The 104,733-nt window shown below is 39.1% G+C and overlaps 1 protein-coding gene across 8 annotated transcripts; it reads right to left on the bottom strand.

Annotated features, from left to right (window-relative positions):
• Positions 1-46,127: 46,127 nt before the first annotated feature.
• Positions 46,128-101,716, bottom strand: TRAPPC8 (trafficking protein particle complex subunit 8). 8 transcript variants are annotated; one of them, XM_074820237.1, is made up of 32 exons: positions 101,357-101,715; positions 95,408-95,602; positions 92,687-92,770; positions 89,720-89,809; positions 88,230-88,404; positions 87,743-87,896; positions 86,526-86,613; positions 84,828-85,075; positions 83,155-83,270; positions 81,670-81,820; positions 80,268-80,368; positions 78,685-78,790; positions 77,005-77,136; positions 74,683-74,907; positions 73,519-73,627; positions 72,590-72,784; positions 72,287-72,417; positions 71,169-71,243; positions 70,339-70,465; positions 69,135-69,292; positions 67,865-68,307; positions 64,714-64,861; positions 64,142-64,171; positions 63,356-63,452; positions 62,429-62,497; positions 62,272-62,312; positions 60,420-60,605; positions 59,739-59,840; positions 52,489-52,536; positions 50,928-51,073; positions 49,301-49,390; positions 46,128-47,170 (listed from the first exon to the last, which is right to left on the bottom strand). In XM_074820237.1, the coding sequence occupies exons 1-32, from the start codon at positions 101,511-101,513 to the stop codon at positions 46,936-46,938; spliced, it is 4,452 nt and encodes a 1,483-aa protein (XP_074676338.1). In that variant the 5' UTR covers positions 101,514-101,715; the 3' UTR covers positions 46,128-46,935. The 8 variants fall into 8 exon arrangements, with proteins under 8 accessions (XP_074676338.1, XP_074676355.1, XP_074676346.1 ...); XM_074820254.1 differs by lacking the exon at positions 52,489-52,536; XM_074820245.1 differs by lacking the exon at positions 64,142-64,171.
• Positions 101,717-104,733: the final 3,017 nt, after the last annotated feature.

Here is a 104,733-nt window from a genome sequence, read left to right as displayed (position 1 = left end):
AGCAGAAGAAGCATATGAGCTGCTTCCTCAAATAATTATTTCTATAACTACAGTAGATTACTTCAATATATTCATTTACCTGCTTGCAGTAGATCAGTGGCAGACCTGGCCAATAAATGAGTTACGCAAAAATAATTTTGAATTGCCAGTTTAATTACTAAATTTCCATTTTATGTCATAAAATAGCTGTGCCACATTAAGAATAGGAACAATGATGCATGGATTATATATTTAACCAGCACAGTATGGACTGTACTTCCACTGTACATTCACCAAGAAGTATTAACTGAAGAATTCTCCAAACTAATTTCAAATGGGCATTTTACTACCTTACAGTCTCCTAGCAAGCAGAAGAAAAAATTGTCAAGTTTTCTTTTCTAATTATTTATAATTTGCTGTATCACAAAATGCTAAAAATTAAGGTAAAAAATATACCACTTATTCCACTGTTACTTCGTTGGGATGGCACTAAATTTAGATTTTAGTTGTTCATCTGAGCATTGTAATTAATGACAGAAACTATTTATTTGGTACTGAGGCCTAAAACAGTTTATTTCTCTTGAGGGAATTAAATTCTTCTGTTGGTCTACAGGGAAAAGAGGAATAACAGTTAAATTGTCAAATAATGCTAAATCTTACTGAGAACATGAATTCTTAAAATCACTTTCTGTTCTAATCAAGCGGTGGTCTATTAATGGTTGAATATTTAGTAACATTTACAGGAGATCATCAGCTATTAGAAAGATATATAGACATGGTCACTGAGGAAACTCTGCCTGAGGAAGACTATTTGCCTATTTTACACACACAGCACTTTACATCATAAAAGAGATGTATGATAACAAGGTGTGAGGATGTATGAATCTACAAGAACAACAGAGCAACAGGCCCTTTAACAAAAGCATTCCCTCAGAGGTCTAATGGAGCTGGAAGAAGAAAGGACATATTTTAACTAGAAGACCAGTATATATGAAAGGTAAAACTGAAGCTGATCAAATCATCTGTCATTTCTGGAAGTGAAATGAAACAATATGAAATCATATAAAAGCTCAAGTCTAGGAGGTGGTTCATTGTTATGGCAGAGACATCTGCTCACTGACACTAAATTTATTCAGCAGATAAAGGAAAGAAAATGTAATTACAATATTAACAGAATGTAAAACATCCAAAAAAAAGTAGACTTTTATAATTAGTTTTTCAAATCATCAGTATTATTCTGGAATTTCTGTTCATCTGTAATATTCTGGAAAATGCTAAATGCAGCTATGACTCCAGGTCTAGTAAAAGTTAGTAGACACACTCAGCCTTTTTACTGTTAATACAGAGGAATACTTAAGTGTCCCTTTGTAAAGTGATGTGCAGAAATACAAGAAATCACTATTATACAACCAGCCAGAAATGCCTCCCTAGCGACTGAGTACACATACAAGAATGTCAGTCTGACAGTCTATATATAAATGAAAGGAATGGAAAGCTATAGCTGAAGACAGCTGGAAAGCAGCTAGAAGTTGCCTCATGGTGTTGAGTACCTGTTGAAAAGGCGGGCTCAGACTTTGTAAAGTGGAGATCTATCCTCCTGCTGCACACAGTGCTCTTCACACACACTTCGCAAATAAACAAGGTCCTACACGCAACATACCCCCAAACCTATTCTCCCCTTCCTTAATCACAGTGGAAACAATCTGGCCAGATGTCCAAATCCAGCCAACCATACAGCCCCAAGGCAGGAAAAGGTTGGGAGTTGGGACAGAAGAGTTAAACATCACAGGAAAAAACAGTGAGGGAATACAAGGCAGCTCCCCAGCGCTCTGCCGTGGCTGCTGTGGCTCGGGCCCCATCCACCAAAACTCATAGGCACGACACAGATGCAGCCCTGAAACTTGACTCAAATTCTCTTCTGCAATCTGTCACTGTGTTGTGTTGACCTCTGTGGATTCCTAAAGGCTAACTAATGATAATTAAAACCAAATCTAAGTTCCAACTTTCATCACACAGAAATCGGTGGGTTTATTAAAGTGATTTGACCTCAAAGACTTTTAGGTTAGGGTGTACTAAACATGTTGTCACCCCTTCCCTGCCTGGCATCTGCCTGGGTTAGCAAGGATTGACACAGATTTGTCTGCCCTTCTACGTAGGTTGCTCCTGTCAAAAAACAGACCAACCTGTTTAGCAGTAACTGCCTTCCAGGTGGCTTTGTGTGTGTATGACTGGGAATGTGAATGCACACAGCAGTGAATTTCACTAAAATTCATGAGGAAAGGGCTGGAGGTGGGGGGAGCACAAGAGGTCTATCTTTGGTTTCCAATTCCCTGGCACTCCAGTGGTATAATACAAAAACGGTGCTGAGAAGGAATGGACTGAGAATCCCTACTCTAGGACAGACTTAGTGAAAATGCTGGCACTTTGGTAAATTGTGTTTACGCTCATATTTAACATGGAATTTGGTTGCTGATAGACTTCCAGGAGATCTCCCCCTACAAACAGGAACTGGGAGAGCTGACACTGGCCCTCATTTCAGCTGGTTGAGGGAGACTCTGAAACTACAAGAAAGGCTCCATGTAACAGCGACTAAGTACCAAGCACTTTCTTGTTCTCCTTTTGACACTTTCTAAATTTTGAAGTCCTGCACTTCCCGTTACCTACATTGTGAGAGCAGTTTTTTATTCAGAAAGTTTCAGAAAATCAGAAAAATGTTTCAGAAAACATCAGAAAAAGATGATTAAAAGAACAAATTTTTCATCTCTGTTCATTGTTAAGCCAGAGTCCCATCTTCCTGAAATTGCTGCTCTTTACAGTAGCAAAGACAGGGTGGAGAAAATGGCTGAATAATCAGTCTCTCCTCTTAGGATCCTAATTCAGAGCTTGCAAACTGCTTTCACTCCAAATTAAAAATGAAAAGTTTGAAACCCAAATTAAAAATGAAAACTTTCAAATACCAGTTACCTCAGTAGAAACAACTTGATGGATGCGTAGTTCAGGAAAGATGTGTCTGAAAGCATCAGAAGTTTGTGTTTTAACACATGAAAATGTTTCATTTGTGATATACTGAATCTAATTTGTGCTAGCACTGAGTTTTCAGAAAGCCTTACATGAGTTCTCATTCAGGTGCTTCCTGTCCCACTTCTCCTCTGGCAGCTGACTTTAATGATCAGGACATGTCAGAGTTCAATCACATGGTTCCTATAACTCACCAGGACAGTCATCTGGTGACCAAGTATCAACTGGTAGGGGAGAATGAAGCACCTGGGTATCACCATGCGCTCAAACAAGGAGCTTCGTTTCATGATGAAACATGAACAGATTTCAAATCAGGTTTCCATTTGAGTTGACCCAATCCTAGACAGGCTTTGAAACTTTATTTAAAGTTTCAAAATATACAAACTTTATTGCCATTAAAATTAAAGTTTTCCTGCAAAAATACATTTTCCTGTTCTGTAGAAAAATTCCAGTCAGCTCTGATTTTAACAGCTTTACTTATTGTCAGATGAAATAAGCAGACTGAAGAGTCTAAAACACAAGGTTACAAACACAGGGATCTGAACATACAGAAATATCTCAAATCCGTTACAAAGAATGTAAACATATCTATATGCAGATATACCTATATTCAAAGGTAAAAACACACAAACATACCTTACTAAATTACATACCTTACTAATCTCTAATGCTCTGAGCACCAATTTCACCACTCATACTGACCCACCAACTCCACCTACTCATTAATACTGAATTAATTATTAGGAAAAACATTGAATCCTACCCTTACCTTTTCTCCTATGGTAGGCAGGTAGACAGAGAGTTTATGAGGAACAAAACACAATCCCCTTCTGCTTCTCTGAAGGATAACCTTTTTTCCTCACAGTAGGGGTCTGCATACCTATCAGAAAGGTGTCCAGCTCTGATTATACTGCAGGATGCTTGCTTCTTTCTAAACCAGAATGTTTTTCTGTAACCATCTACCCATGCCTTCAATTTGCACAGAGGACATGCTCTTAAAACTGTTCTTATGTTTCAGTTTGTAATGAGAATCCTAGTTTATGTTGCAGCAAAGAAAAGAACTGGAACAAATAACAACCTGCTCCTCTGCTCTACAAGGTATGAGCCAGGAGAATAAAACCTACAAGATAAGGTTTACAGTACAAGCCCTTGATACATAGATGTTTATTCCAGAACTAATGAATACTGATGTAATTATCCAGCAGTCATTAGACTAAGTAAACCCTCTTAACAACAAGCACAGTTCAAAATACAGTATTTAAACCTGCCATGAAGAAAATTATTGCCAAATAATAATCTTTAGCCTAATGGGATCCTTGCACTTAGCTCTCAATTTTTCAGTTTGCTTATGAATTTTTAAAAACGAAGTAACTTAGGTCTTAAAAGTAGACTGCTCAATGAACAGAGGTTCCTCTACTAGTAGCTGTAGAATGGAAATGATTAATCAAGAATCTCTGCTAAAGAATAAAACTAGGCACAAGGTTTCAACAAGTCTGGAAGGAAAGGGAACACAGTCCTGCCTTGTGAATGTCTGACATGAGCGAAAATCCTGGTTAGGAGACCTTGGTCAGCTCTGCTGAGGTTCAAGACTCCTTCTGTGAGCTGACTGCATTTTCTGTGACAAAGCACATGGGTCTGTTGCATCCAGCGCTGTGAGAAACCTGCAAAAAGTCTATATGCTTCAAAACAGAGAAACTGAAATTCAGTCTCAAACAAGTTGTGCTCTAGAGTTTCTACAATTTATTGATTTATGCTAGAAACAGATTTTCCAGTTTTTGTCAGCATAAAGAGAGTTGGCCATGCATCACATGTATTCACAGACACACACAGACATTATGAAATTAAGAGGGAACCATTTATAGTTTATTTGTGCATTTAAGCTCACTGTGCATTTAAGGAGTAAGTCCGCATAATATGCACAATATTTGAAAATACAAGCAAAGATTAAGATTTTCATTTCCAAAGTTGTTAAGATATAGACCTTTCCAAAGAACACTCAGGCAACAAGAGTATCATTCAACCCTAAACCACCAAATGGCAGACATTTTGCATCAAAGAAAGAGGTAAAAGACCTAAAAAGATGGAAGGCTCCAGGGGACAGCCAGCAGACCAAAGCTGTGAGCCCATTAGGATACTTTATTAAAAAATTAAAAAGGAAATTCAATTGATTTAGAGGTTGGTATCAACTTCCAAAATGAAGAAAAAAGAGAAACAAAGATGCCTTGAGCAAGAGAATAGTACCACATAAAAGATAATGTGCACAACCACCGTTGCTTCAAGTGAACTGCAAAAAAATGTTTATTTCATTTATTCCTTGAATTAAATTCAGATATTCTTTTTTCTGCCCGTTAAAGACTCTCTGGATTGAAAGCCTGTCTCTTAGCAAGGAAGTCGGGAATTTCATCATCCACAAGATAGTGTTAGCTGCTACTGAATATGCTGATCCTCTTCATGAAACATGAAACTTGGACCCTAAAGAGATGTAGAGGGCTGGCAAGGGAATGCTTTGCATGAACTTGCTGCCAGGAAAAACACAGGCATAAACTAAATAATATTAGGCCAGGTTTTAGAGGAGAAAATATTGCCTCCCTCAATTTGTAGACAGTTAACTGAATTAGGTCTGTCAAATCTAAATCATTGCTCCTGTCTGAAAAAGACTCTAAAAATGGTGGTTTGTGGGCCCACACTTAAGAGATCAAGAGATGAGTGACACTCTGGAATGCTATTTATATCTCTATAAAATCAAAGAAAAATGAATGTATATAACTCATCATACTAGAATTCTATATCTGCTTTTAAAAAGGTTTAAAAGGTTGAAAGGCTCTACAAAATGTACAGAATCAAATTTCAAACTGATACTTTCAGACATTACAAGGAGGGTACCATGCTCACTCTGACAGCAGTGCTGGCAGCATGTAAGATGCAAAAGACAGTTGGAAAGAGACTCAGATACCCTGAGAACACCTCATCACAGCTCTGTCCATAATTTCTAATATCTCCTCAAAAAGGCATTCTTCACCTTTATCTCCCCTGCTCTACTTTGTTTGGCCTATTAACATTATATAACATTGCAGTATGACACACAAAACATAATAAAAATGGCTCCAACTCCAAAGAATTTACAGAAGGTTGTACAGCGGAACAGTGAGATCACTTAAAGCATTTACAGATTATGAGAAAAAACATTATAGCAAGTTTATTGCAGTCACTAAAATAAGACTTCAGAATACTTGGAAAAGCATTTAACATGTGACTAAATGATACAGAAAGTAAATGTGTTTATTAGGAAGTCCTATAATTATTTTGCAGAGCTAGAACAAGACCAAAGTATTTATGCTTGAGAAACAAATCCATTGCTGATCTTGAAAAGCCCCAGCAAGAATAAACTCAGCCTTGTGCTGAGCACAGACAATGCATGGTTCGTTTCAGACATATTAAAACATACTACAGGCCAAAGGCATAGCTACTGGAGCTGTATTACTTGCCAATAATAGGTGCCCTTGGAACAAGGAAGATGTTATAAAGTGATCACATGATTTAGTGTTATTTTTTCCCTGCCAAAATAACCAAATAAAAACTTGACTTATGGATTCAGATAATCTAGGTACACTATAGAGAAGCGTATTACTATATTGTTGAATATATGAAGCAAACAACCAGCTGTGATTGTAACTTTATCATTTGCAAGCCACCAGCAAAGTAAACTGAATGTGCAAAAACTCAGGATAACATCACAGCACAAAATATTGTCTACTGCTGCAGAAATTTTATTCAGCAAGCACTATTCCTCCAGGAGAGCTCAAACCAAAATGCAGTAAGGGGAAAGACAGTAGTTACATGTTCAGAGCTGAGATGATCAAGGCACTGAAGAAGGCGGCTGACAAAGATGCCTGCTGCAGAGACAGCAGAAATATCACTAGAACGTAATGTCACAGAATCTATTAAGAGGTTAATGAGGAAAACATTTTCAGGGGATCCTCTGCTGACCTTTACACTTGTAAAGAATCAAATCCATACTGTCTCACTGCCCATCAAAAACTCCAATACCAGAGTAGAAAGTGTATCTTCAAACACATTAAATAATAAAAACTAAATCAAATGTTTAACTAAATTAAATGAGGAGGGGCATCACTTCTGAAAATCAAGATTAGGGCACTCATTAAAACCAGAAGATATGGTTCCTGAACTATTCCTACATGATACATCCTATTACCTTTGTTTTCAATGGCAATACTCTCAGCTCTAAAAACAAAAGCAAAACGCAAGAACAGAGACCAGTGTGGGCCCAACAGTACAGAGCAGAGCATGGCAGGTCAACATGATAGATAGCTGTCAGAACAGCTGAAGTTCCCCTGTTTTGGCTGGTTATAACTGCTGATCTTATTCGTTGGCCTCATACTGCAGTTTTGCTGAAGAGAAGAGGGGAAAGGAGGCCTCCAGGAAATGAGAGAGCATCTTCATCACACAGTTCTGGTTTTATTAGTTAACTGTGTATTCTTGCCATGGCTTCCAATTTATCCAGTGTAATTGCTACAGCATTTGTACTTTTGTTCTACTTCTTTCTATAACTGAAACAAGACTCCTTATTTTATACAGATCTTCAAATGTTCTCAAGTACTCTATTTCCCATCTCATTTGTAAGGCAGAAAAGGACAATTGGATTTTCTATTTTCCGTTTAGTTATTTGCTACAATGCCTTTGGGAAGTAGCTATTTTCCTCATTTTGGTTTAAATAAGAGCCCTATTTAAGAGCACTTATTGGGTTTTGAGAATCCTTGCCAAAACAAAACCCAGTAATTACTGACTTGAAGTACAACTTACTTCCACAATGTAAATTCAATGGAATGCATCAAAGTAAGGATAGGTTTTGTGGCCTGTAGGAGAAGCTGAGAGAAGGCAGTTTTCCCCTTCAGCAAGAATTTAGTAATAGAGTCTGGTTTCAGGCTCAGGTGCTGCGGTAGGAACTTCCTTGAAGCCATGAAGTTTGGTGAGAGGAACTTAGTTCTGAAAAAAGGACTAAATGCCAGAGGTGACAGTAAGAAATAGGTGGAAATAAGGTGCTTTGTTACCTCGTGGGAGCTTACTGCTTTGATTTTCTTTCTTGTTGTAGGTAGGATAAATACACCAGAAATTTCTCATTCTCCCCCTGTGCTGCAGGTTCTTCTGAAGTTATTCTGGTACCATCACAGCATCCTTTAAGAAACCTGAATGGCACTTTAAGAGACCTAACAATGTATTACTAATGGAACATTGTCAACTAAGATTTCTCTAGAAATACAGCTGCTGCTAGATGTTAATTGCCAAATGAAGAAAAAGATACCTAGCCTGAAAATGTCCTACAAGCAACCAGTTAATTACACAAGTGCTGTTTTCTTCATGAAAATGTTACATCTCTTGTACTTCATAGCTTACAATACCAGGTCACATCTCACTCTGATATGCACATGACTACATACATCCTCACAGAATGTGGCAAGCCATTTCTTAGAAATTAAGAGCTTAAACAGATGAGGAAATCTCTTCTCTGACTTCATACTGCCAGTCCCTCTCTCAAGAGAAGAAAGTTGCACCACTTCAAGCCTACATCCTAGGCTGCCACAGGAAGTCAGTGATCGAATCTACCAGATCAAGTAGCTAACTAGCAAGGAAAGGGGCTGATGGCCAAAGGGAAAAAACACACTGCCAAACAGCAAAGGTGATAGTGGAACTGTGGGCTCCAGAATGGGCCACAGTTGCCAGCTCTCAGCTGAAAAGCCCCTATCTGTGATACTGCAGTGTCAGCGTCTGCTCTGATACTGCCACCACAAAGACCACCACCTCAGGTGTTAGCCATCTCTTTGAAGACTGATGCTACAGACTGTTACATTTATCCAAGGCAGTGGTGATAAACCTGATTCAGGTATTGATTATCCTGATTAAGGTAATCCCCCCACCCCGATACTGAGGGTATCTAGGTAACTACTTCAGACTAGATGCTGAAGTGTTAGTTAGCTAAACCAAAGTATGTGAATTCACTCCTAACCACACAGTCTACTGCTAAGACAGTTGGTATCATCTGAACCTGTCCCCATGATTTCTGTGGTCTATGAGTTTACCAGCTGTGCCATGTTTATAAACTACAGTTCCTTAGCAGTTCTTCTACAATATTCTGCTGCAGGATATGTAGATGCTCTACCAGTTTGTCCAGTTATGACATGCTCTTTCTCAGACTGAAAACCTGCCATGGAAAATTAACGTGTAAAAAAAGAGTGATGAAAGCAATCAACCAAATTACTACACCATGAAGACTGTGCATATTACTCAGCAATATTTCTACTCAAGGTCAAGAGAAGATAATTCACTATGCATAAGAGCTGCTAAAACATTTTTATAGTAAGAGTCAAACTCAGAAGTTTATGCAAGTATCTTTTTCTATAAACATTAAGAGAGAAAGTAGTTGCATGAGGTGCCACTGACTTAAAAGAGGAGGATCCTCTAGAAGTGGAGCAATGGAGGAGAAGTCCGGGAATTATTCCCAGAGAACACACATTGATTACTTGTATCAGTAGTCATTCATAAAGAGACTCTACTCTGGTACCAGAATGCCTAAATTTTTTAATGTCACAAGAGCCCTTCCTCATCAGCTTGTTCTTTAATGCAACAACAACAGCAACAACAAAATCGCAAAAAGAAAAGCACTATGCAAGCATAGCAGGAAATCCGAAGAGGCTATTTAAGAGTTTCTAACATAATCCCTGCAGTTGCTGCTATTGGCCCTTTCAGAACAGTGATTTAAAGAGCCAAAACTAGGATATGAAGTGCTAGAGAGTGATCCACAAGCACCAGGAGACTGAGCAGGCTGACAGGCCAGAGAGCATAGGCCTGGCTGTGAATTTGCCTGTCTCAAGGCTGTGTTTTGCCCACATTTTGTCTCTCCTGGGTAGGCGCTACAGCTGAAAGCTTCCTCCACAGGAAAAGGGTGAGGGTACTGAACAAGCCTGCCTTCTGCACCCCTGCCACATGGCTACAGGCAAGGTCAGAACCTGGGGACTTCTTGTCTTAACAGGACTCAGGTCAACATCTCCCATTTCTGAGGGGAGCACTAAAACCACCAGATTACAGCAAGGTAGAAGAAGAGTGACTCTGCTGAAGCTGATCCACAAGCAGGAAAGGAGAAGCTGTGATGCATGGAGCTGCAAGGAGCTTCACTCTGTAACTCAGTGGTTGAGATATTTGCTTCAAAAAGTTGAGGATGGAAATTCGGCCCTTTTCCCACCTAATTCTTCTTCCCCTACCATGATATCCATGCTATCTTCATTATTTTTTCTTTCTATTTAGTTTTTATCTTTCTAACTAAATCAAACACCACTCCAGGGTCTGTATGGCTGAGAGATATTGCATCAGATGGCCGTGACCCTAAGAACAATCTAAATAAACATGATGAGCAGAATGGATACAGCAAGCATGGCATGGCTCCCATCTACAGAAGGGTACCACTATAAACTCAGTATTATTATTGCCAGCAATGATAACAGAAAGAGGTGTCTTTGCTTTTAAAAATCCACCTCTCCTCCACTTACTGAGAGAAAGTTGTACAGGGTCCTGAGATGCCGCAGAGGAGGAAAACAAAAAGGGCTTGTGTCAGACAGGTGCATGTCTCCTTGCAAACCCTGATCTTGTGAAAAAGGGCCAGTGGGCAAGTTCTCCATTACTGAACAAGCCTTCCTCACCAATGTGATGCAATACTAGCTCCGCTACAAGAAACTGCTGGCAAAGTTTCTGGTCCTGCTCCAAAGCTTGACTGATATCTGGAGTAAGCACCGCAGCAATTCAAGCTACAGACCGCAACCCAGAGCAAAATCTGCTAAGCCACACAGCTTTCATGGGCAGTGTTCTCCAGTGATGGATAGCTGTAAAACTGCCTGTAGAGAATAAGTATTTTGAATTAAACCACAGCCAAGGCACTGTCAGGCTTCCAGGGACAGAAGGAAGGACTGATTCAGGTAATTTTCTTTGATCCATCTCAGATCTCCTAAATCCCAGACAAGCCAAATTTCTATAGAAACTAAGAACTTCGAAGTGGAAACAGGACCTATTCAAACACATCCACATGCCCTGAAAGGGCTTCAAGATATTCTCTTTTACACAGTCCAGCCTTTAGACAGATGAACTTTCCACAGACTTATGGAAGGATTTTAGTCCTTTAAAATTAGAATTAGCTGAGAATGGATCCAAAGTATTTCTTCAAAAGTGCTGTTTATCTCCCTAATGATCCCAGTTGCCAGCAATAAACAGACAAGAGAGAATGAATGGGAAATATCTCCTTGCTATAATTTTGATCTCTTCCCTGAGAAATGAAAGTGGACTGGGGCAATCTTGTAGCTGCTGTTTTTCTAACTTGGCAGGGGTAAGGTTTATGTACCTACAAACACTGTAATTTTGGAAGCATTTCACATTAGAAATTATGACAATTTTTCCAGCAGCTAGCAAAAGCTGCGTGTTTCTCAGATTAGGACCCTGAGTCTGGGTCAAAAGAAGTATTCAAAGTCATTGTTTATGTATAGCCTTCAAGAAATATTATTGTTCCCAACTAAGTTACTGATCAAGTATGAAGGAAAGGGGGAAAATTTCCTGGGAATATGAATCAGCAAAAATACTTTTGGAGTTACTACTTCAATGCACAAAGAGAAAGTGGATAGAAATCAAGACTTGTGAAGTTGCATGCTGGGACGAGACATGATTTTGTGACTCATGCCAAAGGGATTCTAAAATTGTTTTAATACCACAGTTCTGTTCCAAAAGTTTACAAAGTTGCCAGTTTCTCCCAAACATCAGAGGACAAAACCTAAAATATTTTCCAGGAATTTTTAGGCTCCAGATTCTTGCTAGTGTCTGGAATGACTCCTTGGAGAAAAGAAATGAAACAGAAAAGGAGGAAACAACCATTAACCAAAGAAACACTCAGTAATGTGTAGAGGGGGGTCCTTTGAATGAAATGGATTCCTCTGTATCTCGATACTCCCTAATCATTCTTGTTAAAGAGAACTTAAATTCGAGTAATTCTTTACAAGACATTTGGAAGAATTAAGAGCTCTCTTAGCTTTTCTACACTATTAATCTTTAAAATTATTATTAGCAAAATACTATTGCAAAATTGAAATGCTCTGGGATCTCATTAGCTGGAGCTAAAAGCATAGTCACAGTTTAAACTGATAGCAAGTGGGCTGTCAGACTCAGAATCACACCAGACACATAGCTTCTGTGACTCTTCTGCATAAACACAATGAAAGGTGGCTTACACTGTCACACCTGTAAAATGACTGCTTATGAATTCCTGTTACAATAAGGATGTGCAAATAAGCAGTATCAATTTTAGGCAAGTTACATATCTATTACGTTTTGGAAACAGTCTCTGCTACAGCTGAATACTGCATGCAGCACTGGACAAAGCTCACTAAATTTTCTGTGATCTTCTGGCTACTTTGATTAGGTTTAGATTCAAAGCTAAAGCAGATAATGTTAGGATAAATACAATAACCTCTGCACTGCCTCTGTTTTACCAGAGAATTCCCTTGCTTAGAAGAAACTTTTCCAGGCCAGAGATGTTGGGAAAAATCTTGGTCCCACTGCAGAATTACACTGACATTGGCAAGTCCAGAACCTCCACTTCCCATTTAGCTGATGGAAAACAGCACAAAGTGATTTTTCTTCCCATGACAGTCAAGATCACAACATGAAGTTGCTCGGCAAATCTCAAGCAATTCTCTACAGGTTCTATGTCTGACAGAGGACTGTTTTTTGAGGGAAAACAGCATATTTTAGACATGAAATGTCTTGCTTATTAGCAAGAATTTGTTAGTGGGGTTTGGAGGATGCCAAACAGCATATATGCCATTTGTGAATCCTGATCACTACCGAAAAGAACTGTTCCTGACAGCCCTGATACTTATTTACTGAATTCATATATTCAAATCTGATATGCAAAAGGCAAAGTCTGACTCTTCTGCTTCAGATAGCATAGAAAATGACAGCATCATTTAGCTATGAGTAATCCCAGGAAACAGAAATACTGCCAGACTTGTTATCCAGTGCCAAGAGATGCCACACATACAGTATCACCAGAGCACAACATGTATTGATGATCCCCCCGTTCATTCCAACATTCTTCTGTAAACAGCAGAACCTTTCAGTTTGGGAAGGTATGTATTAAAGGCTGGCCAAACAGTTCCTAACGTGAGAGTTGCCTTTCGTGTAATCCAGAAAAGATACAAGTTCAGTCACATAATACCTTCTTGTAAGCTTCATTACATTCTAACACAGAAACCCTTGTCCACATCATATTCAGTATAACTGTTTACATAACAGCGGCCAGAACATTATCTTTTACTGAAAAATGTATTTTTCCTTTTTGAAAAGTATTTCTTGTTTAACTGAAAAGGAACCTATCTCTGGTCAGCTCTGACAGCAATCCTTCTTATGCAAGCCAGAAACACCTCTTAACTAGAGAAGCATCTCAAGCAAAGAGACAATAGCTCTTAGCATGAAATTCACTCATTCCCACACCCCCCCTCCCCTCCCTCCAGTCTCTTACATCCTTTCTTAGGGTCTCACACATTCACAACATCTTGGCTTCTCTGGAGGGGAAGATGTGCTCCAGTGCTGTGCTGCAGCTGAGACCATGTGTCTCTGAACATATCCCCAGATCAATGTCTTGATAGTTGAGACAGCAAAGAGTGGAAAAAAATGAAGTTTGCTTTCCACAGTTCAGTCCTTTCAAAAAGGTTGAATGTTGCAGTTTCTCAGGTCTCTGTTTCTGATCAGAGGCATGTCCTCTGCCCTGCAGCCCTATAGCCCTGTTGCCAGGGCCGCTAGGCTGTCTCTATTTTACCAGTGTCCCAGAGGAGAGGTGATCCAACACATCAGACATTTCTTTCAAAGAGCTAACATAAAGAGCCTAAGATGGTAAGCCCAAACTAGCTTTCAGCTTGCATGCAGCAAGTCATCAGTCTGCAAACCCACTTCTTCTCAAAGCCTCTGCCGTGCTTGTTCTAGCACAATTCATACCTGCAATAAGGGGCAATTCTAAACACATTCATACCTGCAATAAGGGGCAGAAGGAGGTGGGTGAAGAGAAAAGGGAAAGGCGGCAGCCAAAAGCATGCTTCCTTTGCCAGGCCAACTCTTCTGGGCCATTCCCACCTACTCCTGTGCGTGCCTGAAAGGGACTCGGGAAGACACAATTGTGAAGTGAGTCACAGAATTAGGGTCAGAGGGTAGACAGATGTGGTCTGTTGTGGTGTCTGCTACAGATCTCCTGATTAGAAAGAAGTAGATGAAGCCTTCTTCAGATAACTGTAAGAAGACTCACATTTGCAGGACCTGGTCCTCATGGAGGACTTTAACCATCCCAGTGTCTGCTGGAGGGCAAATACAGCAGGGTACGTGCAAACCAGGAAGTTTCTGACATGAATTGATGGTAACCTCCTGACAAAGGGGATTAAGGAACCAACAAGAAGAGATTGTCTGTTAGACCTCACACTTACAAACAAGGAGGAACTGACCAGGGATGTGAGGGTCTGTACAACTTTGGCTTCAGTGACTATAAGATGGTGGAGTTCAGGTTTCTGAGAGAAGGGAACAAGGCAAGCAGCAAGGCAAATAGCAAGATCACAACCTTGAACTTCAATGGTATACAGACCTGGAGAGGAGTCCAGAAGAGCCAGTGGATTTTCAAGGATCAGCTCCTCCAAATTAATTTCCTGAGTAGCAGGAAATGAAGTGTGAATGAACAAATAGCTCCTGACTAAACTAAAATGATAGGCACACAGTAGGTAGAAGCAGGGACTGGTGACCCAGAAAAAATATAGAGACACTATCTGAGCATCCAGGAATGGTGTCAGGAAAGCCAAGACCCATCTGGAGTTCAATCTGACATGGGATATGAAGGGCAACAAGAAAGGCTTCTGCAAGTACATCAGCAGCAAAAGGAAGGTGAGGGAAACTGTGGGCCCACTGCTGAACAGAGCAGGGCTTTGGTGACAAAGGACATGGAAAAGACCAAGATACTTAACACCTTCTTTACCTCAATCTTTACTGGTAAGACCTGCCTTCAGCAATCCCAGGTCCTTGGGAGACCAGAGGAAGAGTCCAGAGCCAGGAAAACTTGCTCTCCATGGAGGAGGATCAGGTTAAGGAACACTTACACAAACTGGACATACACAAGCCTATAGGTCCTGATCAGACACAACCGTGAGTGCTGAGGGTACTGGCAGATGTTAATGAGAGGTGACTATCTTTAAAAGGTCGTGGTGATCAGGGAAGTTTCCTGAGGACTGGAAGAAAGCAAATGTCACTCAGGAAGGGCAAGAAGGAGGATCTTGGGGAACCACACCTTGATCCCTAGGAAGGTTAGGGAGCAAACGATTTTGGAAACTGTTTCCAAACATAGTAATTATAAGAAGAAAATTGGCAGCAGTTCAACATGGATTTACAAAGAGGAAATAATGTCTGACCAACCTGATAGTCTTCTACAAGCTTGATGAACAAGGGGAAGGCAGTGGATACTGTTTACTTTGACTTAAGCAAGGCTTTCAGCACTCTGCCATAACAACCTCATGGACAAACTAAGGAGTACAGGCTGGAAAAGTGGACTGTAAGGTAGATTGAACACTGGCTGAACTAATGGACTGAAAGGGTTGTGATCAACAGCAGTAAGTCCAGCTGGAGACCAGTCACTAGTGGAGTACCCATGGGTCATACTGGGGCACTGGGAAAGAGTGGACCCTCCATAAGTATGCAGAGTTTGCAAAACTGAGAGGAGTACTTGATACATCACAGGGTCATGCTGCCATTTAGCGGGACCTCAGCAGGCTGGAGAAATGGTCTGATAGGAACCTTATGAAGTTCATCAAAGAGAAATGCCAAGTCCTGCCCCTGGGATAGAGCACTAGGCTGAATATGAGTCAGCAATGTGCCCTTGTTGCAAGGAAGGCCAACCATCTCGTGAGCTGTGTTTTGCAGAGTGTCATCAGCAGGCTGAAGGAGGTGATCCTTCCCCTCTACTCAGCACTGGTGAGGCCACAGCTGGAGTTCCCAGTATGCAAGAGACATGGGCATACTGGAATAAGGCCAATGAAAGACCAAGAAGGTGATTAAAGTATCGGAACATCTGGCATATGGGGAGAGGCTGAGCAACTTGGCACTGCTTGGCCTGGAGAAGAGAAGGCTCAGGGGCATTTTATCAAAGTGTATAAACACATTAGGGTGGGTAGAAAAGGGGAGGGAGACAGGCTTTTCTCAGTGGTGCCCAGTGACAGGAAGAGAGGCAAAGCCCACTAACTGAAATGCAGGAAATCTTGTTTAAACAGAGGAAAAGATCTTTTTATGATAAGGGTGATCAAACACTGGAGCAGGTTGATCACAGAGCTTATGGAGTCTCCATCCTTGGAGATATTCAAAACCTGACTAGACACAGCCCTGGGCAATCTGCTCTATGTGATCCTACTTTGTGCAGGGGGTTTGAACCAGACAATCCCCAGAGGTCCCTTTCCACCTCAACCATGCTGTGATTCAGTGAACTGTTTGGCAGTGGCAGGCAACTCACAGCAAACCTTTTCCCAAAAAGAGTAGTAAAATCCCTTTCGTTGCTCATCTTCTGTATACAAATGCATAAAGAGTCCAGTACCTGGAGAAAGATCAGACATGTGAAAAAGCTGCAAACAGACTTAATGTGCTCTCCAAGTACAATTACCTGACAAGAGGGACATAAAGCATACTATCTTCACCGGCCAAAAAAGACATTTGGATCCTGATTTTAGCTCCAAACTTCAGATGAACTGGGTGCTACTAACTTAGTAAGTGAATTATGGCAAGCTGTTAACAGAACATAAGTTTTCTTTTGCTCCATGATAAGAAATCTTCCACAGCAGCCTAAGCAAGTTCTTCTTACAAATTAGGTAAAGGTCCTCATTCAAGAAAGTGCCTCAAGCAAGAAGCCAAAGACTGTGCTGGGAAGGAGGAGGAGAAATGAGTGTTTTCTCTATTTTCCTCCATCATTATGAAATCCCAGGCCTGAAGAAACTCTCTAGTTAAATAAAAATAGTACAGTTCCACCAAAAAATCTGGGTTTGAGATTTTCCAGGAAAAAATTTTTGTTTACAATTTCTTCTTCTGAACTAAGTACTCTAGCTGCTAAGTGGGGAAAACCACTGTTGAATCAGTCCCTGTGTTTTTCCTTTATTTTTTTGGTACATTTAGCTCACTAAGTGGAATGTTTAGCTCAGATTTTGTTTGGGGATATCTACAACTTACAAAATTAGGCCCATAAAAATTATTCTAGCTCATTAGTTGCAGATAAGCATTAGTCACTCGCTTGTGGGAACAAGAATCAGAATGCCTATACTTGGAAAAAAGTCCCACTGAAACTGGATGGTAAAAAATTGCTTTCCAGTATCATCACAGCTAACGTATCAAGTTCCCAAAATTTTGCTCTCAGTATTTATATAGTCTTATGAAAATACTTCATGCAAATCTTAGGCAGCAAAGAGAGTTTCTGCTTTCATGAGATCTTATGGTTGTACCTTAAAACACACTGCACTCCTATCTATGAGAGTGCGTGCACTAAGTTTGGTAGCATTGTCTTTCAGTAAGTATGTTCCCTTGTAACTGCAACAACCTAAGACCACTACCTAGCCAAATCTTATAGAGTCATCAGGAATAAGAACAGACAAAAATGTCTTCCAAAACTGTTTCTAAACATATCTGCACAAATTAAGAAAGTCTCAACTATGTAGCAGCTCTGGCTAGACTTGACTAACAAACTCAGAAAGGGTTAGATAGAGTTGGAAATTTTTTATATAAGAAGAATGATCATTAGACAAAAATTAGGATCTGCAAAAAAAACCCTCCAACGACCGGATTTGTTTTCAGTTAATTCTTTTTCTTTAATTGACCTTTCCAAAAGGATTAAAATGACATACTTGAAAGACTTTTTGTGGAAAAAATTCCTATTGTTAACTGGGTCATATTTAGCATGGGTATGAGAAAGTAATTTATTTTACACCAAAAATGTCTTTGCAAAAAATAAATAATTTGAAACTTAAAAAAACCAAACCAAAACAAAACAACAGAGGAATAGAAGGGGCTTGTTTAGTTCTTCTTTCATTTGGAGCACAGGGAAAGGTAGGTTGCAGCACATATACTCTAGAAAAACTGCTGCTGCTTCACAGCATTTTCTGCTGTGACATACTGCCACTATAAAAAGGGATTCAGGAGACCTGGCTAGCTCTTCTGAAGTAGCCTGCTACCACATAAGCTTCATCCCCTGTTAAAAGAAACTGAACTATCCCTATCCACTGCAGTGGCCAAATGGAGTGATCAGAGATTTGCACACTCCAAGTGTCTATCAGCAAGGCTGTCTGGGAAAGCATTGGTTTCAGAGGAAACAGTCTTTTTTATTTTTCCTTCCCATCAGAAAGTGCCAGCTTGACTGAGACTCTGGAAGGTGGCAAAAACTTCAGTGGGAAAACTAGCTCTGCTTCAGACAGCAATTTTTGGTCAGAGTAAAGGAAGGACTTGTTGGTTCCAGAAGAACAAACAGACTGGTGGTTAGCACGTCTGAACTCACCCTGCCACATCCAAATCAAGCAGCAGACCACAGTGCCATTTTGCCAATGCCAAGGGCCTCTCATAAAGGATTTTTGAAGTGTTTTAAAACCTTTTAAGACTGTTATGATCCCTTCCAGAGTGTTTCTTTTGACTTCAGTCTTTTCTTCTCATTTAATGTTTCTGAGCACTGACTGCAAACACTGTAAGCCATTTTAATGTTAATGTTCATTATCTTTACTTCCTCAGGTGTATTCTCCACAAGCCCTGGTATCTGTTGTCTAATACTTCCAAACAGAACAGGGGGAGACTGCACTGCATTCCAGTAAAAAACAGGCAGACTGGAAATAAACCTTTGTTACGTTTACTACCAGCTGAATGTTAGTTAAAACTAACATACACAAGTAGAAGTGTTGCTTACTTATTTTAAAGCAAATTCAGTTTTCACAGCTAAAATCATGATGCTTCATGCAGCATGAGCAGCTTCATCAGATCATTTGTAAAGCAAAAAACATAATAGGAAGGGATGATGGAACAGTGTAACTGATTCAATCTGTATCATTCATTTGAGTTTCTGGAACTGTACTTCTCCATGTCCTTAAAGCAAAGACTGGGGTCTCCCCTATGCATTTGGGCTTATCCTACTTCTTACGTATTATTAGGAAAGATGGTGATAAAACTAACCACAAAAGGTATCCCTAGCACAAAGTATGACTTCATGTGAGGTTCTTGCATTGAGTCCAGCTCCATTCTCAGAGTTAATATTCCCAGCACAGAACCAGGAAACTTAAACTGCTTTTCCACTACTTTTCTTCATTTATTTTTAAAGTGTTCTAAAATAAGTGTAAAATAAATCTATTATTTCACAAGTGAGAATACAGATTTATCAAGCATTTTTATATATATACACACACGTATAAACATCCCATATGACTGATCAGAAACAAAGATAAGAAGCTTTCACATTACAGAAAACAGAGAAATAGAAAAGTATGATACGAGACCAACATTTGCTCGGCCGGCTAAATTCTTTCCCACATACTCAGCTAAAACCTGTGTACGATGCCATGATCACTTACTTATTCTAGTTGGAAGATCACCACTCATCCCATTCCACACAAAAAGCCTTATGGTTTGGGTTTGTCTGGTTTTGCCGAAATGGTCGTAACTTCTGTTTGTTCAGTGTGGATCTCATCCACGGGATGACAAAGCATGATGGGCTCTAGTTTTGCCCTTCCTGCTAGATGCTTTTGTGGCCCATTTTTTAAAGTGTCTGATAAGGGACACTCCACAGTCTCCCATGGCAGTGTTGGTGTTCTGCCAGGCTCATAAATATGTTACTGGTAGAAAGTTTTTCCTAATGTCTTCCTGACCTGTCCAAGATGGCTCCCCAAAATGTATTATCCCTTTCCTCTTTGCAACAGCCTTGAAATAATAGATAAAATGCTCTTATATCCCCCTCTTACTTCTCCCTCTGAGCTAAACAACTCATTTTCCAGTATTTTTCATTCCTTCCTTTTAGGTGGTATATTCTCTAGGCCCTCAACCCTTCATTTTTCTGCATCCTGGACTTTGTCCTTCAGTCAGTCTTCTCAAAGTTGTGGCCATGACCTCTGCAGTCCACAGACACAGATCTGTGGCTTCTCCCCCTCTGCTCATCCAGCTGGACCCCTCAAGTGGCCAGGGCAGCATTCAACAAGGAGCCTTCTGGGGCACAAACACACAAACCTATGATATCAGTGAGCTATGGTCTCACCACAGGATACAGAATGTAGTTTCTATCAATCTTTAATATTTCTCTAACCCACATATAATTTCAGTGTGGCAGCTTGAAGACTCCCATTTATTGCCAAATTTGCTGCACCTCTATCACCCACCAGCATGATTTGAGCTTTCAAGAGGTGTACACAAATTGCTCTGCAAGTAATAGGATATAATCTGCCATCATGACATTGCATGGAGAAGTGATGTGCTAGACTTCAGGTCACTCTTTCTGAACCACTCTCCCAGAGAGATTTTCAAGAGAAATTTCACATTGTATTTAACAGTTTGCTCTCAAATATGCTTGACATAGCTGTGAGCTTTCTCACTTCGATGTCTCGATTTTTGAGGACTTCCTTAAAAACCAAGAGTTAGTCATTATCCACAGATTTCTTCCTAGGAAAAAAAAATTACAAAAAGGTATCATGGGGAACAAAATGAGTTTTCATAGATCTCACACCAGCCGGCCATGCAGAATCACACAGCTAGAAGAAAGAATTTCAATCCATAATGGAAACTCTCTCAGGACGTTTTTGAAGAACGTCACTGCACGTGGGGAAAACAATGTGTTCTTACCAATTACTTCACAAACACTGGGTAGGTTTCTGAAGCATGTACTCATATTCTTCCTGATCTGAACCAGTAACAAAAGCAAAGTTGAAATGCAGGACATGCTGCACTTTCTTGTTGTTGTCCATTTAAAAAATAACCAGGAATACAGAAAGCTTTTGAAGATGCCAGGGAACAGGACCTGCCATCTCTACAGATGCAAAATTTTAGTTTTGGAGTTAGTCACCTTCAGTCAATTTCTCTTTACATTTTTCTCACTACATCCATTCAGTCTCGTTATGCACTATAACATCCTTGCTACGCTGGCACTGCTCCTTAACCAGGCACAAACTCAAAAAAAGTTCTGCTTGCTTTTTTGTTCTGTTTATAAAAACTGGAATCTCTCTGCAGTCACTGGTGGCTTTGGAAATGGGTTGTTTTATAGATTTTCCACTCTTTCATCAAAAGTTTTTTCCCCCATGTTTAACATAGATCATTAAAAGACACAGTGGGTTATAAATATTAGTACCTCATGCACTGCTCAAATTGCCATCCCTTCCAGCAGTTACACTGCTGACAGATAAACACTGTGCAGCACTTGGAGAACAGGCAGAAACAGGTGCCCACAGCCCCATCAAACAAGCCCATTTTCTCTGAACAGCAAGGCATTTTAAAACCTTTTTTTTAAAATCCCTGTCTAAACGAGCAGTTAACTCACAGGCCCTGCTGGGCTGTTTTTTTCCTTCTATATCAATCATGTCTCAAGAGTTACTCTGTGCCAATACTACCAGTGAGACAAAACTCAACTCTGCAGTCGGCAGTGTCTTCTGTTCTTTACCCAAATGAATATAAAGGGCATGCCAACATCCAAATCACCCCATTTACTAACTAGGCACACACTACAGCCAAGCTGCCTTTGCATACTGCTGTTCCGCCATGGCTGGAGAAGTTCCTGAAGTGTAGGAGATGGGAAGCACCACAAGAAAACCTGACCGTTCTCAACAGGGATCTGGTAAGGTCTGTACAATCGCAGAAGGCATTATTTGAAGACTCTTGCAGAAAGCACAAATTAAATATGAAGCAGGCCCAGCTCAGTGGTCCACAGCCTCAAACCAGCAAATCAGTTCATAAATGACGGTTCTCTCTAGAAGCTTCATTGTTCTGGCATTTTGCCCACAGAAAGTAATGGTAGACAAAGTACTGAGAAACAGGGCAGAGGCTGGGAGTTACAAGCAAGTTCCTTCTTGTAGGGATTTTTTTTCTATAACTTTGATCTTTACTTTTCTAGTTCTGCTACGTAGTTCTGCAGATGCAGAGACCTGAACCACAAGCAGTACCAATACACTGTGGAACTGCATAGTGAAATAATCAATTCTCTGTTTCATTTTTTCTTTTTGATTGCTGCTAAACACTGAACAGATGTTAAAGAAAAATGACCATTAGGACTACCAAACTTCTTTCTTGAGCTGTGATAGCTAGCTAGGCAGTCCTCAATGTGCTTGTAAAATTTCTTACTCCTTACGCAACACTCAAAGGTAAAGTTGTCTTCTAGTTTAACAAGTCTCTTAGGACCACGATACCCATCCACACCTCTTCAGAGCCAGTTATTCTCACCATTTACCATTTCCAAATAAAATGACAAAAGGTTCATTTTGTCTGTCTCTTCTGTCCCAGGATTAACCTATTTATGAAGGGTGTGGAACTAGCCTGTCCTCCGCGCCTACCAATCTTCCACTCCCATGAAACCATACTGTACTTCACCGTTAGCTCAGTACCAGTATTTTACCAGAAATGTCTGTCACAGTCTAGGGCCACATCTACCTCCTTCATACAACCACCAGAAACCCATTATGCATCCTCTTCCACAGAGGGAAAGATATGGATTTATTCCCAAGAAGTGAGGTCCCAACTGCCACCCATGCACTGCCATCACCAGGCTGGTAGCAATACCTGACATACATAGCTTTTTCTCTTTCTCTACATTAAACTGCAGGCTGGTTTTAGATAATCAAAATTTACTAAGGTTACTGTCCATGTCATGTCTCTCTAAATCAAACCTGAAAACTTACAACAAACACTCGTTAGTTCAACCCCAGCAAAGTGTCTCTTAAAACCATCCTTTCCTGTCCTGCTGAGTAATTTTTCAGCAGATGACATATGTTTTATCCTTGTGATTTTTCCTCATTTCTTTGGAGCTTATAGCTGTTTTCTTAGGTGTTCTTCAGGCATGCTTTCACATCTATCTTTGCTGACCAGGAAATATCCTTCCCCATCTGTAGCTGAATCACAACTGCTCTCATGCCAAGTCCATCAGCCCTTCAAAAGACTTTGCTTTACACCAAGACTTAAGACATTCAGTTTTCTCCCTCAAGCTCTTTACTTAAATAATCAAGGATTTCTGTTGTCTCATTTACCTTGTCCAGCTTCTTAAAAGGCCAGGTACAATCCCTTCATCTAACTGCACTATTTCTGTCTGTCATTATCCTCAACTGTTTCTCGTAGCTGTTTCTTACTCTACCTTCTTGCCCACCTGACATATTTTGCATTTTTTATTCCAGTTAGCACCTTTTTGTACTTTAAAGCCAGGTATGAAGATTACACATCTCTTCAGGCTTCTCCCTCAGATTCCCTTGTTAAAACTTTTTATTGGCTGTAGTATCTTGACATTATAGGACTTGCATCAAGGCACAGGAGAAAACTATGAAGAACTCTCCCTCCATGACCTTCCTGCAGGGCAACTCTGACAGAGCTCCCAGATCTTCTTCATGGCATCAGGCTTAGAGGCATTTGCTGTCTGAAGGCTCCTTCCTATATGGAGTGAGCATTTCTTAAGTCTCAAGTGATATTTTTGTTAGCCCTGAGGTCCTGCAGGATGCTTGGAAAGCTGCTTCAAGGTTTTTCTCACAAGTGGCAGTTTCTAGAGCTCTAAGAGGTTCTTGAGACTTCAGTGATTCCAGGCACAATACCACAGGGAAACACTACAGGGGACTAAAGGCAACCTGCCACAGACCTACATTAAACCATGTAATACATAATCAGCAAAAACAATCCCATCAGGATTATATCTTCTGCCAGGTATTTTCTTATCTATTCTTGAAGAATTGCTTGCTCAGTTTGGGGAGGAGGATGGTGAGGCAAAGGAGAGAATAGCTTAACGTTGGGTTTTGTCTCCTCAACAAATGTCTTTAGCCACCTCAGCTAATTCTCCTTTACATAGTGGTTTCATTCCATACTCCGGTTTACAAGCTGGTTTCTCTGCCAGGGTGAATCATTTGCAGTTCCCCAACCTCAACGAAAAAACTGCTCACAAAACATCCTGGTTGCATCCTGAACCTGGCTGAGGCCATGCACACCCTACATGTGGCAGACAAAGGCTTTGCATCCCACCACCTGGTAGTTACACACTTTGAACTGACTCCCTGCCTATAAACCTTTTTGGAGTTCTGAGGAAGCCTGCCCAAATGTGTGAGTAGTTGTGCACAGCTGCCACATTTTTCACTGTCACCCAACAGATCTTGCTTCTGTGTAGAAAAAGGTTAGTACATACTCTGTGTAGAAAAAGGTTAGTACATACTGCTCAGAAAAGTTACATTATTCCTTTACCATACGACAGGTTGAAGCAAAAGCCAAGGTAGACACAATTGCCAGCACTCACACTTTGCTGGTCTTTGTCTTTACCAGATAGTTTAAAAATATATGCATTACTGGCCTCTATAGATCTTGCCTTTTTCCAAGGATGCAAATGCTGTGATGATACCAACCTTAGTCAACTAAAAATGGTTGGATTTGCCATATTCCCCCAGCATCTTGTAACTTCTCGAAAATACGGGAATCAAATCAGCTCAGAATCACTTAGCAGTATCACTGTTAAACGGTCTTGGCATACAGTGCATGTCCAAATCCTTCTGGTTGTTTACAGGGCAGCAACCACTTGTTCCAAAGCAAAGATAACAGAGGTACCTCCACAAGCCACTAATACCTACAAAGGCCACATCTCACAGTGTTATGCAGTGTCCATATTCAAAAAATTATGTATTTCCTGACTACCAGTGAAAAACTGAAGCTGGACTGCAGACAAACATCAAAAGCAGTTATCTATTACTTTATGAGAATAAACCCACACTTCCTGGTGTTTAACTTTCTTTTCATCAGAACTCATCTGAACTGAATTTAGATTTGCCGTTCACAAAAAGCAAGTTGGAAACTCACAGCTGAGATGTGTTTAATAGCTAAGAAACATTTTCTGTTTCAGGTCAAAGTGTGACCGGTTTATGAGGTGGTGAAGAAATGAGGAACAAATCGTGTACCTTCACTAATCAAATCTCAACTTTGCTAACAAATATTCAAAGACTCAAAAAAACAGTTTTCTAAGCTGTCACAAGCAGCGATACATTAAAAATACATATATATTCAAAGCCACCGCAAAAAGAATAAATTAAATCAGCCCTTCTACCAACCTCAGGAGCACTAAACTCATGCAGTTCAGCCCCCAAGAGTCTTTTAACTTTTTCTAGATCATGGGATTTCAAGACAGTAAATTCCAGGGTTTTGTTCTTTGCCTAATGTCTTGAGAGCCTAAGAAATAATGTGTTCAAGCTTTTGGCGTCTGCTCAATGAATAGTTGCCTACTTAAATTCAATCTCCAGTTTTCCTGTAATTCCCTGAATCCCGGAACTGTCGTTCCGATCACGGCAACACGGAACAAACAGTTCACGAACGGAGAAGATACGTAAGAGGAACATCTCTGTTCAAAAGCTCCATAGCGTCCATACCGACCCCACCAACATAACGCATCTGGCGAGGGAGCGGTGGAGGTCCCCTGACACCTCGGCAGCACCGCGGAGCTGCCACCGGGCGGGTGAGGGTGGTCGCAGAGGCGGCGGGGGCAGTTCCAGCACGCCGGGCCAGGGACACCCCAGCCCCACTCGGGGCTCCGCTCCCCCGCGGGTCCCTCTACGTCCGGACACGGGGTAAGTGCTCCGACAGCCCCGGCCTGAAGCATTCCGCGTTTGAACGTCCCATCCCTGCAAAAAGCCAGTTAGGGGATGCTCTGCTGGGGGCGAGCCACCGGCATATTCGTGGGCAGGAAAGGCGGGAGGTGCCCCCGGAGAGCCCTGGAGCCCCCCGCAAGCACCTGAACCCCGACAGCGCCGGCGCCCCACGCCGGTTTCCCTCCGGGCTGGGGAGCCGGGCACCTCCCCCCCGTCTCCACGGCCGGCACCCCGCTCCGCCCCTGCCCCCCGCCGTCCCGGGACCCCGCGCCCTGCCGCCCCCCGGGCCCCCCCTTGCCCCCTCTGACCTCAGCAAGGCAGAGCCCGGCTGCAGCGCTCCGGCCAAGCGAGGCGGCACGGCGGGTCCTCGGGCCGCTGCGGGGGGAGCAGCGCCCAGCGGCGGCGGCCCCGGCAAGAGCCGCCCGATCGCAGCCGGTCGAGGCGCCGCTTACCCCCAGCCGCCCGGGGGGGGGGAGTTGCCCCCTGGGGGCCGGGTGTGACACCCGCAGGGTGTGACACACGCCGCCTAGAGCTGTAGCTGTTCTGTCTCGCTGAGGGGAAATCTCGACCCTGGGCACCACAGCACTGGGGTAAAAAAAACACAGACCAAAACAATACAAACCCCTTTTTCTTCAGCATAAAAACTGGTGTGTTCTTAGTACTTCTTAAAAGCCCATCCTTCAAAATCTTCTGCGCACAGAGAGGTGAAGAATCAGCCTTTCTGATTATACCAACCAAAGAGCACACTTGATTCAGACTTTGGCCCTCCCTGTTGTCACCAAGGGCTCTGGGGCTCCCCACACCTCAAGCCCATTGCGGTGGAACCAGGGGCCTCCGCAGGGACCCAGGGCTCCACAAGCACCTGAGCAGAAATACCCTGGGTCTGCTGGAGCCTCTTCCAGCCTCACCAGGCTCCACGGGAGGCCACCAGGTCAAACACAACAAAGCTATAGAAGTAGCACACACACATCCACACCCACATCTGGCACCAAGCACAGCTGGATCCGTCACACCTTCAGCGCAAGCCGAACCCAAAATGTCTCTGCAAATAGAAACTGGCCCCAAAACAGCAATGCATGGCGCTGAAGCAGAGGGAGGTGGAGGGTGGCATGTCAGCAACACCACCAACCACACGGCATCATTTCCGACTGTCCTCTAAGCCACAATTCACAAGGACTGAGCTGAAACTCTTGCTCCTAATTATCCATATACTTCCAAGTAATTAAAAAAAAAAATCCAATTAAAAAAACCCCCTCTACCTAAAACCATTCTTATGCAGATTTTTGTACCCAAAAAATGAAAATATTTTCTTTAGAGTTCAGATTTTTTCCCATCAAAATATAATAGTGAAACAGCGGAGGATGCAAATCAAAGCCTTCTCTCCATTCTCTATTTTCCCTCCATTGAGATATGCATTTATATTAACTTATTCTGGTTCCTACAAAGCAAGAAGTCACGTAGACGGTTGTTGCTACAAGCATAATTATGGAAAGTATATCATTCCCAAGTACAAGCACATCTAGAAAACTTAAATCTTTTTTTTCAAAGCTAATACACACCTGAAAACTGTTCTCCCTTGACCAACTCTATCTAACTGGCCTCCAAAATATCACCACTTTCTGACCTTCACCTTGCAGATATGCAAGCACTCTTTAGCCACTGTTCATAGAATACAAACAGGCTAAACAGTTCATTTCTATACCTCCACACTGGTTTCCCAGATTCCTTGATCTGCAAGACTACTTCTCCTTACCTTAGTAACCTTTCGTACTTGTTCCTGCCACAGAGGGCCATGTAGCTTCCTCCTCAGCCTCCGCAGCTTCAGCAGTCACTACTTGCCTCTCCATATTAAACTTCAGCAGGCAGAAGGTGAAATTTGGCTGCTTACGTTGTATTTGAATAACTGTTCCTCATCCCTTCAGGAAATGAAGGAGGACCAGATGGAAATACCTGCACAGCAATAGTCCATTCCAGGAGATGCTTCTGGGGTTACAGAAGTAAATACAGTTTTATGGTGGTAATAGCAACAGCACATACTGAGTATTTAAATATTCAGTGCTCTTTATTTATCAGGCTCTTAATGTCTTCAGCTAAAGATTTTATTGGACTTACTTACACATATGAACACAATGTGAAATGAGACCTACTGGTTCCCTGGACATCAGGGGTTACATAGCTCCATATGCATATACACGTTCTCCACAAAAACCCAGAAAGAAGGTTGATATCATCATCACAGGCATTCATTCAAAATGTGTTAATTCTAAGCTCAATATTTTATGGTATATAGAGATGTTATTGTTTAAAGATTGCAATGCAACATTGTTCAAAGTGGAATGAAAGGACCTATAGATACATAGGCATCCACTCTGAGTGATAAATATTGTGGAGCAAAATGCCCTTCTTATCACAGAAGAGGGTTGTGTGTTACCACAAATTCTTCAGTGAATCATTTGGTGTGGATCTTTCAACAGTGCTCATAATTTTTTTTCTTGATTGGAATAATGTGAAAAGTTGCTGAAACATGCAGTTTAGAAACTGAAGATTTTGAGGTACTACGAAAAAATTTAGAAAGCTAGATTTTCAAAGCACCATTTAGGCATCCTAAGATGAAGAGAGGGGCTTGATAGATAAAAAACAAACAAATAAACAAAGAACCAAGCCCCACCTGAAAAGATAAAGCACCAGATATGCATTGGAAGAAATGGAATAAGTGTGCCTACAAAACATATTTTTAAAAGTTGTTCTTCTCTATCAGTATGTACCAATATAGTTTGGGAATATGACCACATTCAGCAGAAACTTTTAAATAGCATAATCTAGAAGGGTATTAGTGAGAAAATGTGTTATGACCTCAGAAGCATTTTCTGCAGTGCTTCATAAAGTTAAACACTTTGCTGACATAAAATATTGCAATAAAATTTAATTTGGCACTTCATCGAAAGTTGCCCTGTTTTGTTGCTGCAGACACCTTTAACAAATCTGCCAATAAGAACCATGATATTTGTGCAAGACAACACTAGTATCATAAAAGACATCAGTTTTGTTATAATATAGTTAAAGAAAATATAAGAAACAAGACAGACAAATAATGATTTTTTTCATGCAAAAGTTGTTAGGTAAGAAGATGAAAGGGCTCCATGTTCATAAATCTTAACTTATTCTTTATTAGGAAAATTATTTACCATGAAGTAGACTAAAGCTGCAACAAAGGCTAACCTGCAGTCACATACACAGAAAAGTGAAACCTCTTCATTCAGTTTTCATGAAGACTCCAAGATCTTTTAACAATTTGTTAAAACAATTTGTTTAACAATCATGTGCGTTCTTATTTGAAATTGGATCTTAATCTAAACAGAACTTCACACAGATAAAATAGCAACGATTTAAGAAAAAAGATTCATCGTGCACCATTTTTGATCATTAAAATGGAATTTTAAAAATCCAGATAACCTAAGTATCAATGAATAAATAAATTAATATTATGGGCCTAAATGCATCTATGAATCTAGGCCTACCATTCCCATTGAATTGAGCTGTGGGCGGCACGACTAAATAGAGCTTGTCTTCCTGGAAAGCAAAAGATCCATCAGCTTTAGTGTAAATACTATCCTAATCAGACTGATTTAATAATTACCAGCTACCACAAAAAAACATCCCTGTAAAAAACTATAAAGAAGCTTGAATCCAAAACAAAATTAAAGTTGCTCACTGAAGCCAAGTTTAACATCACAATCCTTCATCAGGGGATTTTGGCTCCATTGCTGCTTGTGCCGTCAAATTTGAGATGTTTTGGTGAGCTAGTAGGAGTGGGACTTTGATCTGCTCACACAGGGCTGTTAGCCTCTGATCCAAGGTTCTTTTCTTGCAAAACAACTGTCATTTTAAAGGGGTGCTCCTCCAACAGGTCTTGCTCTATCCCTCCCTTAGGCTGCGTGGGGATGCTACCTAATAGAAAGCAGAGCTTTAGATACAGCTGGGCGGTTTTGGCCTTCTAAACCATGCATGTCCTTGAATGGCTTTAAAACACTGCTAAGGCAAACTGAGCCTGTCTGCCTTTGACATCAGTATTCTGGCTGCCTTTATTGCTGACTCTCTTCCCACTCCTTTCTGGATCCCAGGAGGAAATACCGTTGCACAGATTCCTCTTAAGTGCTGAACTGTATGATGCAGTGCAATACTGTTCGCTACTGTTGTTTGAATTGGAGCTACCACTTCTTTTCCATTTTCCATTCCTGACCACTTTTCTCAATAAGACATCTAAGTTTACTATATACATCTCATGACTTTCTTCCTTCAAAAAAAATTTCTGTTATTCTGTGATTATTTGTGCCCAGCCTTACTCCCCAACAAGCAGGTGATATCCCTTTTCTGCTCCTAGCAACAGTTCTGTTTCTTTAAATACATATAGTCAATAGCTCAGGTTTGCTCCTCATCTCAGAAATTTCTCAGCGTATGTATCTGGCATTTCCAGTCAAATATTGCTGTTTATCATGACTGTGGGGATTGCCCTGCAAATGGCTCAACAATCCAGGTGAAAATTAATTGGTCAGTCTTCTAAAAACATTAACTGAAAAAATACCGGTTGAATGGCTGACAGCTGCCACCTGCAGCATGTGTCTTTTTGGCTAGGCTAATTACATCATTCATCCTAATTGTAGCTTCTAATATCCCTACTCAATACAGTGTAGCTTTTTTTCTTCTTGGGGTAGCTGTAGTGCTGAAACACAAATTGGTTGCTTCACATGTCCTTTGTATTGTTCCTTGTAGACTGGACATTCTTGCTTCTAGCTTTCATATTGCTTCCAACTGTGTGTGTGTACATACATACATGCTGCTCCATAATGACAGTCATGCTGGCTGTGCTCTGACTTTTTGGGTTTCTTCAGCCTGAATCCACATCTGTCCTGTATTAGTGCATGCTATTACTTTGAGCCAGTATTTGAGCCAGTATCTGAACATCAGCAGCCCTTCGCTTGGAAGTACTTCTCCAATGTCAAACCTGTTGCTGTCAATGGCATGTTATCTAGGATCCTAAGTCCCACAAGCAATATTGTCTGAGGAATGTCATACTGAGGAATGTCATACCCATATTTGCACGTGGGTATCAGATCTCAGTTTAATCATACATTTCTTTTGTGTTTTGGAGGTTTTTTTTGTCATTTGAGTCTCATTCTGCAGCCATAGTACAAAATAAAGCCCAGCATTCGGCCTTTACATCAGCATTTAGGATATTAATTCTTCGTATCACAGAATCACAGAATCATCTAGGTTGGAAAAGACCTTGAAGATCATCCAGTCCAACCATTGACCTAACACTGACAGTTCCCAACTACACCATATCCCTCAGCGCTATGTCGACCCGACTCTTAAACACCTCCAGGGATGGGGACTCCACCACCTCCCTGGGCAGCCCATTCCAACGCCTAACAACCTGTTCTGTAAAGAAATACTTCCTAATGTACCCCTATGTACACCTTTGCCTATTACCACACTCTTCCTGCTAGGTAGGAATCCCCTCAGCACAAGTGCTGCACTGTGTTTCATCTACTGCATATTCTGGGTCCTAAGTGAAAGGATACTACAAAACAATGTCATCTTATTATTAAAAGATACAGATTAGCATATAGAGCCTTCTCCTTTTATGTCCTTCCAGGACCTTGGCAATTGGCTGAAATCTCCACAGAAGGATTCAACAAAATTCACTTCCTGGCAAAATAACAATATGTACCTGAAACATCCTCTTCCCTCACAAAAATAGCACCTTCAAAGAGTTTCCTAGGAAACTATATAACCTTGTTGTCACTTTTGACCTAAACAATTAGTATTCAGGGAATTTGGATTGATTTGCACTGATGATTAAAATGAAGTAATACTTTGATGGAATGCTAGTGGTTTACCAGAAGAACAAACAAAAAAACAAACAGAAGAAAGAAAAATCAGGGACACCTTTCTTTCCATTCTGCATGTAGTAAACAGAGAATACCAGGAACCCAGAAAGTCACTTTCTCCCCCAGTTCTCAGTCTACCCCTTCACCTTTTGGAGTTCTGCCCAAAACCTGCCTGCCTCAGATTTCTGTCTGGGCCACAGTAAAAATACTTCTCCTTCAGTAATTTTTAGGTTTGTTTTGATCATGTCTGCTTTGTAGCCCAAAACTAAAGATTTTATTTCATTTTTATTCAGAAAAATCTCCCCTTGACTTTGACAAAACATGAACCGAAAAGGGCTTGGGGATTTTTGTCCTTGCTGCTTAAAGAAATATGGCAAATTTTGATTCATTTCAGAGACACAGAGATTCTATTAATCAGTGGTATCAAGTGTCAAACCAGAGTAGTGTGTCAAACAGTTGGTTTTGTACTCTTCATGCATAAAAGCAGCAGGTTGAAATGAAGATATTGACTTTTTTTCTCCTCAGCCAGGAGCCAGTGCCCACTGCACTGCTGTCAATGTTGGATTTATTTCTCATTTCAGTGTCTTTGGAAATGCTACATTGGTCAATGCAGCCATCATACAGCTACTGTATAAGTAACACCATGTTGAAATTGTATTATCATCCTTAAGTAGCTATATCTGACTAAACACCCCTGATGAGAATAATTACCTGTTTAACAAACTTAACAGTCTACAGCAGCATATAGGATTTTTACTTTTACATAGTTGATGCAAGGCATTCATAATGAGCAGCACCGAATATACTTGCAGGAGACAATTCTATTTGGTAAACTGCTCTAATTAAGAATACAGAGAGCACAGTCCCCTCTTCATTTATCACCAGACAGCATAGGCACATAGCTCTTTGAGCAAGCAGGGGTTTCTGGACTGCTGTCCCATCTGCTCCTGAAGATGCTGAAGCAGGTGTGTTGGTCTGTGAAAGAGCAGGTGCCTGAGTCCTTGTTCCCATACTCTTCTCCCAGAGCTGCTTGGCACTGCAGGGCTTTTGCAAAGCTGGCACTTCCCTGTCCTCACTGAGATACAGAGCACTGACAGCTCAGGCAGAGCATCAACTCACATAAACGCAGTTCATTTCAAACCTATACACTTGAATTTATGAGTTTTCATTGTAAAGATTCTGTTCAAGATGATAAAAAATGTCCACTGTCATTCTAATGCACACATTCTCATTTGTCTTGTGTAACAGAAGCATATCACTATGCAAAGCCCTTCACTGAAAGGGGTTTAAACTACCCATTTTTAATGGGAATTTATCAATGCTAAGAAAATAAACATATTTTTATGGCAATCTTCATCAATGTCAAGTTTCACACCCTCAGAAAGGATATTGTAAAATGCTAAAAATACCTACCACATCTTCAGAAAAATTCTAGCCAGTACCCAGTTTCATAACATACCGAACAAAACTATAGTATTGTCTTGGACAGAAGAAACCTTTTCTGAGGAGTATGTTCAGCACCCACTCATGTTTTCTGAACTCCGGCTTCAGAAAAAAAAATTCTTACCTGGTAGGACAAAATATGGTGACAAGGGAAAATAAAATATTCCCTATCTCCTTGTAATCTTTTACAGTTCTGTTATTGAAAAAGTTCTACATGTTACTCTAAAAATACATATACTTCTAAATGGCATTTCAATAAGTTAAAGAAACATTCTGCTCTAATTTGTATCTATAAAAGAATAATTAAACGTAATAGTGTTTTTAGTGTAGCTGAGGATACAATTCATCCAGAATGCTTAAGGCTCATTTGACCTACAGGTGAAGAGAGTGAATTTGAAAAGCAGCCAGAAACAGAATATGAACCTCCAAGGCAGTGACATCTCCCCTCTGTGGTCTGGAGAATAAAAACTGTGATTCTTTAAGGACAGATGTTAAAATGAAAAACGGTATTAGCTGTGATTCCTGAGCCTTGTCGCCTTAACTTGACTGATGCATTCAATTGCTTCTGTCACAGCAGGAAAACTTTCTGGGGTAGTCTTCCCTCATAGGCCTCCTGCTGTTCCTCCCAAGCAGAGCCAGAAGTGCTCTGAGCTGCCACTGCCCTTTCCTTTCTCCAGCAGCTCCCTTCAGTTGCCCATGGCATTGCAATAGGGAGGGATTTTTAATTTTTTTTTTAATTATTATTTTAAACTTTTCTTATGGCTGCAGAGCTTTTGGGTACTCTTCAGGTACATTTTCAAGTGTTGCCCTGACATCATGAGAGCTAGCAGTGCATATTACAAAAAGCCGAGAGTCTCAAAGTATCATCTGGGTCCAAGAGCTCAGGCTTTAGCTGCAACAGCAAACGTCACTAATATCACCCTGGGTGTCAGCAGCTACAAAAAGTGGAGCCCATGTCCCAAGCACATTCTTGTCTCTCCCTCTGGCCTGCCCCTGACAGTATCATCTGCAGGAAGAGGGGGAAAAGCTGGGCATTTCACCTAATGGTTTCTTCACAAGGATAGGAAGAAAGAAATATTTTGCCTATGAATTTCAAAAAGTATTTATTTTCTTGGTCAGAAGTGGCTGTTACTTCCTCTGCAACCTCCTCAACATACAGAAACACCTCCTTCATCCTAGGGCTTCAAAATACCTAGGGATCATGGGCACTTGTTTAAAGACTATCACTAAGTTATTTCCTTCAGTAAGTAAAAATCTACAGTTACAGTTTCTTTTTTTTTTTTTTTTCTTTTGACCAGAATTTTCATCATCCTGGAGGAAACAGAGTGAGGAACTACACCACAACTATCAGGAGGAGAACACCACATCTGTTCTAACTTAAAAAGAGGAAGACCCAAAGGAATAACATTTGCAAGCATCAGCGGAATTGATTTATACACTGCTATAGTCCATAAGCAACATTTTTTAAACCATGTTAATTTTTTACTTTTTCAGCTACCACTAAAGCAATTAGCAGAAGTCATTAGCCAAGTGACATTTTACAAATTAATGATTTACTCCTGTAAACCAATAGAAATGCATAGTAAATAAATCTTGATTTAAAGGGTATCAGGAAATCACTCAGTCCTGGAATACATTTAATCAGCATTCATGGTTTTAAAAACAGAAGTGTTGAGAAAATTATTATCTTCCATTTCAGTCTAGTTTTTACTCTATAGAAGTAATTTTGTCCATGAAATTATTCAAGGGTAATTTTGAAAAGATAGCAAACATTAAGATTTCAAGTGACTGAAATAATGGCAATGTGCATATGAAGAAAGACTGAAGTTCCCTCGGTGGATTTCCATTACTGCAAACATCTTTATATTTTAATATACTCAGAAATAATTCCTTATCTCACTGGAGTAAGAGTAGAATAAGTGAAAAAGATCCATGAATCTCTACACTGCAGTTCAGAGACCTGACTTTTGATACCTGGGCTAGATAACACTTTAGTATAGAGAGCTCTATATCACACTAGATAATGAATTAGAACATGAGCTTTAAAATTAAATCTGTTGAGTAAAGTTGGAAGCCTGGCTGTATATTTTGTGATTATCTTTGGGAACAAAGTTGATGAGGAATTCTGCCCCCATTAATCTGAACACAGCTGTGATTATACCACATATGATCCCATTCTCCTCCAAGCAGTCTCACTGACAGGGTGACTCCTTTCAGTAAGGCAGCCGTACTTGCATTTTACAACTGAAGAATAATAGAAATGTTGGTTTTGTGGTTTAGTCAGTGGAAGGAAAACTTACTTTAGATCAGTAAGAAAGCTTTGGTATGTTACTGAGCTTCCTCGCATTATGTAGCTATTATGACCTCAGGTTTAAATAAGGAAAAAAATTTATTTTTCATTTTTATCATGCTAATTATTCATTATCCTTCTCCTCAAGGCATAGGTATTTTACACTCTTAACACTCTGAAAGAATGTTTCTCACAACCTAAAATAATGTATTTATCTTTTATCTTAACAAATATGCTATACATAAATGGTTCTGTGTCACACATGGAAAGAGTATCTGTTTGATAACAGCTCAAAATGCAACCAATGCAGTGGGACTCACACAGGCCGTGGGTATTGAGTATTATTTCTACTGAACAGGAACTCTGTCAACAAATCCAAACATTGAAAGTGAAAATTCTTCTATTTTTGTATTGACACCTTCTGTGTTCTTTATGGAGCAACACATAATGTAAGCAACTGCCAAAGAGCAGTTAACTTGAACCTCTGTATTCCGCTGCTGAACTTAGCAAAATCCTATCTCAAAAGTGAAATCAAAGTGTCATTGAGTTTGTTTCAAGAAATAGTATCACTTCCTAATACTATGAACTTTTCCAAAACATCAAGAAATTGCACTCATAGACATAGTTTAGGGACCTTCCCTATCCTGAGGGAAGATATGTAATTCCAGGAGGAGTCCCAGACTATTTAGTAAACAAAGCTAGTACTAAAGTTTTTAAAAGCATATTAATCAAGAAACACATAATCCTCATCATTATGGAAAAGATGATGTTTCAAGGCACAGGCCACTAGAGAATTTGCATCTGAGTGAAAAGCAGTCATGGGCAAAACTGAAAGTGAATTGATGCTCATTTCCTTTGTTAGCTTCAAGTCTTGAAACCTTAGAGTCAGTAATATTTATCTATGACCTGTGACACGAAGAATAATAAATAGTATTGTTTGGCTTTCTGTGTAAGGACTCAGTGGGAGAGAAATAGATCTCCAACACTTCTATTGCTAAGTTTCTAATTATAGAACTGATCTCTCCCTACATTATTTTCCCCCCTGCTTCTTTTACCTGAAGTTCTGAATAATACTGAAATGATGTTAGGAGTTGCTGAATCTGCCCTGGTAGAAGCCATGCTGATGCAGCTCCATGTTGCTGGCTTTGGCCAGTAGTGAGGTTGAGCACGTTTTTCCAATAGGCACACACACAGACACATGCATATGATATATATGACACATGGCCAGGCCCACTGATCAATACAGAAAGAAAATACAGCAGTCACACAAACAAATAACTGAGCAGGATGAAGGTCTGCTAGTGGAAAATACATACAGTGTGGATCCCTCCAGCAGCTGGCCTCGCACACTTTAGGCTGCCCAGTAGTTGGCCCCTGGATCCCAGGACTCCCCTGTTGCTGACACATGAACAATTCCAAGCCCCAAGGACCGCAGCCCCATTCCACTTGCTGATGCAGACACCTCGCTCCCAGTTACACACGAACCCTCAGAAGGACACTATGGATACCGCAGCAAGTGCCTTTAGAGACTTGGTTTACCCAGTAGCTGCCCTGGATCTTTGGTCTCCTCCCAGCTGCAGGTGTCTAAACAGGTGAGCACCCACTGCTCGCAGTCCTACTCCAGTTGCAGGTACACAGGAGCTCTCTTGCTCACCCCAACACACATACAGACAGACACACACACTCTGTGGATCCCTCCAGCAACTGGACTTAGACGGTCAGTCTACGCAGCAGCTGACCCTTAGATCTTCTCATCTCCAGTTGCTTTGCATACAAACATACATGGATGGGTCGCTTGGTCAACCTCCAGATCCCACATTCTCCCCAGTAGTAGGACCTCCTGCTCTTTCCTATAGCCAGCTCCTCCAGTCGTCTCTCTCCAAGAGGCTCCTAGATCCCACAGTCTCGGCTGTAGCTGGCTTTGACCTCCGGCTCTGAGAAGGAAAAAAAGTATCTCCACTTACTGATGAGACAGAACAGACGTTTAACAGCAGAAAGCACTAGATGGCAGCAGTGCTCAACTCTTAATTTAGCAATCACCTATATTCAACAACGCAATTTCTATGTGTTTCCCATGGCACCAGAGACAGGAGTTCAATACTAAAGACAACGTAGATAAATCTCACAAAGCTGTCGATAAAATGATCAGTGAACACAGTAGGCAATAGCAGAGTCAAGCAGTCTTCCAACTTCCCACTGCCTTAAGAAAAGATGAGAGTAGTGATGTAACAGAACCACTATCTTTCTCAGTATCAGAGAGAAAACTATTGCATAACTGGAGAGGTATACAACGCTCCTGTCTCATGTCCCACCTCCCAGTTCCATGAGGTTGGGCAATTCCACCTCTTTCCCCTCTGCCTGCTGTACCTTTGCCCTGCTGCACCATTGCCCTGCTGCTGCTGGAGAGAGGGAGGGGGGAAACACCCCACCCTGCCAAGGACCGCCAATATCTTCTGTGCAAGCTAGTGGTTATTTTAGACAAGGCTTAAGCTTCAGATGATTGAAGGAGAGCTGGTAACATCATAAGATCCAGTCAAAAAGGGTGGTTGTGGGCTGTACCCCTCCTCCCTCAATAATTCAGATAAAATCACTATCTAGACATGCAGGTCTCTAACCTGTATCTGTTCCTTTGTGCTATCTGAACACTAGATGTGATCAAAAGGCACGGCATGGTGATGGACAGTGCTGGTGCCCTTTGGGCATCAGCGAATGAGGGACGCACCTCAGGTCACCTCGTGAGAGACAGAATGCAAACCCCCAGCACCCATGGTTAGCAGCTGTCCTGCAAGGGGACATAGAAGGCTGCACCCAAACCTAAGCTTGGATCACGTATTTACGCAGATTTAATTTCACGTTAAAAAAACCCGCTGACCACCACCCAGAAATGAAGCCATACAGTGCAGCTGCTAAATGAAAATAACTTCCCTGGGCTCAGGCAATGGCAGAGAAGGGCTGTGAAGAAATCCACCTATTGAAGACAACCCCCTTGAAGGCAGCTCCTCTTCATTTTAAAATTCCTCCCCTCAGCAGGCCCCCATCCCACGCCAGTCAGCTGCTGCAGCCAGTGCTTCTGCAGCACTCAGGGTAATTGCCATCACTTCTTCCATCTTTGCCCTCTACAAGTGTTAGCAGAAAAGCCTCTCAGACAGGGGGGGGAGTGGGCTAACCACCATGCAGCCTCACCTGGGGCAGCCCCAGCCCCACACCAGCTGCCACCCCTGGCCCTCAGCTATAAGACATGGCGCTTTAGTCCTGGCAGGTGCTGGTGGCCGAGCTGTGTCTGTGATTCTGTTCGTGGGGCTGCAGGGGTGGCTCCGGTTGCAGCTGCGTGTGGCTGGCATACTTGATATATTTTGACCACAACATGAAGCCGGCAAGAGGCACCCACGTGAGCTACTGTGGTGCCAGCCCCATGATCCTGTAGCACTCATGTGAGAGGCATGGCCAGGGCAAGCCAAAGGCAGCTGTGTACCTGGGGAAGATCATTTTCATCAGCTGGGATGCCCAAAAGAGCTTGAGGCCAAGGAAGCTATTGTCAGCACCATCACTTCTGTGTACAAGGATGGGGTCTTGATGGTGGTCAACAGCTGGGTCTACATGTATTTCAAGAGCCTTGACAGGTGGGTTCCATCAGTGGGAGTCATGTCCCCCAGGTCTGAACTCTCAAACACCTATTGCTGCTATGCAGGAGCAGATGCTCAGTGCAAGGAGCTCAGCTGGACACCTTTTGCTTACAACACCAGGTGCTCAGTCTCTGACAGCCGCTTCTTCCTTTTGCAGGGCAGGGATTACATGTTTACACATGTTGAGACCAGTACAAGAGAGCAGAGAGTGCTGCTTTGGTGTCTACAGTTTCATTTCTGTTGCCATGACAGGCCTGTTGAGCAACAGAAGTGAAGCAGATGAGGCAGGGAATGCAGCAGGGACCTATTTTAGATACAATGGTACCAAAACCAGCCCTATGTCCAACCATAGCTCTACCACCTTCCCAAAGGCCCAGCTAAGCTTTGGAGTATCTAGAATCTTGCCTTGAGGGGTCTCATCATCCTTTGGACAATAGATACTTTGCTTATATCTGCCAACAGTGGCTTGATCACAGAAGAAGTGACAGTTATGCCCTCAGAGAGCTTTCAAAGCACTTTCAAAACACCTGACAGCTGTTTCTTACTTGTAACTGCTAGCAGCTCCCAGATTGCAGCCTTAACCCAGGACAGACACCTCTTTTATGGAAACATTGGCTGGGTCACTAGCATGGTGCACATTGCCAAGGACGAGAGCATAGATTTGAAAAGCAGAGGGTTGTTGTTTGAAGGAAGAGGGTGGCTGACCTTACTCAGCCCTGTGATTAGGAATTTCACTCAGCCATATGACTGACTTCAATAAATGCAAGCTCAACTTGCAGTTAGCAGTCTGGAGATCTCAGCAGTCCTGCACTGTGGAGATGCTCACGGGAGACTTCCAGAACAAGATCTATTACATTGACATGCATGAATGTCACTTTGAAGGCCGTATTTGTGCCCAAGCCAGCAAAAGGTCCACTCCCTTGGTGACAGTGAGCAACCCCTATGTGCTGGCTTTCAGTGCATATGTAATAGAAGTGAGATTTACATACGATGGAAACACCAAACACCTCTTGTATATAGTTCTGAAGCAGCAGTATTTCTCTGGATTTGCAGACAGTGACTTCTGTGATGGTGTACGTGATGGAGAGATGTCTACTGTCACTATGGATATCCCTGACAACCCAGTCAGCTGTACTGATGTGGCTCCCCTGACTGCACTTGTTGCAGTGTCCTGCCCACCTACAAAGCACATCAGGATTGTAAAAAAAGGTGACAGCCTGTAACAAAGGCCTCATTCAGGAACCAGCACTGAGAAATAATTTCAGTTATACAATCAGCCATAGCATACACGACTTGCACTTTCTTACAAGATATACAAGCAGGATGCTCTACAGGTCAAATATAGCTTTACAAATCTGAGCTGTCCTGTTCTGTTACATTATAAAAATCCTTGGGTGCCAGTTTTTGAGTTATGGGAAATCAACAGATTTCAGGAGCATCTCCCTGCTGAATTTGTTCTGTTTGAGATAAATGAAATACATAGCTATGCTTATCTTTTGACTGTGCATCATGCCAACTGCGTCTCTGAACATCAAAATTGAACTTCTTTGCTAGAGGAACAGGAGTCTCCAGATCCACATACTGCATGGACCAGAAGAAACTACATAAACTGTAGGGATAGGAATGGACCTGAATGAAAATGGCCCTCAGTCAAGTATCAGGTTCTTGATGGAGATAAAAATAAGATCATTTTTCCTCCCTGTAATGGTCTATATATCTTTAAAGCCATGGTAGTGGATACATTTTACGGTTACTGTAATTTATCCATAACCTTCTCAGTACGTCTATGGTACTTCTCCTTGAAACTACCTACATTTTTGGGCATCACTGACAGTCTTTCTGATTTTACTTTTGATTTTTACAAGATACTCCCCATCTCATTTATCACTCTAAAAAGTGAGATACAGAAGTTAAAGTATTTTGAGTGGAATTTTTGGAAGTCTCTGGGAAACCTAACTATAGAAGTTCCCTTTTATTTATGAAAATTCTTTTCTTTTTATGAAAATGTGATGGAGAAACTAGAAAACTGGCTTAATGTCCTTTTTCTAATTAGAAAGCAAGTTTTATTATTTTATATTGAAAAATATAGTTTTATGGTTTTTTTTCTCATCTTTCATTCTAGATTTTTCACTGACCCTATGTGGCTAGTTCTACTTGTTTTACTGTAGAGATAGTTTAAAAGTCTTTCCAGTACAAGTGCATGATTTCAGAAACATGGCAGTTTTTAAATTTAATTTTAGGAACAGCTTTTAAATTAAGTGGACTTCAGGGGATTTCTTACTAATTAGTATCAATCCAGGCTGTGTGACAAAGACCAATTATCTCCAAACTTCCAAACTTGAATGCTCAGTATCAGGAGAATATACCTGTCTTAACTATACTGTGAAAGCCCAGCATTCTGCAGAATTCTAAATCCATTGTATGGATGGACTTTTTATGTATCTCAAGTAATTTCGTAGACATTTTCCTAATAAGACAGTAGCAGTCAATCAAAATTAAACCAACCACAATAGGAAGGAAATGGCTATTTTGTCTGGAAGTTAGACAACAATTAGTTGTTAGACTAATTTGTCTGGAAGTTAGACTGCTTTTGCTATAAACTATTTCAGACAACTATTTTAGAGTCCTGTGAATTTGCAATACATATGACATATATTTATTGCTAGTTAAGGCCTTATTCCATTACACAGAATGTTTAAACAGGATTTAAATAAGGTAGTTTAAGATAAAAACATTAAAGATGAGTTTTTATCCTAAATAATTTAAACTTTAATTTAAAGCTAAGACTATTTTTCCAGTTTTGACATATAGAAGAGTTTACAAATTTAGATGAGGCAACAAGTTCTGAAAACTCCACAGCTATATCAGCGTAACCAGTCCTTCTAAAAATATTATAAAATAAAGCACACAATTCAAGAGGAATACTGCATTTATTATGATTTCTACTATTTTGGGGAAGTTAGATGGGGATTGATGACTGAGACCAGAAAAGGCACAAGATCCTGCTATAACATCATAGTCACCTCCTAGAACAGTAAGAGAAGTTAAAGAAATATCCCTCGAGGTAAATATTATAACTGAAGCACACAATGAAGCCTCTTTGTGAAGCTTACATAGGAGATTCTTGGCATTCTTTCTGCTAGACTAGTGACCAGTCTAACTGTACATGAGTCATTAAAAACAGTCTTTGTTTGCCCACAAAATAATTAAAGGTTTCATCTCTTTTAGTAACCACCAAATATAATTACTCCAGAATTAGTGATTGAGAGCCTGAACAACAAATCAGATGCACCTTCAAGATACACGCAGACTTCTAAACACTTTTTGCGAATGGGTATTGACTGTTGTCTCCTGGGGCTTTCCCTTCTGCTGCTCTGCTCAGTTCCTTCCTTCTTGCCTGGTCTCAGACTGAGATCCCATTCCTCTCCTTCCCACAGTTTCTCTATATCTGTCCCTTCCTTTTCATTGGTGCTTTCACTAGGTTTGCCTGAATGACAGCAATCGTCTTTTAAAAAGCCAAATTTTAGTCCTCTTGGTTCACAAGAGCAGCAGTTGAGTTCATTGCCTTGGTAATCACTCTGCCTACAGGCACCATCTGGACATCATCCTTATTTTTCATTACAGTGAAGGGCCTCAGCTTTCACTTGGAAAGCTCTGTCCAACTCTTCCTCTCTTTCTCCTTCCTCTATTTTACTATTGCTCTTTCATGAGACATACTCAGCTTGTTCCCTCTGACCACTTTCTACACTCCCTCAGTCTCCTCACGACAGGCAGCTTTCTCAGCACCCTTGTCAGATAGTGTCAATACACAACTCTGAAAGCAACTTAAGCTGAATTTTTGTACCACTCGGGCACCTATTCACTTCTGTTACCTCCAGGTGGCATTCTTCCCTAATATTCTTAAACTGCTTTAATTGTAAGTACTTCGGAGATGTGACAGTTCATATAAGAACACCACTAGATACCGCCCCAAGTCACACATACTAATGAATGCATACAAGTTCTGTAAGCAAACTACAAATACATGGTGTATTAGTCATCCTGCTTCAATGTGCACATGAAAACTAAACAAGGAAGATTATTTTCGCTCTTTTATAGGAGAGGGAACAGGCTGGATGGATTACTAAAGAAAGTGCAAGAATAGCATGTAAATAAACAATTTAGCTGCCATACTATGAATGTCATTTATTTGTATACACAATGGATCCAAATATCCATCTCAAGCTTGAGGAAGTGATGGAAGTCATCAGCTGTATGGATTGATACTCTCTCCATTCACAAACTATGCCTTCATAAGTGTTGCATGCTTTCTACATCACATTCACAGCCTGCTGAAGGCACTATAAAACCTTATTACTCCAGATTCACATTGCACAAAACAGTAATCTGCCAGTGTAGCATTTTACCAATTTTTGGTAAAGCAGCCTAGGATCACCTGAATACCCATAGCACAGGATGGAGTAGTGTATGCCCTTAAGTATGAAATTGATGGCAGAATTCATCTCATTTCAGGAGCAAGTTTGCTGGTGACAGCTCAAATAAAAAGCTTTTTTTTTTTTAGTAATGTATGGAATTATTTCTGTGGTTTATGTAATACAAGACTACATTATTCCCAAGTTCCCCACCATGCCCAGAATGAAACTGGGCATTTTGCTTTTTGCCAAAAAACCCAGCTTGGCAAGTTTCATGGTTTTGTTACAGAAGTAGTAGAAAATGAAAATTCATCAGATAGCTAAAAACAACAAAGATCCCCTGGATCTAGTAATTTGAGGGCTTTTTCTAGCACTCTCTCTCAAAGTAAGATGCAATATTTTGATCTACTCTGAGCTGTAACATTGTTGTTACAGATGCATTCGGATGCTCTTGTGCCTTACAGCCATTTCAGGGGATTCTTCTGAAAGAGCAGTTCCAGCCTTTGCAAAGAGACTTACTTGCCCAATAGAAAGACCAGATAATTTTCTTTTCAATACAACTGTTTTTCATGTCTGTGGGTCCAACACATGGGCATACATCCTTTTCTATGTGATAATTCATTAAGGAGCCAGTTTAGCTTTATCACCAGGCTAGCTCCTCACCTCAGCAATCACATAACAAACTTCTGTTCTGACATGCCAATGACTACATTAATAACTCCATGCTTTTTACACATCACAATATGCATCATCAGCAACATACCATGGAAAGAACCAGTGCCAATTTGGAAATAAAACATTTTAATGGTTACAAAATAGCCATTCCTTGGACACAGCATGACAGCAGTCTTTTAACAGTATGCCAAGTTTTAGACATTAGAATCACAGATACCAGTTTTCAGCAAATTGTCTTAGAATATGACAAGTTAAAAACTTCAGTATTTTTGTAATCACCACATAAGGAACAGGAATAAAGGGGAGATGTCATTTAAGTGTGAAAAAAAGCAGAAGTTTGGTTTGTTTGGGATGGATTTTTTTAGCTATGTGGATATTGTGCCTACAGCAAAATCAAGATCTGGCTTATTTACAGGATTGACAGCCTACCCAGCTGAGCTTTGCATTGTCAAGAACTAAGTATAAAAGAATTAAGTATACATATATACTTTTGTATATATACACACACTTAAGTTTATACACAAAAAAAATCATGTCTAGATACACATAGAAATGCATCTCAAAACCATGTACTATAGAGGCTGCTAATATTACCCATGCTGAATAAAACAGTACTCCAGCTCTTTTAGCTTCTTTCCACATCATTAACTCACCATAACCCTATAAAAATTCCCAGAAACATGAGGAAGAGTTAGTCTCAACACAGTATTTCCTTCAAGGCAAGCTACACACTGTGTCTTATCATTTTTTTTTACCCAGATTAGCATTAACGGAAGTGGCAAGTGTTGGTTTACTTAATCTGAAAGTTAGGATCAGTGAAAAGTAAAACAGCAGTCACCAGGATAGCACAGCCTAGTAGTTTTGTACTGTTAGTCAAGCCTGCACTTTACAAAAGCGCAGCTTCCACATCACAGGGGGATCCCATTTCTTACCAGTTTCTTCTGACAGGCTGAAAAAACAGCTAAAACTTCTCTCCCATATCTCACAAAACTCTTGTGGAAACATCCTCTATCAGAATAATGTAACTTCTGTCACTTGAGTCCTTGAAGTAGGCTTAAAAATTATACCAACTGTGACTTAGAACATTGTGCTCTACAGCTGGATAGCTGAATGGCATCAATAATGACTTCTCTGTCCCTAACAGTGCCAAGATGGGAAGAGGACTGATGACATAGCATAAGGCTACAATGCCAAGTATCATCGAGAAAGATTAGTCTTCCAATCTGCCCAACAGCAGAAAAAACCCTCACCCCCAGAAGCAATGTATTTATTGTTAGATAATACGTATTCTGTTGATAAATCAACACGATCCACAGTCATAGTGACTACAAAAGGAAGTTTTCAGAAAGTTTTAAGTCCTGGGGACAGTCATACGGTTGTACTACATACAAGTAGAACTGGAAGCCTTGTCTAAAAGAGAAAAATATGCATCTGGAAGGAGATGTACTGTTTCATATGTCAGTGTTGTCCTATGAAGGAACTACTTTCATCCACAAGATACAGAAGACCATCAGAAGCCTTCGGTTTCTTTACAAGCTCCATTTCCCTTGTACTCAGCTAACGCATCATAAACCATAACTCCTAAGTCTTAACTGGTTTTGCTGCACTTGATTGCTTCCCACAGCCTTCCCTACGTTCAGCAGTTATTACTCAAAAATCCCGATAGCAAGTAATTGAGATTTCCCAGACAGCTGAATTCTGGGGGTTGTACCTGGGAACACTGGATAAGAACTCAAAATGCAAACACAGCGGCCACTACAAGTTTCAATATACACCAACACTACAAGTGGCAACAGGAACTTCACCTGATCAAAGAGGGCCGGAATGAAGACAGTATGGAATATACATACAGTATCAGCACCTGCAAATTGCTACAGCTGTATAAAGAGAAGAAAAAAGGCCACAAAAGTCCATACAGTGAATATGGTGTATGTTTTATTCTATTTACAGTACATTTGTTATAAATATAATACATTTCTTGAAAATCTTGAGTAGATTTTTTTTAAAACAGATCAATTTTTATAGTTACATAATAAAGGAAGTGACAATTTAAATGACAATCTCATGGTTGTGAAATAGTGCATTCTGTGTTGAGATGAGAAAATACTCAAACTGGTTGAAGAAATTATTTCTGAAACACCTTAGGTGGGACTTGTATGTAAACCTTGAAAGGTCACCAGTTTCCATAAACATGAAAACTCAAAACAAAATTTTAAACTAAAGAACTGAGAAACAGAAATGGATTTGAGACACCTTATTGAACTTCACAGTAAGGTTGGGATTTATCATGTCTAATGGCTTCAAACAGGAAAAAGCCAGTGAGAGTTTCTTCCTGAACCATATCCTAATACAGCCACAAATATTAACACACCATGCTGGAAGTTGTAACAGCAGTCAAGCTGCATTTTTGACAGGGCATAGGACATACAAATATGTTCAGATTTGGAGTTAAAGAGTATTCTGTGTTATGAATATCTTAATTACCAGAGAAGAAATACATTATAAAAGGATAAACATATTTTCAGTCCAACGTGCGTTGCATTGAGAAACAAATTGACAAGTAGTCTGAATATTTTGCTATTTTCTTTCCTACACAATCCTTAGTAACAAGTTAGATGTTTGAGGTGCTATTTCCAAAAACTGCAGCAAAATGTCAACCAGCAATATAAGAAAAGAATCCCATGTATTTTGTCTTTTAGTGTGATTTTTTTCAGGAAGTGGTCAGATATTATTGATAATAATCAGTGCAGGCATGGAGTTCTGCTGACTTGTTTCAAACAAAGTAACTTGGTCCACTAGCTTGGCAAATACTCTGGGGGTTCCAAGATTATAGACACCTGTATGAACAAAGCAAGCTTTCAGCTGCAAGCTATAGACCTCCTGGCTTTTAAGTTGAAGCTTGTACTGTGTTTGCCCAAGCCATGTAAAAGATCCATGGATTTCTAGTGCTTCTGGGCTGAAAGAGAAGGTCACAAAGTTATTTCTTTGTATTTGAAGCATACATACCAGTTTACACAATTTCCTCAACCTCAAGTTCTCCCAAGATTTCAGAACGCACTGTGTGTCCATCACTGGCTCCTTACAAAGAGATGCTGCTTTATACTTTCCAAACACTTATTTTCAAATTCCAGGAATTGGACACTTAAGTTACTATTCTGGTAGTCTTTGGATGCAATAGTGCCCACCATAAGTCGTCTCTGGTGACTTGGAAGTTGCCGAGTCTTTTCTACTGCCTGCCTGTGTTAGTTTCCTTTCAGTCACTGCCTTCTCCAAATGCATCATGCTTGCTTTGTTTCCCACACCACCACTCCCCCCCTTTAAGAGATTAAGGTTTTTCTAGCAAGACAAAGGTAGACTTTGAAAGGATAGCAGTTGCACTCATAGGTTTAGACAGAACTGTGCTTACATTTTTATCAAGAAGCTAAATGCAGCTTCAAAAAAAGGTCACGTCTGTATGTCCTCCCTACGACATCTATATCCACACACCCCCTCCCATCCCCACAAACACACACACATACCCTGAGACCAAAGATAAAGGGTTTTATTATTAATAATACCTAAGGTATTATTGGGTATCTTTATGGGTCATGACACCCACCCATCAGCTCAATTTAACTCCAGGTCCTCACTTCTTGGCAAACACTTTTTAGTGTTGACTCATTAACACACTCCTTTACAGTGGCTCTCCCCCTTGGCTCAGATGGAATCAGTACTAAACTTTAAAACATTTCTTTGGTTCCCAATATACTGTACTCTATATACAGAACATTAATTATACATGTATAATGATGAATTCCAGTGTATTCCCAGCTTTTTATAACACCAACACATAACACTAACAATAGACATAGCAACAAGATCTGAACTGTCAGTTTTTGGAATCCCTACATAAGGTATTCTTGGGCCTGCCCCATGAACTAGAGTTACATCAGAGTGCATGTCAGTGAAATAGTCAACGGGGATATACACTGCTTTAGAGACATTGCATTAACATCTTGGTTTGGGGGTGGGAGATGTGTTGGGTTTTTGTTTGGTTTTAGGAAGTTTCAAGGCACATGACTACACTGTCCTCTCAAAGACATGTCTTACTGTTACAAAACACGGCCTTCTTGTAAAAAAGCACCAGATCAGTGAATAGCTTCCTAATCTTAACTGATAAACCAAACCGACTTAAGTCTTCTGTCCTCTATTTCTGAACCTGCATATTAGGCCCTGGGCTTTTAATTTCTTACTTGCCTACACAGACTGTTGGCAAGAAGCAAAGGTTCCCTATAACTAAGCCTACCTCAACGTCTTCACAATCTGCCCTACCTACTACCAAGAATATTCAGTCAGGGATCCCACAAAGTCCATTTTGTGGTAAGCAGACCAAGTAGCATTAAGTCTACTGTGGGGGGCAGGGAAGAGGTGGTGTGACCTGAATTATAAGTGAGTTAAATTGCCTTGTTTTAAACAGAATTGGAAGAAATAACAATATTGTTATTGTATATCATGGTGCCAAATTCTCTCTGCCACAGAATCCTTAGCAAAGCTTTTAGAAACAATTCACAAAATGTTTCCTCAGTGCTAATATTTTTGTACATACAGTTCTAAGCAAAAAGCCAGTCATAAGAATCAGCTGATAAACCCAGGGGAAGTCTTAGAAATACTTATAGTCCTATGACATTTTATACTAAGCCAAATTGCAGAAGGAAGTACTTGTTTAAACTTCAAAAGTTGTTTTCTACATATTACTTGATATTCTTAAAATGAAAATACAACATGTTTAACAAAGTAAGGTTGCTGAAGCTCATATTCTGCTAGTTCAAAAGCATTTCCACTTTCCTAGAAAAGATCTGCACAGTTTAGCTATTTGAAAGTCACAATTGAAGGTCCTGTCTTAGCAGCAGTCAGAAGCAAAGTAAAATTGAGCACTGACTGAAGACTCCATTTGACTGTACGAAGCCTTTATCACCTTTCATTCTTTCAAAGAAGCCACTGTTGAAAAAAATCTTATTCTAGATATTCAATACAGTTAAAACATTGCAAGACTCCCCAAAACCAGGAAGCATTCTCAGAAATTATTTTATTAACATTCACACATTACCTTGTTGTTTTATGCCGCAAATCAATCATTACATCTACAACAGCCTGGGAACAATTGGAAAGTAGCAGAGTGACAGGTACCAGACAGAGGCTGCAAAGAGAAATAGTTCCATCGTAAAGGAAAAAATCTTACTCTTGTACTCTTTAATAGTTAAAATGAATTTTAAATAATATAAAATTAACATGTAGTTGTTTATTATAAAACAGTCAGACAGTGTACACAGCAATATAATCGCTTACATTGACGAGAGTTTCCTATAATAAAAGCTATTGAGGCAAACTGCATTGGCTCAACTGAGCCAGATGAAGTTACCACCCTCCTTCATCCAGCTGAGGAAGACTAGTAAAAGCACAAAGACCTTAGTTTACGGGAAATCTACTGTTGTGACAAGAGACATTTCAGAATGGGATAACAAGGTCCACTATGCTACTCTCTGAACTGCTGTTTAGCACGTTTTGTCTGGATACTTTTCTTCTGCCCTGTCTCCTGTAGAGGAATTGCTGGCATCTGGCCTGAAGGTTAACCAGAACAGTGCCCAAACGGAACAGACAGCATACACACATTTGGTGTTAATTTAAGCCTTTACCCCAAATAAAACTAATACAGTTAGTTGATATTCTGCTTGTTCATAAGTATGACTGTTTTTATAAATAACCTACAGCAAGACAGACCCCAAGATATTCACAGGCAGATACACAAATTGCTGCAGCTGAAACAGCTCTATGTATTCAACAAGTAATTTGTGTCACTGGAATTCCTTGACAGTGTGTAACAGTTTAAATATCCTGAACTTGACTAACAAGAACAATTAGCAACTATAACAAATAAGATATGAAGTTGTTACTGGAATAATGCATGCTTTGTAACTGTCATTAAAATATGCCACCTTAGAAAATGTTTAAACGTTAGACTTTTATAAAGAAAGAAATCCCTTTCAGCAACTTACTTTTATTTTAGAAATTTTAGAAAAAAGTATAATACCATAGAGTTTTCAGATAAAACAACTCAGACCTAAATAGGTATCTTTATGTTTCAAGTACAATTCATTTTATACCTGGAAATGAATCCAGAGAGTTTTTTCAAAATTAAAGTGATCTGAACAGACTTATGGATTTTACAGGCTCCAACTAATTCACTCTAGCAGTCTGCTTTCTGACAGGTTAATTCTGATATTCTTCCAGGAGACAAACCTCAGCAATCTGAACTGTTACCACCTTTCCTTCTGACATAAACCAGAACCACGTGCAGCTAATCTAGACAAGTCAGATGCTGTAGACATAGCAGTTCTTTTGACTTAAAAACTACCACTTACTTTCTGTCTAGCTCCTCAAAGTAGTCGCACTGTTTACTCTGACACCAAAGAGAAGCAAAAAGGCAGCAGAGTATTTTTCTTCCAGTAAGTTTGATAACATTACTAGTTAACATTAAAACTGTGGTAGAACAGCCTGTTTCTCCACATGAAACTTTCATTTTATCTATACAATTCTGAAGCAGTGAGTTTAAGGATTGAGCAAGATTTCACCCTTGCATACCACCTTTTGTATCATAACCCACATAGTACCTTTCAGCAGGACTTATGTCAAATTAACAATATTTCAAAAGTTTCTAAAGAAAATGTTGCACAAACCTTTTTTGATGAAAAGAATGATTGAAAGACTCTGGATAATGAAGGCTTGTCTTGATAAGATTAGAAAGCTGCTCTGGTGTTGGTCTTGCAGGTACTGGTGTGTTTTCTGGTCGAAAAAACTTTAAGAGAACCATTTCTGGTAATTCCTGAAACACAAATTCAGAATGACATTTAAAATACTGACATAAGGTACTGTGCAACACAAAGAAATCCAGTCACAGACTCTACAATTTTCCATTATGAACTATAACTCCAGGGAAGTAAAGTCTACAGCATCACAAAGCTTACACTTTTTTTCCAATGTGTTTTGTACTTAAGTGTGCTAGAGGATGAACTGATATGATTCTTCTTTTGAGACAGAGATTTTACAGCTGCTTGTGAAAACACAATCTGTGCATATTTCACAAAAGCATGCTGTTGTTGCAGTGGTTTGTTAGTGTTTCTTTTTGGTTTGTTTTTAAGAAAAAGGGACAGCATTTACAGTTCCCTACTCAGCAGCTGTACCTAAAAAAAAAAAATTTCCATCACCTGCCCTGGGAGGTTCACAACAGGAAAGCCAATAGCCAAGTTTCCCAAAACAGATGCAAAGTAAAGCAAACACATGTTTATAGGAACATGCTAATAATGACAGAAGGATTTAATAATGCAGAGTATCTTAAAAACTGTATAGCAAGCTCTTGCAGATATGAAAGTTACCTTTGCCCCCAGCTGAAAGCCCAAGTCAAGCACTGACACACTACTTGGGACTCACTCTAACCGTGTGGGCAGAATTAATCTCTGAAGCAGAATAAATCAGATGATACAGAAAGATGCAACACCAAATGAGGCAATCAGGCTGCATTTGGTCCAGCATTACAGTGCCACTGTAATTCTGCATAACATCACCTAATCTGTTTTGCAAACAGGATTTATTTGGGAAGGGACTGCCTTTCATTATTCCTTTATAAATCTATTCTGCAAAAAGTCCACCTTTATAAGAAAAAAAGCATTTGCAGCAGTAAGTGTGACTAACTACTAAAAGCAAGTGAAAGATTTTTAAAAGCCACCAGTAAGTCAGTACAGTGTAACAAAGAAATACTTCTTGTTTAAGGGTGATGGATTGTACCTTCTAAATTGAAAAGAAATACTACAGGCAACAAAACCTGACTCAAAATAACAGAAACACTGGGCACTTTGCAATATGCATGAACATCTCAGTCACTGTTTGCCTGGTTTGCTGGTAATACCAGGAAGACATCAAATGTTTTACCAAGCTTGCAATTCTTTCCTCTTGAAAGGAAGAGTAGGGTGGGGTTTTTTTTAAAGAAGAAAAAAGTTCTTTCACAGTAACAATGAAATATAGTTTAAGCGATGAATTAATTTGGTATTTCCACCCTACCCTATGAATATCTAACTTGATGAAAATTGACAGCATGAAACACACTGGCCTCCAGAGATGAGAGTATAGGTTTTCCTTTAAATTGATCTTTCCCCTCAAATTACAGTCCAACCAAATATTCAGTGCCCTCTTCAACCACATATCAATATCCTACACACTGTAGTTTGCCCTGGAGTCAATTACCTGTTCCAAGTCCTCCCAATCAGAATTCCCGAGTATTTTTTTAAAACCCTACAAAAAGACAAATACGAAGGTTTATCTCTACAAACAGACAAGAACATCATGAAATGTAGCAGGAACATTTACTGGTGAAAGTGCCGAGTGCCATTAATATTTCAAACCTTTAGTTCTATTACACCTCTATTGAAGGACTGGAAAGCAGTAAGATTAACCATTTACCATCACAGAGCTAGACCTTAATTCCAGCCAGCCTCTTACTGTCAGATGCAGAGAAGATGTCTGTGTCTCCAAGTTCAGCTGCTCAAAGTCTAGGTTTTTTTGTAATTGTGTACCTAGAACAAAGGCTAAGACATGACATTTAGTACATGATTCTCTTACCTAATGCTTCAGGAGAGAATTAAGAACTTCAGAATGGTAACCAAGAAGATGTGCATACAGATCAGGGAGCTAGGGACAGCTAATAAGAAATAATAAGTTTAAGGATGCACTAAACTCCTGCCCTACTCTGGAGCTTGGGAAATTGGATCAAGGCTACAAAAAGATGCCCATACCTACTCGGGCACCTGTACCCTCCCCTTCAAGAATATGCACCAAGCAGGTAACAGCCTCAAGACTTTTGGCTATTTCACTCAGAAGCAAAGTAAAACAAAACCAAGAATTAAACAGGTGATATTTTGTTGCTGAACTAGAATATCAGTCCAAATGGAGTATGGCCTTTTTGAAGGCAAAAAGTAAAGTTCTGACAACTAAAGTCTGCTTGTTGACCCATTATGGTTCCTTGCAGAGCCTCCAGAAGCACCACAGGCTCCAGCAGAGAGCAAGCACCAAATATTACATACAAGAAGGCCACAACAACAGTTAAGATACACCTTAACCATTTTTTTAAGGGAGTATTTGAAGGTCTCATCTATACATACTGGTAGAGGTACAGGTAAGCTTAACTGAAAGAGGCTTCATCATAAGAACAGTTTGGAAGAACTGTAGAGGGAGGAGGTTTTTTTGTTATTGCTTTAAATTTTATAGCGGCATTCTTAAGCTTTTTTGGTTTTTGACTAGAAACACTTAACAAGCAGTAGCACCAGAACCACGCTGCTCTCACACTTTCCAAGAGCTACAAACCATGCAATTGATGCTAGGAAAGTTGCTTCTATTTTTAGAAAGCTTTTTGCTGGCTGGAGCCATCTACAAAGGCCAGCTTCAAACCAATATATTTTAAACTAGACACAAGCTTATTGTTCCAAACAATTATCTCCACATCTTCACTTATTCAGTAATCACAAAAAAGCCTGGACCTTTAGAGTCTGATGTTTTGCTACTTTGAAACAAAGTTGTATAATATCCCTACTTACACTTCTGAAATTGCACATCATTCACACTGCTCTCAGATATCTCCTGCAACTGTACCAAGCCAGAAGTTGGAAAAGTCAAAATTTACATCATTCAAAGCATCTTCTGAATTATCTTACAGATGTCATAGACAGGTCTGCCCATAATATAGTCTTTAATCTCTCTGAATACACTTTCAAATTAAGAACTTCCTTTCCATCAGACAGGTGGAACTGATGGTATCTTCACATGCAGTCATTTTGAAAACTTTTTCTATGTAGTATCAGACAACTTTAAAGTTTTTAATTTCAAAAACAATCTTTTTGATAACTGGGACAATGTGCTCTTAAACATATCAGAAAACAGTTAAACGCTACAAGATGATTTCCAAGCTGTATGGAAATTCAGCACATTTGCCCCATAAATCACAAGTTACGCATAGCCAAAAAGATCATTAACATGCTCAGTCAAGGATGAAGGACCAATATGCACAGCATAGAAAACCTAAACAGGAAACTCTTGAACACCACCACGTATAACTAAAAGCAGAATATATGAAAGCAACAGAGTAAGACAAAGAGAGATCCTAAGTGATGTCTTTCTCCCTTTCCCATTTTAGATCAGAGAACTCCCATTTTAAAACCTCCGTTTTAAGTTGGTTTCCTTCACCGTGCAACTCATCCATATTCATTCTAGCTCCTACCTATAGAAACAATGACTCCAGGAACATTATTTTACTAATACTCCAGTAATAACACATTTGAAAGCACAAATAATATCATCAGCTCTGCAGACCATCAACAGGTAAGGCAGCAGATATAGTTTTCCAGCTATTTGGAGTATTTCATACATGACAACAGTATAAGCCAGTTCTCCCAGACTGGTACAGTAACTGGTACACTAATTCATACAACAGAGTAAAAAAAAGTACACTTCAGCTCTTGATGGTTACCCTAAAAATTTTGCTTTCTCCCCACCAAACTGGTTTAAAGAAAGTCTTAAATCCATTCCAACAATCTGTGTTTGATTCAAGTATCCCTCCCCACATTCTGTAAAAAAGACCTCTGAACAAGATGACAGTAATTCACTGACAGATTTCAATAAATCACTGTCAAGTAGAATAAAGTTATTTAAACCCTATCCTCTCCTACCTTCAAAAATTCCTACTTCCAACCAAACTATTGCTGTCTCACTCAGTTGCATCTACATTAAGCAGCATTGCCAAAAATTATCAACTCTGAAGTACAACACTGCCAAAAAGCCTGCATCCATGCTATATGCATTTTATGGATTTTACTTTGGGCTAGCATTGGTCTAATCCACAGGACTGAACGAGCAGCACAGAAGCACAACATGTGCAGTCCTGGAGCACATACGAAGTAATTCTGCCTGGAAAGTATCCACTTTGTGTGTTACAAGACCACTTCACAATGAAAACAGAGGGCTGTACATGGGGATAGTATCTTAAAAAGAGTATGCCTGATCTAAAACACGCTCATAGACACTTTATCTCATCTAGACTTCAGTCAAAACTAAGTTTACACTCCCATGCTAATGTGTTTCGGAAGTATGGATGCACTATTCCCAACATGCCAGCATGCCCAAGTGACAAGCTTCTACTAGACTGCTGCTCACATCAGTGTGAAGTCTTTGCCAATCAGAAGTGTGGCAAATGCCCCAGCCCCACACTACTACTTCCACCCTACCATGCTGAACTGTGCTTTTCCTTTGGAGTCTTTTGGATTGAATTCACCAGATTAGAAAAATATGGAAGCAGCAGTTAGAAATAATATTGATCAACAGCCCTGACTGTGAATGGATGTTTAAAGTATTTGAAGTTTTTGTCCTTTTACTAAGTTAAGGTACAGAGGTCAAGAACAAGAGACAGATAGCTGCATTTCCAGTGCAATTATAAGTTGACCTTCAGTTAAAACCTGGTTCCTGAAAGCAAGTTTAAGAAGAGAAACAGAACCCATAGCAGGATCATTGTCAAAAAAAGAACAGCCACTAGTTACAAATACCCAGCTATTTTTTATTAGTGAGATTTTTACTACTTGGACTCAAACAGCTATTGCTGACACATCTGTTCACTTTAATACCCTGTGATTTATTCTTCACATATTGTTGTTAGTGCCTATAACCTGTCACTTTGTGGCACCATTTGTGTTTCTGATTCAAGGAAATGAACTATATTTAGCATTTTTTCCCTACTTTTAATAAAAGGCCATTTTTTCAAAAATACAAGTGAGAGAAAAGATAGGAAGATAAGTATTCTCCATATTATTCATAGAGCTTTCTTTATGAAAGACAGACATGTTTTAACAGAGTTGATATTCTTTAAGTGTTCCTTCAGCATTCTATGTGTTATGATTCCAAACTTCTAGAACATAAAGATGTAAGTAGTTCATCATATCACCTGGTAAGTCTACTGTGTCCAGTAAACTATGATCAAAAGCAGTGCTATTTAGTTAAATAAAAAACCCTGCAGTGTAAGCAACAACAAAGTCTGTATTCAGTGACAGAAAACCAGTAAGCTTCGAAGTCGTAGTTGTTACTGTCTTGGTTAGAATGCAAAAAGTTCAGAATTCATAATTCCATTTTGAACAGACATGTGAAGAAAAGGAAGCACATGCATTTGAGCATCCAAGTAAAATTTGTATAGAATTTTACTGTTACTTACTTTCTTTTTATGTGGGTACATACAGAAATTTTACCCAGAAAAAGATTTTAAGCCTCCCCAAGCCCACTATCTTGTGTTTTATGGAAACCAGAGGTTTTATCTTGATTTATCAAATGCTATGTCAAGTTTTACTACCGTGATACAGGAATAATCGCATCCTGCTGCCTGTTCCACATCCCTGTTGTATGCACTACACGTTCTGCAATGAATCAAGCAGAAGTAACCACGTGTCCTTGCACCTCAGTCAGCAGTCTAACATCTGAGACATATGATAAGATGACTTTATACCACTGCACCCAACTACCAACCTACCACCAACTGCTGGAAGAATTTGAGAACCATAACAATGCCAATGAATACAGATCTACTGCTCTTCTACTACAGTGCTCTACTGCAGCATTGTTTTTCCTGAACAGTTCTAGAAGCTTCTATAAACCCAAACTAAATCCTTAAAAGCTGGCAAAGAATTAGTCTGAAATATACCACAACTGACAAAGCAGCAGAAGCCAACCAGTACATAGAATTTAACTGAAATATAAAGCAAGCTATCTTGATTTGTTCAATGTAGTTATTTTATGAATTCAGCTAAGATTTGAGTCATTTCTCAGAGGGCTTAAAACCAAAAAATAATGGGTGTGCAGAAAGAAGTCTTGTTCATGTTTTCTCCATGTCTATTGTGAGATTGTTTTTGATTGGGGACAGCTGTATTGCCAGACACAAAAATTCCTTTTGCTGGCTGCCACAGCATGAAGCAACATCAGTTCAAGTCAAGAAAAAAAGTCACTGAAGACCAACAAACAGAGCACAGCAAGAAATGCAGGGAGAGGACTCTTGCATCCTAGGTGACACACTGTTCAGAATCTGCAAATAAATTTGTTTTTTTCAGATCTGAGCAGCCCTTTATCATTTAAAAACTGGTAGCCAACATGCTTTGGTAAAAAGCATGCATCTCCATCTCCCTCTGCTGTCTAGACCACAGAAAACAGCTTCTGTACTGTCAGTTCAAGACATTCAGGAACAGTCTAGAGTTTCTAACCCTGTTTATGACTTCGAGAATAAACACAGATTTACAAGACAAACTATTTGAATTAAGTCTCAAAACTATATACACTGAAAATGTTGTTAGAAGTAATGCCTGGGTTTGGGGTTTTCTCCCCCCCAGTTTTTCACTGCAAGAGCAAGGTAATTCAAACACAATATGCAATCCTTAATAAAGTATATTATTTTCTCTACCAAGCCTCATTTAATCCTATTTTGGGGATTCTTTTAATTCTTAAATGTGGAATGAACAAAGTAAAGTGCTGCAAGGTCTCAAATCACTTGTTATCCCTCGCCTCCCATGTCAGAGGGGTTTACTCTACTCAATATAGCCAGCTCAAAAAAAAAAAAAAAGTAGTACATGAGCATATGAAATTTCTCATTCCTTAGCAGTCCTGAGATTACAGGCTCTTAAAATTCAAGTTAAATCTGGTCTTTGGTTACCCTGAGGATGTAGAATTTACACATTTATTAAAAACCATCACCATTACTCTTATACAAGATTTCAACCATACCACAAGGCAGATGCATTTTTGCTTCCAACGAAGGTACGGAATGCTTCAATGGAAGTACATTCCTTATGCTCAAGAAAGTGAATACAATAATCAGTGTAGCATCTATATGAATGTAGTTGTAATAATAATTGATGAAAAATGTAACAGACAGAATGCTAATACAGTAGCATGTATTCCTCAAATCAAACTGAGGGTACATGTGGATCCTCCTTGTTGCTGGTGGCACTATTCATTTCTTCTAGTCTGAAACTGAATTTGATGCAGATTAACTAGAGTTCCAGTGCAGTCAACAAGAAATGCCAACTTCTACTCCTAGCACGTTCAGTCATTTGTTTTATGATGCAGATGCGATTCATTCCTACTTCTCTTCCACTGCATTTGCTCAAACCAGACCTCAATGAGATTAGAAATAGAAGTCTACAGTGCCTTCTCTCCTAACTTCAGATGCCGACAGTGTGATCTACAGCTCTACAAACACCTTAAGACAGGAAAGATAATACCAGAGTGAGCAGCTGTCATTAGACTAATACAGCCTAGTATTGCTCAGCATAGCTTGAGCCCACAAGTGCAAAGACTTTTTTGGGGGTGAGGAGTGTTAAGTGAAAAAATCATCTTCAGACATTAGAAGTTAAATTTTCCTATTTTTCACTGCTGATGAACATCAGCCAGTATAGCTCAAACTAAATACCCCTTTCGATCTATTCCCATGTATTTCATAGTGCAAAGAACTAAATGGAAAAATCACTTTTATGATGTGAAAGTACTTAGAGGCTTATGAACCAAAGCCAAGTGCACAGCTTCAGAATAGTTCACTATTTATGTTATAGCATGATATTTATAGAAGACACATTTGTCCTATACTGTTTTCTTAACAAAATTAATGCATAGTACTATTTGCTGCAACTTTGAGTAAGAGCTTACTAAAAGCTATGTATGATGTTTGGAACATTGGAAAAAAACATAAGGAAAATGGCACCAAAGCAAGAAGGAACAGCAATGTACTGCTCAGCAGAAGACTAAACAAGTACAAAACTTGTTGTTTCTTTTTTATTTTACACATTAGTCTTCACACATTTAAACTGCAGCTAGCATAAATATTTTTACAGAAACATATCTATAGCTTCCATAGTTACTATGAAGTCTGTAAGACATCAACCAGTTTCTTATAGATGCTATTTTCTTTGAACAATCAAACAAGCTATAAAACTTCAAAGTGAAATAATCTGCTATTAATTGATAATTCCAATGGAGCTTTCTATGTCTTTTTAACTGCTCCAGTTCTACTGTTCTAACATTTTACACTGAAGTTCTTCACTTAAGTTATGCACAGTAGAATTTACAAAATTGATTTTGTAACACTCAAAAATAACTCCACCATTTTGCTATTGTTATGAAATAATCGCTTTGACTTAATAAGCTCCTAGTTCTACCCCGAAATATCACAGAGCAGTTTACTCCAACTGCATAGCAGTATACTTAGTTGTACATTGCTTTCTCATCTTTAAACTGAGCCTAGCTACTGCGATGTAGACGACTAATCAAAGTTGAAGTCAGTCAATCTGAATTATTTATTAATAACACCTATCTGATTCTACAAAAGCACCCAAAGTGATTCCACTTATTTACAAGAAAACCACAATCAAGTCTATTTTGGGAAAGAAGCAATTGTAAAAAAAAACTTCACAGTAGGTTACCTGCTTCTGAGGAAATGAAAAAGCCTCCTTCCCAACTGTATTAAGGGCAACATGATGCTGGCCCTCCAAAATAAGCTGCTTGTTGTCTTCCACAACATATGCCTACAGAATATAATACAAAGACATTAGCAGACCAGAAACTATCATAAGCTTCGTAATACAGAATTACTGACTTCCTCCAACTTAAGTGGAAGATGTTGTACTATTCAAAACCTAAAGACTAGCAAAATGTAATTATTTATGTGTATGCTTTAAATTTTGCAAACGTATACAACTGCTGAAGTTTAGATTGCCAATTTCCACTCCTTAATATTTGCATTCTGGTAAATGAGATCCTCCTCTTCAAAGCAGACTGGGTCACTCTTACAGTTCTATGAAAAAAACAAGCATTAACAAATCTCCTGGTTTAAGACTGTAGAATTTTCTCTTTTAAGAAGAGAACTTGTAAGAACTGGGTGCATCCAGAGTAACATAAAACCACTTAAGCATATTTATTACAGTAACAGCTATTAAGACTCTTTGCTTCTTGACACCATTTTAGTTCCTTTGCCTGTTTTTAGAAAAAAATGTCATCCATAAATTTTGTATGAGTACACTTGAAAGTTCAGGAGGCCATATTAATTGTTTTCTAGCAGTCATATTTCATGGACAAATTACCACAAAGGCCACAACCATACATACCTTCCACAGTACAACAATGTTCAAATCAACTTCACTGCATCTTTGTATCAATCTGACCGTCTCATCAAATGATTGTTTTGCAGCCCTTTGAGGTGCATGAGTATGAGATTGCACATGCATTCTTTTAAATTCAGAGGATAAGCTTTGGAAAAAAAAGTCTGCACAAGGACTGGCTGAACTTATTATCTGCAAGAAAAAAAGGCAAGAAAGTACTCTCAGAACAGGATGCAAGCTGACACAAGTTACTGTTAGAGTCTTGTCATTGTTAGAGCTTGTCATTGTGGAATTTCAGCTCCATTTTCTTGCTTTGCTTCCCTTTGCAAAGCTACAGAATGCCACACATCTTGGTTTCCATGCTTGCCCTGTTAGAGATCAGTCCTACCTAGTGAGTTGTTTAAGGTAACATAGGGAACAGAGCTATAGATTATTGGCCTAAAACCACAAATACTTAACTTGGAAAAAAGGGCTTTGATTATTACCACCAGACAGCCTACTGTGATATATTAAGTGTAGTGGAGAGAGCTGAAGTGTCCCACTAACTCATGTGCAAGTCAGGTTAACTAGAATTATTTACCAAAGTTAGCAACATACATTTTGCTAGCAATATGCACAGCACATTCCCCATGCATAAGTGGCACTTAAGCCGTAAGTACTGTGTGCTGTTTGTCAAGTCTGTCATCATTTGTGCTGAGCTTTTCCAACACCAAAAGCTTGATAAGGAAGCAATGGTTTTAAGACCTATAGCAGTGATACTTGGAGACAGCAGGATAAGTAAGAAAGTTTAGCTTCCTAACACCTCCCTTTCAAAAATGCTAGCCTTTCCAGAATATGCTGTTGCAGAGCTGCTAACTGTAGCATTAGCAGAATACTCATACCCAGGGAGACAATCTGCTTCTGGAGCAACTGTCTAAAAGGAAGTGGCCCCTCCCCATCCCCCATTAGAGAACATTTTGTTACAAGAAAGCTGAAGTTCATGAAGATCATCCAACTTTAAAAATGCAAAGAGGGATCATCTACCTCAGATTTTTAGTCCTAACTTTAATTTATAAGCCTACAAAATGAAATGGGAGTAAGTTTTCTTTGGCTGTTATGATAAATGTGCATTCAGCATAAAATAGACAATCTGACATTCAACTAAGGCCATCCACTATGGTAATGTAGATTTCTGATCTGATGCCAGTGGCTAACTTTCCTCAGCTTTTGAAAAAGCATTCACTGTTCCAAGATCATCTGCTAAAAGGATTCTTCTTCAGACAATACCTGTATGCTTGAAAAGATCAAAGAACATGGTAGTCTACAATCTTAACTTTAAGATCAAAGAAACAGACTCCTTGAACTGATTGCAACCTACATTAGTAGTTTTGAAATTCTGATACCTACATCCACTAGTTTTCCAGATTATCTTTAGAATAAGCTGTAATTCGAATTTTTAACTTATCTTAGTAAAAATACAGTTAAGAAAAAACAACAGAACAAGAATCTGACATCCACAGATCTCTACTAAAAAACAAGAGGGCCGGGAAATATTCAAAAGAACTGCTCTGAAGAGTTCAAAAGGAACAAAAAACATCATAAAAAAGTTAGCATTGCAACGCGCTCCCAAGTAGTTCAGCTGTGGGGCTGGGAACTTAAAATTCCTGACTACTCACTACCCTATGCCACCTTACCTTCTCTTCATAAAAAAAGAGAACTGACCCAGAAGACCAATAGTTTTTGACATGCAAAATTCAATTCACAACAGTGAAAACACTGTTCCCTTCTTAAATTTTAAAAAAGGCTTTCACTGAGATACTTGCACATCACAGGGATGCCTTGCACAAGACAAAACATGCAGTTGTACCAGTTCACCTACCTGTTCATTTCCAAAGACAATGTCTGCAAATGTGTAATTTTCTAAGGGATAAAAAGAGAAGGCATTGTTTCAGTATTCTGAGAAGTCACAACCTCCTGCACACAGCATCCAAATAATATTTTCTTCAAAAAGTTACCACATCCAGGAGAAAACCTACCTTCTGAGTTTTTGCACCTTACTGCTTTAAAGCATAACTTCGCTCGCTCTCTGCTAGCAAGTTTAGTATCTGAAAGAAAAAGGTTGCAAGATTTTTTCCCCCTCGACATAATCAAGAGTCACTTCTCATTAGACAAAAGTCAGCCTTTAAACTTCACAAAGAAACACACTGATGATACTCAAGAAGCACAGCTAATCAAGCAGAGCAACTGCATGAAAGTAAAGATGATGCATCTTCTGCTGGCCCCTTCCATCTACTTCTAGAGCAGGAAGTTAAGCCATAGTATGTAAAGGAGATGCAGAGAAAGAAGAAAGGAACAGAAGACAAAAGATTAAGTTTATCTGACTGGCTCACCCTCAATATTAATACAAGAAGAACACATGTCTAGACTAATTTTTAAGTACATAAAATGTCAGCATACAAGTAAAGATAACATCTGTGAAATACAATAACAGCAACTTTTTTTTTTGCCTGGGATAGTTGGCCTTTTCAAAAATTATCAGCTTGTACTAGCTAAGGCAGGATACAGCACTAGCAATTCTGGTATAATTCTAGTAACTGAATAGAGCACTTATCAAGCATTCTGCTGATCAGTTAAATTTAGCACTGACATAAATAGCTAAAAATAAAGGAACACTGAAACGTATTTCTTCTGAGGCAAGTTATCAGCCAAGCCAGACATGGATTTCTTTACATCACAAAAATAATTTACCTGTAAGTTAAGCCCATTTTTAAAATTAATGGGGTCTGAAAGTTATCTCTCACTATACTTTTCTTGAAACACTAACAAAAGTGCTGCAGTATGTTTGAAAGGGACAAAGTTTTTAGAAATTCAGTATTCTGAAAGCCAACTCCTTGCAAGATTCTTTTAACTGTTCTTGTCAGGCAGAAGCAAGACTTGTGATCCTTTTGGTGACAGATACACACCTTTGTCTTCAGAGATGTTAACTGATTTTTGAAGCTTCCAGTGTTTGCTATTACTTGAAACTTGCACTATATGAAATTCTTTAACACCAGTCTCACTCTAAGGAAGAAACAAAAACTAGGTCAAATAAGACCAATCACAATTGTGATGTTCTATATCGCTTAGCAAGTGTTCATTGTAAGGTGGCACTGTTAGAATCTTAGTTTAACTCGTTATTCACACCATCCATAATACAGTACTAAGAGACAAGAAGAGATTTAAGATCCACTGCAACACAGACCAGTCCCAGCTCACAGCAATTCCCAACTCCAGTAATCAAAGCCACACGAAGAGGAAACAAAGATCTGCTAGAAAAATATCCACAAGCTAGTATTTTAGATTAAGACAACTATAATAAAACCTAGGCTTTCAACTCCAATGCAGAACACAGTCCGCGAGACCACTCAAGTTTCTAAGGTTACTTTAGGAATATTGCTAGGTCATAAATCCCACAAATTCAAGAATTTGTTTTACATATGTACACAATAAGAAGTAGCTTGTGAGGTTGGTTTCCTTTCTTGGAAAAAGTGAGATGGTAGTGGAAAACTAAGTCTCACACAATGTTATCTGTTAACTTGGTAAGTACTTAGTAAAGCATTCTTCCTTCTCAAAGGAGGAGTGGACAATATTCACTTTAGTAGCTGAACGAAAAACAGTGTACACACCTTTAAAACAAAATGACAAATCAGCTCAGTGATTCCACTACCAGTTAAGTGTCTAGGAATTCTATAAACAGAGGATTCAATTACCTTGCTTTGTGGTTGAAAAAATGGGAGCAGCTTTACCAAAAAAATGAGTAAGTTTAAATTAGCATGGTATGGAAAACTGAAATATTTTCATCTGCTTTGCTAAGTCAACAGATCACAACAAACCTTAGAGTTTGGTAATAAATGTAAACAGAGAAGCTTCCTTCAAGTTGGAGCTTAAATTTTGACTTCACATTACCACTAATTCTACCAATGTTTTCACTGAAAGAGGTCATCTCATTCACAGGTTATCTCATTCAGAACTGTCTTGAAAGTTGTGATCATCAAAAACATTCATGAGTTTGGAATAAATCTTCCTAAAAGGAAAAAAGACTCTAAACTACAGTACTGGAATTTGCTTAGGATAGAGAAAGTTATAGCAGACTTCTTAGAGAGTTAAGATGTAACTTCCCGTTAGTACTCTTTCCAACAGTAACGAATGATTAAATACACAAGACTTAGTATTTGCAATGTAGTTGTAAAAAAAAAAATCTTTTACTTAAGTCTTGGTTCTACTGGTGACACATCTGCTGAGGTTTAGAACAGTATTATTATTATTAAAAATAAGAACTTACAGTATTGATATTTTCTACATCCACAAACACCAACATATTGTCCCCTCTGCCTTCTTCATCTTCAAGTGCATTACTTCTGCAGACAGTAGCTCGAATATGCAAAGACCGGCTAGTACAAATAACTGCAGTGTGCCTTAATACTCTGTGACTAAGAAGGAAGGGGAGGGGGGAAAGAAAAAAAGACAATCTGAACAACCAGGACTGCTGTCCAGAACCTTCATCAAGAAGTTTAGCTTTTATGTTTGTCACTGATATTAAGGCCATTAGTCAATTTATTCCTTTCAACCACCAAAGAGACTTTTCTTTTTAGCTTCCTATCAAAACTGTGCTATTTTTAACAATCATGATGCACAGGTAGGTGCTGTTCAAACATGCAATCTCCTAGCCAGTTTGAAATACTGGAGAAAAAGGTTCACATGTTACCAATTCAAACAAGACATCAGGAATATTTCAGATGTCGGACAACTGGCACAGTAAAGCAAACAGGCATGTAATTAGCATAGGGATATCATTAAGCTATTAATGTCACCACATGTTTGGAAAAGAGGATTTTTGAGTGAGTAAATAAACCATAAAAGGCCCACTAATTAGTCACATCTGCATAAACATTTACTAAACAGCATTTAGACAGAAGACCACTGCATTCAGATTCCCCTGAACTGGAATCTTAGAAGTTTACTTTCAGAACCATCACTTCTCTGCCTTTTTCCAGACACTCTCAACCTCCAGGCCAGCAAGCCCTGTGTGAAAGTTATTTTCCTGTTTTTCTAAAGATGAGTAAGCTTCCCTTCTTGGACACCATCAAAACACATGAGCTCTTCTCCTGTAGAAGCTTTGTGTTACCATAACTTCCACTTGGAAACATTAGAGACATGTGAAAATTTGATACATGTTACCAACTAAACATGTTGAAACATCATGTAATACTTCTTTTAGGAGGGGAAATCAGGGGTTTCCTAAACAATACTTCAAGTAATGTTACAATCTACAAAATAAGCTTAATAGTTTTGCAGTTTATCTTCACACAGATATATAGATGGCTGTATAGCTTTCAAGTGGCACAAATATTGGGTTTTTTTAAACTTTAAAAGCCATGCTCAATCTACCAAGAGTACTGTTAAACAAGATCACCAGTTGAAGTTCCCCTGACAACTTCAATACAGTAGAGAACAAATATATTCCCCAAACAATCTTCCATCCCTAAAACACCTCAATTTCTAAATACTATGAACTCAGGGGAGACAGAAGTTCTATTCTTAAAAAAAAAAAGGAAGAAAAAATAACTACATTGTAGGGGGACAAGTTTCCTATTCCTTCAGACTAGCTTAAAGCCACATGAAAAGTTAATTTTGGCATTTCAGAAGCTACAAAAAAAATCTAAACAAAGGGTGCATTTACACAACTTTTAGTTTGATTTCAAGAATATGCTGCTGATCCACTCTTGACCATCTTCAACTTACTCTTACTCTGCTTTGGTTTACATTATAGATCAGTCTCACAGCACATGAACTTTGTTTCTTTCTCAGAACTAACCTGGAAAACAAGCTCCAGCCCCAAGCAGACTTTCAGTCCTTGTGACTAGAGCTCATCTGAAGTAGCTTTGCTCCCCACCATCATCCTGAACATGTATACTACAGAGACCAGGTGTGCTGGTTTTGACTGCAATAGAGTTAATTTTCTTCGCAGTAGCTGGTGAGGGGCTATGTTTTGTATTTGTGCTGGAAACACAGAGATGTTTTAGTTACTGCTGAGCAGTGCTTACACAGTGTCAAGTGCTTTTCTGCTTCTCACACCACCCCACAGCAAGGAGGCTGGGGGTGCAGAAGGAGTTGGGAGGAGATACAGCCGGGACAGCTGAACCCAACTGACCAAAGGGATATTCCAAACCATATGATGTCATGATCAGCAATAAAACTAGGGGGAAGAACAATGAAGTGGGGACATTCGGAGTGATGGCACTTGTCTTCCCAAGTAACCATTATACATGATGGAGCGAGCCCTGCTTTCCTGGACATGCCTGCCAACGCGAAGTGAAATTCCTTGTTTGCTTTGCTTGTACAGGCGGCTTTTGCTTTACCTATTAAACTGTCTTAATACCAACCCACTAGTTTTCTCACTTCTACTCTTCCAATTCTCTCCCCCACCACACTGTGGGGGAGTGAAGGGACAGCTGTGCAGTGCTTAGTTGCTGGCTCGTCCAGCAGGTCCCCAGCCCTGATTGCAGATCCACTCCTAGTCTGTGCTGATTCTTAAGGTGGGCAGAGACACAAATCCAGACTCCCTCAGCTCTAGTTATGAGCTCTAATAGCTATAAGGTAGCAATATAAGAACAGTATTTGCAGAAGCAAACGAGGGGTAAAAAGAGACAGTCTTATTTTCTGAGTTTGGCTGTTTGCTAGATTGATACACTAAGGCTTCCTGAAGGCTGACCTCTTCACTTTCTGAACAAAGGCCTATTTACCCCAGAATCTTTGAAGAGCAAGTTTCTCAAAAAAAGTCACCTCCTGAGCCTTCTTAGCCTTGGACACAGGTGGGACTTGGGAATAAGTATCATACAAGTCAACTTGCTACCTTCCAAGTAAAGTTCAAAGAACGCACTATTTGTTAGCCTGTGGTGTCAAACTTGATGGTTTGGTCCATCAAGTGGACCAAAAGGGTCCAAGATGGACCAAAATGGTCCAAAAAGGAACTATACCATAGCATGCAAGTCAAACTTGGTATTTAACCCCTCCAAAGAGAACAACTTTCATCATAATAAAATTACTAACCACATTTTAACTAAGAACACAATCTTTTGTTCAAGTAGACAAGATTTTGGTTTATGACAAGCAGAAACAAATTAAGTCACGATTTTTTCCCCCCCTATGCTTCAGATGTGCTTCCAGAGAAACTAAATACAGAGTTTGTATTAACAACATTCCATTAACCCTCCTTCTATTAAGTGATTTTAATTGCCCCTTTGATAGAAGCAGTATATGCTATAAAATTTCATATGAAAATTAGATCACAGTAGAAAAATTATCACTTAGAACAGCAAATAACAGGCCACTTATATCATCACAGCAATCAAGAGAAACTCAGTAAGACTTACACTTATGCTTACAATGCTTATAATGTGTCTAATGACAGAAGAAAGTACCTAAAAACTTACCACATTTTTGAGTGTCTTTTAATACTTTCATAGTAAAACAGAAAGTTAATTTCATGAACACCTTCTTCATCTGGTCCCCGTAACCACATTGGCAGCTGTACTGAAGCCCCAGGAAGAAGAACAGCATCAGGAAGTGGGACATGGATTACTTCAGGCTGACCTCCTGTGCCAACCCCAAAGTCTACAGACGAAGCTGAAGATAGCAGTGCTGTACGCACAGAGGTAGGATCTGTCACAACAGTCTTGTAAGCACTACAGTTTTCAGAAGCTGAAGGACTTAGTGGCGTTAGAACAGAAGTATTTCCACCAAAAGTAAAAAATTCTGGATGCTTGGACACAACCTTCAGTGCAGTAAGAGGACACTTGCTTACGTTCACAAATTCTACATATGCTTTCCGGATTTCTCCACAGAGAAGCCCTGTAGGAAAATTTATAAAGAACACCTGTATGGGAGAGAACAGGAGAAAAGAAAAACCTGAACGTTGAGCCAAGTTACAAACGCGCATGAAAACCACCAACAGCTTATTTAAACTGTATTGCTCTCTACAGTTTCCTGAAGAGGGGAAGTGGAAAGGGAGGTGCTGATCTCTTCTCCCTGGTAGAGATAATGGGAGTGATAGGACTGTGGGAATGGTTCAAAGCTGTGTCAGGGAAAGTTCAGACTGGACACTAGGAAACATTTCTTTACAGACAGGGTGGTCAAACACTGGAACAGGCTTCCTAGAGAGATGGTCATTGCCCCAAGCCTGTCAGTGTTTAAGAGGCATTTGGACAATGCCCTTAACATGTTTTAACTTTTGGTCAGCCGTGAATTGTTCAAGCAGTTGGACCAGTGATCACTGTTGGTCCCTTCCAATTGAAATAGGCTATTCAACAGAGTGTTGTCATTAACCAGGTAGTCATACCATTTTAATAGCCCTAGTAAGGAAAACCACTGTGTTTTAATTAACCAACTTGGAACTATTCTAGATGAATGGCAAGCAAACAGAAAAAAGCTTCTTTGCCTGTTCCCCCTCACCTTGAAATCTGGCTGCAAAAGCCGTTGACAACTGAAATTCTAAAGGGAATATAACAATTTCAGAATGATATTAATTTGAAGCTTCAAGTTTCACTTGAAAAAAAGCCACACAAGTTTGCAATTGACAGATCAGAAATTAACTGGAAAGATTCAGGCATTAACACAGTCTAAGACTTTTTTTTTTAGAATTACATTTACAAGCTCTGGATTCGGCTATTTGCTCAAAACTGCCAATAGAAAGTAGCTACATACCTCCAACAAAGGCATTTCGTCTGTAATAATGGGATCTAAACGTCGATCAGGTCCATATTTAATAGATGTTTTTTCCTCTTTTGTGTTATTAAGTCGAGGCCCTTGGATTTCTAAATCTTGTCGTCCTCTTACAGATAATCCATTGGAGACAAACTTTCCTGAAACAATTTTTTAGAAGTTTGATTTTTTTTTTTTAAAAGTAATTCCTAACTTTTTTCTGAGAAGTGATCCAAAGCTCCCTACCCAATCTCAAAAATCATTGGGCACATCCAGTGTTCACTGATTAAGCAGCATCACCGACAAAGAACTACTCAAAGCTTACTGTCACACAACACATCGCTATCGTGAGTTCAGAGAGCCGGTTATCCATGTTGTGGACTTACTCTGACCCTTAATAGTTTGACAAACGGCAGGGGTGGGGGCGAGGTGCGCACATAGAGCATGAAGGTGATGCATTTATTTTCTTTCTCAATTTCTGTCAAGCTGGAAAAGTCACCCAAAAGATTTTTATTTTCTTCAAAGACAAGCCATGAGTCTCCAAATGTTTTTTATTCCAAAGGTTTCTAGTTCATAGATAGCTAAGCACGCTTATTTCTTATAGACACTTTCAAACATGTGCTTTAATCCCCACTTCCTCCAACAACTAAGTTTTCCCTGTGAGTGACAGTTTCAGATGAATGACTCAAACCAGATCAAGTAACATGCAATTAATAAGCTATTTATATGTTGACATAAAGGAAAGAGAACCAAAATAAAATTTTTTTAGCATCTTGACTTTATCAGACAAATTTAAATTTGGGAATCTATGCAAAGAACTACAGTGCAACATTTAGACAAAAGTTGCAAGCTAACAAAGCAAAAAAACCCAGAAAAGTGAATAGCGAAAGAGTCAGTGAAAGTTGTTACAGATTCAACATGGCATAGATGGAATATTTAAAGTCTGGGGTTTTTTAATGGTTTCAGAATTTCCACTAATTTAAAAAGATGAGTAAGCATGGGTTTGGCAGAGGTTACGTCCTTTCTCATGGGATTCCTACAAGAGCCTATTCATTCTTCTCCTGTTCCAGTTGTTTCCCTTGTTTCTACATCCTTACCTGGAGGAAGGGTTTCCATCATGATAGTCAAACGTTAAACACTAGAATTTAGTTCTACCCTGCGAAGCCATGGCTCCCCCTTCCCAAGACACACAAGATATTACACTTACCTGTCTGTAATCCAATAGAAGGATCTATCCCATCTAATGTCACAGCACCCTGAACAGTGCCAAGATTATAAACGACTCCCAGAATATGTAGCTCCCCTGTTTGATGGGGAAAGAGCTTTAGTCTTGCCTGTGGAGATATGTTAAATTTTTGTTGTTGTTGCTACTAGAAAGAAGTATTATTACATTTAAATGTCAAATTGCTAAAGACACTCACAGCTACATTTACTTTATAGTCATGTCAGATGTAACTGCATACAATAACTACAGGTCATTTACTGGATTCAAAATGTCATATACACAGAATTTACAAAATCAGTCCACAGCTGACAGATGCTCATTACATTAGGAAATAATCCTCAATTGTAACAAAAACTGACTTTACCAGATGAAGAATCACAGAACAGTTGAATTTGGAAAAGACCTCTGAAGGTTGTCTTGTCCAACTTGCCTGCTCAAGCAGGGCCACATAGAGCCAGCCGTACAGGACCACGTCCAAATGGCTTTTAGTATCTCCAAGGATGGAGACTCCACAATCTCTCTGGACAGCCTGTGCTCAAGTGCTCAGTAACCATCCCAGTAAAAAACAAACCAAAAAGCATTTCCTGATGTTCAGATAAAGCCTATGTTTCAGTTTATGCCCACTGCCTCTTGTCCCATCACAGTCTCCCTTCATATATTTATACACACTCATGAGATCCAGAAGTTCCAGTACTTCATATATCAGTAATGTCTTCTGCAAGTTTAGCCTTAAGGTCAGATCATAACAAGTCTGAACTCCACCCTTAAGTTCAACTGAAAAGACTATTTTTAAAACAAAGTATAGTACTTACCACTTTTGTCTCCTCACTATTAATGAGAAATTCCGCTATTGCTTCAGTTCCTATCATATCATTATCACATGTTCCCTGAAAAGAAGATACAGCTTTTCAGATACTATTACCTCTTGGGAAGAAAAGTGCCATAAATATTACTTCCCACACCTTTCCTGAAGCGTACAAGGAAAAAAGCATACAAATTTTAAACTGCAGACAGTTAGGACCAGCAGGTATTGTATGCCCAGTTTCTCAGGCATTCTGAGTTAAAGAAGCAGCTAGAGTGCTCAGCAAACATTTACGTAAGAGAGAAATTTAAGATTTATCACTGTAAAGTGGAACTATTCCCAATCAATTTCACTGATACTCACAGAAGCATTTATCATATCATTAAAGTAGCAGTTCAGACCAGAAGGAAAAGTGTATGGTAATCCTTAAGACTTAGTTATATGAAGCCATGTTTATAACTCTGGCAAACACTTACAGCACCTTTAGAAATCTCTAAGTTCCAAATGCTCTTGGCCAGGAAACCAGATTATTAAGGAATTTACTATAATATTCAGTATTAGAACATATTAAAAATTTAAAAACATGAACACAAGAACAGTCCTTCAGAGGAAAGTTTTGACATTACTAGTTGAAGTGTTTAATTAAACAGAAGTATTCAAATCATTAATTTTTAATAAATTTTCATTTTTCTTCTAATTGAGATATGAAGATGTTCCTATATCATACCAGCACAGCTTTTCAGAACACACATTTCACTATATACAATAGCTCCAGTGAGAAAAAGGTATTTGACAATATACCTATCGACACTGCAAGTCATTTCTGCTGGTCAAGGCCAGTGAGACTCAAAATAGATGTACTTCACATACAATGAAATGTTGGAGGTATTTTGCTTTGCATTAAGCTTTACAATACTCATTACAGTAATGTTTGTTAACTTGGCTGTGTGCCCTATGGATCTGGAAAATCTAAACAATGCATAAGGAAATTCAGTAGCTACTATTTTTCTTTTTTTCAATTTACACTTAAACCAACTGTTTTCACACTACAAAATTTTGAAGACTTTATATATACTCTGTAACTGTAGCTATTTGGTTTGGGTTGAAAAAGGATCAAGCTTTCCTTACCAGCTCTTTTGTTTCTCCATCATGCTTTGCATTGAAGTCTTTAGGTTGAAACTTCCACAGCAATGAAAGGTCAGTCAAAAGAAGTGGAACTTTCAGAGGATTTCGGAAGGACACTTCTACAGTTATTGGTTCTATTAAAAAAAGTTCAAGAAAACAATGACAACAGGCTATCCCCACCACAATCTGAAGTTTCACCTAACTCAAAGCACAAAAATGTTGGTTTAAATCTACAACAACACAGGAAATATTGGACATATTTCTCTAACTCACTTTATTTCTGAAATGTATAAATCTTAATTTTACCTTCTATTACAGCAAGTGGAAATCTGGAGTTATCCGAGTAGCGATTTAAACAGAACTGTGTTGGTTGAAAGTTTGAAGGGATTATTCCTTTATTTATCACAGAAACAACCTGTTCCTCAAGTTCCTTCCACTGTTGTGATGACTCCGAGTCATACTCCTGATCCAGACTTACATGCGTAGCTGCCTGCTTTTCACCTAGTACGAGTAAAGCAATCTTAGAAGATGAGAAGTGGCACACAACAGTTGCAACAGAGGGCTGCACCAGCAATTTGGTAAGTATTGTTAAAAAATTTAAGTTCTCAGTCACTGTCATTTTTATGTTACAATTGATTTAAGGCAGTGAATTGCAAGACATTTTCAAATACACACATGGAAGACAACATTGAGGATAAGTATACTTCTATTTGCCAATTGTGGAATTCCAAGATTTTAGCATGCTACATGATATACTCGGCTTACAAATTATTTTTACTTTAATGACAGACTACAGCCCCACAGTACAGCCCTGGTTCACATATGAATTTCCACCTAGCTTACTCTACAATCAGGAATCAGTGTTTTAAACATTTCATCCAAGAGGAAGTTAACTGTAAAGCTAATTTCGAGTATTGGCACTAGCGTCTACCATTTGCTAAAGCATTAATAATCCCTTTCATGAAGCTCATTACAGACTTACACTGAAGCTTTCCAGCTATGAAAAATAGTGGAAGTCAGAACATCTGCATATGCAGACTTCATATTTACGCAGGAAGTTTGAAAACATCTAGTGAGTAAATACTAAGCTTAAGCTTTTCTTTTGAAATCTTAACAAGTGACCATGTTACATTAGTTTTACATAATGATAGATTTTTTAAAATTACACCAACTCTTGCATATATTTTGGTTCCATAAATAAGGAACTTCAATCTTTTTACATAAAGTTTTCTAACCTTCTGCTGGTCTTCGATCATGCCCAAAGAAAACACGGGTTGCTGAGCTGTTAATATATGGTAAAGGAAGCTGTGGTAAGGGACCATCAGGTGATAGCTGGGTTACATTCTGGAGCAAAGGAGGAAAACAGTGTCATACCATTATGCAAATACATGATATCCATGCTGTACATTACCAATGACTGAATGGTAAGGAAGCCAAGTTATAAGCACTCAATGTCTGAACAGGTAGTATTTTTAAGGCAGAATGAATCATCTCAATTAACTGTTTTGATAAGTTTCTCCTGCTTTCACAGTCTGAAGTAGTATTTTTTTCTTCAGTAAGAGTTTAAAGTTCATGAAAGCATTATGGAAAAAGGAGAATAATGATTTTAATCCAGCACTCTAATTGCTATTACAACTGCATGGCTGTTACAAGCTTTATTTGATGCAAAGCTTGACTCAAACTCACAAGGTGATAAACTATGTTTACTACATCACCACCATTACACAAGACCCTCACCACAGCTGAGCTGTGGACTCAAACACCAGTTTACCATAACTTAGCAAACACCACAGAAATTCTGTTTACAAGCTTTCAAACACAGTAACTAACTACACATCTGCAAATTGTGTGGTGGTATCAGCACTAAACACCCCACAATGTACATGGTTTACTACAATCCAGAATCACTCACGAACTTACAGCCAACTCAATGAGTCACTTGAACTATAAAAACCCATATTAAACAGTAAGTTTCACTACAACATGAATGGAAAGTATTTTATAGTACCAAGAAAAGGTGACAGAGCTACCTAGTCTTTATTAAACATTTATTATTGAAAGCCTTAAAAAAATCTTTATCATTTCATCAAACCAAAAAAGATCCACTTCCTCTAAAAGAAACTGATCACTAGCTGCAATTCAGCCATGACCCTCAAAAGGAAGAGCTCATTTAACTGTAATAAAAACATGAAGTCACACTAACACCCATCAGTGGGAGTACACTTAATACACACACAAGATGCAGTATATTTGGTTTTCTGAAGTTTAAATAAAAAAATTAACCCATCAACTAAATAAAAAAACAACCCTGGAATAAAGCAGGTATGACAGAATCATTTAATGACTTAATAGAAAATTACCGATTACTCAAGGAATGAAGACAATGAAAAATCATTTACCTTATAAACATAAAGATACTCTCTTAAAAAAGCTCCTTGCTGAGCTGGAGGTTGTTTACTATCATTGATCAAAATATGCCTGAAGGCAGACACAGCATTGTCAAGCTGACGAAGTGTAAAGGACTGACGACCAATAGTGAAGTTAATATGGTCTTCTGCAAGAGACCAGCCTTTCCCTTTGTAAACCTGCATGGCTTGACAGTAGCAACGTAAGGCATGTTTTTTCTGAAAGGAAAAAAAGTTCATTTCTCAAATAATCCCATTAACCACTCATTGTAATTGTAATATAAGGAAGATTGAACAGGAAGTCACAAAAGTTACTGATGTTTTTACCATCACCCCCCACTATGCTAAGTGTAACGTTTGCAGAACTACACCTCATAGCATCTGGTCAACATTAAACTAGGCACAGAAGTGTTGGTTCCTACAGTACAGAGCCTAGCCTGCAGATTAAGTTCATGTTTTCAAAGACCAGTGTAACAGTAGTAAGTTAAAAAAGCAGATAACACCAGAAGACTACTTCTAAAATGGTGTTCTGTGTTGCTTTAGGACTGACTGCTAAAGTCTAGATAGTACTGCCAAGTCTCAGGACATAAACCAGATTTAACACATTTTATTTCAGCTCTGTAGCTGAACTTTCAGTGTGACACCCCCAGTCAATTGTTCTTCAGTGGACACACTTGGGACAAAATCCTTGCCAAGCAAGCCAACAGAACACAGCCCTACAGTACATACAAGACAAAATTACCAATCGCATCAGCCATTGGGAGATAGATGCTCTGCTCCCAATCAGCTCCAGTTCCTTTCCTGTACATACATCAGGACCTGGGCATTCAGTCCCAAGTCTAGGTATTGAACATCTGCATAGGTATTCACTGTACAGGCAAGTCTCAGCTTCTAAAAAAAGGGAACAGCATTCCCTTATTTACAGCAGTAATGGGAAAAATCTAAGATATGTTCAAATTGGTGTGGTGACGACAGCAGATTACAAGCAGCAAATCTTTAACAACAGCAGATATTACTGACACTTTAAAATACAGTATTACAGTATGCAGCTGAGCAGCCTGGCTGACTTCTCTTCAGTAGCATTTAACACTTTTGTGCCTCTAAGGATATGGAAAAAAAAATAACCTACATTTACTGTAATACTAAAAAAGCAGAAACCAGAATCCCTACAAGAATTAGACACAAACAACAAGAGAGCAAGCTGTTACATAAAGACAAAGTCAAAGCGTTACAAAATGCATGCTCTCTTCCAGGCAAAGGAGTGAGATATAATAAATAAAAAAACTTCAATCAATATCTCTCTGTCAGTACTGTATTGTCATAACAATAGACAGGGAAACTACTGCATGAAGAAAACAAAGGAGGAGGTAGGAAATACTCCTACTATTCTTCACATCTGTGGTTTTAAATACAGAAGCCAAAAATACAACAATACTTTATTTGGTCCTTACCAGGATTCTAAAAGTAAGATTGGGTGGGGTGGAAGAAATACCCCCCAAGACCACAGGGCTCTGTTTCAAACAATTCTGATGCCTGGGTTCTCCTATATTATTGATTTGCAGTACAAATTTATTTCTATCACAGGTTTGTAACTTATCAATAAACTGAAATTGACTGTATTCAAGGACAGCCCCATAACTGAACTCTGGTGGCTAACTTCAGCAGGAATCAAGCACAAGCTATCTTTAGAGAGTCCATCCTACAGATGAGGCAGTAATAAAGCAGACAAGTTATGTCCAACAAACTTCTGAGTTTATTTACCACACTTAGAGCTGCCTGCACAGGAATGTGAATGGTAGTAAAACCAATCTGATTTGTGTTGGCTTAATTACTACTTAAGTCTAAGCAGCCATAAAGAAACACTTTAGTTTGTCTTGTAGTAACTGTCCACACACCTGCACCTCCACTAAAAAGCATGTGGTTAAGGCAGCAGGAAAAACAGGTATCTAAATTTTGCTATTATTCTAATAAATGAAGAGTTTAACAAATCCCTAACTCCTGCAACTCACTCTTATCTCAAGAGTAAAAAAATACTCCCTTACCCAAATAAAAAGCCTTCTATTTCAGTGTGTATAAACTTGAGACCCAGAAATGAAAACAAGTCAGTGATCTTGGGCATTATCTCAAATACAAAAAGTAGAAGACTAAGCTGATCAATGCAGAAGTCATTTTCAGAACATCACAGAACTGAGTATTTCTGACTAACACAAGTGTCAGAAGCTAAGCATCTTTTTCCAGACCTAAACGACACATTTAACATGTTTTTCAAAGCATCAAATATCTGGCATATTTTCCATGCAGAAAGATAATACTTACCTGACCTGCTTTACTAAACCTATGGCCAGCCAATATCATATGAAATGCAAACTTCCTAACCATGGGACTTTTCATGTTTATAAAGCAATGGGCTGCCTGCTCCAACAGAAGTGCACTGCGAAGATCTGAATCCTATTTAAAAGTAAAAAGGAGAATTAGCCTCAAAGTTGAATACAAACATAAAGATAACAGTGGCCTTGTTTTAATGCTAAACAGGGACAGTCAGCTCTAACAGTGCTGTGAAGTTGAAGATTCTTTTATATATAAACATTATATGTGGTGCATATAAAAGAGAAGTAGTATGTATGGTATTCAATACCAAACATGCCAGTATTTTTTTTCCGGTGGAGAGAGAGATTTATCTATCAACCTGTTTCAGTATGAGTGACAAAAGTAGTATTTTCTGCTTTTTCAGTTACTCGGGCTATGGTTTCTAACACTTACTATTACCTGTGAAGCACTCTGCTACTTTTTCCCCCCTCCCCCTGCAGATTTTAAGGCTAGAAATAAAAAAAAGTAAGACCTTTAATAGGATGAAGGAAAAATGGAGTAATGGAACTTCGTACATTTTTATCACAAGAACCAGGATTATTTCTTAATAATGTACAATGTCTTATTATTAACCCCTTCTCTTCTCATGCCAAGACACAGCTATATTACTTTAAGCAATAAGAACACAATCGACTTGATTTTACCACAATTCAACTCCATGCTATCAGTCATGTCCAGTTATGTGTCTGAACTGCAAATATAATCTGAGACACCTACATAGTAGTGAAGATTTTCCTTGCAATTGCCAGAAGGCACCACAAGCATACTACATATAATTTTAAGTTGTAAAATGATTGTGCATAGCCAATAGTATTTCAATTCCCTGCTTAAATAACTTATGCTGCTCACACAGATTCTGGCAGCAAGCTTAAGTTGAAAGGGCAAGAATGAAGCTCCAAAGACACTTGAGGGAAAACTTACAGAACTACACAAATTTATTCAGTGCTTAATCTGTCCCAGGAAAAAGTCTCAAAAGCATTACATTTGGCACAGCTGGCCACAAAGCCAGAACTAACTGTTAGACTTTCTTCCAAGCTACACAGAAGATGCTATACTATTACTGGTATTACATTTGTTTCACTACTTTTCAAACAAGACACTTTCTGAGCTGTTAGAGGCTAATTCCATGCTGTAATATTAATTGGTGGAAATTAAGAAGTGTTCAGACTAGCTTTCACTTACACAGTAAGATTCTAATGATTCATAACAGCTGAACTACAGTACCTTGAGTTACTTAAACTATAGAGAACTTCTGATTATATGTGGCATAGTATCCATTGTGGCTCTGGCAAGCCATACTAATACTTTTAACCCATAAATTCTTAAACTGAAAGTATGCCATACAAGAGCTAAGCAGATGTCAAAGAAAGTTAGTTATAAAGCCAAAGATAACAAATGCTTTTTTAAACATGCTAAATGTGCAAGTCACTTGACTAGAAAGGAAAACAACAGTACTAGTTTCTTCACTTGCAGTGTAAACAGAGTTTTCTTCATGCTTTATACCAGCTCATTTGCTACCTTTGGCTAGAAAATATTATACGACAAGAATTAGCATCTAACCTAGAAGTGCTTGGTTAAGTAAACAAACAGGGGGAGGGTAAGAGTAGAAAGAGCTACTAAGTGTTTTACCTCACTGGTTAAACGAATCAGAAGAGCAGCTGCCTCTGAATATTTGCTTTGACTTTTTAAGATTTCAGCACTAAGCAGCACACAACGTTCAGCCAGAACCATGTTCCTAAAGCAAAAACAAGTGTATTAATAAATATTTATCAAAATAAACCATGGAAAACTTTTCACCTCAAATCTGACAAATTTTCTCCATATCACAAACTGATGCTGTTTATCCTTCTTAAAGTAAAATATATGGAAGTTCATCCCCTGCAAAACAACCACATATAGATTGACACATTAAGTGTCCTATCCTACTATAACAGCAGCTTGTCAAAAGTCAAAGCTAGAGAGCATTTTTGAGGGCAGTACTGTATTTATAAAAATATCAACTAAAATGATCCAACTAAATGATCTGATAAGCAAGAAGTCCAACAGTCAGAAACAAGTTGTGCTGGGTTGACCTTGGTGGGTAGCAGGTGCCCACCAAGCTGCTCTATCACATCCCCTCTCTTCAGCAAGACAGGGGGAGAAAATCAGATTAAAAAGCTCATGTGCTGAGATAAGGACAGGGAGATCACTCCCCAGTTACAGTCACAGGCTGGGGAAGATTTAGTTTATTGCCGATTAATAACAGAATAGGATAGTGATAAATAAAAACGCTAAAACACCTTCCTCTGACTCCTTCTTCCAAGGCTCAACTTCACTCCCAACTCTTCTACCTACTACCCACCCCCCACCGGGGGACTGCTAAAAGGAGTTATGGTCAGTTCGTAAGATTTCATCTCTGCTGCTCCTTCCTCCTCACTCTCTTCCCCTGCTCTGACATGGGGTCCCTCCCACAGATAACAGTTCTTCAGGAATTGCTCTAGCATAGGTCCTCTCCATGGGGTACAGCCCTTCAGGAACAGACTGCTGCAGTGTGGATTCTGCCAGGAACCCACGCTGGTGTAGGCTCTCCACAGGCCGCAGCTTCCTTCAGGACACATCCACCTGCTCTGGCCTTGGGTCCACCACAGGCTGCAGTGTGGATCCGTGCTCCACTCTGGTTCTCCATGGGCTGCAGAGGGACAACCTGCTTCACCAGAGTCTTCTCTCCCCAGGCTGCAGGGAAGCACCTCCTCCCCCTCCTTACTCATTGACCTTGGTGTCTGCAGGGCTGTTTCTCTCATTTTCTCACCTCTCTCTCACAGCTGCTGTGCAGAAATTTTTACCCTTTAAGTATGTTATCACAGAGGCACCACCAGCATTACTGACAAGCTCAGCCTTGGCCAGCAGCAGGTCCATTTTGGAGCTGGGTGAAAAGTGGCTCTGTCCAACATGGGGCCAGCTCCTGCTGTCTTCTCACAGAAGCCATCCCCACAGCCACCCCAATACCAAAATCTTACCAGTTAAATCCAATACACAAGTTTAATAAACACTCTTAAGAACAGCACAGATTCTCTTCCATGTTATCCTAGATAAACTAACATCTTACTCTTGACTAAAAGATCACAGAATGATGATGATTTTTTTCATCTGGCACTATCACTGTGCAGGGGAAGAAAGTTAAACCACCAAGTCTTTCAACTTTCATTGGATCAGTATGAAAGTAAACAACGTACTTGCAGATATCTCGATAGGTCTGAATTGCTGTTTCCATATAATGAGCAGGGTATGGCCTAGGAGCTCCAGGCTGAAGGAAAGCTGATACTGCTGCCATTTCCTACAAGACACATTCAATACTGTCACTGTAGTTTTTTCAACAAATTGTAAACCTCAACATGCTGAGGAACATGTTTCAACAGCTACTAGTTCAAGATCTTCATCTAATCAGTTGCTAGCATATAAAAGTGTACCCAAGACACCAATAAAAGGTTTAATGCAATAGCCTATTTATGTCTCTGCTTGTAATTAACCAGACAGTAGCAAGAGAAATATACACACTCACAGAAGTGTTTTCAGTTGATGGTACCCTCAACACTATGCAGAAGCACTGATTCAGTACTGCTTTACAAATCCAAGAGATAATTTCCTACTGCAGGAACAATCTTTCTGATAAAGTAGCACTACCATCTATTTTAAGATATGGACCTTTTTCCATTTTGATTAAATGAAGTTAAATTCTCAGCTTCCAAGGAGACTCTAGTAAACATGCACTCTGAAATTTTACTTCTTCCCTTACGGGGTGAAGGTAAGATAGTCTTTACTTCAGAAAAATTTTCCAATACTTGTAGGTTGCAAAAATTCATAATTAAGACCTCTACAAACCACTCATCCAGAAATTAAGATAACTTTTCAGATTATCCAAATGCAGAGCAACTGTCTATACTGCAAAAATATGCAGAAAATGTAAAGGTTTTAGATCAAGATGGGACAGTGTACAAGAATGCTTCCATAGCTCTACAAAGTAAAGTTTCAAATATTATCAAGTTAACCAGACTGAAGTCTACAAAACATAGCTTCTAAAAATTGTTAAAACAAGCTTTTTTCCCCAGTGTTCCTATTTACCTTGTTGAAAGTTATTTTAGCCACATATACCTTCAATATCAAGAGAAATTAATGAATGATTATGTATTTACAGTGAAGTTTAGCAGCGGCATACTCAAACTATATCCCTCAAGGGTCTTAAAATGGTACAATACCATATTTATAGTGACACAGTCTTGACTTCCTGGCAAGTATCTTGCCAAAGTTTAAGAGATACTATAAAATTATTTCAGACTTGTTTGAGTTATCAGACTACAAGTTTAAAGATCCATTTTGCTGGAGGTTGCATTCTAGGTATTTTCTCTTTCCATATGTCACATTTTAAGAATTAGCTCTTCAATTTTTTTTCACACCTTTATTCCTTTCATAAAGCAGATCTCTGAACACTTTTGAATTTGCTAAAGATATGCACTAAATTTGACAAGACCCTTATAAATTTGGAGGTGGAGGGAAGAGACTGCATTTTGTTACCTTATACAAATATTAGAGATTATTAGGAAAAGTTCACAGAACGTTTATGTTATGTGAAGTACCAACCAGTGCTCCAGCTGCATAAAGCATTGCCTGATCATTTAAGAAGTCTTTCTTTGCTGTATGGTAACAGCTATACGCAAGTTCATAGTGTTGCACCAAAAAGCACAAGTCTGCCATTTTCCGGATTTGAAGTTCTGGTGCTTCTGGTGGATACCTATAAATACAAATATTTAAATTCAAAGTCATAATTTTAATTATAGAGCATGTCTTGCTCTATTTAAGTCATCCCCTGTCATCTTAAATTTCTATTCACAAAGTATGAATAAAAACCGCACTGCCTCATCCTTACCCCAAAAAAAAAAGCTAAGAAAAGTGAAGCTGCTTCCTTTCTGCATGTGTAACTTGGTTTCACACCCTACTTTCCCATTAACAAGATACACTGTTCTACTAACATTCAAAGCAAGCATTCCTCTTAGCCAAGAAATACTGAAAAAAAAATACGTGGCTATCACTGAAACTGCTCAATAAGATTAACTGTTAGAGCTACACAGAGTTATATGAAAAGAAAGAAAAATAAGACTTTTGACTTCGCCTAGCTGTAGTTATTTCTCCCCATTTCTCTTGAAGGAAAAGCCACTGAAAAACTAAGCCTTATACCAAAACATTGGGCAAGTTCCTGTCCTCTGCAAGCATCAGTCTAACTTTTGGTTAGTCAAATATACATGAATCAGTTCAGTGAAGATGAAATACATTTTCATAAACACTTGTCAGTCAAACTTCGTAGGAAGCCAGCCATGCTTAGAAGTTCAATACAGAAAGCTGAAGTTAACCACATTTTGATTATGAATCCAAAGACACACAACATACAAATTTAGAACCATATGTAAGTGTCAGGGACATTAACTCTGGCTAGGTAATGTCCAAGAACTATTTAGACTTCTACAGTTAAGGCAGTTGAAGAGAATGCTTTTCATTATTATACATCCTCATTCATAGAGAAATTACAAAGCATACAGAATTAATATTCTGGTAAAATTTAAAGATCAGTTTTAGTGTAAAAAACAGGTGCAAAAAGTATGAAATTCCCCTTAATTTAGCTCTCATACTTGCAAAAGCAATATACTTAACTGTAGTAAATTACATAGTTACACAAACTAAAACACCTATGCATGGTGTTTAGCTTAAGTAAGAAAAAGCTTGTACTAATTTAAAAAAAAAAATCCCTTGCAGCAGACTATAGCTTCTTTTTCTTAGTATTACTCTTAAAAATGTACATTCTTTGTAACTTAGAAAGCTTCACTATAAATATAGCAGGAAGATGGCTCTGTAAACAGTTTATTTTATCCCCTTTTTCTTTAAGTTCTGCTACTCCTTTATTGTACACATTTAGGTATAGTACTTTTCATGATTTCTCCAATTAAAGTCTTTTACAATATTGCTGATTTAGTTCACTTCGCAGAACACCAAATAAACACAGGCTTCCCCCCCCCCCAAAAAAAAGTGTACATTTTCAGTTTAGATCTAAAGGTAAGGGCTGAAATTACTTACAGCAAACCAGAAGTATTCTTCAGTTCATTTATACTTTTCTCTGGAACCTTGCTGCCACTAAACCATTTTTTAGTAGCAGAAAACAGTGATCGACTCAAGCCCTTCCTGGATATTAACTGTAAAAAGACACTGAATTAGAGCACTACATTGCAAGAGATGTGCTAACATGAGTTAAACTAATATAAAAACACAAGCTTCATTAAGGCTTCTTAAATGCTGTTTTTTTCCATAAAACAGAAATAAACAATAAAATAACAAAGAGCACATTCCTTGAGAATGAGTCACTGATGCTGAGATAGAAGCTGCAATTCATATATTTATTCTACTTCAGACAGCTGAGGTTCACTATTGTTGCTGTAAACTGCAGACATCTCAATCTTAAGAGCTGAAACATTTGATATATGTTTGAAATCTAACAGAATATCTAATGTCTAAAATCTAGACTAAGTACATACTTCAAGAGAGAACATTCTCCCTGTCACTACCCACATAAAACATTACCACATTGTGAACACTGATTTCAAGTGTCAAGGGTACTAGTCATACCTGCAAGCAAGGTTACACAACTTTATTCTTTTAGATAATTTCCACTAATGAGGAAACTTCCACAGGGAATTACGATTCCTAAGATCTAAGGCAAACTACATCTCTTTTTAAAGATAATTTTGCAATTGTAAGATCATGCTTTTCTTACCACAACCAGGAATGTATTACTACATTCCTAATGGTAAGGCTGTTTGCTACACTTCATGTATGCACTTTTTTCATGTTTCTTCATAAAATTTTCCAAGCCTAAACATGATCAGCACATACAAACTCACAGAAGTCAATTAGGGAGAGACTGTTCCTTACAGCGTATGATACTGAGTATCAAAACCCCTCATACTTAAAACTATAAGCTGAATGGACAGTTCAGTCAAAATAAGAGTTCAGATCACTGATACATGGGTCCAAGTTTAATGCTAAATACAGTAATTTGATGGATTGACTAACATTAGTACAATCTCTCCAGCTGTTTAAGACCATATAAAAGTGAAGCACCTATAAAAGAAAGGATCTTACTGTGATGGAAATTACTTTAATTCATGTCCTGGACTAAACATGGACTTGATATTAACTATCACACTTCCAAAAAAATCCTAGCTTGAGAGAAGGCTATTCAGTTGCAAAAACTGCTGAGATCAAACCAGAATTGCATGATTTAGTGTGTCCATGCATTTCTGCCCCCGTCAAGAAGTAGCAATTTAAGTATTCAGCTTTTTTGCAGACAATGATTGATGAAAACACATTTCTTAACTTTAGTTGTGCATTCTAATGTTGAAACACAAAAAGTACATTTTGCTTCCCATGCCAGAATTGTTCAAAAGCATAAAATATTAAGATTTTAGGAGCAAGGACAGATATCCCTGATAACAGTTCAGACAGGCTTTCACCATGAAGCCACCTTGCACTGAGGCTCTGTTGATACAAACTGGTTTTTGTTTTCTTTTAAAAGATAAATTGAGCAAAAATGGTAACTTCAGCTATTTCTCTTAAATTTACTTTAGTTTTCAATAGGATCATTGAATCATTAGATGCAGAAAGTAGTAATAATTTCAAAATATATTTTTGGATAACTGGATTTATACCCCAACTGTTCTTTCTTATTACAGCAGATTTAAGAGTAAACTGACCTGATCATTAAGTTGCCGAATTGTCTTCTCTATATGTGGCAAAAGTCCCCTAAATGTGAATTCCTGTATGAACTGTCTAATTCGATCGTGATCTGTGAGTGTTAAACAAGCACCATGAGGTGTTCCAGAACTTGATTTCTTTGAATCTTGCAATGATGCAGTAGCCTTCATGTAATCAGTGCTATCCAAACTGCCGCTGGGATGATCCAGTTGAAGGGGGTGAGTCTTAAAGTTATTTGACAGGCCATCTATTGAAAGATTGAAACAAAAACCCCAGTAAGTATAAAGTTAATTAAACATTTTTGGTTTTAAATGTCATTTTTATTAACCTAAAGTTCTCCTTACTCAGAACTCTATTAAACAAAGCTATTCACCAATTATTTTGCACTACAGATCAATGCTGAGCAGACAGCAGCAAAGCACTACCTGACATCCCTCTTGACATTCTTCAGAAGGCTCAGGGAATCTCAGGAGCTACAACATGGCTAAGTACATATATTTTTGATTTTCAACTACAGTGCAAAGAATCCCCAAGTATGCTGACTAGTATCAACAACAGCAAAGGAAAGCTTAAAACATTAACATCAAATATTCATGAAAAGTTGGAAATGCAGCAATTTCTACAATGGCTCCATTGGATCCATTCACTCTTTACTGTTTATGTTTTCAGGCTAAAAAAAAAACAAGCTCATTTTCCATGCCCTTACAAGCAATCATGACATAAAACAACCTACTCTGAAGTCCTCTTAGTTCAGTGAGAAGGGCTGCTGACCACTATGGCACCTAGCTATCCAAACTAGACCGAGAAATCATTTTCCTCTAAGACTTACTTCTCTTACATAGAAAGGAAATAATAAATAAGAGAATTGGTTTGCTTTATCTGGCCCTACCTACCACTGAGCAAAGCTGAGCTGTGAAAGTAAATCCTTGATGGATTTTACTCAGGAAGTGTAAAGCTCCGTGTGTAAAGTTCAAACACCAGCTTGCAGACTACATCGGCCCTAGAAACATGCTTTGTTAGGCAACTGCAGGCTCTCCTACGTGCACTAGGTCTCCTCATGCCTTTCAAGTCAGGTATGAAGGGTCTGGGCTGAGTCAGGCCAGACAGTGTGGAGTACCTCCACTTCTTCCCTATTTGATGATGCTTCTCATCTGAATCCTACATAGCTGCCTTAAAAGTTTTTAAAAGATCATGCATTAATTTGCACTCAGTTTCATTTACTGTCCTCTGTCATCCACAAGCTCAATTACAAGGCAAGTTCTTCCAGCCAACTTACAAATTAAGTCACTACTCTGTCATTTTCAGATTTAAAACCAAAAACAAGGGCAAAAACCCACCTCAGCCTCCAAGCTACAGAGCACACTAACCAGAACTTCTATTATGATGAAAACTAAACATTTAATGCTACGTTATTTTCTACTGTCAGAGTTTGCAGACAATATGCTTAATCTTCCAGAAGATGAGCCCGATACATCAATAGCCATCTCATTACAGATACATCTACCAATTACCACCAATTCAATAGATCAGCACCACAGTGTTTTTCTTTGTGGACACCAGATTACATTACCTTTGAGCATTTAGAAAATTATTACTTTGAATTCCCTAACAAATCACTCAAGTGATTAATGTCCAAGACATGATACAGCTGTATAAATGCTACCACATCAATGTTTTGATAGAAGTTATAAAAATACCTTTAATTTCACTGTCTAAGCCATCTGATATCAAGTGATCAGTATTCTTGCTTGAAATGACAGTATAAGGACAATCTTCATAGCAATCCTGCCAGAAAAAAAAAAGAAAAAGTAGTAAGAATTTTAAGAATACTACCGTACACACAAAAATCTGTCAACAGTAGTTGTTAACTTCAGTAACAGTTAACTGAATTAAGAAAGTATGTTTGTTTGTTTATATATTCATTTCTTAGGTAGTTTGTGAGGCTTTAAGAACCTGTCCTATTGCAAAGATGAAAGTTATATTCACCAAATGAAGGAAGTATCTTCTGGCTTGCTCAAGTAGCTTTACTGTCAACTAAAGCAAGCAACTCCAACTTTTACTCAGCAATGCCTGCAGCAGTGAAAATACGCTCCCTAAAGCAATTCCTAAACAAGCTCATACAAAAAAAATCATTTATGTTGGACAGTTGACATGGGACAGAAAAAAAGACATCTAATTAGTTTATGGTGGAACACTATTTACTGGTCCTCTTAGCTTACAGAATGAGATGTTTTGACTTCCCAGTGTCAGCTAGATTTGGTAAATAACTATGATTCCACAAACAAACCTTTTATTCAGATGCAATTAAAACTGCAGGCCAGTCAAAAGCAAACTCAAGAAGGAATATTTTTCACCCTGAAGTCAAAAATACAGACATTTATGGCAAACTGAACTCAAAGGTCTGAGCTAACATACACTATCATTTGCCATCTTAGCAGATGACAGACCAGACTGGACTGCAAGATGTTACCAGAAAAAAAAACACACATTCCCCCATAAAACACACCCACACTGTCTAGTGAAGTACAGAAGACCTGGCAAAAAAAAAACCAAATTTTAGGAGTGAAGAAATTTAATCAAAATGAAGGTAGGAAGTTACTATGAATAGGACATTTCTGAGGTGACTTGCTCTTGTCAGTGCATAAACCACAAGTCTATTATTTCAGTGCTCCTGTGAGTTTATTTCACACAGTCTAATATTTCAGTGCTCCTTATTGTCTAATTCAGTAGCACAGAGGGCAGGTCTTTGAGAGAGGACTCATCTTATGCCCTCACAAAAAGTCATAGCTATGTTAGAAGACTGCCTGTTAGCCTATTCTGTAGAAACACATAAATAATACTAAGGCAAAATTTAACACAACTAAACTGGGCTTTCATATGCACCTTATAAATTGCTTTTAGACTAGTACAATACCTGGTTCTGGATAGTGTTTTTCTGAAGGTACTGACTCCAAGGATCTGGTATCTGTTCATCTGTTCCTCTATTAGACACACGAGAATTTATCTTCAGCAAATAGCAACCCTGAGTTCCATACCTCTGTTTCATTTCTTCGTAAATGGAGTCAGCTCTGAAAAAATAAAACATTTACCCTGTCTTGACGTCAAAAATTCTCCTATTTTTAAAGCAGTCCTTTACACAAGACTGGAACTGAGAATCTTTGAGAATTATTTCAGCAAGCTAGCAAAGAAAGCATCTATCTCCAGAAACTAGGACTGATTCTTTTCATTTTATATGAACAAGAAGTAGATCTAAAAATAATACTTAAGGAAATCTGCCTTGGTAATAGTCAGCATACTAGTTAATGGATCCTGTTGTATATTTGATCTCAACAGAATTTATAAAAGCAAACATTTCAGTCAAAGAGTTCATCATGTAAGTTCACTGAAGGCAGAAGACCCACCTTTGTTCTTCTCCTGTGCTTACATCATGCAGTAACACATAGTATTTGAGCGTGTTTGGTATAAACCACTTGGGATATAAGTATTCACTACTATGTTGAATTCGATGTTGCTCTTGAGACAGCTTCAGAAATTGTTCCACAGGCTCTGGTTCACTAGAAGAAACTACAAGCATACCTAAATTCATGTTAAGGACATTTACCAAAAGAACCCCAGATCTGATCATATAATGAAATAAGAAGTATATAAAATAAAGTAGGTAAGTAAAATGTTTAAGCCTGTAAAACACACTACCACACAAGTATGTGCAATTAGAATCTGGCCTTAGTCTCAATAAAATAACCACTATTTAAACAGTCATTTAACTAACATCTGTAACATGAGATGGAACAGGAGTTTGCTCCAATTCTGACACTGAATCCAAGTTTAAGCCAATACATAATTGCTAATAGTTCATTTACAGTTTTAGATACAGACCAACTGTTCACATATGAAACATATAACAAACTCAACCCCAATGTACTTTAGTTTTCAACTTCCAAGGAGAGTTGGGACTTTAAGGTATCACCTGAGCAACAATAACAGACAGTGTTCATAAACATAGCAACATCTGAGCAAAAAGCAGAAGAGTTTTTACCTCAATGCAACTACACAATCATTAATAAGGAACATCCTGCTCTGGTACTTCTATACACCAAATCAAACACATTAATTCAGAGAAGCCAGAAAGCAAGTTGTACTTTAAATGTTACTAAAATTCAGAAGTCAAAGGTCAGAATCAATATTTTGCAAAGTTAATTCTGTACAAATGGTTCTCTAATAGCTACTAACATACTTGCTCCACCATACTGAAATGATAAAGTACAGCAAAGAGTTAGAAACAGAGTAGGTGTTATGAAACCTGCAACAGTATAATTATCGTAAATCTAAATAACAGCTACATCATGAAACAGTGCATATTTTTATTTTCCCTGTAGACAAGCAAATCCGGGCTAAGTTTTGGTTAAAAAAAAAGTGAAAGCAATTTAGGCATCTTTCCAGACTTCTTTCTGTCCAAAATAGCTCAAAGTTCACCAGTTTTCCAGAACACCCTCCCCAACCTCCCCCTTCCATCTGCTAGAAAAAGCTATAAAAAGCAGCAGGTGCATCCCAAACACACAAGCCTCTGTTGTTCATAAATGACAATCAACAGATACCTAAAGAGCTACAGCAGACAGTGTTTTAGAATGAGGAAGTTTAGTGTACAGGTATTAGCTCATAGTTCAGTTTGACACATAAGCAAAGTGTAATTTAAAAACATAAAAAACACTAGCCACAAAGTAAACCCCGACCCCCTTATGAAATTAAGTCTGTAGAGTTAGACATATTGAAAAAATATGTATTTCAAATCATAATGGCAAAAAGTTGTTGCAAAATTTCAAAGTCTAAGTTACATTTCTGCAGCTAGCTGTAACAGCCTTCACTGGAGAGGTCTGTAACACTCAAAGGATACATGCAACATAGTGGTTTAAGAATTCATGATCTGATGCAGGCATGGACTGAAGAAAGCACTCTCTGTAAGACTCAAACCAAGGAGTAGTAGCTGGAATATACAATAAGATAGGATGAATTAGAATATTCAGCAAAACTTCTGTTTACTCATTTATGAAAAGGAAATGTGAAAGACTACACCTAAAAGTGAAACTTGCAAACTCTGACAAGGTTTGCACGGCAGGGAAAAGGGGGAACAGTCTAAGGAGAAAGCATCTAAAATACACACAAGTGGGAGAAACAGTAACACTTTGAATCAAATCCCGTGAGACCGAATAGTATCTCAAGCACCAACTTGCTCAATATTGTAGGCTCACATGTATGCAGTCCTTGGTAACTACTCCTTACCACTCCCCTTTAAAAAACCACACATGCTTGGAAAAGAAAAAACAAATTACAATTCTTCTACCAGTCACTGAATTTGCCTCAGCTATGGGTGTAAGAATTGCCTGAGAAGCAAAATTAATTTTTGAGTATGTAGAGGAACCAAGGATTACCAAAACCCTATCCTGCCAGTCTGTCTAAAGCTTCCTGCAAGTGTTGTGACTTGGCTTGACAGTAGTCCCCTTCCTCTGCGCTGCTAAAATAAACAGTTCAGCTGTCAGCTGGCAAAGCAGAGATCCAAGAAGCTAAAAGCACAGATCTGAGTTGTGCACTCATTAATGTGCCTTATAATGTTAACATGCCACGTTCAAATGCCCTTTCACAACAGGGATTTCATTTTTCTAAGAGCAACAAATCAAGGGAAACCAAGTAAGTCTGGGTCATCTAAAGAACACACGAACTTAAAAATCTTGTCTGTTTCTTTCCGCTCCAACTATCAGTCAAGCAGTAAAGTATTACTTCTTCTTTCAAGCCTGTTTTATGCCATCTCAATTCTGCAACTCCTTCCCTTGAGTAGAAAACAGACCCCAGAGCAAAATCAGTCCACTTCCAATAGCCTGATTTCACACTGAAGTTAGCTGGAATCCAGTGTAAACTCACCTGCAAACTAGCAAATAACTAGTACAGAAAAAATGCATTAATATAAATACCTTCAGAATTTCTTTTGCTTTATATGGCCCCAAGAAAACACATTCTTTAACTCGTAATAATTTCTTATGCTTTGTAAACCTCCCTCCTGCCCCCAAACCCACCACCTCAATTTCTTAGTTGACTTTAGGAAATTGAGTTTCATTTTTATGTCAGAATTATCTTCTAATGCATTGTTAATGCATTTTGTTTAATCCTGCATTGTCAGGCCATCTTACACCGGTTTCATCCACACAGAAGTCAGATACAGTCACACTTCATAACTGAACTCAGTCTACACATCTCACAAAAGATCAACAGGAAACAAACATCTAGCTTTTGATTATAGCCTTTCCAGCAACTGCTCTCTGAGCACTCATCTAGAGTATAAAAAGCTCTTGGCTTTACTATGTCCTACACCTAAATATGCCAACTATTAAGGAAAACATAGCTTGTTATTAAAAACAAACCATGAGAAAGTGACTCTCATGCATATTTTTCACAAGTATAAAAAAGCCTTATAGTAACTCAGGTTCAAACCAAACAATGCTGAACTACTTAAGGCAGAAATTTCAACCACATTTTAGTTTCAAGCTGGTTTCAGTTTTCCATTTCTGTTTTACAGCTGAACCACAGCAAAAAAAAAGTTTTTAAAATCTGATACAACTACAAATAGGGAAGTACTACCATGCGGGGGGCGGGGGGGCTCCATCCCCTCCCACTTCTCATTCAGGCTATTAAGAACCTTGGAAGTGGCTACAAAGGCAACTGGATTCCCTCTACACAACCACAACATGCATTAACAGTATCCATTCAAGAGCATTTATAGAGCTGTGATAATTTATCATAGATACTTAAAATAATAAACATGCACCATATTGGAAACAAAACCAGTATTTTTAAGTATTTTCACAGATGTAACATTTCATAACACACTACAGCAGTGCATAGCAACACTGTCATTTAAGTACACAGACCTGTGTTTTGCATTTTTCCAGTAATATCTTTCCATTATACTGAATGAGTAGAACTGAAGTTTAGGAAAACTTGTTAACGTGCTCAGAAATCATTAAGAAAAAAAGCTGGTAAGCAATATTTATACATAACAGCTTAGGAATGAGAAGTGTACTTCATTAAGTTTTATACTGTTTAGCTACCCGACTGACCAACATGAATTTCACAGATACCGGTGCTCTAGCACAATCAGAAATAAAGGCATTTAGCAGCATCTCAACAGACACTATTGAAAGGATAGCTATTACTAACCAAAGGCATAAACTTTGTTAATATCTTGAACTGAAAAACATCAAAATCTGGCTCTTATAGACCACAACACAGAGCTTTACTGTAAGTTGAGAGGTCAGTAACCAATGTGTTTTGGTAGCATTAAGTCTTATAAACTAGGTTAAAATACATTAGAAAGCTTTTTTTTTTTTTTTTTTTACGAGAATTATACTCCAGAAAGAATGTCAATATAGCACAGGCATATGTGCTCTAAGTACAGTCAGCACTTCAGTTCCAATTTGAAAAGCGCTAGTATCCCCTGAGAAGGAAGTTCTCTAGAGAAGCAGAAAGTATTTACATTTGAAATACAGAACAGTGACAATATACAGTTCCATAGGATCAAACAAGACAGTGCTTTTACAGCATCAGGTTATTTCCCGCCACCACTCTGCACTTACTGAGTGTATGGAAAGACCAAATGATTTAGATTAACAGGAGTAGAAATGTGACTAAAAGAAAAATTAAACAACCACCACCAACAATTTTTCATTTGGGGGGAAAAAAATGAAGGAACACACATCTACGCCAAGAAAAGTGCTAAACAGTTGTAGCAGATGGTAAGGAAAGGTGGATGGGGCACATGGAAAGGAATAAAGGGCAATTTGGCAAATTGGCACCAACCACAAAAAAATACCTGAATAAAACGTGGATGTGTTCAGTTCCATCAGTGTCTCTTTCCAATTACTGTACCAAGGAACACTAGCTTTAACTGAGCGATCTGATAGAAAAAACATGATATTATTATACTAAAAAAGGGTCAGGTGCAAACACACTATTGGCTTTTACGCTCTGGTAGCATGAAGCATAAAATCTATATCATGCAGGCCCATCAGGGACTGAAGACATTTGATTCCAGCTAACCATAATCATGAACATTTCAGGCTCCTCAACATTTGACAGTGTACTTTAATAGAATTCAATATTCCTTTCTGTTTCAGCCTAAATTCTGGGCTTGAATAGAAATGGAAATCTATAACGGAGTAAAGAATTAAATTATATGTAGATATTTTTATTTTTTCTAGTTGGATGATACTATAAATGTAAGACACTAATTTCTGAGATTTCTTAGCCTGTGGTACTATAGTTAAAGTAACTGAAGATGTTATCTGCTGAAAGTGGTTGCCCCAACATTCTCCCTTATCTCCATCAGATTCCTGTGTTGCTGCATGCCAACATTAGCACCATAAAGCCCTGAACAAACATAGCCAGGGAAGCGATCCAGATGAAAACTTATTTGAAAGAGGCAAATAAATTTAAGTCTTTGGTGGAATCACTTTTCCTCACTCTCCACATGCACCAGTACATGGGAGAAGCAGGCATGAGTGAACATAAGCACCCTTCCAGCAATCAACCAGGTCTCAATACAAGATGATGGAACTATGAGACTATTAAACAACAAGTGTAAAAAAGAAGGATTGCAAACAAGTAAATCAATTCACCATGGCAGTTACAAAACTTTTCTAAAAAAGAGCACAGGATCATGATCGCAGTGCTGGAAACGCTCATACGTAAGTTTCTTAAACAATGTTTGTGTCTTCTTCCAAAATAGACTGCACTTGATCATCATTAAAGATTAAGGAAGTATGTTTTAATAACATTATCCTACAAAACTAATTCACGAAAAGAAAAAAAGCAAATTAAAACACACAGAGTATTTTACATTTCCATGCCAAAAAGATCATGTTTTGTTGCCAGAAATGAATGCTTCCATTGGTTTTCAATAAAACGCTCTAACAAAGTTGAAAAAAAAAGTTTCTTGGTAAATACCCATACTTTTCTGAGTAGAAAAGGAACTCAACCAGAAAAGCTAGGGACTTCCTCATGTCTTCCTACAATGTAACAGGATCGAAGTTTCATCAAGAACACTGCTAGTGTTTTGTGTTAAAGCCCTAAAATGGGGTACCACTAAACTACAACGTTGTTACATTTGTCCTTCTGTATGATTTTAAACAGCTTATACATCTCTTCTTCTGTCAAATAAGCATATAGCCAGTCTGAATGGAAACAAACCTAATCACTGAGAGACAGAAGATTGTAAAGTGTGATAATTTATACATCTGAGGCTCCAGCAGCAAGTAAGGAAAACAAAAGGAGAGTTATTTGCTTCTACAACTACAAAGCATGACTTGATATAGCCACTATTTTTCTTCCTTTCTCCTAGTGCCTTGCTTCTGAACTAAGATCATTAGACATGTTATTGAAAAGTCTCTTCACTGAAACCATTCTGCTTTCTCAGGGCCTTCCAATCACAAGAATTGAAGCGGATTTTCCCCTCAAGAAAAATTCACAAAAACATGGCAATTCACCAACTTCACAGATAAATGAGGGCATGAAAACTGAAAAAGGGTGCCGTTTCCAATAGCTCTCAAAAATTACAATTTCCAGGCTCATCTTTTCCTTTGCTATCAGTATTTCACATCAAGTTGAGGATGTGGCTTGTAAATTAGGTATCAAAGACATACAATTATGCAATTTTTCATCATTGACATAAAAATCAACATACTACAACATCAGTCACTAATCCTCATGAAGTTTCGCCAGTCTTTTGCTATAGCAGAGCCAAATACCTCACTGCATGCTGAACTTTACAATAAAAAAACTCGTGTTTAAATAGGGCAATGCATACATGCTTTGAATTAAGTATGTATCAAAGGCTTTAATGGATTAGGGTCTTAATTGGAAGGAGTCTAATCTCAGCTCTCAAGATCAGGTCTCATTTAGTATTATTCACAATGCCTTATTCCTTGGACATCTGAAAAAGCATTTTTACAATATTCTAGCCATTTTGACAGTGAAATATGAATCACTGAGTTTCATGGCAAAAAAACAATACAAGGAATCACATTTTTCCTCAAAACCGTTTTTGCTCAAACTTTTTATTACAACTCTATGCATTAAGCGATAACTAAAAAGAAATCCAAGAGAAGCCCAGAGGACTAACTTCAACATAAAGCTGTACGTTAGTACCAACATTATAAATAAGTTCTGAATATTTATTCAACCAAGTGTAACAAGGCAGTACATAAGTTTTGTTACAAGAAAACCGCTCCCATCTGATGAGCTATTAACACAACCAAAGAATGAGTATTTTCTACATTAAAGTATGATGATTAACACTAGGTCAGAAGAATTACAACATTAGGAAACATTAAGAATTATTAATAAAGTTCAACCACTCTTTTAGCATTATATAAAACCAGAACTATTTGATAAATTTGAAGTTTCAGTAAAAACAATTACTCAAAACTGATCAACTCAGAGCAATTTTAATACATGCCATAAAGTTGAAATCAAGCTTAGAAACCTTACAGTAAATTCCAGTTTAAGTTACGAAAAATACAATATCGCTACATACCACTAATGTTGAGATCATAATCTCCAGCTGTGATCACATTAGCTACTAGTCCTTCAGCAGGCTGACTGACAGACACAACATCATTCAAAAGTTTTCGAATGGCACCGGGCTGAGGTGGGTGAGTAATAATGTTGTTGACAGCAATCTTCAAATTTTTAATTATGTGAAGCTGATTATTAGGATCTCTCATGTGAACTAGAAAAGAAAAAAAAAGCTTTATTGAGGCGTATAACAGTTCAAATAGCTACCATAAGTTACTATTTCTCCAACAGATTCTTCTTCTTTAAAGATCACTTTCTTCACTAAACCTCTCCGTCATCAATTTTAGATCACAGTCCATAATACTTGAGTATCAAAAGCAGAGTGGAGGGAAGGCAAGAACAAAAAATTACTTTATGTTCAACATTAGGCTCATCTAGGCAGACTGATGAAAAAGTAGCATAGGATCTTAGCTTATAAGCTTATAAGCTTTGTTACTCAAAGTAACAAAGTACTCAAAATCCACAAATACTCAGAATCCCTACACTGCTGCACCCCCTCCCTTGTGGAACGTACTCAACTTGCACAGAAAGCCTATAGTAACCATGCATGGATTTCACATAGCATCTAACATTCCAAGGAGTCACCAGTTTCCAAGAAAACCCCAGTACACAATAATAGCATTCAAGAAATTTGACAGGAATATCATAGTATTAGGTCATCCAAAACAAACATATCCCTACATTTTTTAATACTATGGTATGATTAGCTTAAGTTTGGGGGTTTGGTTGCTTTTGTTTTTTAAAAAAATAAATTATTTTAGAACTCCCCTGTTCTCCAAACAGCATCACACGACTGATTTATCTTTAAAAAAAAGGAAGTTAATTTCTTGAGTGACAAACCTTTGGTGAAAAATTTATCCATTACAAATAAAGTCAATGCTAGTAATACCAGCATTCCTGATTCTCTTTTAAATGCTTGTTTAAAAACCAGAAAGTCTTATGAGTAATATTGATTTCAGAATTATGCATGAGAGTTTTTCCTGACAAATAGTGGATTATTGCATGCAGCCTCAAAAAAAATGCCAACAAAGCAGTGAAAGTGTCCATGGACCTAGCGTTTATGACAGAACTACAATCAGCTGGCAAGCATGTAAGTTGTTGGTGTGGAGAGGTTGCTTATCTAGAAAAAGTAGACTTACCAGTGAAAATAATATTCCAAGAAAGAAATAGATTCATTATTAAAACAAGCCTTTAGAAGGGCAATACCAGCCTTATGTTATTAACACACAGTAACTTATGCTGATTTGGCTTTGTGTTACTCATCCAAATAATATTTTCCTCCCATTAAATCCAACTCCTCCAACAAAGTCATCAGACAGAAAACACCACCAAAGAAAGAGTCCCAAGCCCATGCAAAGGGGTCAATAGCAAGCCTAAACGACAAAGCAGCGGAACAGTCCAGCAAGATGATTAATGAACAGTAGTATTTAACTGAAAGTTAAAGTTGAAATTCCATATAACTGGCAGCTATATGTAGGGTGCCTTTATTTTCTATATGCTTTAAGAAATATCATCACAGTCAAGTTTCACTTTTTTCTTTCACGATATGTGATTGCTTTTATTCCACAAGTCCCTACTTTTGATTTGCTTTGGTTGTTTTGTTGTTTTTCAAAAAAGTGTCAGTCTCCTGAAAAGCAAAAAAATGATTAATCAGAAGAAAACTGAAGTTTTTTTTACACTTATGTGTACTGGCCCATCTTTCTACTTAAGGTCTACTTTTGTGATCTCCTCACTAAAGTCTGAATGGACTGCAATCTCTTTTGTATCTTACAGACAAAGTTACATTTTACCATAAGCAATAATTTGACTTTCACATGACTCGTAAATGCAGAGATCCATTTGTAGTATCTTTGTGAAAATTCTTCCCTCAAGGCATCTTTTTTTTTTGAAAAGTATTAATGACATTTTTAACAGACATTACAATTCTGGGTCTGCTCTGATTTTTCATTTTATTTTCCCTATTTCAAACCACAAGCACAACCAAGCAAGCCAGACTGCAAGTGCAGGCAGGATGCATTGAGTATGGCTACCTAAGACACCCAATGCTACCACGTGCTTCACAGTACAGCCCTCTGCTCCCTTGCATTTCATTTTCATAAATCACTGTATTATGAAAGGCAGCACAAAGGACAATTCTTGTTGTGCCCTTTGTCTTGCAACTAACCACAAAATTCGCACCGTGACGGTCTGAAACTTAAGTCTTTAGTCCCCTCCTGGACAGCACCCCACACCTCTTCCATAATTTCAGATTGAACAGGTTCATCATAAGGCTGTATCAACACAGAGGAGAGCAACTGTGCTGGCTAAACTTAATTCATCTGGTTCAGCATTTCTATCAGAAAACTGAAGGAGGAGAGGTGTTTTTTTTCATCTTATCACATAGGTAAACTATCAACCCTACTGCCGCATGATTACTGAAAAGATCAAATGTAAATTGGGAGGGACAAACGACTAGTTGTCTTTACCAGTGCAGCTATAACACTAAAACTCATCCTTGCTGTCTCTCCTAAAATGTAACAGCCATAATAATGAAGAGCAAGCACATTTCCATACAGGACGTAGATGACATTTCTGGTATATGGGCAATGCTAAGGACTGACATAAAGGACATACTTGGAACCCCACAACACTCTTGCCTCAGTATCCAATTCAAAATTTCTAGTGTTACACATTTCCTTCATGTGTTCATAAGATCATTTTGGAAAGTATTTTGTCAAAAGTGGAACTAGGAACACATATTAGAAGAAGATCTTTCATCAGAAGTCAAAAATATTCAGATGTTGACTAAAATACTTATGAACAAGGAATTCCTAACAATAAACTAAGCTTATCAAATGCAGTGTTCCCATTACACCTCCTTACTTCCAGCACATACTTAAGGCAGAAGTTGATGAGTACATTAATACTCATTAGCACAGAAACACCACCCCCCACTACATCATGTATGTTTCTGGGGTTCTACTTGAAATTAGATATAATTTGTCTCCTTAGACTGAGCAACCACACAAAGCATGTGGTTTAGGACTAGCTGAGGAATCAAGCAGTAGTCTGGGCCTTCACATCTCTGTTAAGGTGTGAAGGATGATACATACACACTAAAAAGCTCAGCTTAGTTTCTGTGTATCAAAACTGCTTTGCACATAAATCAGGAGATTAATTTCATAACTGCACTGCTTTTCTAAGTGAGAACACTAATGAACATGCAGCCTTCAGCAGGCTCATGAACTATGTAAATCCTAAACCTCAGAGAAAAATCTGTATTGTAACAGGACTCTAAAAATGCAGTAGCAAACCAGTGACTAAGGTCTTCAAATTATGAGAGCGCCCAGGAAGTAACGCATGTACTTTAAAATTTTGCAGACGTACAAGGGACAGCTTATTTCTAAAGAGATTAAATACTAACCTACCCAATTTCACATTACAAATTAAAACAGCCACTAAGTACAGGAGTGTTAATAAAAAAAGGACAGCATTTCATGTTCCCTTAAGAAAAACTGTGCTTAAAAGTGAAGACATTGCTTCATAAGCAATCATAAGAAGTGAAACACAGTTGTGGAAGCATGTGAATGTACACACATTCTGCTGTACCATGATCAGATCACTAATCATACTTCTCTTCCTCTTAATTAGACATGAAAAGCACCATGGAAAAATTTTACTGCTAAGTCTGGTCAAACTATTAAGGTAGAGCAATTTAAGAACTCATCCTATGTTTCCAGGTTTTGTTCACAGGATACAGTTAACAGTGTCACTATGCAACAATGTTTGTGCAGACTCCAACAAGCATGATTCCCTATCACAGAGCTCCACAAATTCTGGAGCTAGAGAAATTCCTTACCATTATACAAACTTCAAGAAATTCTATTGCACTGAACTACACCACAAGAAGTTACATATAGCATGCAGTAATGTTTTTTCCATGAAGCTAGAAGAGGAAGTCACACTTGGAGTGAAGAACTGAAGCCAGGCTTGCGGCCTGTTGAATCAGAATACACGGAGAGCAGTGCAGCAACAAAACCCACTGTACCAACCTTCAGCTTCTTAGTTCTCTGACCCTCGGGTCAGGTTCTGAAGGGGATGGTTCAGACTGTCAAAGTTAGGCAGCCTACATAGAACAGCAAGGATGCCCATTCTCAAAGATTCATCACAACAGTAACCTTTGCAAAATTAGTAATGAAAACTATATGATGGGGATTTAGATGCAGTTCATGAAGGTGTTGTTCATTTATACTATTACATGACAGAGCTTGCAAAAGACCAATTACAGAAACATTAAAAATTACTATGAAATCCTGAAAATCAAGCAGAGAGGCTTTCCTTCACAAGTTTTTCAAAGGTGGCAGAAAAATCAAGTCAGTATCAGTCTCTCAAGTAATAAGCTCAAAGTCTTACGTTATATCAAGGGAGGGAGTCTAACCTTTAGCCATAACTAACTCCTTTATTAAAAGAGAGTGAAGACTAGTTTGGTTATATGCATCAACATACTACTGAGATCTTCATTTACAGACATTTACTGAGGATGATTCAGGTTTGCAAGTTCCCTGCTACAATAGCTGAAACAAAAATAGTTACAACTTAGCAACAACAGAATTAAATATTCTTCAGAGTGAATGCTTCATTTTTAATAGCTTGCCTGGTTTTGTTTGCTAGATGCATTTTGAAAGCCTTTCACTAAAGGTCCTAAAGGAGATATTTAAGTAACTTAAAGCCAAGGATGCAAGCTTCCGCATTTATTATTTTTATTTCTACACAATTCTCACATAGCTCATGACTGTTGCTAAACAAAGGGAAAAACATTCATAAACAAGTTATAGTTATTAAGTTATTAAGACTTGACACAGAATTAAGGCAAATTTTTTAACATATACTAGCTTTTAAATGGGTGTCATTTTTTAAACAGCAATGCAAAAAAATCTAACTCCTAATCTAAGCTTCCTTTCTTGCACTGTTTCCTCAACACATGACACAAAAAGACTGAAGTCTGGCTAAGTGTCTGTCAGAAAACAAATCTGACAAATGTCAGTCACGGCATTGCTATTCTGACGAGCAGTTCTATTTCAGTTGCTGTCCAGCATACTATTCTGATGAGCAGTGGCTTAAAAAGCAGTTTAGTTAAATTTAAAAAAAAAAAATCCAGACAGCAAGTTAAAACATTACAGTAAAAGAATCCTATTGTTCCTCTTAAGTGGTCGATTTCCAGTTTTGCTGCTACTTTACACGGTCATTTCACCTATGCCACATAACCAGCTCAATTCCCACCTTCTCTTTGCACAGGTCTTACAGAAACATCAACAAAAAGGTATATAAAATAAAACTACATATAAGAGAAAATAAAGACTTATAACTGAAATGACAATTAATGTTTCTGAAATGCCGACTATACTTTCAACGACTGAGTACTTTACTAACAGCCTTACCACAAGTGTGAAATCCAAGATCTACAGCAAGAGTCAAGTACAAGTATTAGCCAGATAACAGTAAAGTCGTTTTAAAGAAAGAAAAAGATCCCTTTGGAAGAGCTAGATTTACAGACGCCTTTCTCTTCAGCCGTGTGCTCTGTGATGTCTCCAGGCAAAGCCCAACTTCCAAGATTCCACAGAGTAAAAGAGATCGAATAAAATTAAACAGACTTAGCAGCCACCCGGGGCAGCCCCGGCAAACGCCGCAAAGCCTGTCACCGCTCCAGGTAACACCCGACCGAGTGGCCGCCGCCACGGCCCTGGGAAAGAGATCTCGCCTCCCGTCTCCGCTCGGCTCATCCTCGCCGGACAGCAGGGCGAAGGAGACGCGGCGAGGACCGCTCCGGCGGGCCGGGCGGGAGCCCTCAGCCTCCGGGCGGAGGGAGCGGCGCCGCCTTCCCCGCCCCACGTAAACAAGCCGCGCTCCCCACTCCGCTCCCAGCACCGACCTTCCGAGGTGAGGCGGCAGAAGGGCTTCACCAGCTCGGCGAAGCTCAGGCTGTTCTTGCGGGTGAGCCTCTCCGCCTCCTCGCTGCACAGCGCGGCCACCAAGGGCACGAACGAGTCCTGGATGAACTCCTGCACCGACTGCACGCACTGGGCCATCGCCGCCGCCCGGGGGGCCGACCCGGCCCCGCCACCTTCCTCCGCTGTTCTCCGCCCGGCCCCGCCGGCTTCCCCCGCCCCGCCTGCCCGCCGCTGCCTCCCCGCGGCTCCCGCTCCGGCCGCCTAGCCCCGACGCCGCAGCCACCGACCGCTCAGCAGCCGGCCAGCGCCGCCATGTTGCGCCCCAGCCGAGCCCCTCGGGTAGCGCCCGCTCCCGGCGGCCCCCGCGCTCGCTCATGTGATTGGCCGAGCGGGGCGTGGCCGGGGCGGGGCGCGCACGGGCGGAAGTGGCCGAGAAGGGGGAGGCGACGGTGGCCGGAGGGGGGTGGTTTGTGTGCTCTCCCCCACCCCCCAGCGGGGGCCGTTGGTGCGTTCCGAGGGGTGTGGGCGCGGGGGGCCGCCGCCAACGGCCTCCGCCTCGCTGAGACAGCGGGCGGGCGGGCGATCTCGGGGGCTGCCGGGAGGTTGGTTTATGGCGGGGCCGAGGGTTGGCGTTTGGCCCCCGGGACCGGCCGCTGTGCCCCCTCGCCCTCCCCGTGGCTCGGCGCTCAGCGCCCGGGGTGCCAGCCGCCCTGCCGGGCAGGCCGCTCGCCTCACCCCCCCACAGCCACACCGCCGCCGTGGCTCCTCGTCCGGCGGAGACACTGCTTATCGAACGGGCTGCGGGGGGAGGGGGAAGTTGGATTTTGCAGAGCTTTGCTAGGCGGTGAGGGGTTTAATGCAGAACTGTTAACGCTCCCAGAAAACCAGTTCTGGAGTTTTTATTTAGAAAAAAAAAAAAAAAAAGCCAGAATGGTTAAAAAGTAGAGTTGTTTGGGGTTGCTCTGGCGGACCTGTCACTGCTCAATTGTATGCATGAAATGAAAATTATGCAGAATAACATTTTCGAGATTTGCCTATTAAAGCATGATATTATATGAAGTCCTGCTGTTACATTTGTAGCCTGAGTAAGGAAGTGACATGGAAGACAACAGCAATGATCAGTGACGATTAAGAATGAGTATTTTTGAATATGTTCTTCACAAATGTGGAGTACTATAGTAGGGTTGGGTTTTAACATGCTGTCAGGGACAGCCCTTAGGAGAAGGCTTGTAAACATCACAACAAAGCCCTTATGTCTTTGGAAATCAAGGCTTAACAAGACTATAATAGAGCATGATTTCAACAGTAAGGTTTGGAAATCATTAGCCAATTCCTGAGTATTTGAATGGCCTGTCAGAAGAGGGAAGTTTTTACAAATGAGCCAGGTAAGTACTGAAGAGAGAGCTTATTCTGATGGAACACTTGAAACATGAGATCACGCCTTCCTAAATGCAAATGTCAGAGGCAGAGATGTTATTGTCGCTTAGATTCAATGGGAGATCACACATTATTTTTCAGATGCATGATTTACACGGGCGTAAGAAGCCAAGCTTCATTATTTCTCCCACTGCCAGAAGTACTTTTACTGTGCAACTGATCTCCATGGTAAATCTTCATGTATAAGAACCTGAAAAGAGAAAGCAAAAGGAAAATGATGTTATTTGTAAAGTTGATATTACACAGTTAATACATCCTAATTGAAAACCAAATAAAACTCAGAAAAATATATCTCATTGTCTTCCCTGACAAATTCAGTAATTTAGAAACTAGTGTTAACTCATTCATCTACATCAATTGGGTCAGCAGCTTCCTCTGTGGAGGAAAAAATTCAATGTAGTCAGTAAAAAAAAAAACCAGGCCATACAACTTGCTGTTTTTCAGGATTGAGTCTTGGGAATGTTATCCAAAAGCCACTAAATATTGCAGAAAAAAAATATTTTGACTGATATATTTTTAGAACAAGGTGAAGGCCAACATTCTGCAAATATTTATGGCTTAGCCACATTTGGAAATTCCCCAAAGCTATTCCAAAACAATGTTTTTCCAGATACTTTAAAGTATGACCTCCACAGGGGCGCTTTGAAAGAACAGTGCTTCTCCCCCACTCCTCTTAATCCATGACTTCAGAACAGTACACGAATTACGTTTGGTAGATTGAAGTGGATCAGAAGAAGTCCCGATCCTGGTCACACATGACTTGACACTGAAAATTATTCTAAAATTCTGACTATCATTATGTCTTTCTGGCAGAGATTCAATTTTCTGTTCAAATTTCTGGCAGAGATTCAAATTTCGTGTGGCTATTAGTGATCTTCGGTAGTCATTACAGAGCAAGAAATTGTTCATTTTTATTGTAAATGCATTGGGTTTTTAATGGAGCAGCTCTGCATTCTAAACCTACATTTGTGTACTCAAAATTTATTCTCTGTGTATGAAAACATGTTGTACCCATTTTCTTTTTAGCCAGGAATTGGTCCTTAGAACTTCTCCCTCTTGTGATGTTCTCTCCCAGTATGACCCTGTCCAAAAGACCGGTTCTATCCCACTGGTTTCCTGTAGCTCTGCCATCTCGTGGGCTGTGCTGTCCTGAGACAAGGTAGTGCTTTCCCATGACTGAGAACCTTTGGTGCAGCCTCTGACTTGCCTGCCCTACTAAGGAGAGATAAACAACCCCGTCTTCAATAAACACAGGGTGTTGTATCCCAGATATGTTGCTAAAAATGGTGTCATCAAAGAGGATTCAAATAATATTACCTTTATTTACAAAGCAGAAGGCACATCTTTTCCAACCTAGACAATTCTGTGATTCTGTAACTCGTCAAAGCTAATCTGGGACCCTGATTTCTCAACTATTGGATTTGCTTCTGGTCCTCACAAGCCTCCTGGACGATGTGATCCTCTGTGTTGGCTGTTCTGCACCAGCATCACTGGTATGGAAGATGAATTGCTGACAGAATGAGGCTGAGGCGTCCAAGGCAGTGGTCCCTGCAATCTGCCATGCACAGGTAGCCCTCTGAGTTTCACTGCCTTCCAGAGATCAGGAATAGTTCTTGAAATGCCCTTCTGCAGCTTGCAAGATGAGCAAACAACAGCACACATGGACAGAAGAAAGAACAACTCATCCTGTGCTGAATCAACACACTTTCTCCCAAAAGACAAGGTAAAAAACAATTCTGAAGGAAGATTTTACACAGCAAGGCAGTAAGAACTGTGGCAGGGGCCTCAAGTAGGTACCAAGCCCGTATGTACCAAAGGCCATGATGGCTGGAATGTGGCCCAGGTGACCCTTGGACTCACAGACATGCTGGCTGAAGCAGAAGGTCAGATCTGAAGCTGCAAGGGTTAAACGGTAGGGTTT

Source organism: Strix aluco, chromosome 1 (assembly GCF_031877795.1).
Source record: "Strix aluco isolate bStrAlu1 chromosome 1, bStrAlu1.hap1, whole genome shotgun sequence".
In the NCBI taxonomy this organism is placed as follows: Eukaryota; Metazoa; Chordata; class Aves; order Strigiformes; family Strigidae; genus Strix; species Strix aluco.
The sequence above is the reverse complement of the archived record's forward strand: the minus strand, read 5'-3'. Positions and strand labels throughout refer to the sequence as shown.

What these genes read in the sequence shown, in the direction of transcription:
- TRAPPC8 (XM_074820237.1), bottom strand. Translation starts at nt 101,513, where the DNA reads ATGGCCCAGTGCGTGCAGTCGGTGCAGGAGTTCATCCAGGACTCGTTC. An exon ending in TTCGGCAACTTAATGATCAG is followed by an intron (nt 83,271 to 84,827) that starts GTCAGTTTACTC and finishes GTCTTTTTACAG; the next exon opens with TTAATATCCAGGAAGGGCTT. An exon ending in TTTCATTTCCTCAGAAGCAG is followed by an intron (nt 52,537 to 59,738) that starts GTAACCTACTGT and finishes GTCTTTTTGTAG; the next exon opens with GGTTTTAAAAAAATACTCGG.